Here is a 144,179-nt window from a genome sequence, read left to right as displayed (position 1 = left end):
AGTTTTTCCACTAATTAAATGTAAACATAATCAAGCATACACAATAATAGTACCATATATGTGAAGTCCTGCTCATTTGACAAATGACATAGACCAACTTCTTTCTTCAAATCAAATTGTCTCCCAAGAATACAAAAGTGCATCAACAAAGGAAAGTAGTCTGATATCTAAAAGAAACGATCATGTTCCATAATTTCACCAAAGCATTCACAAACTTACAATAGTGCATTCTTTGCAAACATTTTTGATAAAATTCTGGACCCTTCTCTAAATGGATGAGAAGGTATAAATACTATTCTTAACTAGTGTGCAAAAATAGATTATACAAAATTTGAGGAGGTTTCAAACAACCTTCCTCCTAACTAGGTAACTAAATCCAAAAATAAATAGAGGCTTAATACATAGAACTAAGAGGACGACTTGTTGTCTGCCATCTTGTCCTTTAAATCACAAATATCGATAGAATCTGAGGAGGTGCCCCGAAATGTGTCATGAGATGTCCTGTGAAGATCGCATTAGTGAGTGGTAGCATAATTCGTTGAGTCGTATGAAGGGAATAGTTGAGAGTCATAATCTGTCTGTGGGGCTTAACAAGATACTACCAATACGGCTCCCAGTTGGTCATGGTTAATTTTGTAATTTCCTCTCTTTGACTCCCCGCCTCTTCTTGCCAATCTTTATAGAGAGAATTTAAATTGGGAATTTCTTTCGTATTGCCTTCTTTAATGATATTGGTGGCGAACAGGATGTGATTCACAACGTTAATGATATTATTTGATACCCTGGCTGCCCTTGCGACTACGAGCTCAGCCTGTTCGATTCTCGCATCCCAATCTGTGAAGAGAATGTCTTTATGAGTTTCCTCAATCTCGGGTAGATTGGCATTCCTTCCATATTTTGGTTCCTACCATTCGATGAACTCAGAGATTCTGGTGTTTAAATCATTAAACTCCATTCTCTGGTCAATTGCCTTATTTTTCAGATGGTTGCTAGTAGTCAAATAGGGAGTAAGGTGTGACATCTTCTGGCAGAAATACTCCTGCTGTTTCACAAGAAGGGAATTTAATTTCAGGGCCTCTTTAATAAACTCCTTAGTAGTGGGAACATCCTTGTATCTTTCCATGGATTGTTGCATTTCTTGGAGTTGCATGTTTTTGGTTGATATATCGACTTCATGGCTTATTTTTAGGACCTCCATGTCTTGCTACAACTGTTTGAGTTGCTCGGCCACCTGCTTGTTTGCGCTTGTTTTCTCTATCTCGAGCTCTTGTTCGAGCAGCCCAATCCTATCCTCTTTGTCCCTTAGTAAATTAGAGACCTCAATAACCTTGTCCATACTGGCCGATGCGTATGCTCTCGTGAATTGTGATAGTCTAGTCAAGTTCTCAACTGGATTGAAAGGAATGTCCTTCCAAACAATGCCCATCGTCTCGTTTCTAGGTGGGAATTCAGGTGTATCCACCCTTCTCCTTTTTCTCTACCTTCTAACTACAACCTTGTGGAGAGGGCTATAGAACACATCAAGTGGAGGTATTTCAGTTACTTTCAGAACAATTTCTAATGTGGGCAGAGCAGGGATAATTTCAGTATGTCGAGACTTTGTCGCTTGTTCCTCCATAGGCGTGGATTGTTCACCTATAGGCTTGGGCTTTGTATCCTTATGAACCTGCAGAGGAGTTTTACATTCCTCTATTTCTTCGGTGTTTGTGGCTTTGGGAGTACCTCACAATTTCTGATTAAGTTGATCCCACTCCTGCTCCAAACCACTGCCTTTGGCCTCTGAACTGATCTCTGTAGTCGGGGTTCTCATCACTTGTTTCTCAGTTGACTTCCTGCTGGACACAACTGTGTTGTTTGTGTCTTGGGGTTTCCTTGTGTCTGATGTCTTCTCAGTGTTTACCTGAGAGTCTACTTGAGAGTTAGGACCTCCACTATCAACAGTGAAACTTGGTATAGACTTATCCACAGGCTTTAATAGATGCATTGGGATCACCTGGAGCCCCTCATCTCTGAATTCCCGAAATCTTTGAAAATCTTAAGGTTTTAGATTTGCCTTTTTTCCCATTCGAATGCTTGTTTGAAGGATACAGCCAACTGTAACAAATCCTCAAAATAATTATCTTCATGGTTGTATGCCTTGAATTTTACTCTAGTAGTGACCTTATATGCCACTTTGCTTGGACCAAATTTCATCTTAGGCAATGTATGAAGCCTGAGGGCTTCCATATGTGTTGATTCCTTAGTAGCATGAACAAAATTCTCTAAATCAAAAGAACCACATTTGATAAGGAAAGTGGGCCATAATGACTTCTTTCCGTTTTTGAGAACTTTAGTCAGGCCCCTTCCCACACTCTGGTAGGCAATCTCTCTTGCTAATAACTTATCAGAAACATATAAAGGAAGGACATGTGGATTGGCTGTGCTACCAAAGACCCTAATGTAGGTGAACCATTGTTCAATGAAATACTTGCTGACAGTAAGAAGGTCTACTGCGGCTTCTTGGGAAAACCTAGGGGCTTTCTTATTGAAAATTATTTCATGTAGGGGCAACACAAGAACATGAAATATATTATAGAAGTGAGGTATGTAATGTGATTCCCATATTTTATTATGACTAAGATGGATTGGGTAAGGATCTTGTAAGGTCCATTTCCAACCCATGGTTGTAAATGTCGTGCAAAAACAGATAACATCCATAATGTAGGCACTAAAATAGAAGGGAGGGAGGTTATCTGAAGAGGAGGCTTTCTTCTGTCGATATTCGGTAATGGTGGTGGCTAGGTTGTTAAATAGGATGGAAGGCCAATTCATGATATGGGAATTAACACAGGCATAAATCAGAGGAATCCATTCTATTGAAAACTTAGTATTATTGGGTAGCCCATATAATCTACATAACATGACTATTGCATAGTTGTAGGGGTTTTCCAAAGAGGCTATAGCATACATACCCGATTTGCCATATTTGAATTTGTTGTCAAACACTCTCCAACCTTGAATTAGCTTGAAGGGGTCTGGGTTCTTCTTTTCGAAGTCAACCACAAATGTGATGTCATAGATATCCTGTGGGTCAGGTATGTGGTACATCTTCTTCAAGTCCTCTACTCTGAATGACCCTATGAGCTCCATCCTTGAATTCTTGAACTGCCTATCTTCAATGATAAGGTTTTCAATCACCCACCTGATCATATCTGTGTATGGGAGGATTTTAGCCCTTGCTCCTATCCTATGAAGGAAAGAACATGAAGCATCTCTACATTGAAGTCCTGGAGGCCTCGTTGAGTCAGTTGTTGCTCTCGTAACAGTGATTTTAGGATGCTCGTCCTCCAAACTATTGTAAATCACTTCCCAAGATGTTGCACCTCTGGCATCATCACAAGCTGTATCAACGAAGATAGGAGCCATCTATGTAAACTCAGATTCAAAAATGGTTTGTTTTCTCTGTTTCTGCATCACTTTTCTTAGTGATATGTATTTTGTCGCTTGCCTGAAATAAACAAGATATATTAGCGCAGATGATATCAGGTAATTAAGACTGAAATCTTCTCTGAAATGACTTTGGATCATGAGAAAGGTTTAATTAGATACTCGATTGTAACTACCCATAACCTGGAAAATGATTATCCTTCCTCGGGCCACTAAATATTTATTAACCTATCAACTCGTTTGTTTTTTTATTTAAAACATAATTATTCCACATGGTTTACTGCTCTTACTTGTAAATCGTGGTCTTTAAAAGGATATAGTGTAGCGCTACTAGATGCATCAGGCAAAATGCGATTGCGGATATCACAATATCGCATTTCGTAAATTGCTGACGGACATTCTAATGGCATGGTTAAGTTTCTTGCGAACTCTACGAAGTGAAAAATGTGATTTCTAAATGACAAGGTGCTATTATCAGGTTATCGCAGCAGGAGACCTAATTGCAGATCACAACTTTTTAAAGGTGTTTTAAGATAGTCATATGGAAAAGTGCGATTTGCGATGTGGATTTCATCCTTAGTTCATTTTGCTAGGTATTTTCTTAGAGTTAGGTATTATTATCCTAAGCCTAAAAATTTAAAAGGGTCCACATTTATAACCCTAACCTTAGCTATTGTTCTTTATAAATGGGGGGGTTGTTTTATAGTACAACAATTTGCGATTCACTTGAGACAACCAGTCATCTCTGAGTAGTTTTATGAAATTTCTAAAAACTTTCAAAGTAATTAGAGTTATAAGAATAATTATTACATGAGTTATAAGGTAAAGAACATTTCTTTGGAATCATCATTACTTGCTCAACTTATTTACTTAATTACTTTACCCTTGTAATGATAGAAGTATAAACGTTCGCATCAGCCAATAATAAGGTTTAAGGTAATATAGCAGGTGTCTTCTGCATACTAGTTTTTTGGTGTTTGCTCATTTATCACAGATAGAGCCTCTGCTACCAACACGCATTCATAGCCTCGACAGGGTTATATTTTAACCAACAATGATTCATTATCCCATATGTATGAATTTTCAAATTTCAAAATGATGTTCACTTGGATTGAATCTCACTTGGACCTTGTCCCTTTTTTCCTTTTTGAATGTAATCTTTTTCTTTTTTTATTTCTTAAAAGACATTGTCTAGGCATGGTAACCTACTAATGACAATTCCATTCACTAGTTGTAACTTAAATTGAAAAAGCTGGATCTTGATGAGACCCCTTGTCTTCTAATCGAGGAGATCATTAGCTATTACCCTGTTTGATATGCAGTATTGGTAATATCAGTTTTAATCACTTCCTTATGAACATGGTAAACAAGCTCGTAATGAGACTTTTTATCTTTTACGTTTATATATTTTAGAATTACACTGAAAAAGGAAAATTTTAACAGATGGCGTGGATCATTGGCTCTTTTGAGAGTTTTGGGTGATAATGATAGAGTTTTTAAGATACTGATTTATAGAAAGTGCTTACTAGGTGTTAACGGGAAAGTGTCTATTCATAACGACCCTATCCCACTAAGGTGTGACAGTGACCTTAGAAACAAACAGAGAAAACTACTTTTGTATTCTTCTTTATGAACCATAAACAAAGAGGAATAGGATGAACCAACCTGTGTCTTGCGCTAGTCCTTTGATCCAATCTCTCTCCTCTTTGACAGCTTCCAGTTACCTGCTCCCTTACTTGCCCACCTTCACCAAGTACCTGCAAGATCACAGAAGAAGGAAACTATACAAAGACATGGTTTTATATTCATAAAAAGCTTAGGATCAGATTTAAGCTAAACATACAAATGTAACAAACATCAATGATACACAAGCATGTAGGAGAAACTCAAATAGTTTTATTGATATAACAAGAAGATCCAGGAGGAGTTACAACCAATGATTCCTGATCCAGCATCAACCTCCCAGCAAAGAAGCCCCTCTTCACCTCCAACAAAGCATAAATCACCCAATACTCTGATATCTATCTCAAAACCAACAACAATTCTTTGCAATGTACAAAATTCTAGCCTCTGGATCTCTGGGATGAGGGATCCATATATAGATGTATGCAAGGAAGATGAGTCAGCTTATTCCTTGACTAGTGTCTTCTCTCTGTCAGTTCTTGCTTCCACTTGGAGACTGAGAGCCTCTTACTCATCCTTGGTCGAATTCAGTGAGGCAAGTGTCATTGGGGAAGATTCTGGAAGCTTCCATTGTCTCTCCACCTCGCGGAATGACACTGCCATTTGTCATTTCCCGCTCAACGCACCCTGGTAGTGCATTTAGGTGCGTTGCAACGCACCTAGCTAGTGTATTTGGGTGCTATGCAACGCAGCTAGCCAGTGGAGCAGCTGAAATGATCCTGATTTGACTGATTCTGAGCAGTTTCTGGTGGAGAACTTCTGGGAGAAGCTGTAATTTGTTGACCTTGTTCCTTTAGGGGTCGGAACAAAAATTTTAGGGACTTAGGATCCCTTGGTTTATGGACATTTCATGCTTAGAGCTGTAAGGCACAAAAATGTCTATAACAGTTGCCCCCTAAAGTATGAAGCCGTTTATCGGGTGAAATGCTTTATTAGGAGGATCCGAAGTTCTTTCAATGCTGGGAGGAGACCTGTAATAAGATACAATAGAATACATTATCTTCATACTTTTTTTCATGATCTAGCTGAGGTGGGAATCCCCATGCTCAGGTTTATAAATTCATTTTTATGTACATAGGACAGACAATCGTCTGAGTGTTGATGATTCTGATAGAGCCATCATCCTTTTGGTAGGACGATTATCTGTGCTGCAATGCTGTACATTTAATGTCTTTATTTCCCTGAATATATATCGTAGCCCGGATGGATGAAACTAGATCTGGGGTCTTCAATCTCGTCCGATCTTCACTCGAAGTACAAGTCGATCCATGTGAGAAATGTTTTGAAGTCAAACATGGAAAGACATTGCTTGATTACCAGTCAATGATGTAAACTGTTAACAAACGCGAGAGGAATCACCGATAATGATGATGACCCTCAAGGTATTGCAGTAAAATTCACGTGGTGTGAATAAAGGACTTGGCGTCGAACACCACGCAAAATCTTTCGGTCGAAGGTCATTGATGTATACCTGTCGCCGGAAGTGAGAAACTTGCCATTGAGGCATGCAAGCTTCAAAGTACTGAATGGGGTGTTCCTAGATCAACTTCTTGGATAACGAGCTGATGTCGACAAGAAGCGATCCGTCAAAGGAGGGCCTTAATGAATCCCACATCAATGACACGGAACGAAGCAAATGATTTTTGATGGAGGTGAAAACAATCTGATGATATATGGTTCAGGATGGCGGTCATGAAAGAATGAAGTATAATGTATGGTAGTGGATGGGACACAGGTGACTTCTCTGGATGACTTCTCTTGAACATGTCGGCGACACTTATGTGATGGATTGGTAGCATTTACCCCAGATGTGGATGGTATGGCGTGACCATGGTGATGTGACCGGTGAATGAAACAAACCAACCCGACTCGGACACGGAGTGGAAGTGTCATGTTCAAGAGCGACTTGCTACCAATAAAGATTCTTTGAGTTTTCTTCCAAATTTTCCCCAGTCATTGCTGACCAGTACCTCTTTATTTTTGTCAAGCTTGAGGAGGATAACATATGCTTGTTCTATAATTTGCCCTTCGGGCAAACCCATCGCTATGTTTTAACAAGCCTAGCGATAGTGAAACTCGTTCTCGTCTAAAGACAAGTTTGTCGCTATTAATATTTTTAACGAGTTTAACGACAAAGATAACTCGGTCCTTTTCATTTTTAGAGAGTCTGAAAAGGTACGTAAAGGTAACTCCAAAATTCCTTTTTCGTCATCTAATCCCTTAAGTCCGAAAAAGTATAAAACAATACAGAAGGGATGAATTTTCGATAGTTTTAACGAGCCGAACAAAACAAGCGCTCGATCGTTTTGTGCAATAATCCCTCAGGTCCAAAAAGATTAAAATCTAGAGGAGGGATAACACTTCCCATCGCTTTAACGAGATGGAAGGCCAAAACTCGACAATCTTTTCATATTTTACGAGTCAGTTGAAAAGAGCTTAAAGAAGACTCGTCTTTTGAGGAATGAGTGATAAAATGGGTAGCAGCTGATTCCAGGTAAGGTTTGGAATTTTCCAATCACGGCAGTGTCACAAGGATGGCTAGTGAAATCACTCTTCGTAGCTGTTCCTCAAAATGGGTAAACAATCAAGTGGAGGTGAATATTCGGCCAATGAAAAAGTGGAGGTGACGGTGCAAACACGACCAAGGCTTTAATGGCTGAAGTACTACATTCACGGTGGTTATTTACTGGGGAATAGTTTATTTTTTAACGAGCTTAAACGTGGGTGGAAACATTTGCTCATGTCTTATGTTTATTTTTTAACGAGCTTGAACTATGCGCTAAAACCGCTCGATTAATCCAGTCGTATGATAAGAATGTCTGATATAAAAATGGCAACTTTTAGATTTTTGCCCCACATCCTTTCTTTATGCAAGTTAGGAGACGACCAATCCTACGAGTTTAAAGGGTTAGAGGTCCTAAAAATTTAAAAAAAATAAATAGTCGCTCTTCGCTTGCACTCCAAAAGGTTTGCATGCCCCCAGGTATAAAACAGAGTTTCGAGGTCACCCCTCAATTTGCAGACAAAACATTTGTTCTATCGGGAGAGGCCTACCTCTTATAGGTTACCAAAGATTGTCTTATTCGAATTGCGAATGAAACATTTCTTCGGCGATGTCTACCGAGATAAACAAAGGTGAGCGACGATGCCCGCCAACTCACATAACTTTGACAAGAGAATCTTATTCTAGAATAACCCCTCTTCCAATCACGGACGGGGTACAGACTAGTCATATTCTCCCACGGAAACCTACCCTATACCCGAAGTTTTCCTGTCGAAGCAGACCAAGATGCATGCCCCCTGGGTTTCAGTCATATCCCTCCGAATTACTCGCGCTCATCGGGAGGACGGACTGGGGATTGAGACATTTCTTGCGTGAAAAGGCCATTTAGGGACGGTATATGACTATTTGCTATGCGTGATCTGAGAAATGAAAGCTGGTCCACGAGCTTGACCACTCTTCCTTCGTGCGGAAAACACATTACTCTAAAGAGTGAGGAGACGATGGCTCCCATGCAATAAATATAGTCTCGTCCAAGGAGTAGGTTATAATCCAAGGGTCCTTGAACTACCATTACGTTCATGCGAACTGTCTTCCCTCTCAATGTTATGGGCACATCGGGAAGGATCCCTAAAGGTCGACTGGTTCCTTTATCAAAGCCTGTCAGATTTCTCATCTTAGGCAAAAGCGATGGCGAACCAAGCGCTTTCCAAGCAGTAGAGGAAAGGATACTCACAGAAGCTCCCTCATCTATGATGGTACCAGCCATGACCATTCTATATATTTGAACGATAATTCGGAATGGTACACTTGCTGGTAAACGGGGTCTGCCTAGTTGATTCCAGTCGAAGGAGACAACTAGGTAGCTTGGAGGTGGGACCGAGTAGACGGCTGGGTATGGCTCTGACGAACTTCCTTCCTGCGGTAAAGGAATGGGTAGATTACCCCCATGTTCGTCGGAGTCTGTGTTGATGAAGAGAATTTGGACGGTGTCATCCTTGTTCTCTTCAGTGACTGTATCATCCAAAGATAAAACCTCTGAAGGCAAGACTGGGTCAACTGCCGCCTCGACCTTTTGACTTTCGTCTGGTATGGGTCCAGATGATTTATCTTCAATGATAGGCGCTTCAGCCGACCACTTGAGCGGGCCAGCTAGATTCTCAACTAGCGACGAACTCGGCAAGAGTTTTTTATATCCAGGAGGAAGTCGTAACGGTGAAACCGGACGATCATCCAAAACTCTTTTAGCTTCGTCTAAGAAGGGACAACGGTGGAGGGCATGATTGCCTTCGCACAGTTTACAAGGAAATCTAGCTTTCCATTTTTGTGCTGGGGCTTCACTTTCACTAGTTGACGGTGTGCTTTCAACATGATCACCAGAGGTTGATGAAACCGGATTGTGCAAACGAGGAGACCAGTCCCTTAGTATCCGGGGGATGCAAGGACAATCTCTGTGAAAGTGGTCTCCTTTGCAAATGACACATGGCGATTTAGGCCTGGTCAGTGCAGTGTGTGGATTTTCGTTAGACGACACTCGTTTCCCCCCATTCGCCTTTGGCTCCTTCTTCTTCTTCTCTTTCTTCTTCTTTTCCTTCTTCTCCTTAGGAACATGGCTTTTAGCTTTGCCAGCCCGATCAAGCGAAGAGGAAGGAGGAGAGGAAGAATTAGAGGAAGTAGAAGGTTGGTGGGAAACTCTGGACTCGTCTAATTGCTGATTCGATTGTTCAGGAATAGTGGTGTTCTGAACGACATTGGTTGAGAAGAGCCATACCGGAAAACCAATTGTTAGTCCTGGAAGCGACAATGTGGCCATATGGGGTGCACCAACATCTCCCCAAGAGGAGAAGGGACTAGGATTTCCACCAAGGGGAATTCCTTGGTTGGTAGACTCCATTTTCTCAACCTAAGATCAACGTAAGAAAGGGGTAATGAATATTCCATTTAAAATAAATTTTTAGACGCTTTGACACAACTTGTTTTTTCAGTTTTTAAGAGTCGAGAAAAAACAAAAGATGACTCTAGTCTCCTTCGATTTTTAATGAGCCTGAAGTGACAAGTGCTCAGATGGACCTTTTCCGTTAAGGAGTCTGAAAAGGAACGAAAGGGATTGCTCTGGAGATCTAGGTAGAGGGAGTACCAAACCAATCGCAAAACTGCAGAATACTTTTTACGGTACAGGCAGTCAATCTTCCCGAATGCTGTGTTCAGTACATTGCGATCGATAGGGCGGCAGACACGGCTTCCTATGAATAAAGGATTTAAGCCTATAGGGGTCTCCCAATATATACTCGACGGTACGTGGGAGCACAAGTCCGTACTGGCACTTATCGTCTCAAAGTGGAGGAATCACCCAACCATCAGTGAGGACAACAGTTACCAGGCTTTACGACGTCGGAATCCGTCTCTAGCCTAGACCTCTAAATGTTGTGCGTTAAGTTCCAAAGCGTTGTTAGATTCATTGAATTTATTTTAAGTTGATCTTTCTTATGAAGTTTGCCTTTTGGGTTCACCACGAGATGTAGATGTAATTCCTAAAATGCAATCTAAAGATGATAAGCAAACTTTTATCTCTTTTCAGCAATGAAAATCCTAGCTACAAGGGGAAAAGAAAGACACAATCTTTTCACAAAGAGCAAAGAGCACACTGTAAATGCACTTTCCTAGATCAAGCCAAACAGATTGTCAATATGCAAATGCACATGTGCATGTATTTGTTTTTCACTTTCTTAATATTGATGCCTAAAAAGAAAGTTGATGTACAAATTTGAATTTGCTTTCAAGTGACAAACACAAACAAGCTTCTTTTCGAAATCAAAAGGTAGAGATGATTACGACACTTTATGATTTTGAAATAAATACTCGTTTCGACACTAGAAAGTCACAAATTCAAACCAAAGGCAAAAGTAAAATCATAATCGACTGTTAACAGCAAATAAAATTTCTCCTAAGATCAAAATCGACACTTGCGACAGATCTAAATCAAAGGACGACAGTATGACTATTCTACTTTTGCAATGGAAAACTGTAAATGACGTAACAAACACACAAAAACATCTACAGTCTTTTTGTACAAAGGAGGCGGAATTACGACAAGGAAAAGGGGTTTTTAAACAGACACATAAACTGATCACAGGCTGCAAAAATCAGAGATAAAACTGAAAAAATGAAGCAAAGAACCTCAGTTGCACAAGGCTAGGCTGATCAGCACACCTGTTACACAGAGAAACTGCATTGCAGCGCAGGTAGCCCTCTCAGGAAGTTCGTTGAAATGCAAAACCTCTTCACAGAGCCTGCGCTGGGGCAGAAACAAGAATTCTATCCGGGTTCTGGGTCACGGTTTGTAGTTTAATCTATGGTTTTTGGCCGCGTAAAAGCAATCAATAATGCACAATCAGAGGGTAGATTTAAAGAAGGTCTAAGAGCTATCACAAAGGGCAATCAGATCATTTATGAATTAGTTGTTCAAATCATAAACAGATCCAGTGAATGGATTGAAGTAGCAGATGTCTACTTTGCATTTGTTAATGGCAAATGCAGTTCGATTGCTACTTCTAAGTTTATGAAACAAACAACAAGAGAAACACAAACAAACTAACTAGACACGATCCCCAGTGGAGCCGCCATTTGTTCCTTTTCAGACTCCTTAACGGAAAAGGTCCATCTGAGCACTTGTCACTTCAGGCTCATTAAAAATTGAAGGAGACTAGAGTCATCTTTTGTTCTCGACTCTTAAAAACTGAAAAAACAAGTTGTGTCAAAGCGTCTAAAAATTTATTTTAAACGGAATATTCATTACCCCTTTCCTACTTTGATCTTAGGTTGAGAAAATGGAGTCTACCAACCAAGGAATTCCCCTTGGTGGAAATCCTAGTCCCTTCTCCTCTTGGGGAGATGTTGGTGCACCCCATATGGCCACATTGTCGCTTCTAGGACTGACAATTGGTTTGCCGGTATGGCTCTTCTCAACCAATGTCGTTCAGAACACCACTATTCCTGAACAATCAAATCAGCAATTAGACGAGTCCAGAGTTGCCCACCAACCTTATACTTCCTCTAATTCTTCCTCTCCTCCTTCCTCTTCGCTTGATGGGGCTCGCAAAGCTAAAAGCCATGTTCCTAAGGAGAAGAAGGAAAAGAAGAAGAAAGAGAAGAAGAAGAAGGAGCCAAAGGCAAATGGGGGGAAACGAGTGTCGTCTAACGAAAATCCACACACTGCACTGACCAGGCCTAAATCGCCATGTGTCATTTGCAAAGGAGACCACTTTCACAGAGATTGTCCTTGTATCCCCCGGATACTAAGGGACTGGTCTCCTCGTTTGCACAATCCGGTGTCATCAACCTCTGGTGATCATGTTGAAAGCACACCGTCAACTAGTGAAAGTGAAGCCCCAAGACAAAAAGGGAAAGCTAGATTTCCTTGTAAACTGTGCGAAGGCAATCATGCCCTCCACCGTTGTCCCTTCTTAGACGAAGCTAAAAGAGTTTTGGATGATCGTCCGGTTTCACCGTTACAACTTCCTCCTGGATATAAAAAACTCTTGCCGAGTCCGTCGCTAGTTGAGAATCTAGCTGGCCCGCTCAAGTGGTCGGTTGAAGTGCCTATCATTGAAGATAAACCATCTGGATCCATACCAGACAAAAGTCAAAAGGTCGAGGTGGCAGTTGACCCGGTCTTGCCTTCAGAGGTTTTATCTTCGGATGATACAGTCACTGAAGAGAACAAGGATGACACCGTCCAAATTCTCTTCATCAACACAGACTTCGACGAACATGGGGGCAATCTACCCATTCCTTTACCGCAGGAAGGAAGTTCGTCAGAGCCATACCCGACCGTCTACTCGGTCCCACCTCCAAGCAACCTAGTTGTCTCCTTCGACTGGAATCAACTAGGCAGACCCCGTTTACCAGCAAGTGTACCATTCCGAATTATCGTTCAAATATATAGAATGGTCATGGCTGGTACCATCATAGATGAGGTGGCTTCTGTGAGTATCCTTTCCTCTACTGCTTGGAAAGCGCTTGGTTCGCCATCGCTTTTGCCTAAGATGAGAAATCTGACAGTGCAGGTAGCCCTCTCTGGAAGTGCGTTGAAATGCAGAACCTCTTCACAGAGCCTGCGCTGGGGCAGAAACGAGAATTCTATCCGGGTTCTGGGTCATGGTTTACAGTTTAATCTATGGTTTTTGGCCAAGTAAAAGAAATCGGTAATGCACAATCAGAGGGTAGATTTAAAGAAGGTCGAAGAGCTATCACAAAGGGCAATCAGATCATTTGTGAATCAGCTGTTCAAATCATAAACAGATCCAGTGAATGGATTGAAGTAGCAGATTTCTACTTTGCATTTGTTAATGGCAAATGCAGTTCGATTGCTACTTCTAAGTTTATGAAACAAACAACAAGAGAAACAAAAACAAACTAACTAGACACGATCCCCAGCGGAGTCGCCATTTTAACGGGAAAAGTGTCTATTCAGAACGACCCTATCCCACTAAGGTGTGACAGTGACCTTAGAAACAAACAGAGAAAACTACTTTTGTATTCTTCTTTATGAACCATAAACAAAGAGGAATAGGATGAACCAACCTGTGTCTTGCGCTAGTCCTTTGATCCAATCTCTCTCCTCTTTGACAGCTTCCAGCTACCTGCTCCCTTACTTGCCCAGCTTCACCAAGTACCTGCAAGATCACAGAAGAAGGAAACTATACAAAGACATAGGTTTATATTCATAAAAAGCTTAGGATCAGATTTAAGCTAAACATACAAATGTAACAAACATCAATGATACACAAGCATGTAGGAGAAACTCAAATAGTTTTATTGATATAACAAGAAGATCGAGGAGGAGTTACAACCGATGATTCCTGATCCAGCATGAACCTCCCAACAAAGAAGCCCCTCTTCACCTCCAACAAAGCATAAATCACCCAATACTCTGATATCTATCTCAAAACCAACAACAATTCTTTGCAATGTACAAAATTCCAGCCTCTGGATCTCTGGGATGAGGGATCCATATATAGATGTATGCAATGAAGATGAGTCAGCTTATGCCTTGACTAGTGTCTTCTCTCTGTCAGTTCTTGCTTCCACTTGGAGACTGAGAGCCTCTTACTCTTCCTTGGTCGAATTCAGTGAGGCAAGTGCCATTGGGGAAGATTCTGGAAGCTTCCATTGTCTCTCCACCTCGCGGAATGACACTACCATTTGTCATTTCCCGCTCAACGCACCCTGGTAGTGCATTTAGGTGTGTTGCAACGCACCTAGCTAGTGTATTTGGGTGCTATGCAACGCAGCTAGCCAGTGGAGCAGCTGAAATGATCCCGATTTGACTGATTCTGAGCAGTTTCTGGTGGAGAACTTCTAGGAGAAGCTGTAATTTGTTGACCTTGTTCCTTTAGGGGTCGGAACAACACTTTTAGGGACTTAGGATCCCTTGGTTTATGGACATTTCATGCTTAGAGCTGTAAGGCACAAAAATGTCTATAAAACTAGGTTAAATATTCTTTTCTTGATTGATAACAAAACCTTCATATTCTATAAAGATAAGAGTTTGTTCGTAAAATAAATGTTTTAAGCAAGATCAAGTTTTTCCAAAGAAATCAAGTTTACTTTAGTACTCAAATGTCCTAATTATTCCTTTTAACTCTTACTTTCTTATGAAAGTGAAAAAACAAAAATGTTATCAAATATTTTATTTTGAAAATCCAAAAATAAATACTAGTTAACCATTATTTTGCTAAAAATAAATATGTTACAAATTGGAAGAGGTTATCTCCTAGGAAAAGTATTTTTTTCAAAATTTTCCCATTAACGGGCAAAGAATCCTTCTTACCTGACAAGTCTTGTAAAAGAAACGTTGATTGTCCAATTTTTTCAATGATTTGAAAAGGGCCAAGCCATAGTCTTTGGAATTTGGTATGTCTACCTTTTTCCTCATGTGCTTTGTCCCATTTCAGAACCAAGTCACCTACTTCAAGAGTTTTTTGACTGGAAGAAGTTGTGTCAAAATAAGCTTTGACTATTTTTTGATGATGGAAGTGGGTTGCTTTAGCGTTTTCTCTTTCTTCTTCAAGCTTGAGAATTTGAAATTTTCTAGCTTGGAGAGAAGATGAAGGGTTTTCATCGATGAATTGTACTAGGGCAAGAGATGGGATTGTGTTGAGGGCCCCGAAATTGGGTCAACAACAAGGGGGATACCCACCCGGTCGGGAACCTGGTTGGCGGCTCCGTGCCCGTTTGGTGTAGCAGGTCCGACTGGGGATGATGGGACCAGCTTCCCAATCTAAAAGATGTGTGTGTGTGTGTGTAGATTTTGAAGACACTAATCTAAAGGTAATTTTAAACTAATTTAATTCTAGACTCTAAACTGACTCTATGCTACTGTAATCTAACAAAAACAGCACATCTAATCTATACTAACCCGGGTAATAATTCTTTCATTATGCGATCTAAAAAGATTTCATACAACAACTGGTAATAAAGATCATTCAACTATCATAAGAATATAAATCAATTTAAGATGAACCATTCTGCATAAGAAGTTAGGCAAAACAGTTGTGAACAGCATATCGCATAATCAGTTATTCATATGTTAAGCATAAACAAATGATTCCACCGTACAAAAGTGCCAAATGGTAATCCAGACATTCATACATTAACATATAAACAAATCAGCTGTATATCACTCTAAGAATATGAGCAGAAATTAATCAAGAGATAAAAGTAGCATTTATGACTGATTTTACTCACAAACTTCAAGTAATAACGATTTATCTCTACTTACTTCTAACATCTACTAAGAGTACAAAAGTGCAACATCAGTAGCAGACATTAAAATGCAAACATAAATAAATCTCGATCCATCCATTCATCAAAAACCCCCTCCGAGGGTGCAAAAGTGCATGTTCTGAGGACAAGTTTTTTGAAAAATTTCCGGACCCTTCTCCAAATGCCATGAGAAGGGTTAAACACTACTAACTAATTAATCTTAATTACACAAATTTAGGGAACGGCTTCAAATGACCGCTCTTTTACTAAAAGCAAATTTATTTCTAAAAATCAAATCTAATTTCTAACCATTTATGTATCTGCTCCTTAGTGCTGTAAGCAATGCGCTGTTCGCCGTGAAAGAGTCGGCTGGTTCTCCTTTCCTTTTGTTCGAGCTTGAAAATTAGAAATAACAAGAGCTGGCACCTCTTTCTGACAGACTAGAAGATATTTTCGAAAACCTTTCTCTAGCTGGGTGTATTCGCTGTGCGTATACTTAGTACAACCCAGGTTCCTTTCGAACTGATTTTGCTGTTGCTATTTCAGTTTCCGGTCGTGCGAATGACTCAATGAGTTAGGAGTCGCGTTGTATGGACAATCCCCTGTATCGAGAATTTCTTCCGTTCTTTGTTCCAGGCTTTTCTGGAGCGTCCTCCTTCTTTTGCGTTTCTCTTTTTGCTTTACCCAGTCTGAGCTTCAAGATCTTTTGCAAACACGCTGCTTTTGTGTGCCTTTGACTCTGAGTCTTAGATAGTCTATTTTCATCAGCGCCTATTGGGTGATACTCTGGAATCCGCGGTCCTGCTGCATGCGGCATCCATTTGCGGAGGCATCTTCTCTCTGTTACCCCATTGGCGCTTTCCTCTTTTCCTTAGATGTTTCCTGCATATAGATTTATATCAGTTACATGTCTTGCAGTTTACGCAAAGAAGAAGAGAAATGACGAAAAGATTGACATGAAAGCATTAAGTTCTAATGAATGCGTAATTCTGACACTCATCATGATTTGACTCTTCGAAAAACGCGATACAATCATTCTTGGATACTCAAGCATGCGATCATTAATTTCCCTTAAGGTGCATGCTCAATCTCGGGTTTACCGTTTATGTTGGAGAATTCTTGCGATGAGTCCTTTCTGTGATTGGAATCACAGTATCGAGGACTGCGACGTCATTAAGTGTTATCGCAAATTGTCAATATCGCAGATCGCAGTTTTGTATGATCGCAGATCGCAGATCGCAAGATTTTCGCTTTATCACTCTGTGCTGCTTATGCGACATTGCGACGTGCGACGTCGCATATCGGCCGTCGGCGATTCCTTAGGTTTTCCCTTTTTGAGAGCTTTTAATGCATGCGATGCGATGGGTTCTCGCGTCGCTCTTTTTCAGTGTATTTATGTGCTTTGGGAAAACGCTTCTCTCTACCTTTGCGACGCGATATAGCTCTTAGGGAGTTAATACAAAAGATTTTTTAAACAAAATATTTTTTTGGATTTTTGGTTAAGGTTCCCCCTTTGCTTGATGTTATTACTAATATCAAACAAAGAGGGGGGTTTTTGGTGACCACAACAATGGCGATTCACTGTGAAGAACCAGTTATCTCTGCTTTTCTATTGACCGTTCACTTCCGAAACAACAAAATTTTTATATGTCTAAATTTTGTTATGGACAGATAGAGTAGATTACCCCTCACCTCGTCAACGATACTTTGTCTCAACCTTTTTTATATCCCAATTGCTTGCTTCCTCAGGCTTTTTCTTGCATTCGCACCAGACATTACTTGGTCTTGATTAAAGATAAAATAAGGTCTTCTCTGCGTACTGGCTTAAAAGTATGCTCATTTGTCGTAGGTAGAGCCTCTGCTGCCCGCAAGCGTCCATAGCCTCGACAGGGTTACCATGTTATCCAACAATGATCCTTTTTCCTGCTTGAGGTTACTCGCAACATTCCAGAGAAAAAATCCTTTTTTGACACACTTTTCCTTTTTTAATTCTCTAAAGAACAATGTCTTGGTTTGGTGGCCAAATTATGACACAGTCATTCACTTGATTTACACTTTTGCTGAACAAGCCAGCTCGTGATGAGACCTCTTGTCTTTTGATTGCAACAATCTTAAGTCGTTGCCCTGTTTTGATAGAAAGTATTGGCAAAGTCAGCAAGTTATAATATCTGTGATCATGATAAGCCGGCTTGTGATGAGACCTCTTATTCTTTGAGATATAGTGTTTTCCTTGGATTGTTTCTCTGAATGCTGCAATTTCCTTTTAGCAGGGAGGAAGTCATTGTTTTTCCTTAAGAAAGCTCTGGACGACAATAATAGAGTTTTTGAAAACAACAGTTTTGCAGAGAATACTTATTTTATTATTGATGATACCTTTCATTGTGCTGATACAAAACAATTCTTTACCGAAGGTTGCTTTTGTCAAAGTTTTTTAGAGGTTGAAACTAGCATCGTAATCAAGGTGAAGTTAACTCTATTTGTCAATAATAAAATTCAAATTTTCAAAAATTTTGCTATTTGTACAAGCGAAATCAAAATCTGATAGAGAATTGGCGTGCTCTTTCATGAATCCTTTTTAAATGATCATTTACAACCGGTTTTATTCATAAAAAGAGAAAAACAAAACAAAATAAAAACTAAAAATTAAATCTATCCTACAAAAATTAGAAGAATTCTCTTCTATGGAAAATACATTTTGAGAATTTGTCCATTCACAGGCAGAGAATCTCTCCTGCCTGTTAAATCCTGCAACACAAAAGTCGATGGGCCTATGACCTCTACAATCTGAAAAGGACCAAGCCACAGCTTCTGGAATTTCGTATGTTTGCCCTTTTCTTCATGAGCCTTATCCCATTTTAAAACTAAATCACCCATCTGAAAGTTTTTTCTGGTCATGATGCTTGAGTCAAAAGAAGATTTTATTAGCGCTTGGTGATGAGCATGGGTTTTCCTAGCTTGTTCTCTTTGCTCTTCTAGTTTGATTATTTCCATTTGTCTTAATCGTAAAGAGGAAGTAGATACTTCATCGATATATTGCACTAAAGACAAAGAGGGAATGACTAGGTGAGTCAGAAGAACCACTTCTCTCCCATAAACTAAATCAAAGGGAGAAGTGCCGATAGAAGCTTTCTTTGTAATTCTATCTGCCCATAAGGCATTTACCAGCGCTTTGTGCCAATTCTTTTGGTTTTGGTCGACTGTCTTTTTAATAATCCTGATTAGGTTCTTGTTTGTTGATTCGGCCAACCCGTTACCTTGCGGATAGTAGTTGGCAGAATACTTCAGTTTGAACCCTCTTTTGAGCGCAAACTCAGTCATTGCATTTCTAGAAAAATATGATACATTATCAAACATTAAGGCCGTTGGCAATCCAAACCTAGTGATGATAAACTGATCTATGAATTCAATAATGTTTTCAGAATTAGCTGTCTTGAGAGGAACTGCTTCTACCCATTTGGTAAAATAGTCAGTTGCCGTGAGGATATACCTATGCTGTTTAGAAGAGTGAGGAACGATCTCACCTATTATGTCTAGGCCCCATTGACTGAACGGTTTGCTCAATGTTAACCGGCTGCAGTGGCATGGATGACTTCTTTTGTTTCCCTGCAGCAGTTTGGCAGACTTGGCATTTCTTATGTGCGGTGGCTTCTCCAGCATAGTGTCCACCTGCTGGTCCATTGTGAAGTTCCTGCAAAACCTTTTCGGCTTCAGTTTTCTCAAGACATCTAAGAAGCACATAATCGTAATTTCTTTTAAATAGAACATCATTTATGAGCTGGTGTTGTTTAGCTTTCAATCTCAGGGCTCTCTTCTTGGTGTGATCTAGGTGAAATGGAGCATACCCGTTCTTAAGAAAATAAATGGTGTCAACATATAATGATTCTGCGTCGTTTAGGCTTACCTCATACGTGTGTACCTCTTCAGACGAGTTCTCAGGAATTTGCGATGCTCCAGCTAACATCTTGCAGAAGCCTTGACCTCTCACGATGTGTGCTGGCTTGATCTCAAGATCGTACTCTTGTAAGGTGGTGATCCAATTCGCTCTCTTTTCGCCCACGTCCTTCTGTATCAGGAGGTTTCTTACCGCTGGGAACAGTACTATGACTTTGGTATGGGCTTTTAGCAAGAAAGGTCTGAAATATTTGATCGCTTTGAAAACGGCATATGCCTGTTTCTCTACGTCTGAGTAATTAAGTTCAGCACCTTGTAAGTTCGAGCTAAAGAATGCGATTGGAGCTTCTGCCTTTTCTTGATTCGCTTGAGTTAAAATCGCAGCATAAGATTTCTCTGAGGAAAATGTGTATAAGATAAAAGGTTCTGAAAAATTTGGGGTTGCTAAGATGGAGTGTTGATGATAGCTTGTTTGATTAAGTTGAATGCTTCGTGCTCATCTAGACCCCATTTGAAATTTGAATTCTTTTTTATCATATTTTGTAAGGGAGAAATAATACGTGAAAAATCCGGGACAGATCTTTTGACAAAATTGATCTGTCCAAGGAAGGATTGCATGGCTTTCTTGTTATGGGGCATGGATATCTCAAAAATTTCTTTGATTCTGTCAGGTTCTATGTGAATACCAGATTTCAACACTATGAATCCGAGCAATTTCCCTTCGCTTAATGCAAAGAAATATTTCTTTGGGTTGAGCGAAATCCCATACCTTAAACATCTTTGAAATATTTGTTTCAAATCTTTGAGGTGGTCGCTTCGGTTCTTGGAGTACACTGTTATATCGTCCAGGTAAATCACTACCGATTTATTGACTAACCCTTTAAACGCGATGTCCATGGCTCTCTGAAAGGTAGCTCCGGCATTGATCAGATCAAATGGCATCTTCCGATATGCATAAGTGCCCCATTTGGTTCGGAACGTAGTCTTTAACTGATCATCGGGACGCACCAGTACTTGATTGTATCTTGAAAATCCATCCAGGAAAGACATTAATTCTGAGCCTGCTACTGCCTGTAATATTTGTTCCATAGGTGGGAGGGGAAAGTTATCTTTCTGACAGGCTTTGTTGAGATTTCAGAAATCGATACAGATTCTAATGTCTCCGTTTTTCTTCCTAACGGGTACCATATTGGATACCCATTTGGAATGCCTGATGGGGAAAATTATTCTGGCTCTCAACAACTTATTAAGCTCAGTTTTTATATGATTTTCTAAGTTAGGGTGTATTTTTCTGAGCTTCCGCTGGACAGGTTTTTCATTGTCAATCATAGGGATAGTGTGCTGAATCATAGAAGTGTTGTAAGTCTTCAGCTCATCGTAATTCCAGGCAAAAACGTTTTTGTACTGTCTCAGAAGACGGATATATGCTGATTTCTCTTCAGGGGCTAGGCCGTGGCCTAGGTTAACGTTTTGTGGCTTCTGATTGGTCCCTAGGTTTACTAATTCATAGTTTAGGGTAGAACTGTAAAGTTTAGCATTGGCGGACCTTTTAAATCGACTTTTCAAATCATATAAATCTTCTAACTTGACCACTGATTTCGGTATAGCATTGTCAGTGCTACTTTGTTGTATTTGGTGATCATGACAGTCTTCGTCGATTATCTGGTTTGAGTAGGATCCTTCAGAAGTAAGGAAATTTACGATGTCAGGATCGTCGTTGAATACTCTCCAATTGGTGATGTTGTCACGGATGGATGGTCTAAAGAGTAATTCTATTGAAAACCTATCAGGACTAAAATCTTCGGAAGGAATAAGTCTAGAGGCTACGTTAGCTAATAGGTCTGCGCTCGCGTTTTGAATTCTTGGAATTGACGAGATGTTGAATGCTATGAAATGTGTAGTGAGATCTTGAACTAACGATTGATAGTGCTTTAAATGACTTGACAGGCAATGTATGGTGTTACGTACCTGTTTTACGACGATCTCAGAATCTCCAAAGACTTGAAGATACTTAACGTTCAATCTGATTGCTTTATATAGGCCTTGAACCAAGGCTTTGTACTTCGCTGTGTTGTTCGTGCAATCGAACTCAAGTCTGCATGTGAGCATAATCTTGTTCCCGTCCGGGCTAATCAGAACGCATCCTGCTCCTGCTCCCTCATTGGATTTAGACCTGTCAAAATATAATTTCCAAAATAAAGATGTATTTACAGAATTATCTAAAAAACTAAAACATTTTGAGTCATCAGTTTGGGAGAAATTTTCAACTTGGGATAAAACTGAATTCTCTAAGTAAGGTGAAATATGAGCATTGAAATTGCCGAGGAAAGAATCTACTGCGTAATTGCCTACAATGCTGCTATTGTATGTTATGGCTTCATTTTCTCCTTCCAGTTCTGTCACTATGAATTTTCGGTGCAACTCTCGTTCAACCTTTATCTGATTTGGTTTACCATTGTATGGTAACCACATGTGCGACCAGTCAGTTGAGAAATATCCGTGGAGTTTCTCCGACCAATCCCTGCTAAGAATCAAACCATAGAACTCAGGGATATCAGCTACTAGAATGTCGATAACCTGACACACTTTTGGGTTAGACGACAATCTTATGGTCACCTGATTAAGTTCACCAATCACTTCGACTTGGGATCGATCAAGTTGAACTATACGTACTGCGGATTTTTGAGGTTGCACATTCAATTTGGCACATATTGACCTGGGTAAAATATTCGTTGAAGCACCAAAATCGACCAAGCAATTGTGCACGTTTTTATTGAAGATTTCATATGTGAGAAGAAAAGGAGGAGTATGAGATCTTGATCTTCCTCCAATCAAGGCGATGTCATTTGGATCAATCTTATTGATCACGTTGGTTGGAGGCCTTCCCAGATTGTGGGAAGCTACAACTGTAGGTAAAGATGTAGTAGGCACAACATGTAATTCTTTCATCATTATTTTCTGCTGGTGTTTCAATTTACTCAATTCATAAAGAGTGATGTTAGCCCTAGTCTTCTTCATGTCATCAATGATGTTATACTCCATTTCATCCGACACTATCAGTGTTCTTGAGGAGGTGCTTGATCAGATTGGACTGGGCTAAACTAGGTCGCTTTAGCAGTTGTCTTTTTTGTTGCGACCTTATCTTTTGCTGCAGGGCTTGCGCCCTTCTGTTTAGGGGTAGTTTGGGGAGGATCAAGTTGATTTTTGCTTCTCGTGCTAACCGGAAATGCTTCTTGATCCTCTTCTTGTGGGAGGATGAAATCCCACATTCCTTGTAGTTCCACCACTTCTTCATCGTCGGTCTGTGCTTCGATGGTATTCTCTTCTTCTTCTTCTTCAGATTCAACGTTTGAGACAGCGTTGGGTGGCTTCGTCTCCATGGGAGGGTTTCTTTTAAAAGTTCTGAAAGGATTTCTTGAAGACGTTTCTGCTACTTGTTTTCTTATATCAATCATCTCATTGGACATGGCCTTTAATACTTTTTGTAATCCTTCCATATCGAAAGGATCTTTCGTTTTCTTCTTCTTGGTGTCTTCTTGGAAAGAGATCTTCTTAGATTTACGTTCTTCAATTGCAGATCTCTTTTCAAGGGCTACTACGCGTTTTTCAACTGCTAACACCTCTGTTAAGTTTTCAACTAAGGTTGTCTTGCTTTCCCTATCTACGAAGATAGCCAAGTTAGATGGTAAGGCCGTGATGTACCATTCACATCTTACTTCCTCGCTGGGTTGTGAAGCAGCGGGGATTTTGTTGAGGATCTTATTGAACCGTAAGTTAAAATATTTAATGGGTTCTCTAGCCTCAGCCTTAAGATTAGATAGGTCATTGATCAATGTCACTGTGGATCTGTCATCACCAAACTTGGTGAGGAACTGACTTTGAAAAATGTCCCAGCTTGTGATGGATCTGGAAGGTAACGAAAAGTACCACGACCCGGCTATTCCTTGCATTGTATAAGGGAAAAGCCGGACAATAGCGTCTTCGTTAGTAACTCCGTTGAGATTAACAGAAAGCATGAAATTATTGATATGTTTTTCGGCTAGCATGCCTGCTTCTGGATTGAATTTAGGCAGCCATTTCTCAGGATGGGTCGGTATAGGGCTCAGGGGTGGAGGCATTAAAACTGCCCCAGGATTGTTCCATGGAGACTGGGCCATCGTTGAGCTGCTAGTCAATGGAAGTGCAGAAGATGATCCCTGATGCTGAGAAGATGGAGATATTATGATTTTCGATGATCGCGGAGGAAGGGTTGCGGAAGATGGGTGAGTGATCTGGGGTGAAGATGTGGGTGGCTGACTTCGCGGTGAGGGAGTTGAAATGGATGAGGTAGATGAAAGAGTCTCTCTGTCAGACTCTGGAAGTGCTTTCCTTGCTATTTTCCTAGTGGGGAGAGGGATTTCAGTTGGCTGGATGCCAAACTTTTCACTCTTCAATCTGGTCAGGGGATGAGCAGGATTGTACTGCGAAGTCACGCTGCCTTTAGATTTATCAGACCTCTGAGTAAAAATAGAGAATCCCTGGAGTTTACGAATTAAAGTTTGAAGTTCAGGGGGATCAATGATAAGTTGGTCTGATATATTAGAGTGTGTAGCAGCGGTGGATGCCCAAGCGACTTCTAGCTCCGAGTTTAATCGTACCGGAGAAGTCGGGGGAGTTGGTGAGGGTGATTTGCTCTCAGAATGGTATTTAGATTTTGATTTATGTGCCATTCATAGCTCGTGCCCTCCTTCTAGCGCCAATTATGTTGAGGGCCCCGAAATCGGGTCAACAACAAGGGGGATACCCACCCGGTCGGGAACCTGGTTGGCGGCTCCGTGCCCGTTTGGTGTAGCGGGTCCGACTGGGGATGATGGGACTAGCTTCCCAATCTAAAAGATGTGTGTGTGTGTGTAGATTTTGAAGACACTAATCTAAAGGTAATTTTAAACTAATTTAATTCTAGACTATAAACTGACTCTATGCTACTGTAATCTAACAAAAACAACACATCTAATCTATACTAACCCGGGTAATAATTCTTTCATTATGCGATCTAAAAAGATTTCATACAACAAATGGTAATAAAGATCATTCAGCTATCATAAGAATACAAATCAATTTAAGGTGAACCGTTCTGCATAAGAAGTTAGGTAAAACAGTTGTGAACAACATATCGCATAATCAGTTATTCATATGTTAAGCATAAACAAATGATTCCACCGTACAAAAGTGCCAAATGGTAATCCAGACATTCATACATTAACATATAAACAAATCAACTGTATATCACTCTAAGAATATGAGCAGAAATTAATCAAGAGATAAAAGTACCATTTATGACTGATTTTACTCACAAACTTCAAGTAATAACGATTTATCTCTACTTACTTCTAACATCTACTAAGAGTACAAAAGTGCAACATCAGTAGCAGACATTAAAATGCAAACATAAATAAATCTCGATCCATCCATTCATCAAAAACCCCCTCCGAGGGTGCAAAAGTGCATGTTCTGAGGACAAGTTTTTTGACAAATTTCCGGACCCTTCTCCAAATGCCATGAGAAGGGTTAAATACTACTAACTAATTAATCTTAATTACACAAATTTAGGGAACGACTTCAAATGACCGCCCTTTTACTAAAAGAAAATTTATTTCTAAAAATCAAATCTAATTTCTAACCATTTCTGTATCTGCTCCTTAGTGCTGTAAGCAATGCGCTGTTCGCCGTGAAAGAGTCAGCTGGTTCTCCTTTCCTTTTGTTCGAGCTTGAAAATTAGAAATAACAAGAGCTGGCACCTCTTTCTGACAGACTAGAAGATATTTTCGAAAACCTTTCTCTAGCTGGGTGTATTCGCTGTGCATATACTTAGTACAACCCAGGTTCCTTTCGAACTGATTTTGCTGTTGCTATTTCGGTTTCCGGTCGTGCGAATGACTCAATGAGTTAGGAGTCGCGTTGTATGGACAATCCCCTGTATCGAGAATTTCTTCCGTTCTTTGTTCCAGGCTTTTCTGGAGCGTCCTCCTTCTTTTGCGTTTCTCTTTTTGCTTTACCCAGTCTGAGCTTCAAGATCTTTTGCAAACACGCTGCTTTTGTGTGCCTTTGACTCTGAGTCTTAGATATTCTATTTTCATCAGTGCCTGTTGGGTGATACTCTGGAATCCGCGGTCCTGCTGCATGCGGCATCCATTTGCGGAGGCATCTTCTCTCTGTTACCCCATTGGCGCTTTCCTCTTTTCCTTAGATGTTTCCTGCATATAGATTTATATCAGTTACATGTCTTGCAGTTTACGCAAAGAAGAAGAGAAATGACGAAAAGATTGACATGAAAGCATTAAGTTCTAATGAATGCGTAATTCTGACACTCATCATGATTTGACTCTTCGAAAAACGCGATACAATCATTCTTGGATACTCAAGCATGCGATCATTAATTTCCCTTAAGGTGCGTGCTCAATCTCGGGTTTACCGTTTATGTCGGAGAATTCTTGCGATGAGTCCTTTCTGCGATTGGAATCACAGTATCGAGGACTGCGACGTCATTAAGTGTTATCGCAAATTGCCAATATCGCAGATCGCAGTTTTGTATGATCGCAGATCACAAGATCGCAAGATTTTTGCTTTATCACTCTGTGCTGCTTATGCGACATTGCGACGTGCGACGTCGCATATCGGCCGTCGGCGATTCCTTAGGTTTTCCCTTTTTGAGCGCTTTTAATGCATGCGATGCGATGGGTTCTTGCGTCGCTCTTTTTCAGTGTATTTATGCGCTTTGGGAAAACGCTTCTCTCTACCTTTGCGACGCGATATAGCTCTTAGTGAGTTAATACAAAAGATTTTTTAAACAAAATATTTTTTTGGATTTTTGGTTAAGGGTCCCCCTTTGCTTGATGTTATTACTAATATCAAACAAAGAGGGGGGTTGTTGGTGAGCACAACAGATTGCTACATTTGTGGGAAGAACAACTTCTTTTCCATAAACTAAAGCAAAAGGAGAAGAACCAATAGAGGCTTTCTGAGTAATCATGTCTTCCCATAGAGCAAATGTTAATGCTTTGTGCCAATTCCTGTGATTTTGATCAATAGTCCTTTTGATAATTTTGATGAGGTTCTTGTTTGTTGATTCTGCTAATCCTTTACCTTGAGGATAATAATTGGCTGAATATTTCAAATTGAAACCTCTCTTAAGAGCAAATTCTACCATTGTATTTCCAGAAAATTAAGATGCATTTTCAAACTTTAAAGATGAGGGTAAGCCAAACCTGGTAATTATGTACTGATCAATGAATTTCGTGATGTTTTATGTATTAGCTATCTTTAATGGGACAACTTCTACCGACTTTGTAAAGAAATCAGTAGCTGTAAGGATGTACCTATGCTGTTTGGAAGAGTTAGGAACAATCTCACCAATTATGTCTAATCCCCATTGTTCGAATGGTTGTTGGATGTTAACCGGTTGTAAAGGGAATGCTAGTTTTCTTTTTCTTCTGGCTATGGTTTGAAAAGTTTTGCACTTCCTTGCATATTCATGTGCATATTTAAATATTGTTGGGAAATAATATTTTGCATGTAGGATTTTGTGAGCAATGGTATTTCCTCCAAAATGTCCTCCAACTGTTCCATCATGTAATTCCTGCATGACCTTTTCGGCTTCAGGCTTCTCTAGGAATCTTAGCAATACTGAATCATAATTTTTCCTAAACGATACATCATTGACTAGCTCATACTATTTTGATTTCCATCTTAAAACTCACTTTGTTTTATAATTAAGATGCATAGGAGCATATCCGTTTTTTAGATAAAATTTCAAATCAGCATATTGTGATTGCGTATCATTGAGGCTTACCTCTGATATTTGTACTTCATTACCTTGATCTTCTTCTGGTGGTAACTGGGAAGCTCCTATTAACATCCTACAAAAACCTTGGCCCCTGACAATTTTAGCTGGCCAGATTTCTACATCATATTCTTGGAGTGCAGTTACCCAATTAGCTCTTTTCTCCCCTACTTCTCTTTGGATCAATAATTGTCTTACTGCAAGGTAGGGTACAACTATCTTTATATGGGTTTTAAGAAGAAAATGTCTGAAGTGTTTCAAAGTTTAAAAAAAAACAAATGCTGGTTTCTTGATAGTGGAATAATTTAATTTGGCGCCTTGCAAGTTAGAACTGAAAAAGAAGATGTGTGCCTCAATATTTTCATTGTTGAGCTGTGTCAAAAATGCTACATATGATGTATCAGATGAAAGAGTATATAATACAAAAGGTTTGAGAAAGTCAGGGGTTGTCAATGAGGGAGCATTAATAATGGATTTTTTAATCAACTCAAGTGACTCTCTTTCATCCTTATTCCATCTGAAAACTGTGTTTTTTCTTATCATTGCTTGAAGGAGTAGGACAGTTTGTGAAAAATTTGGGACAAATCTTATTATAAATTTTATTTGGCCCAAGAATGATTGCATGGTTTTTTTGTTGTGTGGGAGGGGAACATTTTCAATCTCTTGGACTCTATCAGGATCAATGTAAATTCCTTTCTTGGATACTATAAACCCAAAGAGTTTTCCATCTGGTAAAGCAAAATAAGATTTTTTGGGATTTAAGGAAATGCCATACTTCTTGCATCTTTCGAAAATGTGCTTGAGGCCACTTAAATGATTGTTCCTATCCTTAGAATAGATTGTGATATCATCCAAGTAAATAACAACTGATTTATTGATTAGACATCTGAAGGCAATGTCAATAGCACGTTCAAATGTGGCACCAACATTAATGAGTCCGAAAGGCATCTTCTGATAGGCATGTGTTCCCCACTTGGTCCTGAATGTTGTTTTTAATCTGTCATCTGGATGCACAAGAATTTGATTATATCCTTAGAATCCATCTAGAAAAGACATTAATTTGAAACCTACAACTGATTGCAATATCTGTTCCATAGTAGGCAATGGAAAATCATCTTTTTCACAAGCTTTATTCAGGTTTCTAAAATCAATACAAATCCTAATATCACCGTTCTTTTTTCTTACAGGTACCATATTCGATACCCACTTAGAATGTCTAAAAGGGAAGATTGTTTTGGCCTTCAGAAGCTTGTTCAATTTGGATTTTATTTGACTATGAAGGTTTGGGCTAATTTTGTGAAGTTTCTGTTGAACTGGCTTTTCATTCGAAGTCATGGGTATGGTATGTTGAATTATAGAGGTATCATAGGTCTTGAGATCTGCATAATCCCAAGCAAAGATGCCTTTATATGTTTTCAATAACCTAATGAATGATATTCTTTCTTCAGATGATAGGCCAAGACCTAGGTTGACATTTTGAGGTTTTTCATTTGACCCTAGGTTTACTACTTCAAATCTCAGAGTAGAACTTTGAGTTTTGGAGTTAGTAATTTTCTTGAATCTATCCTTTAGATCATAAAGATATTCCATCTTAACCACAGACTTTGGGATTGGGTTTTGATCATGATTATGTTTGATTTCTAGATCATGCTCATGTTCATCTATGATCTGTTCTTCATACGATCCTTCTGATGTAAGGAAATTAACTATATCCGCATCATTGTTGAATACTCTCCAATTTGTTACATTGTCGGGAATAGATGGCCTAAATATTAACTCTATTGAAAATCTGTTTGGACTAAAGTCTTCTGAGGGTATAAGCCTAGATGCCACATTAGCAAGTAAGTCAGCACTTGCGTTTTGCAGTCTAGGGACTGAAGATATGTTGAAGGCAGAAAAGCGAGAAGTCCATTTCTGAGCTAAAGATTGATAGTGTTTAAGGTGCCTAGAGACATAATGGATTTTATTTCTCACCTGTTTCACAATTATTTCAGATTCACCATAGACTTGCAGGTATTTTACATTAAGACCGATGGATTTATACAGTCCTTGGATCAGTCCTTCATATTCAACGATATTATTAGTGCACTGGAATTCAAGTCTGCAGACTAGCATGATTTTCTCTCCTTGGGGTTTGACCAAAATGCATCCTGCACTTGCGCCGTCTTCTGATTTAGAACCATCAAAATAGAGAGTCCAGAACAGAGAGCTATTATAAAATTTATCTACTAAATTTAGACATTTGGAAGTATTTGTTAGTGAAAAAATTTCAATTTGAGAAACTACAACTTCATCTAAAAAGGGAGACCTCTGAGCATTAAAGGATCCTAAAGAGGACTCGGCTGAGTAATTTCCAATGATATTATTAGTGAAGGAAATAGGTTCGTTTCTTCCCTCGAGGTCAGTGGCTGTATATTTCATGAATTTCTCTTGGTCTACCCTGATTTGGTTTGGTTTACCGTTGTGTGGCAACCACATGTGAGACCAATCAGTTGTGAAATAACCATGCAACTTTTCAGACCAATCCCTACTGAGAATTAAACCATAAAATTCAGGGATATCAACCACCAAAATATCAATTATTTGTGAAACTTTTGGATTAGAGGAAAGCCTAAATGAAACTGATTTTATTTCTCCAAGAACCTCTACTTTTGTCCTATCTAACTAAACTATGTGCATTGTAGATTTTTGAGGTGTAATGTTCAATTTGGTACACACAACTCTTGGAATTATATTTGAGGAGGCTCCTGAATCAACAAGGCAGTTGTGAAAATTCCTGTTGAAAATTTCATAAGTGAGCAAAAATGGAGGAACATGAGAAATAGACCTATCACCAATTAGAACTAGATCTGAAGGATCTACTTCATTTGAGGATGAGGGAGCTTTTCCCATATTGTAGGAAACTTGAGTAACTATAGTAGATGGTAGAGGAGATACTAGAACTACTTTCAACTCTCTTAATATAATCTTCTATTTTTGTTTGAGTTTAGTGAGCTCATGCAACGAGATGTTAGCTCTAGTCTTTTTCATGTCTTCCAATATATTGTATTCGACCGTATCTGAGATTACCAATGTTTTTTAGGCATTTGGGGAATCTGAAGGAATAGGATCAATTTTGTTAGTCTTAGATTTATTAGCTATTGTTTTCTCCTCTACAGGAGTAGCAGCTTTTTGCTTTTGATTTGTGATAGACATGTCAGGATATTTTTTACTTCTTGTAGTCACTAGCATTGCTTGTGCCTCTTCTTCATTTGGGAGGATGAAATCCCACATCCCGTTTTAGTTCAATTTATTCTTCTGTTTCAACTTCCTCTTCGTTTGGTGAATCTTCTTCTACTTCTTGGTCAGACTCATCATTTGAAATGGTGTTTTGGGGTTGTGATGCAGAAGAAGGGTTCCTTTTGAATGATCGAAAAGGTTTCTTGGGAGAAGAGGATCGTGCCGACCATTTCGTTAAACATTATTTTTAACACTTTCTGAAGGCCTTCAAGATTGAAAGGGTCCTTTGAAGCTTTCTTCTTAGAGTCATCCTTAAATGTTACTTTCATGGACTTCCTTTCATCTGTTTGTGATCTCTTTTCCAAAGCTATGGTTCTTCTTTCTACAGACAGGGCTTCTTTCATATTTTCTACAAGGATAACCTTATTGGCTCTATCTACAAAAATCACAATATTAGAAGGAAGAGATGATATATACAATTCTATTTGTACATCTATAGCAGGTTTAGAGGCAGCTGGGATTTTATTTAACAATTTGTTAAATCTGGAGTTGAAATATTTGATCTTTTCATCTGGATTATCTTTAAAATTGGAAAGATCATTCATCAAGGATGTTATGGTCCTATCATCACTAAATTTTGCAATAAATACTTCCTGAAAAGTATCCCAGTCTCTAATTGAACACGATGGGAGGAAAAAATACCAAGACCTAGTAGATCCTTGGAAAGTATAAGGAAACATTCTGATTACAACATCTTCATGTGCAACCCCATTGAGATTCATGGCTAACATAAAATTATTTAGATGTTCTTCGGCGGGGAGAGCATTGTGAGGATTATACTTAGGCAACCATTTTTTTGGATTTGCAACTAAGACAGCACCAAGATCTGTCCAAGGTTGATTGGCCATAACTTGAGTTGGGAATTGAGAAGATGGGATGTTTGGTCCAGAAGTAGGTATAGACGGGGAAGAACTTACTATTGGATTAGTACTGTTAATTGTAGTACTAATTGGAGAAGTGGATATTTGAGAAGTCGTGGATTGAGTAGAAGTGGATGGGAAAGTAAATGGATGGAAAGGTGATGTGATCTCATTGGTATATGATTTAGATGTTGATGAAGTGACTTTCCTACGTCATGGAGGAGTGGGGAACTCGAAAGGGGTAACCCCAAGTCTTTCACTTTTCATTCTAGTCCATACACCAATTTTTTGTAATAAGGAGGTAACACTTTCTTCAGACACTTCGGGTCTCTCTAGTTTCTCGACAGAAATGGATATATGTTCCAATTTCTGTAACAAATAATGAACTTCGAGAGACTCGGGAGTCTAATATGGAGAGGATGGTCGCCTTACTACTTCAGGAGATGAGGGAGATGTTTCTACAACTTCAGACTTCCGATCAAGAGATTTTGAACGAGTTTCAGAAGGTGTAGAAATGGTGGAGGGGTTTTGACTCTTATGAATGCTTTTCGAATGATATTTAGGTTTATATGCCATTCGCAGTTGAATGCCCTCCTCAGAATTCTGCTGCCGAAACATGGGGGATAACCACCCAGTCTGGACCTTAAGACAACTCCTTTTCCATTTAAAGTGGTGGCTCTAACTTGGGATAATTTGACCAGTTTCCCAGTATGGGTTTTAAAATAAGAGTGGGTAGTTCATGAGTGTTTGCAATAGAATAATGATAATCTAAGTGACCTATTCTATAATGCAATTTCTCTAACTAACTTATTCTAATATAAACCTGGGTATTCCTGTGTGGTATGCAATCTACAAAGATATATGTTTAACATGTGATAATAAAGATTGAACACAACTAAACAGAGATGATAACGTAAAATATAATTCCTTTGACTAAATAGTTAGTCAAAGGAATTTATAAAGTATCTTGCATATATGATGAGTTATATATGAAAATCATAATTTCAGCTAGGCATCATACAAAAGTGCAATTAACGCTTTAACATAAACAATAAATCTCACATATAATTCATGAAAGTAAAGTTTTTCCACTAATTAAATGTAAACAGAATCAAGAATACATGATAATAGTACCATATGTGTGAAGTATTGCTCATTTGACAAATGACAGACCAATTTCTTTCTTCAAATCAAATTGTCTCCCAAGTATACAAAAGTGCATCAACAAAGGAAAGTAGTCTGATATCTAAAAGAAACGATCATGTTCCATAATTTCACCAAAGCATTCACAAACTTACAATAGTGCATTCTTTGCAATTTTTTTTGATAAAATTCTGGACCCTTATCTAAATGGATGAGAAGGGTATAAATACTACTCTTAACTAATGTGCAAAAACAGATTATACAAAATTTGAGGAGGTTTCAAATAACCTTCCTCCTAACTAGGTAACTAACTCCAAAAATAAACAGAGGCTTAATAAGCAGAACTAAGAGGATGACTTGTTGTCTGCCAGCTTGTCCTTTAAATCACAAATATCGGTCATCGGTTGAATTTGAGGAGGTGTCCTGAAATGTGTCCTGAGCTGTCCTGTGAAGATCGCATTCGTGAGCGATAGTAGCATTCGTTGAGTCGTATGAAGGGAACAGTTGAGAGTCATAATCTGGTTGTGGGGCTTAACAAGATACTGCTAATACGACTCCCAATTGGTCATGGTTATTTTTGAAATTTCCTCTCTTTGACTCCCCACCTTTTCTTGCCAGCCTTTATACAGAGCATTTAAATCAGGCATTTCTTTCGTATTGCCTTCTTTAATGAGATTGGTGGTGAACAAGATGTGATTCACTGCCTTAATGATATTCTTTGATACCCTAGCTTCCCTTGCGACTGCTAGCTCGGCCTGTTTGATTCTCGCATCCCAATCTGTGAAGAGAATGTCTTTATGAGTTTCCTCAATCTCAAGTAGATTGGATTTCCTTCCATCTTCTGTTTCCTGCCATTCGATGAAATCAGAGATTCTGGTGTTTAAATCATTAAACTTTGTTCTCTAGTTGATTGCCTTATATTTCATTTGGTCACCAATAGTAAGATAGGGAGTAATGTGTGACATCTTCTGGCAAAAATACTCCTGCTGTTTCACCAGAAGGGAATTTAATTCTAGGGCCTCTTTAATAAACTCCTCAGTAGTGGGAACATCCTTGTATCTTTCCATGGATTTCTGCATTTCTTGGAGTTGCATGTTTTTGGCCGATATATTGGCTTCATGGCTTATTTTCAGGACCTCCATGTCTTGCTGCAATTGTGTGAGTTGCTTAGCCACCTGCCTGTTTACACTTGATTTCTGTGTCTCGAGCTCTTGTTCGAGCTGCACAATCCTCTCCTCTTTATCCCTTTGTAAAGTAGAGACCTCAGTAGCCTTATCCATAGTGGCCAATGCGTATGTTCCTGTGAATTGTGATAGTCTAGTCAAGTTCTCGGTTGGATTGAAAGGAATGTCCTTCCAAACAATGTCCATCAGCTCATTTGCAGGTGAGAATTCGGGTGTGTCCATCGTTATCCTTTTTCTCTGCCTTCTAACTACAACCTTGTAGATAGGGCTATAGAACACATTAAGTGGAGCTACTTCAGTTACTTTCAAAACAATTTCTGATATGGGCAGAGTAGCGATAATTTCAGTATGTCAGGATGTTGTTGCTTGTTCCTCCATAGACGTGGACTATTCGCTGATAGGGTTGGGCTCTGTATCCTTATGAACATGCAAAAGAGTTTTACATTCCTTTATTTCTTGGGTATTTGTGACTTTCGGAGTACCTTGAAATTTCTGATTAAACTGATCCCACTCCTGCTCCAAGCTACTGCCTTTGGCCTCTGAACTGATCTCTATAGTCGGGGTGCACATCATTTGTTTCTCAATTGGCTTCCTACTGGAATCAACTATGTTTTCTGTGTCTTGGGGTTTCCTTGTGTCTAGTGTCTTCTCAGTGTTTACCTCAGATTCTAATTAAGAGCTAGGACCTCCACTAACAATGACACTTGGTGTAGGCTTATCCTTGGGCTTTAATAGATGCATTGGGATCACCTGGAGCTTCTCATCTTTGAATTCCTGAAATCTTTGAAAATATTCAGGTTTCAGATTCGCCTTTTCTCATTCGAATTCTTGTTCGAAGGATATGTCAGATTGTAACAAATCCTTAAAATAATTATCTTCATAGTTGTATGGCTTGAGTTTTACTCCAGTAGTGACATTATATGCCACTTTGTTTGGATCAAATTTCCTCGTAGGAAACGTATGAAGCCTAAGGGCTTTTGTATTTGTTGATTCCTTAGTAGCATGAACAAAATTTGCTAATGCAAAAGAACCACATTTGACAGGGAAAGTGGGCCATAATGACTTCTTGCCGTCTTTGAGAACTTTAGTCAGGCCCCTTCCCACAGTCTAGTAGGCAACCTCTCTTGCTAACAACTTATCAGAAACATATAAAGGAAAGATGTGTGGATCGGTTGTGCTACCAAGAACCCTAATGTAGGTGAACCATTCTTCAATGAAATACTTGCCAACAGTAAGTAGGTCTACAACGGCTTCTTGGGAAAACTTAGGGGCTTTCTTATTGAAAATTATTTGATGTAGGGGCAACACAACAACATGAAATATCTTATGGAAGTGAGTTATGTAATAAGATTCCCATATTTGTTTATGACTGAGATGGATTTGGTAAGGTTCTTGTAAGGTCCATTTCCAAACCATGATTGGAAATGTCATGCAAAAACAAATAGAATCCATAATGTAGGCACTGAAATGGAAGGGAGGGAGGTTATCTGAAGATGAGGCTTTCTTCTGTTGATAAGAGGAGGCTTTCTTCTGTTGATATTCGGTAATGGTGGTGGCTAGGTTGTCAGATAGGATGGAAGGTCAATTCATGATATGAGAATTAACACAGGCATCAATCAGAGGAATCCATTCTATTGAAAACTTAGCATTATTGCGTAGCCCATACAATATACATAACATGGTTGTTGCATAGTTGTAGGGGTTTGCCAAAGAGGCTATAAAATACATACCCGATTTTTCATATTTGAATTTGTTGTCAAACACTCTCCAACCCTAAATTAGCTTGAAGGGGTCTTGATTCTTCTTTGCGAAGTTAGCCACAAATGTGCTGTCATAGATATCCTATGGGTCAGGTATATGGTACATCTTCCTTAAGTCCTCTGCTCTGAATGACCCTATGAGCTCCATCCTTGAATTCTTGAATTGCCTAGCTTCAATGATAAGGTTTTCAATCACCCACTTGATAATATCTGTGTATGGGAGGTTTTTTGCTCATGCTCCTATCCTATGAAGGAAAGAACAGGAAGCATCTATGCATTGAAGTCCTGAAGGCCTGGTTGAGTCAATTGCTGCTCCCGTAACAATGATTTTAGGATGCTCGTCCTTCAGCCTATTGTAAATCACTTCCCAAGCTGTTGCCCCTCCAAAAGCATCACAAAATGTATCAGCGAAGATACGAGCGATCTCTGTAAACTCAGATTCAATAATGGTCTGTTTGCTCTATTTCTGCATCACCTTTCTTAGTGACATGTATTTTATCGCTTGCCTGAAATAGACAAGATATATTAGCGCAGACGATATCAGGTAATTGAGGCTGAAAGATTCTCTAAAATGACTTTGGATCGTGAGAAAGGTTTAATGAGATACTTGATTGTAACTACCCATAACCTGGAAAATTATTATCCTTCCTTGTGCCGCTAAATATTTATTAACCTGTCAACTTGTTTGTTTTGGTATTTAAAATGTAATTATTCCACACGTTGTACCGCTCTTAATTGCGCATCGCGACCTTTAAAAGGATATAACATAGCTCTACCAGATGCATCAAGCGAAATGCGATTGTGGATATCACAATATCGCATTTTGCAAATCATTCACAAACATTCTAATGGCATGGTTAAATTTCTTGCGAACGCTGCGAAGTGTGAAATGTGATTTCTAAATGACAAGGAGCTGTTATTGGGTTATCGTAGCGGGAGACCTAATAGCAGATCACAACTTTTTAAAGGTGTTTTAAGATAGTCATACGGAAAAGTGTGATTTTCGATTTGTGATGTGGATTTCATCCTTAGTTCATTTTCCAAGGTTTTGCTAGGTATTATTTTAGAGTTAGGTAATATTATCCTAAGCCTAAAAATTTAAAAGGGTCCCCATTTATAACCCTAACCTTAGATATTGTTCTTTATAAATGGGGGTTTGTTTCATAGTACAACACAACTTCAAAGAGGTTAGAGGTTACCTTAAATGTTTTCCCGCAGCCAGATTTCCTCTAAGAGATAACACCATCTTTGGGACAAGATTTAAGAGAATTGTGTGTCTCATAGCAAGCTTTGCAACGAAAAGAAATATTTTCGTAATCTAGTTTTAGCATCCATATACATATACATACATATATATATATATATATATATATATATATATATATATATATATATACATACATGATCCATTTACTTGATTTCAGTTTTTAAACCTTTTGCTGGAATCCATTTCCGCACATGTGCACTTTAGATAGAGTTTTGTATCAACTCTTTGGAATTAGAATTTTCCTAAATCATTAGCAGTTGGAGTCAAAGTAGCATGATTCCATAAATACAAAGGAAGATTGAGGATACTTACCCAAACTAGAGAAGTTGATATTGAAGTTGAGAGGGGGTCTAAGGTGGGAATCTAATGCTACACAAAGAACCCTACGCTGCCCTAGAACCAAGGGACTCGACCCAAAATTAAATATCTGTCTTCAATTTTCTATAATACAATAATAAAAAAACCTTGTGCAAGAGGATAGATGTTCAAAGCATCGGATAATAGATACTTACGATTCTCGTAGATCCAAAAGTTAAGATCTATAAGCTTTGGCCACAAACCGTTGAACCTGAAGATCAATCCAACTTTTGAATTTTTTTTTTGGCTCGCAAAGATAATTAGCCACAATTACAATGTCAATCAAGGGAGCTTCAAAACCTGGAATCGTAAAAGAGAGGGATCGAAAGGAAGAGGTTGAAAATGAATTAATAAAGGAAGGAGGTAGCCCCAAAGGGCAAGAATCGAGCTTCACAATGTCACAAAAATATACAAGTGACTTCACTAAACAAGAGCCCTCCTTGCCAAAGGGAGGGATAGCTAACAAATCACTAGATGCTAGCACAGAGAATGGTTCTAAGCTAGATATTGAAGACAGTGAGGACTATGTCGAAATTCAAGGTGACGCAAGGCCTAGAGGCTGATGAAGGAATCTCATAGGAAGGTTAGAAGGAGGATAAAAGCTTCGTCGACACATGCATTGAAATGATTTTTTCGACCGACAAATTAGGAAGCATTGTGAGCCATATCGATTCAACCGTCACTGACAAGGAGGGGATTGAAGATTTGAGATCCATGAGGGTTGTATTCCATTTCATTTGTAGAATTTGAAAGGAGAACGGAGAAGCGGCCAGTTTGGGCTCAACCCTACATGCCACACCAGAGGAGAGCCATATGGCCATCTCTAAATGTATAATTTATTATTAATAATATGTAATTAAATAATTAGTTTTGAAATCTATCTATCTATCTATCTATAGATATATATATATATATATATATATATATATATATATATATATATATATATATATATATATATACATATATATACACATATATATATACATATACACACACACACACACACACACACACACATATATATATATATATATTCTTTTCATTTAAATTTCAATATCATGGATATATCATTGTTACCATTTTCTTCATTAATATTTATGAATATTCATGAATGTATAATAATAAAAAACAATATATTATTCAAATAGTTTTGAATAAAAAAATAATATATTAGATCAAATATTTAAAAAAAATGGCCAAATATTTTTTTATGTATTTTATATCATTAATATATATTTATAATAATAATAATAGTAATGTCAAACATTCATTACAATCGTTCCTCTCGAGTTGAGGGTTGTTATGAATAGGCTATACATGAATGTCATTTCCAAGATTAAGGCCACTAAGGGTTAGTCAAAAGAAATTACATGTAATATTAGAGTTAAGCAAGGATGTCTCATATCCCTACACTTTTTGACATTTACATTGATAAGTTAGAAGAGTGTTTGGAAGTTGCAAGATGTGATGGAGGCAAGCTCATTGGTATGGTGATTATTTTTCCCCTTTATGTTGATGATACCATTCTTTTAGCTAGGATCCATAACAATCTCAACAACCAGTTCAAAATCCTCCAAGATTACTTCTCCAAGATGGGTATGACTATTAATACCGACAAGATTAAAGTCGTGATAATTAAATTCAGAAAGATATACTATGATAATTTTATTTATGATAATAACTATCTCGAGAATGTTTTTTCATACAAATATTTGGGAATTGACATTCATCATCAACTCAATTACAATTACAACATTGAGGAAAGGATAATAGGAGGCTGAAAAGCTTATTATGGGCTTGAAAACAACTGTAAGTATAAAACAAATTGGGCATGGAGTAAAAAACAAATTTCTTGTTTGAGACTCTCATCACCCATGTTATCTTATATGAATGTGAGGTTTGGGGTTGCAATATATCTATAGAATCATGGAGAAAGATTGAAATGATACATTAAAACATTATATCCTACAACTTGAAGATTAATGGAAATACTCCCTAACATATGCTCTTGATTGAAGGTAGCCTTTTTCCCATTGAAAGCATAGTTATGATTAGGTATCTCATGTATAAGAAGCTATACAACATGGAAGCCAAGAGGTATCTTAAAATTGCTTCTAACTCATGCCAAAACCCCATCTCATGCTCAAGCGAGGCTAGCATAAGGATGGCCAGAATTGGCCAAACCATTGGGGTGTCAAGGAGGAGATCAACTTGAAAAATAAATACAATATTAAAAATATTATTACTTCCAAATTTAACGATAAGTTGTGGGAGGATAAGGAGTTAGAGGGGAAAGGAAGTTAATGTATAATAAGGAGGCGATTAACCCCAATTTAAAAAACTGGAATTATATTTCTATCTTAAGAAGTGACAAGAAGAAAATGACCATTGCCAAGATTAGAACTATTTCTAATGAACTCCAAACTCAAATTGGGAGTTGGTATATTCTCAAGACACCTTGGGATCAAAGAGTTTGTCACCTTTGCAATACTGAGAGGGTTGAAGATGAGAAGCACTTTCTCTTTGATTTCCTATCCCTTACTCGCATCCATTCTAATTTTCAAAGTCTTTATCACACTACCAACCTTCCAACCTTCTTGATTTATTAAGTCAATAAAACTATAATGAACTAAATACAATTCTCTCTCTTCTTTGCAATCATAAAAATAAAATTTGTTTATTAGAATTGGGTTTCAATAATTTTGATTATTTAATAAATAGGTAGATAAGATTTGTAACATTTTTATGAAGGGATAAGATTTTATGTCAATTTATATGTTTTATTTATAAAAATTGTGAGTTGTGTTTTGGGGATTTATTTTTTATTAATAAATATGGTCGATATATGCTCATAGACATCATAAAAGGTAAAGAAAATAATAAGTGAATCCACAATTTATGTGTTTCTTTTCATATTCAAATGTGTTGTGCAAATAAAATAAAATTATAAAAGATGTGCTTCCAACATTCACATATGCTTTTAAAATAAAAAATATATAATTATATGTGTTTGTGATAATAAAACAAAATTATGAAAGATGTTCTTTTCACATTCACACGTGCCGTGAAAATAAATATAATTATATATGTGTGGCTAAAATTAAATAAAATTATGAGAGATGAGATTTTCACAATAAATCATGAGAGAGGTGCTTTTGGTACTTTTCATTTTTCACATATTATGTGAAAAAATATACATATATATATTATAATAAAAATATAATAAAATTATGTGTAAAAAATATAATTATACATTATAATAAAAAATAAAAATAAAATAAAATTATGAGAGATATAAAAGTAATTATGGAAAATTTTCTTAAAACATGTGTAGATGCCAAATTTATTTATATACTTAAAACTATATTTTATAAAATAAAAAAATTATATTTTTATTTAAAAAAATAATTTTCATTTTAAATACGATATTCTCATTATTTCATCGACTCACGATCCGAATTCTGGTTCAACACAAAACTTCACACAACTCAATAAGATTTCCTAGTTGTATTTTAGCTCTTCAAATTGGTCTATGAATTTGACCTTTTTAAAAAGAGTGATACAAAGTCAAATATTCTTCCTTTTGTATGTGAAAACAATTATAAATAACGAAACCATCACATACCCCAACCACGCCATGCTTTTATTACCATCACTCATCAAACATCCCTTTTATTTAATGGTCCTCCCTAATTAATTAAGCAATCCCTTGGTCTTTCCATATTCCATAGAATCATGGTAGGTTTCATCAACGCCAAATTTGAAGGAGAAGCCACTCTCCACCAATTTCTTGAACACAATGCTCACCTTTTTGGTATCTGGCATATCCTCAAGCTTGAACGTATACACACAAAAATTCAATTGCTCAATATTTGTATATGTAAACATATCTAGAAAATAGGATAAGGAAATACATTACTAGTAATGATACTCACTCGATTGGGTCATGGTATTGTGGATAGTGTATGTGTGTCTAGACAATATGGTTGTCAGGATTATGCTTGGAGATTGGAATGTTTTGGATTGAAATGCCTTTGTGCACAAATAGGGTTTGAAAATGTGAGGGCGGGGTGGGGTGGTTGGAACCATAGCTACCTGGCCCTCCGATTTCTACCTCCTATCGTTGTCGTTAGAGGTTTTCCTTATTCTTTGTTTTGTGTTTTGATGAGGCCCAATATTGCAACAAGAATGTGCAACTCCCAGGGCTACCAACTTAAATTATACCCCCAGGGTTCATACAAACATAAGAGGTATCGAAACTATATATGCAGTATGAAATGTATCATTTTTTCGTTGATCTAATATAATGGAATGAATATCATGAATTTCATAAATGGAAATGCTTGAAATGAAAACCCTAACCTATAAAAGACAAGGAAATAAAATCTATTCTAGTTGCATAAAGTAAAGAGCATGAATCAACTTTAAATACTAACTAGCTACAATTGCAGGAAGGTTAAAGATTGTACTTATTTCATAAATGAAACATGTTAGGCTACTTGTAGATGCAAATCAAGATTCTACTTATGGAATGTAAATCATTACTCTACTTGCAAAATGTGAAAAATTATTGGAAAAAGGAAACTTTATCTAAAGCGTACGACTGGAAAATCTCAAAACATAACTTAAAAAAATAGGTCTAATCTACTTGCATTGAATACTTTCTCTTCTTATCACTAATTTCAAGATAATTTACCATTGGTGATAGAGGCGTTACACATTGCATAAGAGAATGATCCTTGTGATGCAAATGTGGAAATCTATCTACTAATTTAATTGTTGTTTTCTACTTACAGTGAAGGAAGGATGGGTCTAAAGTGCTCCCTGGTCATCCCCAACCATGGATTCAAAGTTTGGAGGTCATTATTCAATCATAAGATATAAAAATCAAGTTCTTAAAGAAAATATTGTCAAGTTTAGACAATGTTGCACGATGCTACAAGACTGCTATACGATTGCTATAGGATGCTATAAGGTTTCCTTATTTTGCTACATGATTGGGTTTGTGAGAATTCTGAGGGTGGAAAAGGTGAAATAAAGGTGGGAAAGGGTATTTTATGATAGAATAAGGTTGTATGTTTTCATTTCCGAGCTTAGTAACCTTCAGGGGCCCATCTTGCACAAGGAAAAATGCACATTGTGGCCTTCAACAAACCATAAATGTACTCTCGATGAACAATGTTTTGGAGGAGTTATTGAGGTAGAAAAAAGAGTTGGTGGTAGAATAAGTAGTTTAAATAAAAATTCTAACCCTGAAAATCCACATTAGCTCCTAGACACCACAAAAGATTATTATTTTTATACTTGAAAAGACTAAATAACTAGTCTGCAAGCTAGTTTGTCCTATATGTTATCTCACTAATGACCGAGCAAATCGAATGTAAATGAGATGGGGTAAATTTTTATATTGAGTACAATTTCTAGGAATCCAATACAAGGAAAATCACTCAAAAATACCCTTTTTATCATGTGCTAAAAAACAACACAATATTACTACAAAAGCTAGAAATTCAAGAATTAGTGACCTAGTTAACCTACCAAATTCCTAACCTAATCAAGTGAAAATTCCACGGGGTAAATTTTGTTATTAAACTGAATATTTTTAGGAATCAAACGAAGTGTAATCAAATAAAAATTGCCTTGTTAAAATGTGCTAAAAAAAACATAAAATTACTACTATTTTGCTACAAGAGACTTCCAGAAATTCTAGATTTGTGAACTAGTAAACCAATCCAAGTATACCCCTACTAGAAATAAAAGTGGAGCTTCTAAATAAATAAAAATATACACAAAAATACTAATAATTAAATGCCTCTGGAGGAAAATTTGAATTGTTACTTATACGAATAGATGGGGAAGCATCCCCCTTGAAAGGAGGCAAAATTCCCCTCCAAAATCCCTCTAAAATTGGATCTGGTTCCCAACACTAGGAACCTTCATTAAATGACAAAAAATACATTCCTAGATTTTCTCAATCAGTGGAGCTCCATAAATTTTCAATAATTTCATTATATATTTTTCATTTATTATCTAATCTTGGTCCACCCTGTAATAGGGAGCAAGTCCATATACTATCTATATCATAATTTACTCAACATTCTCTTAATATTTTGCAAAAAAAATAATATTAGACGCATAATATGAAATTACTTATAAGCCTTCCTAAGAACATATTAAAGCTAAAAAGAATTATTAAGTGTAGAAGGAGACATTTAATATAAACTTTATGTGCCTAAGAAAGGTTAGATGGGCCTAAATTTGTTTCTAAGTTGGATGCCCATCATACCCCCTACTAAAATTGTTACTCATCCTTTGAGAAACCAACCCATATTCTTGCCTTGGTGTTCTTCTCTTATGACTTAGATTACTTTTCCAATGTCCCACACTAATGTGGACGTAGCTTCCTCTGCTGAATGGAACCCTACATGCTCTTTAATTTCTTCCTTTTGCTTTGGCTCAACTTTTATTTTGGCTCTTTTCCCTGTCCTTTCTTCTGATCGTTTCTTTGATTTCTCCCCTATAAATCTCAACTTATTCTTTTCTTATGTCCTCCTTCAATGGCTTCAATAAACATCTATCAGTATGAAACAATTAATTTTCCTTTTGCTTCAATACGTTTTGGAGTTTTCTCTACACTTAGGCTTTTTTTAAGACAAGGGTAGAATGAAAAATTTGTTTAGATTGTTTGAAATAGAGCATATATCATGCTCAACTAAAAAAAAATCAATTTCCCTTATAATCATGCTTAGATAAACACCCATACTTCATTTTTTTATTCCCAACTTTTATCAAAAATTTACTAGAGGATGTACTTTTGACAAATTAAAGAGTTTCAAAGCCTTCTTTTCCATGGGTAGAAAAGGAAGATATGCACTTTCCCTTTCTCTCATGATTATTTCCTCGTTATTAGTGTTTGAGGGAAATTTTTTCCATTGTCAAGCTTCTTGTAGAAACCTGTGATTTTCATGTAGCAATTTTGTTCTTTCCTGTAGCAGCTCTGTTCCTTCATATAACAACTTTGTTTTCTCCTGTACCATATTTATTTTCAACCTTTCCATTTCCTTTGAATATTTCTATGCTTCCCAAGAATCTAGTGGTTGTTCTGGGTGAAATTTTCCTTCCTGTAGCAGACTCTCTTAATCCTATAACAGTTTGTTCTAATCCTATAACGTCATGTTCTGATCCTATAACACAGAACCTGAATCCAGTAGCAACTAATATTTGAAATCCAAGAGGTGGTGGGTCCACGTTTTTATTTATTTTTTGTTGTTATTATTATTATTATTATTTTTCAAAAATTTTCTCTTTTTTCATTGGATGAAAAATAGACTGTATGTTTTTTTAGCTAATTTAGCTAACCCCCAAGTACTTTTTGTACTCCATGATAACATCCAACTTCCTTAAGTATTTTTTCAATTTTATCTCATTTATCTCCCACACATGTGGGTGTCTTTTGGGTAAAAGTCAAATGAATTTATAAATGAGATCAAGGCTACTTGTTATTAAATTTGAATATAAAAGAGCTTTCCTTCTCACACTTTTAATGTTTTCTCAAGCTAGAATCGTTTCAAAGGGTGAGGTTAAAAAGTTGCATAGTTGTGCCTTACGATGCCTATTTTTCTTGTGTAGGATGTGGTTGTATATGAGGACGCTACCTTTTACTATCCTGAAGCTACATGTGGTAATCTGTTGGAGGTCTTGTTGCTGATAGCCTTAACTTTGGAGGTATTCTAGGTTTTTTGCTTGTTGTTGTTTCTCTTGCTTCACATCCCTCGCTAAAATACTACTGCTAAGATGCTCATGATGTGAGTTTTTAAGTTGATGATTGACTTGTTGATGCTTTCATTAGGTTGTTGGAACATTGGTGAAGTTGTTGGAATTTCCTTTGAGGTACAAAATATCTCTTTCATTAATGGTTTTTCATTGGATGAAATATTTTTATTACTGATTGAAGTTCCATGATTCATGTGATCAAAATATAGATGCCACCATGGATAAAAGGTTGTTGTTGGATATTAGGAGTGACCATGTAATACCCTTCCAGAAGTTTTGTGGCTTCTGAAGATCAAGGAGATTATCCATCAATGCTTCACGATGGCCAATCCTTCATTCTGGTCCTTCAAAGTGCTTTTGACTGTGGTCTTGGAGGGTTTGTGCATATTGCTACAGGAGTGGGTTATTTCCTGTACTAATCACATAGACCCTCTTATGATCACAATAAACTTCATACAATATGATGCAGCCCAGGCCTCTCCCAGGCCACTTCTACCAGGATCCTCTACAACTGTGCACATAAAATATGCACCTCAACACGCTCCAGGTGTACACGTAAAAAATAGAGTCCATGCTTGGCATATTCCATAAGCAATTTCCTAGTGTATAGACAGTATTCAATCAAGGAGTGCGCCTTACCTTCTTATGGGCCAGAGTTCAACTGTCAATAACGCAATAACGCATGCGCTTCAAGGCAGAATCGAGGTGTATATATATGGAGATTAACTGAACAGCAACTATCATGATACCTGTGGCCTGTGATCACTAATTATACTGCCAGCAACTCATAATCGATGCACGGACAGCGATCAATTGCAACATAATAAACCGGCTATCATACATATACATCCACGCCTTCTATTTCCGTAACACCTGGCTATATATATATATATATATATATATATATATATATATATATATATATATATATATCAATCTCCGACGCTCCCAATCGGAATGGTTATGCTTAACTTTGATGCGTTCACTTCAAAGTTTAATGTTGCTGCGGGTTATATACTGGCCCTTACACAGGCTCGTATGGATACATGCGCAGACTTACCACTGTCTCGCATACATACCTCCGTCCCTATCCCGCTTTTGGTCCACCTCCGCACGGGTCTGGCGTTCTATATATATACTGCAACTGATATCGAACTGTTCCTTTAATTCTAGAACGACATCAGATATGTATTACAAATTAAATTCAATCGTTCTTGCCTTACAGAACTTTACACTAATAGATGACAGGCATCTGAGCACCGAAACGTAGCCGGCTATTAAACATGCGCAGATAATATAACATGCACACAACGGTGAGCTGGGGATTCAAGTTTCAAGCGCCGACAGTCTCAAACAATTTACCATTATAACTGTGCTTCTCTTATAACATAACACTGTTAATATTAACATCCCCAGCATTACATGCATACGACGGCCAACAAAGATTCAATACAGAACATATGTCGATATCCAAATATGGGACATAACAAATTCGCACTGAAAACCATTCAATACATCAGCAGTCACTTATATAGCACCGAATTCTGCCATCATGTACAGAGCCCTACCTTAGCATTTGTTAAGCACCAACATATCCATACAATTCGACTTCCACATAAACATATTCACATTAAACAGACAATTACAAGAGCTTTCCACTCATGGCCAGATATACAATCGATGGCCCTTTTACAAACTGCCCGAAGACTTCCTTACTTCTCACACTCACTCCCCACACCCCTCTAATGCCTTTGAGCTCCTTAATTTATTAACTTAACATGATCTAAAAATCACTGAGACTCAACTAAAGCTCATGCAATGCATACATATGGCAAAAGCATCTTTTTATCTTTATTCTGTCTTTTTCCTATTCTAAGATAGAAAAGCTATCCTTATCTCTTAAAGTCCATATCCACTCCTTTATGCCTAAAATCTCTCCTAGTTTTATTTGAGAATATCTAATTAACTTGGAATTTAGGAAATTGATGCATGACCCTATGTCTATTATTTACAATAATTTCCCTTTGGTTGATGCTCCCGCATCATACTCCCAAGGTAGAAAAATTTCATGATCTCCTGATCATGTGTTCAGCTCCATGTTTGTCTGGATCCCATATCTTGTGTTGTAACTTTGCACTTGCCGCTGCTTTTGTCTGTTCTTCTCCAGGTCTCCACACTTTATGTTGTTTTGCTCCACTAGCTGTACTCTTGCAATCTTCTGTTGTCTTCCCCTTGCTGCTTTTGCTACTTCTCTTCTTTGCTGCTGTCTTTTTCTGAGACACTTTCAGCATGATTCTTCTGATTAATTCAATTTCCTTGTCCAATAAATGTTCAGGCTGCTGATTTCTTGCTTCTATGCTGGTCTCTGTTCTGACTGCCACCCGATCATCCACCCTCTCTTGTCTTCTGGAACAGAGAACTTCTTTCCCCTTTAATTGACTGTTCAGCTGAGTCAAATGTTTCTCAGCACCAGCGACATTTCCTGCATTCTCAAAACACATGTTAAAACAAAAATCACAAGGCATCAGTGCCTTACATTCCTCTTTCAGTATCTCAATATGCTGTTTCATCCCAATCAGCACATCAGTATGCTGATTTGCCTTCACCATGAGACTGTTAGCTAGTCCTTCCTTCTTACTATCTTCAGCTTTATGATTGTCATTCATAAAGAGTCCCTTCCCTTGTTTCTCCATCCAATAAGTCCTCTGTCTCTCCAACTCTCTTCTCTGGAGATCTAGTTTCCTATACAATTCAACAACTTCATTAGGGGTAGACCTTGGAAATTTCACATGATTTTCTATACCTCCACTAGTTTTTGACCAATTATCAGCTGGTCCTTCTCTTTCTGCCTCAACATCCTGATTAGACTCCTTCTCCATCTGCTTCTGAGATCTTGCTAACTCATTATCAATCTGAACAGCTTTCAGGTTCAACTCTTCTTGCACAAACTCTAAAGTTTGTTTATCTTCCTGTTCTGTATCTGCAAACATGCGCAACTCATTAGTTTTTAATTCATGAGACTTTTCAGTCTTGACTGCTTCCTTCAACATTTTTCTCTTAATATATTTGCATGCGGGAATTTCAAACTCCAACTCTGGCGCAAGAACTCTAAGTCCCTTTTTCAACAAGGCAATCATAATTTGCTTCAACCTTCTCTCCAACTGTCGCCAAATCACTCTCTTTCCTTTCAGTGGAAAGGTCCATTTTCTATTTTGATCTTTCTGCTCTTGTAGCCATTCTTCCAATACCTACAATTGTACCTTCATTACTGCAATCTCTCTTTCTCGAACTCCTACAGTCATCCCATTTCTTTGTCTTTCACCTGCAAACATCCACAAATTGTCAGATTTAAAAATATGTGACTCTTTGGTCTTACTTGAAGTTTCAGTCTTCAAGCCTTCATCATCACTATCTCCCAGAAATTCTCCTTGTTCTGGTTCACAAATGTATTCTTCCATTTCAACTTCCTCTGGACTCATCTTCTTGCCATCCTCTTTCTTATGTCCTCTACCGTGGCTTTTTCCTGAACCTATGCTATGACTATCAGTAGTCATCTTCTCCTTCGCCATGAGTTCCTCACCTATGAGTTGCATGAAGCCTCTACCACAGCAACCTCTCTTGCTGCCACTTACCTCACCAATCCTTCCCTCCGGATCTGGTCTTTTGGTAATCATTGGTCCTCTGCTGGAACCTTTCGAGCATCCTCTACTGCTCTTTCAGGCTTCTCTCATCTGCAACTTTCTTCAACCTCTGTTGATTCACCTTTGCAACAAGCCTCTGCAACAGCTAGTCCTCCTGGCTGCAATCTTACCTCACTAAGCTCTCCTCACTTAGTCTTTTGGTAAGCACGGTCCTTTGTCTGGAACCTTCTCTTGAGCAACAACTTTGCTGCCTCTAGGCTTCTACAATCTCCTTCTCTCTCTTCTGAGAACACTTCAGTTGTCCTCTTTATCCAATTCCTTATTGGATTCTTCAGGTTCACTGCCACTTCTCTGCAACCATAAACTTCAATTCACAAATTTCAAATCAGAAAAATAATCTCACCTCTTAAGATCTTACATGATCTTGTCCTCCTTCCTCTTTTGCAATCCTGTTCACTTGTGTAGTTTGCATATCAGATTTAAAAACCATTCAACACACTTCAGTTCTAAAAAAAAACAAATATCTTCAGCTGAGCATTCTAGCTCTGATACCACCTGATGCAGCCCAGGCCTCTCCCAGGCCACTTCTACTAGGATCCTCTACAACTGTGCACATAAAATATGCACCTCAACACGCTCCAGGTGTACACGTAAAAAATAGAGTCCATGCTTGGCATATTCCATAAGCAATTTCCTAGTGTATAGACAGTATTCAATCAAGGAGTGTGCCTTACCTTCTTATGGGCCAGAGTTCATTTCTCAATAACGCAATAATGCATGCGTTTCAAGGCAGAATCGAGGTGTATATATATGGAGATTAACTGAACAACAACTATCATGATACCTGCGGCCTGTGATCGCTAATTATACTGCCAGCAACTCATAATCGATGCACGGACAATGATCAATTGCAACATAATAAACAGGCTATCATACATATACATCCACGCCTTCTATTTCCGTAACACCTGGCTATATATATATATATATATATATATATATATATATCAATCTCTGACGCTCCCAATCGGAATGGTTATGCTTAACTTTGATGCGTTCACTTCAAAGTTTAATGTTGTTGCGGGTTATATACTGGCCCTTACACAGGCTCGTATGGATACATGCGCAGACTTACCACTGTCTCGCATACATACCTCCGTCCCTATGCCGCTTTCGGTCCACCTCCGCACGGGTCTGGCGTTCTATATATATACTGCAACTGATATCGAACCGTTCCTTTAATTCTAGAACGACATCAGATATGTATTACAAATTAAATTCAATCGTTCTCGCCTTACAGAACTTCACACTAATAGATGACAGGCATCTGAGCACCGAAACGCAGCCGGCTATTAAACATGCGCAGATAATATAACATGCACACAACGGTGAGCTGGGGATTCAAGTTCAGGCGCCGATAGTCTCAAACAATTTACCATTATAACTGCGCTTCTCTTATAACATAACACTGTTAATATTAACATCACCAGCATTACATGCATACGACGGCCAGCAAAGATTCAATACAGAACATATGTCGATATCCAAATATGGGACATAACAAATTCGCACTGAAAACCATTTAATACATCAGCAGTCACTTATATAGCACCGAATTCTGCCATCATGTACAGAGCCCTACCTTAGCATTTGTTAAGCACCAACATATCCATAAAATTCGACTTCCACATAAACATATTCACATTAAACAGACAATTACAAGAGCTTTCCACTCATGGCCAGATATACAATCGATGGCCCTTTTACAAACTGCCCGAAGACTTCCTTACTTCTCACACTCACTCCTCACACCCCTCTAATGCCTTTGAGCTCCTTAATTTATTAACTTAACATGATCTAAAAATCACTGAGACTCAACTAAAGCTCATGCAATGCATACATATGGCAAAAGCATCTTTTTATCTTTATTCTGTCTTTTTCCTATTCTAAGATAGAAAAGCTATCCTTATCTCTTAAAGTCCATATCCACTCCTTTATGCCTAAAAGCTCTCCTAGTTTTATTTGAGAATATCTAATTAACTTGGAATTTAGGAAACTGATGCATGACCCTATGTCTATTATTTACAATAATTTCCCTTTGGTTGATGCTCCCGCATCACAATACATCCAAAAACTCCGATAATTCATGTTAAACTCATGAACAAGGATTAGAGGCTTTGGTTGTGGTGAAAATAATGAAAGGAGTGGTAAAAATGAGGTTTTTTTATGGACATAGTACTTGTGTGAAGAAGTGAGTAAATGGTGTAGAGTATGGATGATGAGGTATGGTAAACTCATTTTTAATTCCCCCAAGGAAAACATAATATCTGAACTCTCTCTCTATGCCGATCACAATCCTGTAGCAATTTCAGTCAATCTTGTAGCACTATTAAACAATCATGTAGTGAAATTGTTTAATCCATATCTCCCAAAGTTTGAGATTATCTCTCAAAAGTTCTGATAAATTATCATCCTATATTATCCTTTATACTAAATTGTTTTTTCACAATTTAGAGAGATCTAGTTTTGTGTGTGAATTCGCCTCTGCTTCGACTTTCAACTAATTTTTAAGAAAAAACAATGACCTCATATCATAATGAATCAAAAAGTTTAAAATTTTAAATAAATTATTGTTGTACGGAAAAATAATAGCTTTTATTAAATTCAGAATACGTTGATACCAACATGATCCACCAGTGATGAAAGTTGAGATATTAAAATGTGACTGGTGTTCACTAATACGGAGTTACTGTTGGTACGAGATAGTCAAGCTTCTTCCTTTTATGCAAAATTTAGTACAAATTCATAAGGAGCTCTTTTGTTTGGATTCATGTGTGTTCTTCGATTCATTTGGATTTCGTGTGTTTTATTAACATCATTGGATAGCCAAAGGGTTCAGAATTATTTTGATGTCATTCCTTTAACTCAAAACCTTTTAGTCACCGTCCACCATAATTCCGTGGTCTCACTAAAACTTTTAATAATAATAATAATAATAATAAATTAAACGTTTGAAAACAATGGTTATTAATATAGTGAGCGAATTAGTTCTGTTGCTACGATGCGAATTACATATCAATTTTTTTTAATATGGAGTCAGTTTTGTGAAGTGAAGGTTTCTAAATGTATTTTAATTTTAATTATGGAGATAGTGTATTTTATATTGGAATTGGGTTTTAATAATTTTGATTATTTAATAAATAGGTAGATAAGATTCGTAACATTTTTATGGAGGGATAAGCTTTTATGTCAATTTATATGTTTTACTTATAAAAATTGCAAGTTATGTTTTGGAGGAGTTATTTTTTATTAATAAATATGATCAATATATGCTTATAGACATCATAAAAATTAAAGAAAATAATAGGCGAATCCATACTTTATGTGTTTCTTTTCATATTCAAATGTGTTGTGCAAATAAAATAAAAATATAAAAGTTGTGCTTCCAACATTCACATATGCTTTTAAAATAAAAAATATATAATTATATGTATTTGTGATAATAAAATAAAATTGACATCATAAAAATTAAAGAAAATAATAAGCGAATCCATACTTTATGTGTTTCTTTTCATAGTCAAATGTGCTGTGAAAATAAAATAAAATTATAAAAGATGTGCTTCCAACATTCACATATGCTTTTAAAATAAAAAATATATAATTATATGTGTTTCTGATAATAAAATAAAATTATGAAAATTGTTGTGGGTAAAATTAAATAAAATTATGAGAGATGAGATTTTCACAATAAATCATGAGAGAGGTGCTTTTGGTACTTTTCACTTTTCACATGTTATGTGAAAAAAAAAAAATATATATATATTATAATAAAAAAGAATAAAATTATGTGCAAATAGATTAAAATTATACATTATAATAAACAATGAAAATAAAATAAATTTATGAGAGATATAAAAGTAATTATGGAAGATTTTCTTAAAACATGTGTAGATGTCAAATTTATTTATATACTTAAAACTATATTTTATAAAATATATATATATATATATATATATATATATATATATATATGTGTGTGTGTTTAAAAAAATAATTTTCATTTTAAATACAATATTTTAATCTCATTATTTCATCGACTCACGATCCGAATTCTATTTCAACACAAAACTTCACACAACTCAATAAGATTTCCTAGTTGTATTTTAGCTCTTCAAATTAGTATGTGAATTTGACCTTTTTAAAAAAGAGTGATACAAAGTCAAATATTCTTCCTTTTGTATGTGAAAACATTTATAAATAACGAAACCATCACATACCCCAACCACACCATGGTTTTATTACCATCGTTCATCAAACATCCCTTTTATTTAATAGTCCTCCCTAATTAATTAAGCAATCCCTTGGTCTTTCCATATTCCATAGAACCATAGTAGATTTCATCAATGCCAAATTTGAAGGAGAAGCCACTCTCCACCAATTTCTTGAACACAATGCTTACCTTTTTGGTATCTGGCATATCCTCAAGCTTGAACGTATACACACAAACATTCAATTGCTCAATATTTGTATATGAAAACATATCTAGAAAATAGGATAAGGAAATACATTACTAATAATGATACTCACTCAATTGGGTCATGGTATTGTGGATAGTGTATGTGTGTCTAGACAATAGGGTTGTCAGGATTATGCTTGGAGATTGGAATGTTTTTAGATTGAAATGCTTTTGTGCACAAATAGGGTTTGAAAATGTGAGGGCGGGGTGGGGCGGTTGGAACCCTAGCTACCCTGGCCCTCCGATTTCTACCTCCTATCATTGTCGTTAGAGGTTTTCCTTATTCTTTGTTTTGTGTTTTGATGAGGCCTGGTAATGCAACAAGAATATGCAACTCCGAGGGCTACCAACTTAAATTATACCCTCGGGGTTTGTACAAACTTAAGAGGTATCAAAACTATATATGTAGTACGAAATGTATCCTTTTTTCGTTGATTTGATATAATGGAACGAATATCATGAATTTCATAAATGGAAAGGCTTGAAATGAAAACCCTAACCTATAAAAGACAAGGAAATAAAATCTATTCTAGTTGCATAAAGTAAAGAGCATGAATCAACTTTAAATACTAACTAACTACAATTGCAGGAAGGTTAAAGATTGTACTGATTCCATAAATGAAATATGTTAGGCTACTTGTAGATGCAAATCAAGATTCTACTTATGGAATGTAAATCATTACTGTACTTGTAGAATGTGAAAAATTATTGGAAAAAGGAAAATTTATCTAAAGCGTACGACTGGAAAATCTCAAAACATAACTTAAAAAAATAGGTCTAATCTACTTGCATTGAATACCTTCCCTTCTTATCACTAATTTCAAGATATTTTAGCATTAGTGATAGAGACCTTACACATTGCATAAGAGAACAATCCTTGTGATGCAAATGTGGAAATCTATCTACTAGTTTAATTGTTGTTTTCTACTTACAGTGAAGGAAGGATGGGTCTAAAGTGCTCCCTGGTCATCCCCAACCGTGGATTCAAAGTTTAGAGGTCATTATTAAATCCTAAAATATAAAAATCAAGCTCTTAAAGAAAATATTTTCAAATTTAGACAATGTTACAGGATGCTACAAGACTGCTATACGATTGCTACATGATGCTATAAGATTTCCTTATTTTGCTACATGATTGGGTTTGTGAGAATTTTGCGGGTGGAAAAGGTGATAAAGGTTGGAAAGGGTATTTTAAGGTAGAATAAGGTTGTATGTTTTCATTTCCAATATTAGTAACCTTCAGGGGCCCATCTTGCACAAGGAGCAATGCACATGGTGGCCTTCAACAAACCAGAAATGTACTCTCGATGAACAATGTTTTGGAGGAGTTGTTGAGGTAGAAAAAAAGAGTTGGTGGTAGAATAAGGAGTTTAAATAAAAATTCTAGCCCTGAAAATCCACAATATCTCCTAGACACCACAAAATATTATGATTTTTATACTTGAAAAGACTAAATAACTAGTCTGCGAGCTAGTTTGTCCTCTAAGTTATCTCACCAATCACTGAGCAAATCGAATGTAAATGAGATGGGGTAAATTTTTATATTCAGTACAATATCTAGGACTCCAATACAAGGAAAATCACTCAAAAATACCCTTTTTATCATGTGCTAAAAAACAACAGAAAATTACTACAAAAGCTAGAAATTCAAGAATTAGTGACCTAGTTAACCTACCAAATTTCTAACCTAACCAAGTGAAAATTCCATGGGGTAAATTTTGTTATTAAACTGAGTATTTTTAGGAATCAAACAAAGTGTAATCAAATAAAAATTGCTTTGTTAAAATGTGCTAAAAAAACATAAAATTACTACTATTTTGCTACAAGAGACTTCCAGAAATTCTAGATTTGTGAACTAGTAAACCAATCCAAGTATATCCCTACTAGAAGTAAAAGTGGAGCTTCTAAATAAATAAAATTATACATAAAAATACTAAGAATTACATGCCTTTGGAGGAAAATTTGAATTGGTACTTATACGAATAGATGGGGAAGCATCCCCCTTGAAAGGAGGCACATTTCCCCTCCAAAATCTCTCTAAAATTGGATCTGGTTCCCAACACTAGAAATTTTCATTAAATGACACAAAATACATTCCTAGATTTTCTCAATCAGTGGAGCTCCACAATTTTTCAATAATTTCATTATATATTTTTCATGTATTATCTAATCTTGGTCCATCCTATAATAGGGAGCAAGTCCGTATACTACCTATATCAGAATTTACTCAATATTCTCTTAATATTTTGCAAAAAAAATAATATTAGACGCATAATATGAAATTACTTATAAACCTTCCTCAGAACATATTAAAGCTAAAAAAAATTATTAAGTGTAGAAGGAGATATGTAATATAAACTTTATGTGCCTAAGGAAGGTTAGATGGGCCTGAATTTGTTTCTAAATTGGAGGCCCATCATACCCCCTACTAAAATTGTTACTCATCCTCTGAGAAACCTACCCATATTCTTGCCTTGTTGTTCTTCTCTTATGCCTTAGATTACTTTTCTAATGTCCCACACTAATGTGGACGTAGCTTCCTCTACTAAATGGAACCCTACATGCTCTTTAATTTCTTCCTTTTGCTTTGGCTCAACTTTTATTTTGGCTCTTTTCCGTGTCCTTTCTTCTGATATTTTCTTTCATTTCTCCCCTATAAATCTCAAATTCTTCTTTTCTTATGTCCTCCTTCCATGGCTTCAATAAACATTTATCAGTATGAAACATTTAATTTTCCTTTTTCTTCAATAAGTTTTGGAGTTTTCTCTACACTTAAGATTTTTTTCTTAAGACAGGGGTATAATGAAAAAATTGTTTAGATTGTTTGAAATAGAGAATATATCATGCTCAACTAAAAAAAAATCAATTCCCCTTGTCATCATGCTTAGATAAACACCCATGCTACATTTTTTTATTCCCAACTTTTATCAGAAATTTACTAGAGGATGTACTTTTGACAAATTAAAGAGTTTCAAAGCCTTCTTGTCCACGGGTAGAAAAGGAAGATATGCACTTTCCCTTTCTCTCATGATTATTTCCTTGTTATTAGTGTTTGAGGGAAATTCTATCCACTGTTAAGCTTCCTGTAGAAACCTGTGATTTTCATGTAGCAATTTTGTTCTTTCTTGTAGCAGCTCTGTTCCTTCGTATAACAACTTTGTTTTCTCTTGTACCATATTTATTTTCAACCTTTCCATTTCCTTTGAATATTTCTATGCTTCCCAAGACTCTAGTGGTTGTTCTGGGTGAAATGTGCCTTCCTGTAGCAGACTCTCTCAATCCTGTAACAATTTGTTCTAATCCTATAACATTATATTTTGATCCTATAGCACACAACCTGAATCCTGTAGCAACTAATATTTGAATTCCAAGAAGTGGTGGGTCCACTTTTCTATTTATTTTTTGTTATTATTATTATTATTATTTTTCAAATTTTTTCTCCTTTTTCATTAGATGCAAAATAAACTGTATGTTTCTTGAGCTAACATAGCTAACCCCTAAGTACTTTTTGTACTCCATGATAACATCCAACTTTCTTAAGTATTTTTTCAATTTTATCTCATTTATCTCCCACACATGTGGGTGTCTTTTGGGTAAAAGTCAAATGAATTTATAAATAAGATCGAGGTTGCCTGTTATTAAATTTAGCTATAAAAGTCATTTCCTTCTCACACTTTTAATGTTTTCTCAAGCTAGAATAGTTTCAAAGGGTGAGGTTAAAGAGTTGCATACTTGTGCCTTACCATGCCTATTTTTCTTGTGTAGGATGTGGTTGTATATGAGGATGCTTCATTTTACTATCCTGAAGCTACATGTGATAATCTGTTGGAGGTCTTGTTGCTGATAGCCTTAACTCTGGAGGTAGTCTAGGTTTTTTGTTTGTTGTTGTTTCTCTTGCTTCACATCCCTTGCTAAAATATTGCTGCTGAGATGCTCATGATGTGAGTTTTTTAGCTGATGATCGACTTGTTGATGCTTTCATTAGGTTGTTGGAACATTGGTGAAGTTGTTGGAATTTCCTCTGAGGTACAAAATGTCTCTTTCACCAATTGTTTTTCATTGGATGAAATATTTTCATTACTGATTGAAGTTCCATGATTCATTTGATCAAAATATAGATGCCACCATGGATAAAAGTTTGTTGTTGGATATTAGCAGTGACCATGTAGTATCCTTGTAGAAGTTGTGTGGCTTCCAAAGATTAAGGAGATTATCCATCAATGCTTCACGATGGCCAATTCTTCATTCTGGTCCTTCCAAGTGCTTTTGACTGTGATCTTGGAGGGTTTGTGCAGACTGCTATAGGAGTGGGTTATTTCCTGTACTAATCACATAGACCCTCTTATGATCACAATAAAATTCATACAATACATCCAAAAACTTTGATAATTCATGTTAAACTCATGAACAAGGATTAGAGGCTTTCGTTGTGGTGAAAATAATTAGAGTGGTAAAAATGAGGTTTTCTTATGGACATAGATAATTATTTGTGTGAAGAAGTGAGTAAATGGTGTGGAGTATGGATGATGAGGTATGGTAAACCCATTTTTAATTCCCCCAAAGAAAACATAATATCTGAACTCTCTCTCTATGCCAATCACAATCCTGTAGCAATTTCTGTCAATCTTGTAGCACTATTGAACAATCATGTAGTGAAATTGTTTAATTCATATCTCTCAAATGGTAGATTATATTCACTTGAATTTTTTTTAGCATGTTTCCATCATTCTAATGCATCTCCCCATAAACAAGCTCAGCTAATGGATACACGAATATTGATAGAATTTGATGATGGTTGTAGGTGATGGCGACCAATTTCATGAAAAGTATGCACTGAAATTTGTTGAAATTTCTTGAGAATGTTAGTATAATCCCTATACATCTCCACATGAAACAACTCAGCCAATGGATTCATGAAATTTGAGATATAGTAAAAATAAAATTTTCCCTGTGTATTGTAGCAATGTTGTAGCAAAATAGAACTTTCTTACAGTAGTTTAGGACAACGAGGGAAATGGGTGGGAAATGATTAGGAACATCATAGAAATGGATGAGGGTGATGGATTTTCATGTCCTTGGTCCTTCTTCAGAAGTTTTCAAAGAAGGTGAGAAGCATAAGTTTGACAATTTTTGATTGTATGCTTGCCTCACTACTCATATATTTCTTTTTCTCTTTTTTATGGTGCTTGCCTATTTATTTTCCTTATGAAGTTGGAAGAGTACCTGCATGTAAGCACATAGAAGAAATTGGAACAAAAAAAAGATCTTATTCTTCAATTTTTTCCCTCTTTTTTATTTTTTGAGTTTTGTTTAGGCCTATTAGCTACCTCAATGAGGTTTTCAACTAGCAGGTCTGCCTAAGTGCCTCAAAGGAGGTTTGCACCTATGATTTTTTTCCTTTCTTTCTGTTTTTCTTTTCAACCCATTGGCCGCCTCAAGGAGGTTTTCAATCAGTGAGCCAATCTCAGGTGCCTCAAAGGAGGTTTTCAGCTGAGCTTTTATTTTGTTTCCTCTTATTTTATTTTCCCCTTTTTCCTTTTTTTTTTATTCCTCTTTGCTACTCTATTTGGAAAAAAAATATCTTTCAAGTATAGGAATACTTCCAATTGATCCATGTGCATAACAATATGATGGGTAAACTCACGTGTAGGCTCGAGATACGTGTGTTTACATGTACCTGAATATGAGAGACCAACTTTTTTGACTTTGATGATATTAAGAACTATTGAAAAAGAGAGTGGTAATCCACCTTGTTGATTTTTTGGAACCAAAGCTCATTATAATTGTGATTCCCTTGGTTCTCTTGCTTATATAGATAATCTTGTATGTCTTGTCCTTACATGAAATTCATATGTTCTTTTGTTTGCTTAATATTCTCTTGAACACAAAGAATCTAATGGTAAGCATAATGGAACTTTCTCAATCTTTGGTTATAATTTCGGGTTTTCATTAAGTGTAGTCCATGATTTTTTGGTCTCCTAATTCAAATCTTCTTATTTTGAATATTTTTCTTCAACGAAATCAAGATAATCTCTTGTTTGTAATACTATTCTCGATCTAAGATGAATACCATTCACATGAAGAGGAGTTGTTCGTAAGTATTGTACCTCAACATTGAAAGTGGGTTGAACTACGTCAATGTTCGAATTCAGAAATGGTGGTATAGCTAATTGAATGGGAGTGTAACTTTGATATGGATGTGGTTGAGGCTATGGTTCTCATGGAGTTGGATGGTAGGGATAACATGGAGTTGGGTATGCGGGATATTGAGGAAGGTATTGAGAATATTGTGGATTTCTCCCATAAGGTTCCAACCTTGTTGCCAAGATTGACTTTGGGGTTGAGATGGTCAAGGTTGACAAGGAAATGATGTGTTCTAACTACTTTGAGATGGATGTGCATAACCTTGAAATTGTAAATTACGTTCTTGCATCATACCAATTTGAATGGTGTGCTTGGTGCTACATAATAGAGTTGCTTTGGTGATTAAATTGCTCCATTGTCCTCCTCGTAAACTTCCTTCAAAATTGGTAATGATGGGAAATATTTAATAGCATGTGATTCTTCATGGATAACACAAATATCAACATCTCATTTTTGCTCAATTTTGCATTCTTAATATTTCTACTTGTTCACTTAGATTGCTAAGAATTTCTATTTTAAAAAGAAAAATTCCAAGTTCATCTTGACTTACCGATCGCAATTTTGATCTACATACTCTTGCCATTACTCTTGATATGCACTTGCATATTTCACAAATTTCTTAAAATGATAATTTGTATACATCACCTCTACTCATGAGATCAAGGAGATAAATCCACTCATCCCTAATTATTCTAAGTAATAGGGTTTTTAGTGTGTCAAATCCTAAATGATATAAATTTTCCCTCTTAACATTATGCATGCATCTCTCTATTATATCCTCAAGGCTCTCATCTTCTTGTTTATTAATTCTAAACATTTATTATTTAAGATCGTGATCTTTATATTTTTCTAGAAATATATTTTACATGTCATTCCATGATCTTATTGAATTAGTCCCTAAACTCATAAACCATTTTAGAGTGTACCCTCTAGTGTTTGCAGAAATAATCTCAAATTTTGAGTGTTTTATAAGAAGCCATACGATCTAAAAAGTATTTCAAATTAAAAGAGAAAGTTTTCTGGATCCTCTGACCTCATTCCATGGAATTTGGTAAGAAAATGTGGAAGGATGTTCTTCATGTGTATCCGTGCCTTGAATGGGATATCCAAGAGGATCTTCCTCATTGTAATCATCTCGACACATTTCTTCCACATTATCTGTCACCTATTCTTCTTCTACATAAAAATGGGGATGGTGATATGGTTGTTACTGCACCACGTGATCAAGTGGGGGTGTTTTTGTGTGACACCAAAAAGTGATGAGCCCCAGTATTGCAACAAGAAGGTCGCAACTCCCAGGGCTACCAACTTAACTTATCAACTCAGGATTCATACAAAATTAAGAGGTGTCAACACTACATGTGCAACATGTAATCTGTCCTTTTTTCGTTGATCTAATGAAATGAAATGAATGTCATGAATTGTAGAAATGGAAATCTTAACATATAAAAGACAAGGAAATCAAACCTATTCTAATTTCATAAAGTAAAGAGCATCAATCAACTCTAAAGACTAAGTAACTACAATTGAAGGAAGGGAAAAGACTATACTAATTGTAGAGATGAAGTATGTTAGCCTAATTGTAGATGCAAATCAATATTCTATTTGTGGAATGTAAATAATTACTCTACTTGCGGAATGTGAAAAAATGATTGAAAAAGGAAACTTTATCTAAAGTGTATGACTGGAAAATATGAGAACAAATCTTGAAACAATAGCTCTAATATACTTGCATTGAAGAGTTTCCCTTCTTATCACTAAGTTCATGATAATGTATCTTTATTAATAGAGTCCTTACACTTTCCATAAGAGAATAATCTTTGTGATGCAAATGTGGAAATTTGTCTACTAATTTTAATTGTTGTTTTGTACTTACAGTGAAGGAAGGATGGGTCTAAAGTGGTCATTGACCTCTCCAACCATGGATTCAAATTTTGGAGGTCATGATTCATTCCCAAGATTAAAAAATAAAGATCTTAAAGAAAATATGGTCAAGGTTAGACAGTGCTATAGGGTGCTATATGACTACTAAAAGATTGCTTCATGATGCTATATGATTACCCTATTTTGCTACAGGATTTGATTCTTGAGCATTATGAGGGTGGAAAAGGTGATATAATGGTGGGAAATGGTAGTGGAAGGTAGAAGAAGGTTGTATGTTTCCTTGCAAAGCTTAGTAGCATTTAGCGGCCCATGTTGCATAAGGAAAAATGCACACAATGGCCTATAAGAAATCATAATTGTACTCTTGGTGAACAATTTTTTGGAGGAGTTGTTGAGGTAGAAAGAAGGAATTGGTGGTAGCATAAGGAGTCTGAAGGAAAATGAAATCCACATTAGCACCTGCACACCACAAATATTATGATTTTTATACTTGAAAAGACTAAATACCTAGTCTGTCAGCTAATCTGTCCTCTAAGTTATCTCACCAATAACCAATAAAATCAAAAGAAAATGAGATGGGGTGATTTTTTTTCTTAATTAAGATTTAATAGTACTCCAATACTAGTGAAATCACTCAAAAATACACTTTTTAACATGTGCTAAAAATAGCAGAAAATTACTACTCCAAAAACTAGAAATTCAAGAACGAGTGAGCTAGTTAACTTACCAAATATCTAACCTAATCAAGTGAAAATTATATGGGATAAATTTTGTTATTAACTTGAATGGATTTAGGATTCAATCCAAGTTTAATTAACTTAAACTATCCTCATTAGCATGTGCTAAAAAATATCAGAAAATTAATACTATTTGTCTACAAGAGATTTCTAGAAATTCTAGATTTGTGAACTGGTAAACCAATCCAAGTAGCTCAATGATGAATATGGATTTTCAAAGATGTTATAAGGATTAATCATGCTTGTGAATCTGTAAATAACCTTCAAAACAAATCTTCAATAATTTAACCAATATGACCTATAACAAAAGAAGTATGAATAGTAAATGAAAGTAAGAGATGCAAGTGAAGAAGACATTCGAAGAAAATAAAGAATCTATACAAGTGGGATTTGAGGCTCCTAATATGTTCAAGCTCATGGATACTCAGAATCATATGAAGGAAACCAAGCTTTAGAAGCTAAAAATGGTACCAAATTTCATTATTTGAATTAATCTGAGTACATCCCTGCTAGAAATGAAAGTCGAACTGTTAAATAACAAGTGTTCTCCATAAGAAGACTAATAAATACATGCCCCTAGAGGAAAATTATAATTTTTACTTATACAAGTATATCGGTTAGCATCTTCCTTTAAATGAGGCAACCCTCCCCTTCAAAATACCTCAAAACATGGATATGGTTCCCAACACCAAGAATCTTCATGAAATTAGAAGGAACACATTCCTGGAGTTTCTCAATCATTGGAGCTCCATAATTTTTCAATAATTTCATAATATCTTGTTCATTTATTATGTCATTTTGGTTCATCTTGTTGTATAGAGGAAATCCCTATATTATCTTATTAGGAATTTACTCAATGTTATACAAAAATAAATAATATTAGGCACATAATATGAAATTATCTCTAAACATTCCTAAGAACATATTAAAGTTAAAAACAAATTATTAAGTGTAGAAGGAGAGATTTAATATAACCTTTATATGACTAAGAAAGGTTAGATGGGCCTTAATTTGTGTCTAATTTTGAGGGCCATCACATTTTCTAGCTCTTTTTGGTTCTCATTTGGAGGGAGTTTCACAACTCCTATCGGCGCTCTTTTGGCAGGAGTTTTGTTGTGTGTTGGAATTTTTTGTTGGGCTCATGCTTGTTTCTTGTTGTTGTTGCCTAGATTGTTGCTATCACTAGTTTGGAGCCCTGCTTTTCATTGTTGTTCTTGTTGTTTCTAGCTTATGTGGTCATCGTCATCTCCTTCAAGGATATCAACCTGACATCGAATGGGGGTTTCATTTTCCATCAGATGGTTCACTCTTGGTGGGTCAGGGTTGCTATCACTCCTCAGTTTCAGGTCTCTATTGCTTGTCGCTCTTCCAGGGATTCTCTAATGTTTCCGAGTTTCGTGTTTATCCCCTACTTATTATATTTGTGTTCGCCTCGAGGGATTTCTTTTTTATAGGATTTGTTTCCTTTACCCTGTATACTCAGGCTTTTTTTGACCAACCTTGAATGTTTGTATGCATGTTCTTAGGCTTTATTTTGATGTCTGTTTCAGGTTTTTGAGGGCTTATGTTCCTAGTTTATTTTGGGTTTTTTCAATATTTTGTCCTATTACATATTTATATATAACCTTTGGGTTTGGATGCCTAGTATGTTAATTGATCGTATGTAATGTGGTGTTATTTTGGAACATATGATACATGCATGAAAATGTAAACCTCCTTTTATCTAATAGAAAGTTGTTCTTTTTTCTTCTTGAAAAAAAGAATCCTTACAATAGGAGAAGGAAATACAATATTGACAATGATACCCACTCGGTTGGGAAATTGTATTGTTAATATAATTTTGACAGGTAATGTGCAAGATGTGGGACAAAGGTGTTGATGGCCCACACCAAATATCTTGAGTTGTTTCGTAGATCCTGGAATTTCTAGAAGATAAGTCACCTTCAATTCATTCTTTATACGTCCACCCAATAATATACTTCTTAAATGTACTAAAGAAAATCATAAAGCTTTCTAAGTAAGAGGAAATGCAAACCTAGGTCATGCATTGTAGCATGGATGGAGTAGCCCCAATGGAGTATCCTTGAAAGCTGTAATAGAAATCCATTTTAGAAAACAACTAGGAATGAAATTAAATATATCGAACTAAAAATAAATAAAATGATTCAACTCCAATCAGCCTAATGGATTGAATCAACTTAACTGGTGGCCAAACAAATGATATTTAAATTTAATCTTTTATTATTTGCTTTGAACTTGAAAATATGTTCAAATTATTTATTATTTTCATATCATCTGTTAGATGGTGTATAATACTAAGAATATTATACACAAGCCCAAATCCTGTCCATCAATTTATTGAAAAATTGAAATTCCTCAATCCCACGTCTATAAGTTGAAATAGATATATGCCTATTGGCATAACGACGTGTTTTGTTGGTGGTCAGATTAGGGAAAATAATCCATCACGAACGAAATTCATTATTCGTTCTATTCTATCTATTCAATTGTTATGTGTAACTGAAGTATGGAAAAAAAAAAATCTCCACTTAATATATATTATGCGTGAAGCGCAGTGAACAGGATTTCCTGTTTTTCCCGTGCAAGACATTGGAAAATTTTATTTAATATGAAAAATGGGTATTAAAATCATCGCACAAAAGGAATGCAACCATACATAATAGTTAGGGTTTAATAATTTATTGACGATTCCAATGTATATTAAACTCAGTGCAGGGAAGGAGTGCAACCATATAGGAAATGATCCCTTTCAAACATGAGCATGTATAATTTAGCTAGGAATTATATCAGGTGAAAGTTCAAGAAATATTTGAGGTTTAATAATTTATAAAAAATTCCAATTAATATTAAAGTCTGTGCAGTAAAGGAGCACAAACATATAATATATTTAGATGAGAGTTCAAAAAATAATTAGGGTTTAATCATTTATCAACAATTCTACTACAGCTACAGTAATCCTTTTATTTATAAGTTAACTATTTATACAAATTTATTTGTTACAATATAATTAAAACTTTCAGTACTTTGCCTCTTGACAAAAAAATTTATGGTTACAAACATGATATTCTTTCGGGATAATTAAAACAATTATGATATATGTGATATGAAGAAATAACATTATGACGTTATTTATCATATGTGATATGAAGAAATAACATTATGACGTTATTTATCATGAAAATTAAAATGGTTGAATCAATAACATTATTTTGATAAATACAAACTATTAATTGTTTCAATATTCTCTACTTTGTGGCATTAATTATTTCAGTCTTATGAACTTTGTGTTAATTATCATTCAAATATTTTAGCTTATTCTTTTGTGGTGTATGATTTTTATATATAGATTCTAAATATTTTTAGTATGGGAGTTTATTCTTTTGCACTGTAGTTTTTTATAGCTAGGGATGTTATCTAAATATTTTAATTTTATGTGCAAGAATTTAATATTATATAAGTGTGTCATTTAAAGATATTTTTGTATTGCAGTTTATTCTCTTGAAGTGTATTTTTTTTATAACTAGAAATGTTATATAAAAATTTTAATTCTATGTGCAAGAATTTAATATTATATAAGCATGTGGTTGATATAGGCATATCAACATATATCAATAATATTTATTAATATAGTTGTGATCACTGTTAAATTTTTAAAAACATATAATTTCTATTCGTATCAAGTAAATTAAATCAATCTTTTAAAACTTATAAAAGAAAAATTTATCATATTATTTATCTATATATATATATATATATATATATATATATATATATATATATATTTTATAAGTATAGTTTGTATATTTAATTAACTATATATATTCATATACTTTTTAAAAATATAGTTTATATGTTTAATTATTTAATTTTTTATTGTTTAAAATAAATAAAAAATAATTAATAATTATATTCTTTATATATCATTGATACTACAAAAGATTTGATGAGGTGTTTTCCATAATACTTCTTCATAATAATAATTTTTATATTTTAATAAATGTAAAAATGTTCATAAATATTTTTAATAAAATCTCAATATATAAAGAAAAGCTATGGGAATAATCCATTGATATTTATTTAACTATAAATAATGAGTATATATTAAAATATTAATAATTAATTTAATAATTTGTAAATAAAAATGGCTTTTTCTATAATTTACTATTGGAATAACATTAATATTTTAATTACATCTAACCTTTTTCATGGTACACAAAACATATAAGAAAATAAAGCATAAATTAGTGCTATAAAATTAAAATTATTTGGTATATGTTGTAAGATACCATTTAACAAAAAATCACAAAGAATGTACTTTAACTCATCGGTTTTTTAATTATTTTATTTTCAAATCATATATATTATAAATATACTCATTACACTTTTTTTTTATGTTTGAACATAAAAGGCGAAGAACTTAAACAAAATTTAGTCAATCAAAAAAGCATTACAAATAATTTAATTAAAACATCCATTGCAAGGAATGAGAAATGTAAATAGCTCAGTAATGATTATACAAATAATTTATATCTAAAAATCAAACGTATTATTTAATGTTAATATTTATAATGTCTTATTAGTCCTGGCTTTTAGTAGGGTTATAGTGATTGATGATCGTTGACTGCCAATTAATTTATTCTTTTGGCCACATTGTTTTCACTGTCTATGTAAATTTAAGCAAAGTTTTATGTGTGAAATTTGATTCATTTTAATTTTAAATGAAGATTTTGGGTGATAAAACATTCCACCGGTTATTGAAATCTTCACTTGTGCCAATGCAACAAGGTTGGGGCGATGCTATGTTATCCAAAGTCTGGTTATTTTATACAAAGTCAGGCTATTTTATCCATGTTATGGCAAATGTTTTTAATATCGAAAGTTTTCTTGTGCAAAAGATTTTTATATCCAAACAATTTTAGAACCTGACAATTCACTGCGACATGGCTCTCTGTATGCATGCAGCTCTGGTGTCGTTTGCAGGTGAGCAAGCCTATTTCACTCTAGTGTTGTCTGCAGCCAAGCAAGCCGATTTCTTATCCATCCTGAGGTTGATTATTTCTTTCAACCATCTCATGGGTTCTATCGTCCCACCAAGCAAGCATAATCTCTACCTCAAAGAAATGGATGCAAGCATAAGTTCAACCTCAAAGTAATGGATGCACAAAGAAATGGATGCAGAGCTAGTATTGTGCATCATAGTTCAGTTTCTATGAATTTATGAACTTTTATTTGTATTCACTTTTCCATATACAAATTGCTTTGTCATGTTTGTACATAGGAAATTCTTCATTTGAAAATCAAGCAGAAAGGATTGAAAGAGATTGCTTGAGTTTTTTTCTAAAATAACCAAAAATAGGATTTTTGTTTAATTTAAGATTTAAATACCACTTGCTTTATTTGAACAGGGAAAAAATCTACCATCTTTGTTGAGAACTGTAACTCTATTCAGATGTCATCACCTGAAACATAGAATGGTAGGTCTATTGGTGCTTATAGATCTATCTGTCTGTCGCTTCTATAGTGTGGTCTGTGGTCCGGATTGAGAAGAACTCTAGAGAAGAACTCTCAAATGGGTTTTGGAACTCAACCTGAAACATGCACCTTATTTTTAGCTCTTGTCAATGGTGCTTATGTAACACCTTTATTGTCATATCTATTATCGACTCTACACCACCTATGCTAGTGGTTAAGCATCCCGATTTGATCCACAACTCAACTTGGAATTGTCGCTCGATTGGGTAAACTAGTAGATCATTAGCTTTCTTATTAACCATAATATAAAGATTTGTATGGATCTGGGTCTTGATATCTACTCGGATTTGTAAGAGGGGGTGCTACTATGGGGTCTAGGAATGGAAGGGTTCGGGAACAAGGTCAGCTCATCCATGTGATTCCCAAACATTTCATTTCTTTCTCCCCCTATCTGATGAAGCAACAACCCCATAATTTGTCACAACATCATTGACTCCTACTTCATATATATCAACAACTATTGTGGGAAAGTTGGGACCGAGCTCAAGGGAGTTGGGAATGGAACGAGTAGCTCTCGTTATGCTATTGGTGGTGGATATTAATAGTTCTACTGATGTGGGGTCTGGGTTTTATTCTGGATCTAGAGTTTCTCGGTTGTTGCTGGAGTAATCTGATTCGAATGGAATGTGCGGTAGATTTATTAGAGAAAATGGCCACAACAAGAAAATTCAAGAGAGAAAATGGAAGTGATGGGCCTATCACCTTGCAACTACTCGGTTGTTGCTGGAGTAATCTACTTCGAAAGAAATGGAGCAACTTACGAACCTGTTTCCCTGCAACCATTTAGTTGTTGCGGGAGTAATCTACTTCGAATGGAACATGGGGCAGCTTTATTAGAGAAAATGGTAGCAACAAGCAAATTCAAGAGAGAAAGTGGCAGTGATGGACGTGTCAGTGCTAGAGTAATCTTCTCCGAATGGAATGGAGTAGCTTTACTAGAGAAAATGTGAGCGACGAGCACAAAATGGAAATGATAGCTATAATGGACACACACAGATGGACAAGATGTCAATGGCCTTGGGAACATGCATGTCAATGTTCTGCTAGTGTGGATAGGTGGTCATAGGATGGCCCCATGTGGTGCTATATTTCTACAGGTGTGTCGTATGATATCATGTGTCGAACTATAATTATCTTATTTAAAATTTTAATTTGTTTAAAACAAAACCTAAAATTTGTTTTAAAAATATGTATAAAAGTGATCAAAACATTTGTAACTTTTTATCTAAATGTAATTATCATATTTTTCATTTTATTGAATATGCCATGGTTAAAAATACCTCACGGTAAGCTGTTGTTTTTTTAAGGCTCTACGCTATGGTACTGACGAGTGTCAAATGGCCATTGTCAAATGCCTTATGCTTGGTTTTTCTGGCTCTACGCTATGCTAATTACCATTTGAAAAGGGTTAAATGCTAATTCATTGCAAATACATCAGTTAATTTTTGCATGAGCTATTTAATAGACTTCTATTATATACTGGTTCTTCATCTCTGGTGGATGGCTTATGTTGGGTCCCTATAATACTACTGCTTACCCCATTACTATTGTAGTTATACCCCTTATTTATATTGTTGTGCCCCTATTACCCCCATATTGTTATTTCTGTGCCCCATAGAATCCCTCTATTGTTATTTTTGTGGCTTTATATTATTATTGTTTGGTTGGCTGGATTATATTGTGACTCCATAGACTCCTATATATAGAAAGGAGGTTTTGTTATTTGAATCATCCAAGAATTGTTTATTTATGTAATGTAAAGGAGGTTGCCCCCTCGAAGAGGCTGAATTCTAAGGCGTTGATCTATCTTTTCTATCTTTTCTTGAGTTGGTTTCATAACATTTGGTATTAGAGCTTTGGATTATAGGGTTTCGCTGCTCCAAACAGGTCATCGTGGTATTTTCGCTATAACCTTTTTCTATGACGTTTCAGAAGTTGCAAAAAAAACCCATTTGAGAAGAAATAGCGCTGAACCTTGGGTCCGAATTTCAGAACTTTTTGCGCGACATTTGCGGAGATATGATCTGAGGAAGTTGGTCTTTTTGGAGACTCCTGAATTACATTCAAAACAGGTGACCTCGGGAAAATCGTCATAACTTTCTCTCTGGGAATCAGATTGAAATTTCGTAAGAAGGTATAGAAAGAGGACGGACTGTAGTTTCTTGTATATCTGTTTCAGAACCAAATATCGAAAATTGTACACGTGGCACTTCATACAACTTCGCTCTTCTGGAAATGTCTATAATCAGGTCATCTTGGGAGATTGTGCATAACTCTTTCTTGGAGAATCCAATTTGGATCAGACTGGTGGCATTGGAAAGAGGACACAGAGGGCTACTAAAGGTCACAAATTCAGAACTAGATGATTGGAAAGTACAGAGATACATCAGAGGCAATATCGAGCTCCTACAAAGTGAAAAAAGGTGTGTAGATTCTTTTAAATTTTTGCTTAAGCTTGGTTTGAAAATTTATTTTGAAGGAATTCAAAGGGCATAGTAGAGCATTATTATCGGTAACTGATGCCCCGAGGAAAGAAAATGCAAACACCTAGTAAGGAACCTGAAAGCTCTAGCATGACTCATGAAGAAGAGGAAGAAATGCTACATGATATATCAAAATTACAAGAACAAGTGCAACAAATGTCACGCTCACAAAAGTTAACAGAAGCTAAGATAAATGGCGTGGAAGCTAAGATTAATGGCATGGAAGCTAAGATTGACAATTTGAAGATAGATTTGAACACAAATTTGAAGACAGGCATGGCAGATTTGAAGACAGATTTGACAAATTTTCTACAAGAAATACTTACTAATGGTGAAAAGGTAGTAAAGGAAACTCATGATGAGAACAAAAGAAATGTTAATCATGATTCCATAGACGCTAATGTTGGATCGAAGAATCACCATATTCCAAAAATCGATATGAGGAAGTTTGATGGCAAGGATCCCGCCACATGGATATTACAGATGGAGCAATTCTTCGATCTCAATAATGTGCAAAATGCACAAAAGGTACGTATGGCAACTGTATATTTGGAACCAAATCAGTTTGTATGGTATCAATGGCTTTGTTCTCGTAAACAATTTATCACTTGGGCAATTTTTACGGAAGAATTGATAGCACATTATGAGGATACAAAAAGCAACACTTTTTTTAGCCAATTGATAAGTCTCAAACAAAAGGGTTCAATAATGGAGCACATTGAGGAGTTCCAAAAATTGAACATAAGGGTAAAAGATATTCCAGAGGAGCATAGGATTGATGTGTTCATAGGGTCTTTAAAGGATAATATCCAACATGATGTTCGCCTTTGGGAACCTGATTCATTAGAGAAGGCATTCAGGTTAGCAAGAAAAATGGAAAGCAAAATTATGGCAACTAGGAAGCATACCACTCACAACTATAAAGACGGAAGTGTTGTTGCCCCTAGTCTTCCACAACCTACAAGGTTGACACCACAACAATTGGAAGAAAAAAGAGCAAAAGGGCTTTGTTACAGTTGTGATAGCAAATACACAAAAGGTCATAAGTGTGCTGAGAAGAAATTATTCTACATAGATTGTGAAGAGGAAGAAGAAAAGGAGCAAGAAAGGTCAAAAGAAGAGGATATACTCCAGGAACAAAGCCTAGATGAAGAACAAATAAATCCGACCATATCTTGTAATGCATTGGCGGGAATTACCACTCCTCAAACCATCAAGATAGAAGGACAAATCAAGAAGAAAAAGGTAATAGTGTTGATTGATTCAGGAAGCACCCACAATTTTATTCATTGTAGGGTAGCAAAAGAATTGAATTGCTTCCTATATCCAGCACCAGAGTGTCAAGTGATGATTGCAAATGGAGGAACAATAAATTGAAGTGCCATAATATCAAGCTATCCATGGGAGAATATGTATTGACTAGCCTAATGCTTTCCATTCCAATGGGAGGTGCTGATGTTGTACTAGGAGTCCAATGGCTACAATCCTTGGGTACAATAGCTTTTAATTTTCAAGAACTTTTCATCAAATTTTCTACGGAAGGAAAGGAAGTTGAATTAAGGGGTATTGCAGGGAAACCAGGAAGGATAATCAGCTCTAATGGCATGACAAAGCTTCTAAAAAAGGAGCAAAGAGCTGTAATTGCACAATTATGTTCGCTAGATGTTTCCACATTGGAATCATCTATTTCTCCAGATCTCCAAAAATTCCTGGACAATCATTCCAAGGTATTTGAGACTCCCAAAGGTCTCCCACCTATGCGTGATCATGATCATGCTATTCATCTGATTCCAGGAAGTGTTCCTCCAAACATCAGGCCGTACAGATATCCCTATGTCCAAAAAAGTGAAATTGAACGTATGGTTGCAGAAATGCTAGAGGCTGGTATAATTCAACCGAGTCAAAGTTCTTTCTCAGCTCCAGTAGTATTGGTGCACAAGAAGGATGGATCATGGCGCATGTGTCCGGATTATAGGGAGCTCAACAAGCTCACTATTAAAGATAAGTTCCCCATTCCTGTCATTGATGAATTACTGGATGAATTGCATGGATCAATTTACTTCACCAAGTTGGATCTTCGTTCGGGATATCATCAAATCAGAATGAAGATTGAAGACATTCCGAAAACGGCATTTAGAACTCATGAGGGTCATTATGAATTTTTGGTCATGCCTTTTGGCCTTACCAATGCACCTTCAACATTTCAAGGTTTGATGAATTCAATTTTCAAACCATTCCTTAGAAAATTTGTGTTAGTATTTTTTGATGATATACTAATCTACAACAAGTCTTGGAAGGATCATGTTGAACATGTTGACAGGGTGCTACAACTATTGGAGGAGAAACAATTATATGCAAAAAGATCCAAATGTTTCTTTGGAGTCCAGGAGGTGGAATATTTGGGTCATATTGTATCTCATGAAGGAGTTAAGGTAGACCCTAGCAAAATTAAAGCCATTAAGGAATGGAAAATCCCCACATCCATAAAGCATCTGCGAGGATTTCTTGGGTTGACAGGGTATTATCGCAAGTTTGTTAAGAATTATGGGAGAATAGCAGCACCTCTAACAACATTATTGAAGAAAGATTCATTTTCATGGACTCCGGAAGCAACAAAGGCCTTTGAACATCTTAAAGAGGCAATGTGCCAAGCACCGGTCTTAGCTACACCGGACTTCACAAAAACCTTTATTGTGGAATGTGATGCTTCAGGAAATGGAATTGGTGCTGTTCTAATGCAAGATGAAAGACCCATTGCTTTTGAAAGTCGTCCAATCAAGGGAAAGTTTTTAAGCAAAGCTATTTATGAGAAGGAAATGTTGGCAATACTCCATGCACTTAAGAAATGGCGACCCTACCTAATGGGAAGACACTTCAAGGTAAAAACGGATCATGATAGCCTTAAATACTTTTTAGAACAAAGATTATCCTCTGAAGAGCAACAAAAGTGGGTCACAAAGATGTTGGGTTATGACTTTGAAATCATCTACAAAAAAGGGAAGCAAAATGTGGTGGCAGATGCACTCTCAAGAAAGGATGAGGATGTGGAAGCATTGTTGTGTGCCATTTCTATTATCCAACCAGATTGGATAAACGAAGCAAGGGAGGAATGGAAGAATGACGAAGAAGTGTGGGCACTTATTCGAAAGCTACAACAAGATTCCAGTACTTCTGATACATTTAGCTGGCAAAATGATTCGTTATGGTACAAAGATCGCTTATACCTCTGTAAGAATTCCCAGCTAAAACAAAAGATTCTTATGGAATTGCACACTTCTCCCTTAGGAGGGCACTCAGGATTTTTAAAAACTTACCACAGGGTTAAGAAGGAATTTTTTTGGGATGGCCTTAAATCAGATATTCAAAAGTTTGTGGCGGAATGTTTGGTTTGCCAACAAAATAAAGTTGAAACAATTAAGACACGGGTCTATTACAACCTTTATCCATTCCAAGCCAACGTTGGGAGGAGGTTTCAATGGATTTTATCACAGGTTTACCCAAGTCTGAGGGAAAGAGTGTCATCATGGTGGTAGTTGACAGACTTACCAAGTATGCACACTTTTGTGCATTATCACATCCATTTAAAGCCAGTACAGTTTCTACTGCATTTATGGAAACAGTTCAAAAGCTACATGGAAACCCAAAGATTATTGTAAGTGACAGAGATCCCATTTTCACTGGAAATTTTTGGACAATTATTTTCTTGTCTTGGTACTCAGTTAGCTCATAGCTCATCTTATCATCCTCAATCTGATGGGCAAACTGAGATAGTAAACAAATGTTTGGAAGGATATCTTCGTTGCTTTGTATCTGATAAACAGACACAATGGGTCAAATGGTTGCCTCTGGCTGAATGGTGGTATAACACTTCCTTCCATACAACAACAAAAATGACCCCATTTATGGCACTTTATGGGTATCAACCACCATCCATCACATCATATTTAAGAGAAAATTCTAAGGTTCAGGCAGTGGAACATCACATCGAACATCAACAACAAGTCCTCCAACTCTTAAAGGATAACCTCGTGTTGGCACAAAATAGAATGAAACAACAGGCAGATCAACATCGCAGTGAAAGAAGTTTTGATGTAGGTGATTGGGTATTCCTACGGCTACAACCATATAAGCAAATGTCCCTAAAGCAAGCTAAGAAGGATAATAAATTATCACCAAAGTATTATGGTCCGTACAAGGTGTTGCAAAAGATTGGTACTATGGCATACAAATTGGAGCTTCCTGCAGCTTCTCGATTGCACCCAGTTTTCCATGTTTCATGTTTAAAGAAGGTTATAGGTGACAAGCTCCCAATTCAAACAATATTGCCAGAACTTGACGAGGAAGGAAAAATTATATTGGAACCGGAAGCAGTCACAGAAACAAGAACTCGACAGCTACGAAATCGATCAATTTCAGAGTATCTTATCAAGTGGAAGAACTTATCCGCTGAAGATTCCACATGGGAGGATGAGAATTTTATGCAGAAGTATCCAGAACTACTCAAGCATTGAGGACAACACTTTTTTGAAGGAGAGGGGCATGTTGGGTCCCTATAATACTAGTGATTACCCCATTACTATTGTAGTTATACCCCTTATTTATATTGTTGTGCCCCTATTACCCCCATATTGTTATTTCTGTGCCCCATAGAATCCCTCTATTGTTATTTTTGTGGCTTTATATTATTATTGTTAGGTCGGCTGGATTATATTGTGACTCCATAGACTCCTATATATAGAAAGGAGGTTTTGTTATTTGAATCATCCAATAATTGTTCATTTATGTAATGTAAAGGAGTTTTCCCCCTCGAAGAGGCTGAATTCTAAGGCATTGATCTATCTTTTCTATCTTCTCTTGAGCTGGTTTCATAACAGCTTACTTTTTTTTATTGAGTTCTTTTTTGTATGAGCTATTTAATAGACTTCTATTATATATTGTTTTTTCATCTCTGGTGGATGGCCTACTTTTATTTTTTTTTGTATTTTTATTTTCTATTGTATAATGGCCATGTGTAGAGGGCACAATACATATTCCCCATAGAATCACAACGAGCATAAAGTAGTCAACCATGAGCACCTTAGAACTGGGGTAGAAGCCTCCATCTTCTCTAGTGAGGTCCATGGACAAACCAAATCCCATCCATACTGGAATAGAAGTCTGATATGAATAACTTGTATGCTCATTCAGACATGGGAATCATTCTGACATAGGAAATAGGGAGGTGACTAATCATTCAACCTTCAGATTTCAAAAGAGTACGTAAGGAATATCATCTGTTTCTTTTTTTTCTTTGTAATTACCTCTACATTGACACTGTAACAAAGTTTTTGTATTGCAGGTTGTGCCATGAACACCATATGGTGATTTGGACACAACATTTTTATTTATGTTGGGTTAGGTTGCCACGTGTATATTTTGTCTCCATTACTCTTTTCCTATCTTATATATGTCACAGGCCCTTCTGGATGGAGTGATTATTAGTTAATGAGCTTCTTAAATTATCTATAACTTCTCTTAATATTTGTTTGTATATGTATTCAGTATATAAATATTTAGCTATAGATTTAGTCTCACTCTTTGTTGTCTTATGTTCACATTTATCATCTTAAGGTTGGAGGTAAGGTAGATATCGGGGCAATCCTTTCCTATTTAACAGAGTTAAACTGCACAATCACAATTTGGCTCTCTAATTTGTATGCCTTAATGTATTCTTTTATTGTGCCGTAATATACCATTCATTTTTCAAAAATAGAAAAGCCCTTATTTCCAACAAATCACATCCAGCTCAAAGGGATTTTGTATAATTATCTCTACCAACTAGGGTTAGTTGATGTAACTACCCAACTAGGGTTATTTTGTTTAACTACCCTCAGTTGTGTCGTCTCCCTCAGAGTCATTCGCTCTCAAGATGTTACATTGTGAAATTCTTGGTGAACTATGTGCATATAGTTGCCATGCCTTATTTTGGCCTAAAACATATCTTTGAGCTCCCCATCCTTTATTGAAACAAATCCTATAAATAGTTTTTAACAACACATGAATGCAACAAAGAACATAAGAGTACATACTAGGAATAATATATCCATAGGATCCAACCACTTTTTTTTTAATACTTGGAGTAATTGTCAGAGGAGTCCACAAGCTTTGTGAGGCTAAAGTCTGCAAGGTAAGGTTCAAAATGACGTCCCAACGATATATTGTTAGCTTTGACATCACGGTGAATGATTCCTGGGATACAGTGGTGATGTAGATACTCAAGCCCTTGTGTTGCTCCCAAAACAATGTTGTATTTATGTTCCCAATCCAATGATGCTCTCATCTCATGCATTAAACCACTCAAGCTTCCATTAGGCATGTAATCATACATGAGAATCTTAGTTGTGTTGTTGGAACAATAACCAAAAAGTTTCACAATGTTTATGTGCCTGATAGAGCCAATGTCTTCACTTATGCACCAGATGTGTCTCTGATATGTTGCCCTTCCTTCTTTGAAGCTTCCTCACTGCTATGCCATCTCTATTAGGCATTTAGCTATGTAAACAACATATGAACAACCTTTTCCTATGATATTTCTCTCAACTAGACAAATCAACAACTTTTTCTACAGAGAATTTGAGTTTATGGAACAGAGTCATTTGCCATGACCACCCAATTTCTGAATCTTCAAACTCTTGCCGAGGCATTTTCTTGGTTTAAATCAAAATGCATATCCCCAGAAACAACATCATTCCTATAGCACTAAACAAAAGGCCTGTGATTATCTGAACATTAAAAATTTAGGGGACTCATCCTCTAATTGTTCAAAACAATTATCATTCCTTGAAAAAAATATGTGTCTAGCAGATACCCAGATAAATTATTTTATGAAACGTTTAGAGACAATATTTTCTAGCTGACCAAGAATATTGGAATTTCCAACTAGAATTTTATGAGATATATCCAAGGCTGCTAGTTTTGTGAGTCTAGAAAATTTAAAAGGAATGAGCCCTGAGAGATAATTCCAACTGAGATTCATTGCAATGCCCAATCTTTCTATGATTCCAATCTCAAAAGGAATGCCACCAGTCAATTTCTTGCTGCTTAAGTCTAGGTACTCGAACTTAGTGGACAAGGAAATATCCCTTGGTATCTCTTCGGACATATCATTTCCATTCATTGCCAACTTGTCCAGTGAAATGAGATCTCCCAATGTAGAGGTTATGGAACCCAAAAACATATTCATGATAAATCCAATACTTGAGGGTTTTGCAGAAAACCAAGCGTGTTGGGTAGATTACATGTAAGTATCTTGCCATGAATATCCAACATCTGAATTGTAGTGCATCATCCGATATCTAGAGAAAGGGTTCCTGTAAACTGATTATCTGCCATGTCAAGGAAGTCCAGGTCTTCTAGTTTCGCAACCTCTTTTGGAATTTCCCCATTGAGCTTATTGTTAATCAAAGCTTTGTGATTGCCTATATTAGGAGAAATAGAGCCAGTGAGATCATTTTACAGAAGAAGCAACTTTGTGAGGTTTTTTAAATGGAATGTGCTTGTAGGAATGCTTCTAGTTAGCCTATTGTGAGTAAGATGTAAAAACTAAAGTTCTTTGCAGTTGCCTATACTAGGAGGAATTATTCCTTCCAACATATTTTGCCAAGCAAACAATAGTACCAGATTCTTAAGTTATCCTATTATGTCAGGTGTTTCTCCAGATATCTTGTTGCTATCAAGTTGGTGTTATGAAACCAGCTCACAAAAAGATAGAAAATATAGATGAACACCTTAGAAATAAGCCTCTTTGAGGGGGAAACCTCCTTTACATTACACAAATGAAAAATTCTTGGTTGATACAAATGAAAAGACCTCCTTTCTATATATAAGAGTCTAAGGGGTCATAATATAATCAGAGCTGACATAACAATAATAATGTAAGGGCACAATAATAACAATAGTGGGCTTCTATGGGGCACAATAGTAACAATATGGGCACTACATGGGTACATCAATATATTAAGGGGGTTGTACTAATAACAATAAGGGGTTACCCTAGTAGTATAGGGGCCTAACATGCCCCTCTCCTTCAAAAAGTGTTGTCATAAATGCTTGAGTAGTTCTTGATGCTTCTGTATAAAATTCTTGTCCTCCCATGTGGAACCTTCAGCGGGTAAGTTCTTCCACTTGATGAGATACTCTGAAATTGATTGATTTCGTAGCTGTCAGGTTCTTATTTATATGACTTCTCCAGGTTCCAATATGATTCTTCCTTCCTCTTCAAGTTCTGGCAATATTGTTTGAATTGGAATCTTCTGCAACTTTTGAATGAGTGGCCACACTTCTTTGTCCTTCTTCCATTCATCCCTTGCTTTGTTTATCCAATCTGGTTGGATAATAGAAATATCACAAAACAATGCTTCGACATCCTCATTCTTTCTTGAGAGTGCATCTGCAACAAAAATTTTCTTCTCTTTTCTATAGATAATGTCAAAGTCATAACCTAACATATTTGTGACCCATTTTTTTATGTTCTTCTAAAGATAATAATTTTTTATAAAATGCCTTTAAGACTATCATTATCCATTTTTACCTTGAAGTGTCTTCCCATTGGGTAAAGTCACCATTTCTTAAGTGCATGTAGTATTGCCAACATTTCCTTCTCATAAATAGCTTGCTTGAGATGTAACTGTAAAAATACGCAATCACCTACATCAAAAAAATTTTCACTGCGATGTTGATCTATCTGTTTTTCATTCAATTCTACACCAAAGTGGTGTTATCCTTTAAAAGTTGGAGAACTTGTTGTTGATGCTGGATTTGATCTTTCATCGCTTGAACCTTTTTCTACTTGATATTTCCTTCTATCTTGAGAGTTTGAGGAGTGGTAATTTCTTCCAATGCTTTACAAGATATGGTCGGATTCATTTCTTGATGCTCGATGTGATCTTTCACTTCTTGAACATTTTTCTTCTTGATATGTACTTCTATATTGATAGTTTGAGGAGTAGTAATTTTGGCAAATGCATTACAAGATACGGTTGGATTCATTTCTTCTTTCTCGATGTGATCTTTCACTTCTTGAACCTTTTTCTTCTTCATACGTCCTTCTATCATGAGATTTTGTGTGGTAATTCTTTCCAATGCTTTACAAGATATGGTAGGATTCAATTCTTCTTTCTTTGGGGTTGGGTCCTGGCGTATATCCTCTGCTTTTGATGTTTCTTGATCCTTTTCTTCCTCCTCTTCATACTCTATGTAAAATAATTTCTTCTCAGCACAGTTATGACCTTTAGTGCATTTTCTATCACAATTGTAACAAAACCCTTTTTCTCTTTTTTCTTCCAATTGTTGTGGTGTATGCCTTGTAGGTTTTGGAAGGCTAGGAGAAGAAACACTTCCATAATTATAGTCATGAGTGGTAGGATTCCATGTTTTCATAATTTCGCTTTTAATTTTTCTTGCCAACTTGAATGCCTCCTCCAATGAATCAGGTTCCCAAAAACGAACCTCATGTTGAACGTTATCCTTTAAAGTCCCTATGAAGACATCAATCCTTTGCTTCTCTGGAATATAATTTACCCTTCTATTCAATTTTTTAAAGTCTTCAATGTGCTCTTCCATTGAACCCTTTTTTTTGAGATTTATCAATTGGCTAAAGAAGGAGATTCTCTTTGTATCCTCATAATGTGCTATCATTTTCTTCGTGAAAATTGATCACGTGACAAGTGGTTTATGAGAACAAAGCCCCTTATACCATAAAAATTGATTTAGTTCTAAATAATTAGATGAAACACATACCTTTTGTAACAATGGTACACCATGTAGATCAAAATATTTCTCCATCTGTAGTATCCAATTTACCGGATCCTTGCCATCAAACTTCCTCATCTCACTTTTTCTTGATTTTGGGAGCTCGATTTTGAAACTACTGTAACTCTGTAATTTTGGATCTTCTAGTTCTGAAATAGCAACCTACAGTAGCCCTTTATGTCCTCATTCCAATGCCACTAGTTTGTTCCAAATTGGATTCTCCAAGGAAGAGTTATGCCAAATCTCCCATAGTGACATTATTATAGACTAGTTCATTAGAGCGGACTTGTACAACGTGACACATGTCACTGTTTTGACATTTGGATCTAAAAAATATACACAAGAAACTACAGTCCGTCCTCTTTCCATAACTTCTGACGAAATTTCAATCTGATTCTCAGAGAGAACGTTATAACGATTTTCCCCAGGTCACCTGTTTGGAATGTAATTCGGGGGTCTGTAAAAACCCTAAATTCCTCAGACTATATCTCCGAAAATATAGCAAGAAAGGATCTTAAATTTCGAGCCCAGGTTTAGACCGTTTTTGTCTCAAATGGGTTTTTTCTTAGCTTATGAAACTTCGTAGCGAAATAGTTGTAGTGACAATCCCACGATGATCTGTTTGGAGAAGCGAAACCCTAGAATCCACAACTCTGATACCAAATGTTATGAAACTAGCTAACAAAAAGATAGAAAAGATAGATGAACACCTTAGAATTCAGCCACTTCGAGGGGGAAACCTACTTTACATTACACAAATGAACAATTCTTTGATGATACAAATGAAAATACCTCCTTTCTATATATAGGAGTCTAAGGGGTCATAATATAATCAGAGCTGACATAACAATAATAATGTGAGGGCACAATAATAACAATAGTGGGCTTGTATGGGGCACAATAGTAACAATATGGGGACTACATGGGTACAACAATATAATAAGGGGGTTGTACTAATAACAATGAGGGGTTACACTAGAAGTATAGGGGCCTAACAGTTGGAGTTGAGAAGACTAGTGCAATTAACAAGGGAAGAAGGTATTGAACTAGAAATATTGATAACATTGAATTGAAGCTTAGACAAATTATTCAAGTAGCCTATTATTTTAGGAATGATTCCAGACAAGGCATTAGGTGATAGGTCTATCTCCTCCAAGCTTGTGAATTTGCCAAGATTTGATGGTATATTTCCTACCAAATAATTTTTGCATAGAAGAGGCTTTTCAAGCTTCTGCATATTACCAAGCTCCTTGGGTAGAGAACTTGACAGATTATTTGCATAGAGATATAGATATACAATTTTAGAAAATTTTCTCAGCTCAGGTGGGATTGATCATGATAGCAAATTTGTGTAAAGTGCAAGTGATTCCAATTTTCTTTATTATCCAAATGGAGGAATTGTTCCAGAAATCCTCATTTTTGCAATCCCCAAAAACGTAAGATTCTTATAGTTTCCATGTCCAGGAGGCAATTCACCTTCAATGTTTGGATTCCTCCCACCTCCACGAAGAAGTTTCAAGTTCGACAGCGTACCAAGATCTAGTGGTATCATGATACTCAACTGGTTATCAAATATGAGTAGATTGACCAGACTGGAGCAATTGCCAAGATTTAAAGGGATGGTTCCCATTAAGTTTGTTGAAGTTGAGAATAAGGCTCTGGAGATTCTTGAGCTTACCAATATCAGAGGGTATACTTCTTGTTTATCTGTTTCCACTCAGATCTAACAAAAATAATTTTCTGTAATCTGCAATCTCTTTTGGAAGTCTACCAGTCAGATTGGTTGTGGACATTACAAGTGATGATTTAAGAGTTGCTAACTGTGAGGGAATAGTACCTAAAAGATTTATGGAATCCAGAAAGATACTAGTAACCAAGTCATGGGAAGAACATGTGATGCCACTCCATTTGTAGGGATTTTGGTCATGAGGATTCTAGTGCCATTCAATCTCTACATCCATGAAAAAATTACTTGGCCTTATAGATTCAACTCCATTACTGTCTATTCCAAGAGTAGGATTCCATAGAGTATTGCCCTACATAATGATATCCATCGAATAAACTGTGGAAAAAATTGAATAAGACTCTCTCTTGCTATAGATTTCTATATAAACATGGGCTCAAATTCTTCACAGAGAAAACAATGTACAATTGTGTTTGGATGGTATGCAAACCGTGAAACTAGGTGCAACCAAATCTCAATGACATGCTCTTGCATTTGGTTTAGTCATGCCATCAACAATCAGACATATATAATTTCTTTTATTTATCAAAGATAATGGAGCCAGCCAGTGCTGGTAGCAGAGCTGCTTTAGCATCTAATTTCGGTGTAGTCGTGAGACAAAAAACATATAATATTTATCTTGTAAAATGAGAAAGAAAATGTAAATTATTTTATTATCAGTCTAAAGAAGCAAAATGAGGCACCATTGTAGGAGAGAAATAACTTTACTTTGTCTTCCTCAAACCTTACAAAAGATTCTTCTGTAAAGAAATATGTACTGAATCTTGAAGTCCGTATCATCTCAGATATTATCCATTCCATCACTACATATTATAATATATTAGAACTCTTGATATATACCAATTTGTTAATTTAGATGCTTTCAAGTTATCAAGAAAAGAAAAGAGGAAAAATCTCCCATAAAACAATATCAATCATTATTGTGCAAATTTTTGAGATCTGCATAATAGCAATAGTAGATGCCTATCCTCTTAATCAAAGATAAATCTATTAGTTTGTCAAAAGCCGCCTCAAAATATTCCAAAGTATAGAAAATCTTCTGAGAATCCTACCTAGGAATTTCAATGACTATCTTTCGGTTTCGTGCATCAATTCAGATCTATTCATAGGGTTCTATAATAGAGATTTATTTGAGGGTGGTATTTAATTAGTTTATGTTTTAGATTTTTTTTTCAAAATTTTAGGATACAATTAGTTTAAACACCACATTTGGGAAGTAAACATGTCAAAACAATATTATATACCGGAAGGGACTCCCGACTTCTTGATCCCTTGTTTGTTTGATGAAGCGTTAGCAATAATTTCGATAAGCATTTTCTTTATCATAGTGTACCATTTTTTACAATGATTTTTTATTATTACGCCAATAGGTGCTTTGTAATGGAGTATAGGGTTGATGTTGTAGTTCCCTTAATGTGAAGTGTTATACCAAAGAATAATAATTCATGCATGCAATATAGTCCTTGTCATATGAATTTAGAATAATAATAATAATAATAATAATAATAATAATAATAATTTGTTGATTCGACTAGAGAATTATTAGACCAATTTTCTTACACAATTAACAACTTTAATATTAGCATTAAAATTTTTCATCATGGAGGAGTAATAAGAAAATTATAATAGAAATGTCAAGATATCATGTGGCAAGTGACACAAAACCAAGGCCCTAGTCCAAGGAAACACCCATAAGGGGAACCCAACAAATCCTTCCTTATATGAGAGAGAGAGTTCATACTACATCAATAAATGAGAAACAACATTCATTAAAGAAAATTTAAGGTATAAAATTGGTTTCCTAAGGAATATTATAAAATAATAGTAGAAATATTAAAATAATATTAGATTACATCATCAAATTTTAGAGGAAAAAGAGGAAAAACTATTTTTTCAACTTGTATTTTCAACTTATCTCCCTATTGTTTTACTCAAATTTTGAACATGATCACTTGTTAGATGTAGAATTGAATTCGTCATCGAAGGAGTACCCATGTCACATACTTTCAATGGACCTTTCTATACGAAAATTGAAAAATATATGAAAAAAAGAGATTAAAATCACATTTTTCATGTATTTCTCTTTTTCATATAGTAGGATCCATCGAAAGTGTGCAACATGGGTACTCATTGGAAGGGGAACTAAATTTTACATCCAATGAATTTTTTTAGTTTTTAATCTTTTTCCTTTTCAACTCTAATAATGGTGAATCATTTCCCATTGTTAAAATCATCATCTTGAATACTTTTGGTTCTTATAAATTTGATTTTGGTTGTACATTTTTGTTTTAAGGCCCATTTTATACCTCAAAATTTCACTAATGAAGATAATAACTAGACCAGTAACAAAGAATAATAAAAAACCTTTCAATCCTTACTTTTGAAATTCAACCCTCTATTCTTCATCCTCCTTTGCTGGATGAGACATCCAGAAGATAAGTTCTATGATCCAAATGACGAGGGATGGATCCTTTATATAGAGTCTTGACGGTGGTTGAATGGGTGCCTTATTAGATCCAGCCAACTTGAAATATTATGAGGTTGAATTTAAAAATATTTTAGAGGGAAATAAAATTTCAATTTCATAATTTTATCACATGATGAAAATATCGACTAATGTATGTAATATTTTAAAACTCCCTCTTAGCTATTATTTCATCATAAGGAAAGAAAATAGTATCACTATCCAATTTCAATGCTCCCTCTCAGCGAGGGAAGTATTCTTTTGGTTGATCAATAAATCCCATCTCAACTAAAGAATGATGTCTCTATTCACAACCGATGACGAGGGAGATTGAATTACCAAAACCAAGTCCATATAGTCATATTTTCCCTTCGCAAAGATCACACAAGTCCATGGGGTCATATTTTCCCTTGGCAAAGATGTCACACATCCTATTGGTCTCTAGGTCGAGCTTGACGACCTAAAACAATATATCATAGATATGTAATTTTTTTTATAAATATTTAAAACTAATATCAAGTCAATCTTATCAATTATTTATAAACCCCTTTAAAAGATAAAAGTACATTTAAAATAAAACAAAATAAATAATATAAAAGATAAAACATATAGATGTTGAGAAGTCGATATTACAATTTTTTTACTGATTAAAATGCAGTTTTGTTACAATACGATTCCCATAATAAATGTGTTTGTTGCGTATAAATTTCAACCCAGAGGAAACCTTCCCAGAGAAAAACCTTGTAGAGCACTAGTAGCTAAGTTCTAGGGAGACTTGCATCTAGGGTTAGGGACTATATTTTTCAAGTGTCACATGAGACATCTACAATGAACGATGTTGCGAGAAACATTTTGAGGATTAGCATGGCATTAGAGGACCGACAAGAAGAAAATCAATCTACAATGATTAACGTTGAAGGTATTATTAAAAACCAACCTATGTCTGTTTTAATATACCATGGGACTAGGTTAAGCTATATTAGCCCTCAAATTGTGGAAAGGTGTAAGTTAAAATCATAAAAATTTCAAAGTCCTTGGCTGGTACAACTAGCCACTAGTACCAAAAGGAAAGTGAACCATGTGTCCATTTTTTAAAACAATGTATAGTGCATCTAAATGGATATTCTACAGAAGCGAAATTAAGCATCATTCCCTTAGCGTCGTATGACCTATTAATTGGTATGACTTGGTTGGAACAACAAAAATTTGTTAAAAATTGTTCAGGGAATACCATAACTTGCATTAACTCAGAGGGGAAATCATTCTTAATAAAATGGAAACCAAAAAAATTCTTTGGTAGGCGAGTAACAATGTTACAGTTGAAAATAACAAGAAGTAAAGGATTTCAAGTTTATATGGTTCATGTGGAAAAATATGAACAATAAGCATAAACTGAAAGGATTTGGAACTCATTTGTTTTATTCACACATTAAACACTTATCAAACATGAAATCCAAACTCAAGGAGAGAAGAAAGTTTACTCCAAAATAATTATGAGTGGAATAATAGAAAGATTTTTTGTGGACATACATATTCTAGGATCTCATAGTTTCCAATTAATTAGTGTTTTTAAATGATTTATATAAGTATGTGGAAGTTAAAGTATTAGTTATTGCAAATATAAAACCAATCTCATTAACTACTTATGTAAATCGTTCTACCAGACAAAAACACATTTTAAGTAAATAAAAAGAAAAAATAAAACATATTGAAGTTCACAACTCGATATTATCAATTTTTTTATTGATTAAAATGCAGTTTTGTTAGAATGCAATTCCCTTAATAAACTAGTTTGTTGCCTGTAAATTTCATCATGGAGGAAACATTCTCATGGAAAAAATAAGGGAGCACTCACACCTAAATTCCAGGGAGACTTGCATTCAGGTTCAGAGACTTATTTTATCCATGATTCAGTGAACAGTTGGGTTTGGAAACTCATCTTATTAGTCCCTGCCATCTGGAAATGGCATGGGACTATAGTGATCGATTTCGATGGCTTAACATTAGTTCGTGTTAATATTTAGTAAGTTTTTACGTGTCAATGTGCTATGTCATCTGCAGACCATATTATAATTTTTTTCATGGTCTTATTTAGCCTCTTCCCGAGGCAGAGGGGTGATAATATTATATTATTTCGGGTTTGTGTTTTTCATATTTCGAAATTGTTTCAAACTCTAGACTAATGCTAGCATTAGTCTAGCAATATTAAATGCTAGCCCAGTTTGGAAATGCTAGGGAAGATAAAGTTTCCATAAGCCATTTCTTAGTCGTTGAAGTTGCCATGTGTTTTCGTGATGTCGCTGAATTTGCCACATGTTAATGTGGTGTCGTCTACGGAACAGGAGATATCTTCGCATTATCCAGGGTACTTTCCTACAGAGCCTTCCTTCTTAACCAGTAACCTAGGTTCCAAGGTAGAAGAGAGCTGTGAAGCAACACAATAGGGAGAGCTAAGAAGCAACACAATAAAATGTGTCAACAATTGCTACAAACTGAAAACTACAAACAACTTAGCCTACCTTGCTATCACTTATAATCTGGACCTATGATTTTGGAAGGAAACTTAGGAAACTCACCCACCATTTTCAAGTTGCTAGAGGACGAAAGGGCCTTTATGATGGGACAATAGCTCTTTGATATGAATCTTCGAATATCTTCTTCTTTCCAACTTGTCGACAGCTTGGTCTCCATCCTATCTCGACTCTGCTTAGCATTAACACATCCCTGGTCTTCTTCATGATTAAACTGGGCTCTTAGTCGGAAGTTGCTTGGACTTAACACATCTTTGGTCTTCTTTATGACTGTACTGCGACCCAAAGTCTTGGGCTCTGAATCGGAAGTTGCAATAGAGAACTTGGTCGGTGGTGTGGAATTAGGTTTTCCATGAGATCTTTCATCATCCTCCAAGGAAGGAAGCCCAAATCTGTTACATCGTTGTCTAAGGAAGGAAGCCCAGAATCTGTTAGTCGTCCGAGGAAGGAAGCCCAGAATATGTTAGCCATCCGAGGAAGGAAGCCCAAAATATGTTAGCTGTTCGAGGAAGGAGGCCCATAATATGTTACATCATCGTTCAAGGAAGGAAGCCTAGAATTTGTTAGCCTTTTTGAGACCTGTCAACCCTAAATGGAGCGTCTCCACTTTCAAATTTGCTCTCATGACTACATGTACCACGAAGCTCAAATGATCAACAATTTTGAAAGCTTGAGGCCAAATTCCACTTGTATTCATAGCTGGAATGGTGCCAAGAAAGGTAGGGGTGTCTTCTTCCTCCTTAAAGTCCCCACAGTGATCCTCTGTAGCTAACCAGAATGAATCTTCTGCGACACTAAAGAAAATTTCTGCCTTATTAAGATTTGTCAACCTAGCAGAAAGAAATTTGTTTCCTTATTGAGATCTTTCAGCCCTAAATGGAGCATCTCCACCATCAAATCTTCTCTGCTAACTACATGTACGACTCCAGGAAGCTCAAATGATCAACAATTTTGAAATCTTGAGGCCAAATTCCACTTGTAGTTGTAGCTGGAATGGCGCCCAGAAAATTAGGCGCGTCTTCTTCCTCCTTAAAACCCCCACGGTGATCCTCTGTAACTAACAATAATGAATCTTCTGCCACGAGAAAGAAAAGGAAAGAAACTGCAGTGAAATACTGTGTTTGGCTGCTGAGTTTCTCTAAAGGCACTAGTTCTTTAGTTATACCTCTGGTGGTGAGCTCGGTTAGATTTCCTAGTCCATCCACTGAAAAGCTATGTGTTTGTGTTTGGAAATTGAGTTTCTTCAAGGAAATCGTTCTCTGGTTACACCTCTCAGTGAGGCAGGAGGCACGTGTAGCGCATGCAAATGCAAATTTTATAAATTACAGCTACCACATAGCATATTAATCATCCTACACAAAATGCTATGTGGGACCTACCATGAAGGCCATGTATCTCATTGTTCCATTTATTAAAACTCTGTCATCCTTAAACTCGGCCCTTTTCATTCCTCAGCCTCATGCCCTCCTTAACCTCGGTCTTGTTCATTCCTACCTTGGCCTTGTTCTTATACAGATGCTTAAGGCCCTCATGCCTGTTGCAGTGTATTCCATTGGAGTTTTGTTGGGAAAGGAGTGTTTCAGTTCAAAGACTATGGGCAACATGGTTGGAATCTCTTTAGGGGTTGCCATTGCTGCATATGGGGAAGCCCAGTTCAATTCCAGGGGTGTCATGTTGCAATTGGGTGCTGTGGTTTTTGAGGCAACACGGTTAGTCTTGATTCAAATACTTCTGACCGCTAAGGGGATTAGTCTGAATCCAATAACATCATTGTACTATGTTGCCCCTTGCTGTTTTGTATTCCTGTCAATCCCTTGGGCAATAATTGAGTTCCTGGTTCTAGCAGCCTCTTCTTCATTTTATCTGGATGTGAGGCTTTTTAGTGCCAACTGTGCATGTGCATTTCTGCTGAACTTGGCAGTTTTTCTTTTGGTTGGTAAGACATCGGCCCTTACAATGAACGTTGCAGGTGTTGTCAAGGACTGGCTCCTGATTGCCTTATCATGGTCTGTTATAAAGGACAGAGTGACTGGTATTAATCTGTTAGGGTATGGCTTGGCTTTCTTGGGGGTTTGCTTCTACAATCATTTGAAATTGCAGTCACTTAAGGTAAAGGAGGCTCGAAAGAAGGTCTTAGATGGAGATGAAGATCTGAGTAGGTTACTTGGGCAAAACCTAGATATCGAAGGCAAGAACAAGAATTATGCCAATGTCTAGATTACGCAGGAAAGGCTGTTGATCTTGTTCTCACAGATATCATGTCATGTACCAATGTGATATAGTTTGATTTGCCTTTTATCTTACGAAAGGGGTTGAGGGATGCACCACAAAGAGTGAACTTCCTTCAGCTTAGGCGTATCTATTCCATCAAACTTGCCTGATATTCCACCCACCCTCATCCCTTTGAAATTCATGCAGCACATGTAGTGCAGACCATAACAAAAATGAAACCTTGGTGGATAACAATTTCGGCAGTGGATCAATGTTCTGTTGACTGTCGAGTTTATTCTTTGTGGCAACGAACCCTTTACCATAGGATGAATAAAGAAAAAGCTTCATTGTTTGTTGATCATTCTATCCATTGTTTCCTAATCCTATTTTAATTATCTTATTAGTCAAAAGGTAGAGATTTTAAACTTTGTAGCACGACAATTGCAATCACATTATTTTGGATTGATGATTTTAGATGTGGGAGCCTCTTAATCTTGTGGAGAATTGTATTCTTTGGATGAAGGTTAGTCAGGAGCTTTGTGTCTAGTTTTAGACATTCTGATGAATGTATTTGGTTCTCATAAAAATAAAATAAAATAATGGCCTCATAAATTCCTTCAAATTGAACAGTTCAAAAGAATTGTGTAGGCGCATGTTGCTTTGGTATGCTGAAAGTTTGGATCTGAAGGTATCATTTGGTTTTTCATTTCATTTCAAAAACTAAGCATTTATGATATAGAAGGTAAACACAGTTATAGTAAAAACTTCCGAACTACACCAATTGGACTGTAACTTCGATAGCCTTATTTGCACCCAATCCAGAATTAACTACTCACAGGACCTGAATGTGCACTGTTGTTTAAAACTTTTCCAGAGCTCATTCTGGAATTCATCGATAACTTCACTTCAGTGAGTTAGCAAAAGGTGTAGCCTATGAAGCATTTTTTAATCATTGTCTACCAGGTTAATGATATTACTTATAATGCCATGAGCTGTCATTTGTAGCATTAACCATTGTTATCATTCTAGACCAAAAGACTGAAATTCATGCTGGTAGTTGGCACTAGTTTGATGTCATTCAATATGTTATTGTTGGTGTTTACTTGAGAATGACTCCATCATCATGTAGCATGCTTGAGCTTCTAGTTTTTAATGACTTTCTTGAGTTAATTTGTTCCTAGCCTATTTTCACGATCTATAAGTGTCCTTTATCTATTCTGATTAGCTTGACTAAGCAGTGACAATGGAAAACTAAAGCTATATTTTATAACCTCCCTACAGTGAGTTAGCAAAAGCCGTAGCTTCTGAAGCATTCCTTAATTACTGTCTACCAGATAGATGATGTTACTTTTGATGCCATCAACTGTCATTTGTAACAGTAACCATTGTTATCATTTTAGGCTAAAAGACTGAAAATTTATGCTGGTAGTTGGGAGTAGTTTGATTTCATTCAATATTTCCCTGTTGGTGTTTCATGCTGGTAGTTGGGAGTTAATTTGTTTTCAACCTATTTTCAGGGCCCAGAAGTGTACTCTAGAGTCTATCTATTCTGAGTAGCTTGACTAAGCAGTGAAAAGAGAACAAAAACTGTGTCAATTTTAGGTCAATGGGAGACACTTGAAAGTTTGTTCAATGAAGCACTGGCAATAAAAAAAGGTGTAATTGCTATTATTCTGTCACTTTCCAGTCCTTTGTATCAATGGGCTTGAAATTGACAATTCTATTCTTAACAATTATGAACTGTGCAAAATTGCAAATGGATAAAAATATTCCTTAATCCAATGTGGAGTGCCTCATTTTGAGAATTTGCTGCTTGATATTTCTCAAATCTACATGCAGTATTCAGAGAAGATTTAATCACGCTCCAGTCTTAATGGTAGAAAGCCCTCTGCAAGCCAAGAAATAAAAATAATTAATTTCTATTCTAACTTCTAAGCCTTAAAGTTATTTTCATTAAGAACAAGAAATCTCAGTGGAAGATGAATTTGAGAGAACCGACAGATATCTGCAGCAACTTCATATTTGTAGTACTCAATTTTAGTAAGGAATTTATCTTGTAGACTTATTTCAACTTATCTATTCATTTACAGTCTTACTGTATTCAGCTGCAATATTGGATTCATTGCAGTAAGAAATTCCTAAGGGCTAATATTCAGTTATCTCTCTCTATGCGATCAGTTCTTGCCCCATAGGCTACAGACACAAGACATTTAGCTACTTCAAAGATAATCTGCTTGCATTTTAAGATCCCTTTCAATCATCATTTTGTAAGAAATATGATGTTCTATTTAATATTGAGCAATCGGTTATATTGAATTTCCTATTTTAATCTAATTTGAGATCCATTTAGATTGTAATATGATAATCTTACATTGTTTGTTAAAGTTGAATGGTTTTTAGCTATTGTTCTTTTTGTAGTTTTCCATATATTCATTTGAAAATTGCTCTCTATTTCCGATTTTTCTCACAACTGCTACATCATGGCTCAAGAAGCCACATGTGTTGCATCTTTCTCTTTGAAAGTACAATGTCGTGTTGTTGAATTAATTTTCTCAATTTTGAGCCGTGATTCGATACCTTTGTCAACCATCAATGTGAAGTTCCCAAAACACATGCTCTGCCTCCTTAGTCATGGATTTCCTGCCGAGAAGTGTTTCACAGTCACATGGAAATGTAGTTTGAAAAAAAGACAGGTGGATTATGTTGTTTCTTGTTATAGCTTGTCCCTTCTTTTGCTTCATTTTGCTTCTATTTCTTGCTAACATATTCTGGGATTCCTTCCTTGGATGATGATGTAACAGATTTGGGCTTCCTTCCTCGAATGACAATGCAAGACTTTGGGATAGCATACATTCTTAAAAACCCTCCCTTGGTGATTTAAAACATACCTGTCATCCTGGGTATCTTCTTCAGGCTTTGAACTTTGAGCATCTAAGCCTATTGTTTCCTCCTTTGGAAGGAGAACATGTTATCCCTCCTTTCCCCTTTGGAAGCAGAATTGTCATTCCTGTTGAATGTAAGTTCGATTTCTGTTGTCACTAAGACCTTACAATTTAGGTTAACAGAGTATCCATACAAGTGACATTATCAAAACTTCAATTCGCTTAGCCATTCAATGGGTTTTGGAAATTTCCACTTTCAGTCAAGTTTCAGGGCAAGCTTATATTGATTACCCATTTCAGGATTGAGTTGGAGACACATAGAAAGTCTCAGGGGTCTTAACTAAGTCTCACAACACTGCTCGGAACTTATTGTGTAATGGTGGTCCAAACCAAGCCAGCAACATCATGGGAAAAATATGATTCCCAAAAAACTGTTGATAGGGTAGAATATTGCACCTTCTTCTTGACAAATATAATATTCAGTAGAGTTGGAGTTATCCATTCGTGTAGGTTGCTTGGCAGATATTTCACATGTATCTGATTTCTAGTGATTTTACATGGTAAGTGAAATTAGTTGTTGACTTGTCTCTTCTAGCAAGTGAGACATGCACTGAAAAGTACCCATGAAGCACTTTGCAAATGAAATCTTCAAAGGTTGTTTGTGTGTTGGGGGAGAAGATTTTTATAGCCATGACAATCTCAAAAATGCCTATGCACAATCACTATGGCTGAAGACGAATTGCAGGATCAACTTGAATGAACCAGTATCTTCCTCTTCTCATCTGCACTAAAGGCATGAATGTGGGTTTTTTATCAGCCTTATCTCCTGGCGAGCTTGAAGTTATTGTATCTGGATGCCTGTTTTAATGGTCCTGGAATTGGTTGTCTATATCATGTACAAGCCTCTTAGCGTGTTTGAAAAAATGACTTTTTTGGCTGTCAATATCTGTACAAGTCTCTCAGGATGTTTGAAACTTTTTGCATTGGCAGGGACTTGCTGCTTTGTAGCCCTCCTTATTTTATCAATGATTCAATCAATAGTTAGGTTTGGAAACTTGTTTGTTTTGTTCACACTTTGAATACTTACAAACATGAAATGCAGACTTAGGAGAGAAGAAAGTTTAATAATTATGAGGGGAACAATAATTAATTAGTTTCTAATACACTAATAATACATTAATATATTAGTGTTTCTAATTAATTAGTGTTTTTAAAAGGTGTCTATAAGTATTTAGAAGTTATAGCGTTAGTAATTGCAATCAAGAGTGGAAATATAAAATTATAAATAATTAAATTTAAAATTTAGCTTATTATTACATTAAAAATAATAATAATAATATTACATTTATATTATTCATTATCTATAAATATAAATTTTGTAGAAGATAAAAACACATTTTAAACAAAAACAAAACAAAGTATAGAGATTCATATTTCAATATTACAATTATTTTGTTGATTAAAATTCAGTTTTCAATATATAAATAGAATGTACATTAATACATTTGAATTCTATAGATTAACAACTCAAATTTATAATTCTAGGAATCTATAAATGCATTTAAAATAAAATTAATTTGAAAATATGTTATGAAAAAGCTAAAAAATAAAAAATTTAGAAATAAAAGAAAGAAAATTAATTTTTTAAATAATAGTTTAATAATTACTTTGATAAGTGTGTTTATTTTGAAATAGGGCTTCTAGAATTTTAATTTAATTATCAACTATTGTAAATGTATAAATTAAATGGCTAATTATAATGCTAGTGTTTCTAATTAATTAGTGTTTTTAAAGGGCGTGTATAAGTATTTACAAGTTATAGTGTTAGTAATTGCAATTGAGGGTGTGAATATAAAACTAATCTCATTCATATATATAATTATAAATTTTATTTATTATTATATGTAAAATAATAGTATGGCATCTATATTATCCTTTATTTATAAACCCTTTGAAGAGATAGAAATACATTTTAAATAAGTGTTACACAGGGCATAGTAGTCTTTACTACTAAATTTAGAAATTATGTTTTGTGAAAAAATAGATAAACACTTATAACTTACATTGTTTAATGCTATATTAATCAACAAATCTAATCCTATAGTCGTACCTTAACAAGAACTATGAAATTGAGATGTGGAGTGAATAATTTAATTGATAAATAAACTAGTTTGTGGAAATCCTTTGATTGCTCAAATAGTGAATCAAAACTCTACATAAAAAAATTATGTTCATATTAAAACAATAATTTTTATCAATAAACAATATTGATTTTGATTACAAAATTGAATGTTGTTTTATATAAAATAACATATATATTATACAATATATTTTGAGCAAATATTAATGAATTAAAATAAAAATCTTTCTCCTTTGGGTTTGGGAGCACTAACGATGGAGTTATATATATATATATATATATATATATATATATATATATGATCTTGTGTAACATGTAAGTGAAGTACAAAATGTTCATTACTATTCAATCATATCGAAAACCTTTAATCTAGAATTCTGTGTTTAAACTATGAGGTTTTGATATAGATTTTAATCTTTATTTGTGGCTCTTATTAAGAATATTTTAAAATGTTGTAGTCTAGCTAATAAATGAAATAAATTTTTGATACTATACAATTTCAAGCAAAATTGTGATTTTTTTGTTATTTGAGATATATATTTTATTGTATTAATGGACTTAGTGCCTTGTAAATCCTTTGTTGTTCCAATTGAATCTTGTAAATTAAACAACTTAAAATCATTTTTTTTTTAAAATCTGTGTTGGGTTTGGTTAAAAGTAACCAAAAAAAATACCCCTAAAAAAACCATTTCTTCTAATTACTATACCATTGTTTTTAAACTATTTTATAAGATGTTACATGCTATCATCCATATAATAATTATAAATAATTAAATTAAAATTCTGAAAACTATATTACAAAATAAATATGCATATAAATATATTAACTTTTATTTAAAAAAATATACATAACATCAATTCACTTTCTTATATTTATTATTAAAAAAATAAAAAAATTAGAAATAATAAAAAATATATTAAATTCCCAAAATTTAAATAATATATTAATAATTTTTAAAAATAAATCAAATTTATATTTACTATTTTTAATTAAACAAAATGATTTTATTGCATACTAATTAAAAAAAATGCATTAAACGAAACCCTCGACCAATTCATGTGAGACTCACATCTGAGAATTAATTTAAATATAAAGGCAGTACACCTCTTACGTTCACTTAACATTATTTTGACAAGGTTATAAAATCGCAGATCTTGTCAAGCTAGCTCTTTGCATCTTTGGAAGTAACACACTTTATTTGAAATCACACCTAAGGCCTTCTTCCTTCACTTTATAATCTACGAAACGGGCTTTCTTTACTGTGTCACGTTGGGGACTGACCGTTGATAGAAATGGAGAGAGTAAGTGCCTAGGTTGCTCTTTATTGCCAGATGAATGGCAAGAGATGATAATTGTTTGAGAAGATATTGGTTTGGGTTTTGGAGCAATAACCATGGAGTTATAGATTTTTATATATATCATAAAGACTCTTGTGTATCATGTAAGTGAAAGAAGAGAGTGTTCATTACTATTCAACCATATCTATAATTTTTAATTTAGAATTATGTGTTGAAATTGTGAAGCTATGGATTATATTTCTTTTTCTATGGATGAATGAAATGTGATTCACAAACAAATGCATAATCAAGCTAAATCCATGTCATATTTTCTATGTAGTGCTAATTTCCAAAAGAACTAAAAAAATACACAAAATTGCCATGTTGTATAAATAGTAGTCTTAAGTAACATAAAATATTATCTATGAGTTTCTCTAACTCATATAAAATATTTTCTTCCAGTATTTTCTTTTAAAAAGGCATCTAGCTATCTTGACTTTCTCTCGCTTTTACATCACAAAACTAATTGATTCATTTTAAAGCTAAAATTCATCATAATTCTTAATTGAAACAAGTTATCCAAACCCCGTGTAAATGCACGCCTACTTGTAATTAAAAAAAAAAAATCTCGAGAATTCAAGAAGGGAAACATCACTTTGGCCACAAGTAGACTGTATTAATAACGAGTATTTTAAATATTGGATTTCAGTTTTCCCAAGATTTGGTAAGTGTATGTGGAGACTAAGGAATGTTATCAAAGAATTGTTTAGATTGCAATTGTAGTTTGCATTAATGTAGTGCTTGGAATGTTAGAGTGCATAGACATTAAAAGTTGTGACATTTAATTTATACATCTTCTATTTAGATGAAACTAGAGAATTGTAAGGTTACTTTTACAAAAAAAATCATGAAAATGGAGGTGAAGGAGAGAAACTGGAAGGTATTCCAAACCCAATGCAACATTCTTGCACAAGAATAATAATAAAGAAAAATGTAGTTATATTGACATAGACATTGGGCACCAGAGACCATTGAAAACTAACTATCAACTACATACTAACCAAGTAAACTAACCCAAAACTATGAAGCAAAATAGAGTCCAAATTTATTAATGGTGAAGAGGTCTTTCAGGGCATCTAAATAGTGCCTCATAGTAAATATATTGTTTTCGACTACTTGAGCATAGGTTTTGGATACCATTAAAGGGATTATATCAGTTGATCATTATGAAGATATTAAATAAGTTGGTCATAGATTTATTGGCCACAAATTTTCTATATTTTAAAAATTATTGAATTTTGTTTACCTAAAATGTTATATGGAAACAATCATGACCTAAATTATACAAACCTGAGTCGAATATTTTCAATTCCAAGTAATTTAAGGATAGAAATAATAATTATTTTCAATTTCAAATAGTTTAAGGATATAAATAATAACTATTGATATAATTAGTTATTAGTTTTTAGAATCTTGTGAGAATTTCTTTCCTAGTTTTAATAAAAAGGTTTTATTTATATATGATTACTAATTTTTATGATCTAATAAAGTTATGTTGACTCAACACTACCCTATTAACCTTATGTTATTATTTTATATACAATTACTCAACATAGAGTTAATTAGTAAAAATTAGTTTGAATTATTGATTTGTTTTACTTTGATTACAAGATGTGAGTTTATAATTACAAATTTATTTTTTTAGTATATCTTTCTCTAATTTAACTTTAATAAAAATAATATCAACTAATTTAATTTAAATAAGTAATATATATATTTTAATTAATATATTTTCTTTATTTGATCTTTTAATATGTGATTTCTAAATAATAAAGACATGTTAACTCAACAAAAGTATATTCACACTAATTAATATGAAGGGTTAAAGAGTTAAATTCTTATATTTATTTACTTCAAATATGTATCATTATTTGAGATTATGTAGTCCTTATGTTATTATTTAGTCAATAGTTTTTAGAATCGTGTGAGATTTTTTTTCCTAATTTTATTATAGTTACTAATTTTTAGGATCTCGTAAACTTTTCTTTCCTAACTTTGTTAAATTTGTCGTATTTAGATGTATATTTTATGATTAATATCTATTATGACAATTATCTATTCGTTTTTAGAATCTTGTGAGCATTTCTTTTATAATTTTATTAAATAAGTTTTTTTTATATACAGTTACTAATTTTTAACATCTAATAAAGATATCTTAACTCAACACAATTATATTAACATTATATTACGTTCATATTTACAATCAATCAATACAAAGAATTAATTAATGAAAATTAGTTTAAATTATTGATTTGTTTTACTTGACCATAGGATGGTAGTTTATAATTACAATTTTTTTTCTCCTTCCAGTAGTGGCTAGTTAATAATCAGGGGTTGTATCTCCTTAGATTGTGGATGGTAAAACTAAAGTTGTAGCTTCATTGAAGATAAAAATCAATTGTTAAGATAACTCATATGTACTATTCTTGCAATGTAATTCTGTTAATGTTGAGTGATATTTAAATTGTTTAAGATATATGAAATACAGATTCACCTCTCATCTCAGTGTTCAAATAGACATTATGAAGTTGTAGCTTCCGTGAAGATAAAAATCAATTGTTAATATAACTCCTATGTACTATTCTTGCAGTGTAATTCTGTTAATGTTGAGTGATCTTTAAATTGCTTAAAATATATGAAGTACAAATTCACTTCTCATCTCAGTGTTCAAATAGACATTATGTGAAACATGGCTAGCAGTTGGTAGCATATTATCAACCATTCACAACTATATTCAACCTTAGCTAACTATAAGAAAAATAGTCTTATAAGTAATGAAATTAATGATTCATTGACATCAATAATTGACACAATAAGATTAAATTTAACAATATCCTCCAATAGTGGCCTATAATATTCCAATACACCATGGAAAGCTATCATAAAAGTGACTTAAAAGTATAAAAAATAATATTATAAATATAGATAAATAATTTTGTCAATATACATTTGAAATAGTTTAAACTAAAAGACTTTTAAAATATATGGAAAACGTTTTTTAAAATTATTAATATAATTTTTTTAAGACAAAACAGTAAAATTTAAATGAGAATATTAATGATTATAAATTGATTTACTAGGAAAAAAATAAAAGTAAAAAATGTGCAATAAATTTTCAAGCTAAGGTATTAATCAATAAATGCATGTATTTTGAACATTTTAAAGAATGGATTTTCCATTAAAAATCATATGCAATAGTGACTTACCATGTCAATATTAAGTGAGTCCATAATGTGCACACAATTTTAAAACCTTTACCAAATCCTTCGATAACCTAAAATTTAAAATTTAATTAGTACAGTAAATACATGTTGAGACCAACATAAAACGATGTGCTTTCATTAATAAAGGGTTTTGCAAAGTTCTTTTGATGGTTTTTTAGTTTATAATATTTAAAGCATTCTCTTAAACCCAATAACTAGGGTTTTTATTGTAATATATATTGATCAAATTAATCTACAAGATAATAATAAAAAGGATTATACATCAAGAATTTAACCACCATGAAAAATTAAATAGAGTATTATACAAAATATTTTATTTTGAGACATAATGTTTATTATTATAGCTTAAATTTTGGCATATCCATAGTAATTTTTATATGTTCAAGGGGTTGATGTAATACCACTAGACCTAGTCATAGATACAAATACATATTTTCAATCATGGTCAACAATATTTATGTCTAGACATTATTTTTGTTTTTAGTATTTGTTAAATGATATAGTGTCAATTGTGGGCAATAATATGTAACAATATTCAACAATATTCAATCATTATAATTAGGTTAGGGTTTTTGGGTTAATGGGTTAGTAGAATCAATCATTGTAATAATAAAGCAACATTCTACAATTTATACTTATACACAATGTTACCAAATCATATTTAACCAGATTTTTTTGTATACATTATGTCAAGCATGGTTAGTCACTAGTAACATAACATCAATATTTTAGTAATCAATTTTTATTACCTTTTAACATCAATATTTTAGTAAACACACCATACAACAATACATTTTACTCCCTGAATTCAAGTCCCAATATTGTTCATGGGTTTTTTCTCCTTTCCTTTTATCTTTCGGATGTCTATCCATTTCGAGTAGTTATCAGGAACAGATTTCCCTCAGAAGTGTCCAATGCTAAATTCTCTCACATATTTTCCATTTCCTTGTCATTATCTAAGTGATCTAATTCATGGGTAAATTTTTGCCCACTCATTGATGTTGAAAAATGATCATTGAGCATATTTCCATATTGATCAAAGGATAAGCTTCCTCTACTAATGGTTGATATGGTTCAACCTGCAACTTAGTTGAGTTGGAAGGTTGAGACTTGGAATTAGATAACTTCTATTTCTATGTGTTATTCTACTCTTAAACAATAGTGTCTTGGATCCTATAGATCCTTTTGGATATTTCCATTCATGGTTCATTTTCTTGTCTTCGTGGTGCAAACAGGGTCCTTGCGTGTAGGGGTAGGAATTTTTAAGGTGACTCATCTAATGGAAAGTCTTACATCGAAAAGTAATGTTTTCATAATCCATTGCTTGTGAATAAACCCTGCCTCTCAATTTAAAAACGAATTTTATTCATAAATATTTTACTAAGGTCCAAATCCACACATATGTGAACGATTGTGAACACTCCTTTTGCAATACTATTAGAGTTGTTTTTGATGAAGTATCCTAGTAACTTTCCCACATATTTAAAGATATCTAGGTGTATCAAATGGATGGGAATATTGGGGAGTATTACTTTGACCGAAGTTTCGAGACCCAACATAGAGAAACAATTAAAATACAGAAATTAAGGTTCAAAGAAGAGGCTAGAGAAGCCTGAATATTAGGGTCTCTAATCGAGAACCATATGTCATTCTTCTAACTAAATGAAGAACACAAAAGAGAATATTTTTTAGCATAAATGTAGCATAGTATTTTGAGACCAATTCCTGTGTACCGATTCCTAGAGAATAGATGATATAGGAAAAAATCCATTGAAAGGGAAAATAATCACGTGTCATTCATAATATGCAATTGTGAATCTACTTATAAAGTTCTCCACTTCAAGGAAGGGGCTTAATGCTGCTTATTTTGCCACAAAATAAGTTCTAAAGAGATATTTAGGGTTTTGTGGTGAAGGTTTTGGTTTTTGGACATCCTTAAAGTATTTGGTATGGGATGAGGAGAACTTAGCCCACCCTTTGTCTCCACCTCTTACCCTCAATCCAATATAAATAAAGGTATAGTTTCCTATGCCATAACCACTGATGGATTTTTAATCCTTGAGTGTATGCTAACATCCATATAGGACTGGAATACAACCATATCAATTTATTATCCAATTTTGTATCCTATCTACACAGGTGGAGATGAGATTTGTGTCTTTGATCAGTAAAAAATGGAAACCCCTATGATTGGTTTGACAAAACTCATAAATTTCTCAAGCTCTAAGGGAGGAAAATCATCCAAGGGGACGAAAGATCCTAGTAGAAGGAAAAGCCTTGAGATTCGAATTTTCATTAATGACTACAAAAGGCCCTCTACTCATATTGGCAAACCCCATATTCACCTGAGAAAGGAGTGACATCTTCCTATCTTGACCGACTACTTTATGTGAGTGTGGGTGTAATACCCCCTATATTTCAGAAACTGTTGTAGTCAAATTATTGTTATTGTTTTAGTAGTCAAATCATTGTTACAAATGGTATGAAAGTGAGGATTTACTTTGTGTAAAAACTATGATAAGGTAAATAATTGTTTGGAAATAAATAAATATATCATTTGAAGAACTAACTTGCGAAAGAACAAATGAAAGAATGAGATCATTATTCTAGTCCATGACCTAGGGTGGATGGATTGGACGGATAAAAAGGAAAACTTTCCCAAATCAATTCAAAAAAATACTTGGTGTGAAATTATGTGATTGACGAGATGAGGAGAGAAAAATATAGAAAAATCACCCAGTGCGGGGGAAACAACACTAGAATGGGTGAATAAGCACCGTAGTGGAAAAGACAAAATTTAAAGGAAGAAAAATAATCATTTTCAAAAAAATATATAGGAAATTCCTAGGATATGGGGATTGGCATAACCTAGAAAAATGGGACATCGTTATAGAAAGTTTGCTAGGGAAAGTGAGGCATAAAAATGCCTTTGCCACAACAGCAGATGTTGTTGATTTCGTGGAAAAGAAACATATCAACATGAGGGAGAACCAAAGGAGGAGGTTCATGGTTGGGATGCAAATTGTTCTTTCCAAGTTATTATTCAGATTAAACTACTACTTTGAGGTGATTGTTGTCGTTATTTTGTACAGCTAATTGATATGTTTAAATTAAATGGAGTATAAGTGGATCTTAATCAATTATATTTATTTTTCACAATTGAATGCTATGATTATAGTAATGGAAATATCAATGCATATTAAATTTTTTCTAAGACATGATTAGTTGTAAAAGTTTGATTTCTAAATAAGAAATATGAAATTTTTCTATGAGGAAAAATCCTCCTTGGATGTACTCCAATTACTCAAATATTTCTTTACGTATGACCTGTACCGTTGAAATAAAGAAGACATTAATTGTTGTATCAGAATATGCATATATATATATATATATATATAGATAGAGAGAGAGAGAGAGAGAGAGAGAGAGATATAGATATATATATATATATATGTATATATATGTATATATCTATATCTCTCTCTCTCTATATATATGTATATCTATATATATATATATCTATATATATACATATATATATATATATATACATATATATATATATCTATCTATATATATATATATATATATATATATATATATATATATATACACACACACAGTTGCATGTATTCATATGTAGGTGAAATATGGGTACTGTGTGGATGCACTCTTTATATACTTGTTTGTTTTCTACAAATGTAAATTATATGACTGTAGTAAATTAGCTAACAAGTTAGAAATAGTGATAACGTAGAATTTTCAAACAAAATAATATTTATGTTGAAAACGTGACAGCCAAAACACACCTTGTGGTGGATGGATTATAATTTTGGGATGAGTACAACAGTTAAATTTAACTAGATAAAAGCATGGAAGAAAGGAATAGCGAAGTGAATTGAAGAAGCATTTCAGAGGGGAATGCAAGAGAAATCTTGCATATTGCTTCTCGGATGTAGCTTTGGGGAAAGGAAATAGGATAATCTACACGCCCAGTAACCTAGGAAGCCATACCAAAACTGTATCTAGCAACCGAGTCATTAAATCAAGCTATAAGATGTAATCAAAGCACCATGCATGTAGTTTTATTTTCGAAATTGTGGACTCAATTGAGTTACCAAAATGTAGCATTTCGAATATTATGATCTTACACATTAATCCTATGATACTTGGTAGATAACGATGCTATTAAGTTGTGCTACAAATTTCACATGTATAGTTAACAAAAAGAGGTAAATTATACATAGTAAATCTTTAAGAAAGGAAGCAATAAATGATTTTTCTCTAAACACATAATTAACATTTTATTTAATCATTCTAGCTCAAGTAGTAGCGTAACCAAATCACATATGTCTATACTGAATTCACAATCAGGGGAAATGTAAACTATTTAACATCTAGAAGGGCATATGACAAGAGTAAAAATTGTGCATGATAATCGCAAAGCTTCCTAGCATAAACCAATTTCCATGAAGAAGTGATAGGAAAACAAATAGGAACAAAGGCCAAGAAGCATGATAGTCCTTAAGTAAAGTAGTGTAGAAATAAAATGGTGATAACATAAGTATTTTGGATGAACATGGTTCTATAGGACCACTTGTGGAGACCTTCATCATGAGCCCAACTTATACATTAAAATTTGAAATAGTATAATGAGCAAAGACAATTTTGGTAAAGTTTTCCTTAGATAGAATGATCATCTCATTAACACTAAACACGATAAATTATCCAGCTTGTTGATATAAAAAAACTCCCAACATAGAGAAGGAAGAACCCCAAATAGTTTACAGAAGATTGTATCAACATAATGAATCAAAAATTCAAATTTAGTAGAATAGTGACGACTAGAGCGTGAATTAGATGTTGTAAACAGTATATATATCACAAGAAAGATAAATATTTCATTTGGAACATATGAATAAATTATAACATCATAAATTAAGTAACATGTCACAAACAATTTCCTAAGGAACAAAGGTAAACCCGTCTCAAGATACACCCAGACCAACAAAACTGTAACTCTTTAAATGGAGACCGCCTAAATTAGAAGACACGTGAAGATAAGTGGAGCCTCAAGTCCCGGAGGTAGAGTAAAAACCAAATGGGGTCAGGATTATATCCCCTCAAGAATGCAGTAACACTTTGTGATAAATCTTGTTATAGATCTGATCCAAAAATATAAGGTAATAGAAATAAACCCAAGAAATAATAATATCTGAATATAGAAATACTTCTTTATTGATCAAACCCTTAAGGTAGGGCAACACCATACATTCACTCGTTAAGGAAGGAGAGCACTCCACAAGCCATATTCTTGTCCATACAATATTCCTTTACATCTCTCAATGGGGAGTTTGTAGCCTCTATATAGGCCTCATACATACAACACCATGGGTCATTACCATGGTTCCCTCAATACCATCTATTTAATACCATGGGCTTATTACATTATTGGTAACTACTTGTGGTCCCTTACATGATACGGGTTAACCACCTTATTTATTACTATATCCCATCCCATTTTTACATTATTCCCTTGGGTACCTCCCTCTATACCCCATATTATCCCCCCTCGGTATACTACAACAAGATCCATGTGGCTAAGTGTAGTGGCATACAGAATAGGGTACGTGGAGCACGCTGGAGGTAGAAGGTGAGGGTGAGGGTATAAGTGTCAAATGAAGCAACATCCAGACAGGACCTAGTGGGTACTAAGGCCTAAGAGGTATTAAATGGTCATCAATGAAGGCATTAAGACTTAATCCCTTGAGACATCATATACGTTAAATCACCATAACAACTAGCTAGAAACGCGAGAGGTAACATAAAGGTTTAGCTTATCAATAATTAAACCAATACTTGGGGGTTTCAAATAGTGATACAAAATGGTTTTATTAATGGGCATCATTTATATCCATGGTGGTAATAGAATTAAAACACTATGAACTCCTACACACACACACACACACATATATATGCGAATTAAAATGAGAGCATACATAACTATATAGTTGCAAGGATATCTATAGAAACACATGTGTTGGGAGGTTGATTAGTTAGTCACAACCATTTCTTAATAGAGGTCACCTTGATGTTAAAAGAGGACATGAGGAAACTCTATGTAAGCAATTATTAAAAGGGTCAAAGTCACTTTTATCACCCCTATAGTAAAGAAAAAAAATTTAAAAACTGTTTATGTAAGTATGTTCATGACAAATGGTATTAAAGATTGGATTTCTACATTGGGCTTGAATAGAGGCCCCATTACTAGTTAGTGTTTGCACAAGATTAGTATTAGATGGGAATTTTTTGGTATTAGTTAGGATGTTTTGATAGGAAGAAGACTGCAATGAAAGATGGAGGAGTCACCCCAAGCTATTACCAGAGGGGATGATTTCTATGCGGAACTAGGGGAAGGTAGTAACCCAATTCCCTCTCACCTTTTAAAGATAGTGAGGAATTTTCAATGGGAATTGTCACATCTCTGAAGTAGTAATGAAATATTAATAAAATCTAGTGAGGAACAGGAAAAACAAATTAGAGAATGGATAGAGAAATCTAGTCACAAGAGTGTAGAGCAAGAAGGGCTGAAACGGAAATAGGTACGGATGATGCTAAAAAAATGTAAAAGTGAATAAGAATCCAATAAAACGGATTCTAAATCCCATAAGGATAAGAGAAAGAGGGAATTAGAGGGAGAATTTTGAAATACAAAACCTCCTACCTTTGACGGGGAAAGGGAGGAGGATGTGGAAGCTTGGATCTTGAATATGGTCAAGTATTTTCAAATGTATGAATGTGAAATCAACATGAAAGAAAGATTGTTTGTTTATCAACTACAAGGACAGGCCACCCTATTGTTGGAAGAGACAAAAACTATATGCTTGTTGGATGCGAAAATTGTTTTGTGGAAAGAATTTGAGCAAAAATTTAAATCTTGCTATTTGAGCGAGAGGTATCATGACGACCCGGAAAAGAAATTGCATGAGATGAGGTTGGGGAAACTTACCATGGATGAATTTGTGACCAAATTCACTAACTTACTGTGGTATATACCCTATATTAGATAAGAAAAAGCCAAGGTGCAGAGATTTTTGAATTGTTTTCTAGTAGTGTATAAGGAAAGAATTGAATTTGATAATCCAAGGAATATGGATGAAGCAGTTAGGAAGACCATAATTTGCTACCAACAGTTCATAAATAAGAATGAATATTCCAGACCATGGTAGAATAAGGATAAACATAAAATTGGGATGAAATTTCCTCCTTATTTGAAAAGTATTTGGAAAGACCACCAGTGGAAGAAATTTAATAAAGGGGATCAAAGTTAACTGACACAATATTACATGGGGTCAAAAACCATGGAGTTGGGAAGAAAAAAGGGCACGGGAACTAAAGAAAGAGATCCACTATAATTTTGGGGTTGTGGCGAACCACATCTGTTGTGGGATTGCCCTCGTAACCTGAGGTCAATTCATATTTTTCAAGTGGCACATGAGGCATCTACAATGAACAATGTGGCCATAAACATTTTGAGGATTAGCATGTCATTAGCGGACCGACAAGAAGAACATCAATCTACAGTGATTAACATTGAAGGTATTATTAAAAACCAACCTGTGTCTGTTTTAATATACCCTGGGACTAGGTTAAGCTATATTAGCCCTCGGATTGTGGAAAAGTGTAAGTTAAAACTAAAAAAATTTAAAAGTTCTTTGCTGGTACAGCTAGCCACTAGTACCAAACAAAAAGTGAGCCTTGTGTTAAAACAATTTATAGTGGATCTAAATGGATATTCTACAGAAACCAGATTAAACATCCTTCCCTTAGGTCGCATGACCTATTAATTGGTATGACTTGGTTGGAACAACAAAAAGTTGTTAAACATTGTTTAGAAAAGACTCTAACTTGCATTAACTCAGAGGGGAAATCATTCTTGATAAGAGGAAAACCAAAACGAGTGTCTGGTAGACAAGTAACAATTTTACAAATGAAAATAACAAGGAAATGATTTCAAGTTTATATGCTTCATGTGGAGAAAGATGAACAATAAGAATAAACCGAAAGGGTAGACCAATTACCTATAATAAGATATTTCTGGGATTTGTTTCGTGAACAAATTCCCCAGTTACCCCCTCATAGAGACATAGGTTTCTCAATTGAATTAGTGCCAAGTGCTACACCTGTGTCCAAGGCCTCGTATTGAATGAGTACCCAAGAACTATTAGAATTGAAAAAGCAGCTACAAGAGTTGTTAGATAAGGGTTACATCAGACTGAGTGTGTCACTCTTGGGAGTCGTGGTACTGTTTGTTGAGAGAAAAGATGGCACTTTTAGAATTTGCATTGACTATAGGCAGCTAAATGAATTAACTATAAAAAACAGATATCTCATACCTCAAATCAACGATCTGTTTGATCAAGTGAGGGGGGGAAATTATCTTTTCAAATATTGATTTGTGAACTGGATATCATCCACTTTGCATAAAAGAGTAGGATATACATAATACAACTTTCAGAACTCAGTATAGTAATTATGAACTTGTGGTACTACCTTTCGGTCTCACCAATGCACCTGCGACCTTCATGTGTCTCATGAATATTGTGCTCCATTAGTACCTTGATCAATTTGTATTAAGTTTCATTCATGACATCTTAGTGTATTCTAAAAATGAAGAAGAACACTAAGAGCATCTCAGATCGGTGTTGCAAACATTAAGGGAGTATCAAATTTATGCAAATAAAAGTAAGTGTGAATTCTACAAACCCAAAATCGAGTATTTGGGACATATTATTTCGAGAGAAGGATTGGTTGTGGATCCTGAGAAAGTTTGAGCCATTATGAATTGCGAAACATGAAAATATGTATCAACAATCTGCTCCTTTATGGGGATTTTTGGGTATTACCAAAGATTTGTGGAGGGATTTTTAAAATTAACTTAACCCATTACCTCCCTATAGAAGAAATGAGTAAAGTTTGAATGGAAAAAAAATATCAGGAGAGTTTCAACAAAATGAAACAGATGTTGACAACAACTACTATTCTCAAGATAGCAGACCCAAATAAGGAGTTTACAATGTGCACAGATGGTCGTTTAGAAGGATTGCGGGTGTGCTAATGTAGGACAATGTTGTCATAGCCTATGAGTTAAGAAAACTGAAAAAACATGAACAAAATTATGTTGTCTATGATTTGGAGTTAGTTGCAGTGATCCATGAATTGAAAATGTGGAGGCATTATTTACGGGAAAATAAGTTTGTTTTAGTAACCGACGATATCAGCCTAAAATATTTCTTTAGTTAGCCTTATCTAAATGTAAGATAGAAAATATGGTTAGCATTCCTTAGTGAATTTGAAATTGAAATAAAGCACATTAAGGGAAAGGAAAACAAAATCATTGATGCACGAAGTAAACATGCTCATTCTTTGATAGCAAGTGCAAGAAGCAGTGTAAAGAGAAATTTTGATGGATAGGTGTAGCTAGCAGTGTAACAAGACCTTGGATATCAAGAAATATGGCTAAAAGTGAAGCAGGAAGAAATTTTTGGGTATGTTTTAAACTCAAAAGGTTAATTACTTATCATAATAGGCTATATATTCCTAAAGTTGTAATACTGAAACGAATGATTATTGATGAACACCAAGAGACCGTATGTTAGTTATTAGGGATACCAGAAAATGATTAAATCTTTAAGAAAATATTTTTTTGGCTCGGTATGAAGAAATCGATAGTAGATTATCTATCCAAATCCTTAGAGTGTCAACAAGTGAAAGTGGAGCACTAGCGCCAGGAAGGATTACTAAGCCGGTTACCCATACTGGAATTGAAGTGGGAGGTGATCTCCATGGATTTTATAACAGGGTTACTGAAGACCAAGTATTAGTATGACTCCATTATGTTGGTATTTGATACATTTACTAAATAACTGCACTTTGTACTAGTACAGTCCACTTTTGGGACTCCACAAATTGCTAATATCTTCATGAAGGAAATTTTCAGAATTCATGGCATACCAAAAGTGATAGTTTTAGATAGAGATGTGAAATTTACCTCCAACTTTTGGAAGGCCATGGTCAAGGGCTTGGGAAATAAGTTGAACTTTAGTACTACATAACATCCATAGACAGATGGGAAAACTAAGAGAACTACTAATATTTTGGGGTATATGCTCTGAATGTATGTGATGGACAGGCCCACAAAGTGGGAAGACTTTCTTCTTCTTGCTGAGTTTTCCTACAACAAAAACTATCAAACGTCAATCAAAATCAGCCCCTTTGAAGCCATGTATGGTAGGAAATGCCATACATCACTCAGTTGGAGCCAACCTGAGGATAGGTTGATTCTTGGATCAGATGTTTTGTAGGAAATGGAGTAGATGGTGCAGAAATATCAATAGAATATTAAAAACAGCGAAGACTGGCAAATAAGATATGCGGAGTGGGAGAGCATGTATATCTGAGGGTTAAGCCCCAGAAAAATACTCTCAGAACCGGAGGGTGTGCTAAATTAGCAGCGTGATTCTGCAGACCATTTGAAATTATGGATCAAGTGGGTCTAGTAGCATACGAGTTTGATGTACCTAGACATGTTAATGTTCATAATGTGTTTCTTGTATCATTACTAAAAATTTATGTTCATTATCATTTTCATATAGTTGAGTGGAATGTGTTATAGGTTGAACCAAGGAGGCTTTCTACAAGAGTCACTTCGTATCATGGAGAAAAAAGAGATCGTTCTCTGTAATTGGGTCGTTTCTTAGATTAAAGTGTAGTGGAGGCACTTTACTTCCAAGGAGACTGCTAGGGAAGTGGAAGATAACATGAAAACAACTTATCCAATTGTTTGACGAAGAAATGGTTGAATAATAAACACCAAGGACGATGTTATGTTCTATTGGGGGAGGACATGTAATGCCCTCTATGTTCTAGAAAATATTGAAGTCAAATTATTGTTATTTTTTTAGTTATCGAATTACTATTACAAATGGCATGAAAGCCAAGATCTAATTTGTGGGAAAAACTATGATAATGTAGTTAATTGTTTGGAAATAAATAAATATATATCATTTGAAGAACTAACTTGGAAAAGCAAAAATGAATGAATGAGATTGTTATTCCAATCCATTATCAAGGGTGGATGGATTTGATGGAGAAAAAAAAGAAAACTTTCCCAAATCACTCCAAAAAAATCTTTGGAGCGAAATTATGTGATTGACTAGATGAGGAGAGAGAAATTTTGGAAAATCACTGAGTGCGGGGGGGACAACACTAGGATGGGTGAATAAGCACCGTAGTGGAAAAGGAAGGCTTTAAAGGAAGAAAAATATTCATTTTCAAGAAAAAAACAGAAAAATCCTAGGCTATGGGGATTGGCAGAACCCAAAAAAAATGGGATGTCGTTATAGAAAGTCTACTAGGGAAAGTGAGGCATAAAAATTCCTTTACTAGAAGAACGAAGGTCGTTGATTATGTGGAAAAGAAATATCTCAGCAGGGAGGAGAGCCAAAGGAGGAGGTTCATGGTTGGGAGGAAATTCGTTCCTTCCAAGTTAATTCTTCAGACTAAACCGCTGGATTGAGGTTATTGCGACCATTATTTTGTACAATTGATTAGTATGCTTAAAGTAAATGGAGTACCAATGGATCTTAATCAGTTGTATTTATTTTTCACAACTGAAAAGTATGATTATAATAATGAAAATAATAGTGAATATTAAATTATTTTCATGATAGTAGATGTAAAAGTTTGAGTTCTGAAGAAGAAATATGAAAATTTTCTATGAGGAAAAATCCTCGTGGGATGTACTCCAATTACTCAAATATTTCTTTATGTATGAATTGTACCGTGGAAATAAATAAGAAATTAATTGTTGTATCAGAATATATATACACCCATTTACATGTATTCATATGTAGGTGAAAGATGAGTAGTGTGTGGATGCACTCTTTATATACTTGTTTTTTTTCTTTTTTTTTTGCAAATATAAATTATATGACTATAGAAAATTAGCTAACAAGTTAGAAATAGTGATAACACAGAGTTTTAAAAAAACAAAAGGTTGGTGTGGAAAACATTATTGTCAAATCACACCTTGTGGTGGACTAGTTAGAATTCCAGGATGAGTACAATAGTTAAATTTAACTGCATCAAAGCATGGAAGAAAAGAATAATGGATTGAATCGGAGAAAAATTTTGTAGGTGAACTTAAGCGAACTCCTACATGTTGCTTCTTGTATGTAGCTTTGGGGAAAGGAAATAGGATAATATCCATGCTCAGTAACCTAGGAAGTCATACCAAAACTATATCTAGGAACCAAGTCATCAAATCAAGCTATAAGATGTAATCAATGCACCATGCATGCAATTTTATTTTCGAAATTGTGGGCTCAATTGAGTTCCAAGAATGTAGCCTTTAACGTGTATTATGATCTTACACATAAATCCTCTAAGACTAGGTAGATAACAGTGATATTAAGTTGTGCTACAAATTGCACATGTACAGTTAACAGAAAGAGGTAAATTATACACAATAAATCTTTAAGAAAGGAAGCAATAAATGATGTTTCTCTAAACACACAATTAACAATTTATTTAATCATTCTGGCTCAAGTAGTAGCATAACCAAATCAGATATGACTGTACTAAATTCATAATGAGGGGAAATGTAAACTATTTAACATCTAGAAGGGCATATGACAAGAGTAGAAATTGTGCATGATAATCACAGTTTCCTAGCATTTCAAAAACCAATTTCCCTTAAGGTGTGATAGAAAAAAATAGGAACAGAGGCAAATAATCATGATAGGCCTTATGTAAATAAATTCAGAAAGAAAATGATGATAATAGAAGTATTTGGAATGAACATGGTTCTGCAAGACCACTTGTGGAAATCATTCATCATGATCCCAACTTATACATTGAAACCTGAAATACTGTAATCATCAAAGAAAATTCTGACAGAGTTTGCCTTAAATATAATGATCATCTCACTAAAACTAAACATGTTAAATTATATAGAGTTTTGATATAAAAATAATCCCAACAATGAGAAGTAATAACCCCAAATAATTTACAGAAGATTGTATCGGCATAATGAATCAAAAAGTCAAATATAGTAGCACAGTCAGGACTAGAGTGTGAGTAAGATGTTCTAAATAGTAGAGATATCATAAAAAAGATAAATATGTCCTCCAGAGCGTATGAATAAATTATAAATTCATAAATTAAGCAGGGTGCTCCAAAAAATGTTCTAAGGGAACAAAAGTAAACCCTTGTCAAGATACAACCAGGCTAGCAGAATTGTAACTCCTTAAGTGGAGACCTGTTAAATTACAAGACACATGAAGACAAGGGGAGACTTATTTCCTAGACACAAAGGAAAAACTGGATGAGGTAGGGATTTTATCCCCTCAAGAACCAAGTAACATGTCACGAAAAATCTTGTATCAACAACAAAGAAAAATAAAACCATTCAAGATCGAATGAGTTCATCGAGCACAATAACATCATTTTTCAGACCCTATTGCTTAACTGAGACACCGAGGAAAGGGGTTCGAGCCACAGAATGAACTTGGAAGAAGTCAAGTGTGAGTTTAGACCATAAGTAGCATGGAAAAGCGGTACATAGGATGGATAGGATGTTGAGATGTACTTGAACCTATCCAAATCGAGATACAAAAGAATAAATTTGAAAAAACGAACGTTGGATAAGAATCATTATACAATACCTCTTAACTCTAGAAATAAAGTCATGGAAAGAATCACCATAACTGCACAAGGGAACGTGACAGAGGTGGGTTCGATATGAACAAAACTGTGCATTCAAGGTCATGAAAAAAAGGGTTAATGAGGGAAGCAAGTTGGGTAGTATTGTAGAGAACCACTGCTAGAGTCCCCTAGGTGTCCTGAAAGACACATACCATGGGTTCTGAAGGGAGGAAGATAGCCATGGAAGGAACTCCTGAAGCCCCTTCCTACACCTTTAACGGAAATGTGCCCATATCCGTACATATTCATTGTAGAGTCAACCTTGTAGGGTTGATATATACACAGGAATACAAATACAAAAAGAAGAAAGTTTGAGATTCTAAGCAAGGGTTACCTGAACTAGATAGGAAGCACTTTGTTGTGTTTCTTTGTTTCTTCTTGCAGGCTTTGCCCTGGTAGGAAGTAACATAGCTCATCAACAGACTTGTTAACTCATCCAACTCCCTAGCCAAAAACACCATAAGGGTCTGTAAACTCTGATGTGGACGTGGGAAATTGTAGCCGATAGAGGATGGAGTGATAATGGTGACATTTAGTGCAGAAGAAACCAGTGGCATGGCATAAACCATCAACAACAATCTTCCATACTTCAACAGTGTGGGGTTTGGTTAGGGTTCGAGTGAGATGAGGAGCACCATAGATTTGGTAAACTAAATTAGAATTGTTGAAGTCCCATCTCCCTAGAAAGGATAATAGCCATGTGCCTAAGTGCAATGGCATACTGAATAGGTTATGTGGAGCATGTTGGAGGCATAAGGTGATGACGAGGGTAGAAGTGTCACATGAAGCAACATCCAGACAAGACCTGGTGGGTACCGATGCCTGAGAGGTAGTAAATGGTCATCAATGAAGACGTTAAGACTTAATCCCTTGAGACATCATATAAGTTAAATCACTATAATAACTAGCCAAAAACTTGGGAGGTAACATAAATGTTTAGCCTATAAATAATTAAACCACCGATTAGGGATTTCAAATAATGATACAAAATTATTTTATTAATGGCATCAATTATGTCCATGGTGGTAATAAAATTAAAATAGTATGAACTCCTACGTAGACACACACACACACACACATATATGTCTATATATCTATATATCTATATATGCAAATTAAAATGATAACGCACATAACTATATAGTGGGAATGATACCGATAGCAACTCATGTGTTGGGAGGTTAATCCGTTAGTCATAACCATTTCTTAAAAGGGGTCACCGTAATGTTAAAAGAGGACGAGGGGAAACTCCATGTAAGAAATCAATAAAAGGGTCCAAGTCACATTTATCACCCCTATAGTAAAGGCAATAAAAAAAGTCTATGTAAGTAGGTTAAAGACATTGGCTTGCCTGAGCCATGACATCTAATTCCAGGGTCTTATCCACAATCAAATGGAAGAAGTGACATCGTTTCAAAACTATGTGAATATTAATACTTCAAACCTTATTGTAACCATCCATGGTGGTGGCACTCCTTAGAAGAAAGTTGAAGGCCTCTTGGTCCCTTATAAGCTAGAAGCAAAAATTAAGAGGGAAGGAAAATCCATCGTGAACCGTGATGGGCTCAACTATCTCAACATACTTATAGATAGCTAAGACGATCCCATGACATTGAAAAGGGTGTTTACTTGGATCAATGGTTCCAAGACATTATGATGGAGATCAAACCCCTGCAAGCAATCATATCTACCAACCACACCCTTGGTTAAGTGTGGGATCATGGTCAAAGCATTCCAATCGGCGGCTAAGGTTGCAAAGCTAAGCATAATAAAAAGTGTGACTAGGTTATTGGTTAGGCAATTAATGGTTTAGTAGCATCAAGAATTGATGCAATAAGGTTAATTTGAACCATAGTTTCCAATAGTTAACCATGGGCACCAATAGTGAAACAATTGACCCTCGAAAAACCTCATTGTTAGTGACTTTAAAAGCATAAAGAATAACTTAAATGCATAAACGAAAATGTAATTTTATCAATATATATTTGATGAAACACTAAATAATTAGGGCCATGAGACTTTTAATTTATGTGCAAACACATTTTTTTTTTGTTAGCACAATGTTTCATTACAAAATGGTAAAAGTTCACAATGAGTAATGGGGTTATGATATGGGATTTATTAGAATCATTCGTTTATATATTAGTAATACATTTATTCATGGACACCAATCGTCAACCATGGTTAATAATGTTTATCTGTCTTTGGCTTTCTCTGTAGGATTTTATAACATTTGGCTGGATCAATTCACTGCGGGACAATACATTTAACTGTTGAACCTGTTGGAAAGCCGAAGTATATATATATATATATATATATATATATATATATATATATATATATATATATATATATATATATATATATATATATATATATATATATATATATATATATATATATATATATATATATATATATATATCTGTGTGTGTGTGTGTGTGTGTGTATAACGCCTCGTGGAGATCTAGAATGTAGACAGAATATCATTGTTACGATCTGTAACAAGGCGTAGGAAATCTTGGGAGCCGATCTGTCACAGGTGAAAGAAAGAAGTGGAAGCCCGATGAGCCACGAACAAGGAATCATATCGTGAATTCTGCCACTGTGGAAAACAAAACAGTGAGGGGCTAATCGCAGGGCTAAGAGGCCAACCGTTGCCAAAAGACTTTAATTGGCAGATCTGCCAAGCGCAGAACCAAGTTAATCATTTATCCAATGAGCAAATCAGCTGTCGTCGAGACCTAGCGCTAGAGAAAGTCAAATCCATTGTAAATGTGGTGATCTGATCCGCACTCGCTGTTTAGGTGAGATCTGGTTAGTCACCGGAATCTAAAAATTTTGAGTGAATAAGTTTGTTTGCACATTTTGGATTCTAGATCTAATGTTCTGCCACTAGATCTAGATCTAGGCGGCTAGGTTCTAGATCTAATCTTCTGCGGCTAGATCTAGATCTAATCTTATCTTCTGCTTTATTTCTCTGCGGCTGGGTTCTACGAGAAAGTAAAATATGGCTCCCAGCTTTGCGAAAATAGATGCTGGCTCATCCGCTTCTGGAGGGCAAGCTCCTGCCCATATCATTAGTGAAGCCCTAGCTCCGACTGTCCAAGTGGTCCAGGCCTCACTCAATGAGGCTTTGAAGTTTTCCAAAAGTGCCCTAATCTGTTGGTTCAATGGTTTTTGGCCGCGGTTGACAGCTCTCCACAACTGGATCTCAGAGGTATGGAAACCTGTCATTTCTGATGAAATTAATATCTATCCCTGTGCTAGGGGTTTCTTTATAGTAGATTTTGAAAATCCTGAAAGCAGACAATGTATTCTAGATTTTGGCCCTTGGTTTTGGGAAAAATCAGGCCTATTCATGAAGCCATGGAACCCATCATTTGATTCCTCTACAAAAGTCATAACCTTAGCACCAGTTTGGGTGAGATTGCCAAGCCTACCTTTGCATCTCTGGAATCTCTCCTCGCTAAAAGCGATTGGAAATGCAATTGGGAAATGTTACTGCAGGTGCCCAGAAACAGAGGAATATGCCAGAACCACCTATGCACGCATCTGTGTGGAAATGGATTTCACCGCCAGATTCCCAGCTGAAATAAACCTAACAAGTAAAGGCTATGTGTGGAACCAAAAACTCGATTACGGAAGTGTCCTCTTCAGATGTTGATCCTGCTTTGAGACAGGTCATTTAGCCAAAAATTGCCCAAACGCCTTCCAGAAAAATTCTGCTAGAAACAACCACCACAGATCTACATGGTGGGAAGGAGCACAAAAAGAACACTACACTGTGATCAAATAAGAATACTCTAGAGAAAACTCTAAATCACAACAAATCGAGTAGGAAAGAAACAACTCTCAAGACAGGCAGGGAGAAAGCCCTGCCCAACAAATCAATAGTTATGAGGATTCGACCGCAAAGCAAATCTCCTAGACCAAACTTCTTCTTCGACTATCTTGAAAAGGATGAATACAATAGATCATGAAGCTAAGACACCAATGTCCCAAGAACCAGAAGAGATGAAGGGGATGCAAGATAAAGGAAGTTGGAAGACCGTAGAGAAAAAAAATAAAGCTACAGCACCAATCTCGCCAAGAAAGACGAGGAGCCAGATAATTAAAAACTAAGAAAATTATAGGTCCGATAGACCAATTTGGTCTCAGTGGATGTTAACCATCATCATCATCATCATTTGTTAGTGGTTATTTTATCAAGGGTTAGTTATCTATTATTCTAACCAATTTATCATTATTATGTCAATGGTTCAACACTATTAGCTCATAAATCCTCTAACCCATAATCTAATAATGATAATTGATTATAGTTTTTTTCATCACTGCAAATGGTTATCGATGAAAATAAATGAGAGTTTAACATGTAACCTAATTACCACTAATATCCATGTTTTATGATGTTTTCATGATAACCTCTAACCATTACCATTTATGACTTGTCAAGTAACATTAGAAAAGATTAGATATTCCAAATGGTTTTTTGTCCATTGATTAACAGATCTATTATATATTCCATCAAATTTTTACCGTAGTGTCTTCAAACAACATATTTTCCATGTAAACGTTTACTTTTTATAACTATGAGAAAAGTTGTCATATAATATTATGCTTGACTAATTTAGTTATTTACCCAACAACAAAAAAATAGGAAAAATATGTGGTGTGTGTGTGTGTGTGTGTGTGTGCATGTTTTTGTAATAAATATTTCAATTTCATTCCAAACAAGATGTTACATAAGAGTTCTAAAGATTTTACATTGGCCACTAAATAGGGAAGCCCAAACATATCCAAAAATCCTCATTTAAGGAGACAAAACAATAAATCCTATGTAGAGGATCAAAGTAAGAAATACATAGAGAAATGATCATTGAGTTGTTTGAAGGTATTTTCTACCTTTCTTCTTGGAAAAATAAATTTATCCTAAGAAGTTATTGAGATCATATGACATGGAGTCAATGGATACATTTCCTTGGTTCATTTATATTTTCGGAGGATTGACAACTATGGTTGCGTCCTTACCACTGTCTGAGTAATTTAATTCATGAAGATGCTTATGTCTTCTTCTGAACGAAGGAAATATCATGGCTGTATCTCTTCCTTCTCCATGTAATGGATTTGGACAAGAGTGGGGAGATGATGATGGAGTAAGGGGGATCATAGAGTCTGTGGTATGACATGGTGCTACATAGGCCTGAGATGAGGTTAAAGGACTAGATTTGGTTGAAGTTGCTTGTTGTCACTACATCTTATCCTACTTATGAGCTAAGGAATTCTTATATCATATTTGGTATTTCCATCCTCATTTATTTTTCTTGGCACCAAGAGGATGAGAATGACCTTGAGAAGGGAAAGAATTATAGAGATGACTTGGCAATTAATAGGATTGATAGTAGAAAGTTGTGTTTTCATAATCCAATGGCTATAAAAAGGTTATTGCATTCTAATGGATAAGGATGCTATGAAGTAACCCTTTGTTGATATCTATTTAGACACGTATGTATGAAAAGGTTGAAATACCCCTTTCAATCATGTATGTATCTATATTAATGAATATCATAGAGAGTTTCCTAGAGAAGTTTTGGCATTTAGAGTTAATAGACAAATTTTCATATTAGGAGGTCTTACAAAAATAGGAGTAACAAGGTTTCCGTTGATAAAATATTTAATTTAGGAAATAATTGTCGAAAGGAGAGCATATAATGACCCCAAAACCATGGTCCTTGATAAAAAACTCCTTGTCGATTCTCTAGATTTTTTAAATAATTCACAAACTTCCCTTCGAAGAGAACTACAAATTTGTATTCAAGGATTAGGTTTGATGCACCCATTCCAAGACCACGAATGTTGATTGAAAAATCACATTGAAATGGAAGATTGTGGAATTATGATCATAGGATAACCTAAAAAAATAAGATAAGTAGTATTCCACCTATATTTCTATAATATATTCTACTTGTTCTACAATGAAGGATGTTGTTATGAGGTATTGGGAGTGGATTATGAGATCCATATGTTCAGAAAATCCTTAAAATATCATGCATGAGAGGAAAAGGGCATACCCTAGCCTTTGTATTTTCCATTCAATCCGCAGACTTAGAGGATTAACGCGTCCTTAGATATACCATAATCTTTGAGAAAAATATCTTTCTAAAGCATCCTACCCCTATATATGAGCGAATTGAAAGAAAAGATGTTCCTGTTCAATCTTGGATTTTGACTGTGAGTGTAGAAGCAAATTCAATGGCTATCAATTGCAAATAGAGTATACCCCCTGAGAGTAGCTTTACAAGGATTGAAAACCTTGAGTGAATTGAAGATATGAAATCATCTAGGAGGAGCGAAGAACGCTACTGCGGAAAAATTCGTCTTGTTTTAACAAATCTACAATGACAATGACAGAATGAGGGAACTTCCCATGAAGGAAGAATCCTGAAGATGAAAATCCCATAACGATAAGGAGGTGACTGAAGGCTTTAGGGTTTCCATCACAATGAACACCTTGTGTGACAATCTCCAGTTTTGCATATGTCAATGTGAAATTCAACCAAAATACATTAATAGTAAAATATATTTGTTTATCATAATGGTTAAAAGTTTTTATTCAAATATGTATGTTCGATCTATATGGTGAGGATTTACAACATAATGGATAGGTTGAATAAAATTTTCAAAAGAGTCCGCCGTTAAATAAAATCCAGTCAAATAGTTATTAGAACTACTTGTCTTATACCAACTATGTAATGCATGTAGCTATGTTTCCTTACATATTTCCCTAATCACAACATCAATTGACATTAGGTGCTGTGAGATTGGAATTAAAAACTATGATTTTGTATTCGTAAAATGGCCTATAATGTTCAAGTCTATTTGCATTGTTGGTTATTAGTTTGTAAATTCCATAGGGAAAAATTTACTATGGTTAGCTATCTAAGATAACTCTAGCAAAGGTAACATAATTCTCTAGAGAGGCTTTGACATATTATGGAATGTTAAACATTATGGTTCATGATGATTGTAGGTAATCTGAAGGAGGAAGACATGATGGATGTTTCCTCACAACTACGGGAGATAAACACCATGATCTGTGGAGGAATGTTGAGGTGATCCACCACACGCCCTACTAGAGATTATAATGATGTTATAGTGGAAGGCATCTCCACTCACATCTGCCAATAAAATAATGAAACTATGAGGTTTCATTATCGACTTTCTCAAATAAAAAATGAGCTCCCCAATTTTCATTAGACATTCACCTCAAACTCTATTATTTTTCTATAACTACTACTCAAACTATTAATTCTCATAATATTACTATAAAACTAAACAAATAATATTATTATTTATTTCTAACATATTCCTTTTAAAATTATTTTATTTTATTTTATTTTTTATAAATATCAATTATTTTATTCTTTTTATAAATATTTAAAACCAAATAAATCTAATAGTAATAATAATTATGAAAATGACACCATTACAACCTCACTTACATTCATATTTCTCAAATCTATAAAATAGAGATGGCTCTAAGTGAATGAACATAAATCTTGATCATCATAGAAAAATGAATAAAGTTGAGAGCAATTCATTTATAATATGACTACTCTGGGTACATGATAGTGATTGCAAACTTATCCTTTATGATACGAAAAATCTAGAAGTGCGAATCTATTTGTTAGTGTTTTATTTGCTTTAAATGGCCTTTATCATTTCGATTTTACGCGTGCTCTTTAATTCATTTGGACCCCATATCTGTCCTTTTAAAACGGTTAGAGTTCACTTTTTTTTATAGATCTAATACTAAGGATAAGAGTCAACTTTAATCGAAATAATATTCTATTTATATCAATGAATAAGCAGGGGAGTTAATTTTTTTAGCTCAAAACTTATACTTTCACTTATCGTCCATGAAAGTTCCAAAGATGATATATTTTGGGGGACCCGCCATATAAATATACCAGAAAGGATAGGTTTTTTTCAAGTTCCCCTAACTCATTACTACTAATAATTTTTAACCATGGAACTAGTCATCAATACTAACTACGGAAATAAATATATGAGGTATGCGATGATGAAATATTTAATCGAGATGGTGATATATGGTATGTATGTTTCTAAGATTGTAGACAATTTAGATCTTTAAAGAATTGGATATAAGGTTGACCTTACAAATTATTATATATATAATTTTTATTTTCATTTTAAATTTTTGTAATATCATGATATTACATTTATTTTTATATGCTATATCAAGTTAAATATATTTATATTAAATTGAAATAATAAATTCATAAATTAAAATTAAGGTAATAAATCTTAAATTTGAAATGTTTTTTTGGCTTGTAGTATATACTTTTGAAGTATAATGATGGCACTGGAGTAGTTGTTGGAGATTTTTAATTGAAGATAAAAAATATATTAATATTAATATTTTTAATTAAAATTTACTTGAGTTTATAATATTAATTATATTTTTGAATTAGATTTTGTGAATGAAACTTTAATGGAACTGATTAATGGCTGTGTCTAAATAATAGATGATATTTTAAAACAAAAAATAAATTTTTGAACTAAATAATGTGTTTATCTCGTTCCAACCCCCTAGTTATATGAATTCCAATTGAAAGGATGCTCAAACACCCTACAAGCTCTTACTTACTAGTACTCTATTAGAAAAGCATTATATTTATGAGGAAGCTCCAACTCTTAAAAGAATGCTCCAACACCCCGCAAGCTCCAACTTTCCCTAACATTACCTTACCACCCTGATGTGTTCTTAAGTTCTAAACTAAAGGAGACTCAAATCTCCAGGGTTGCACTACCCAACCATTGTGAAAATAAAGATAAACGAATAAAATAGATCACATTGGTCACACTTCTCAACCTCTGCGCTTTGATCACTAGTCATCTGTCATTGAACTACCATTATTTTTTTCCAATAGTAATTTTTTCTATTACAACGCTTCTCGTAAAGCTATTGCCAATGTTATCCTTATCATTGCTAATTGTTGTGCTTGTGCACAATCCAATGTGTTAGAATTTTTTCCTGTGCTTAGCCTTAAGTTGTTTCAACTTCTACCATAATAAACACAAAATCATACAAGCCCTCTTTTTCATCTTAAACCCTAGCTATTCAGATCGATAATATGCAAGTGAATGTCACCAAGGTCCATCTCTGATTTTTTATCTCAATGCTTATTTCATATGACAATTTGGGTGAATAATGACTCCATAATAAAAAAAATAACCATAATAAATCATATGCAACAAAAAACATTTTACAATTTGTACATTTCTCAGCACTCTCCAAATGACTTTCTTGAGTCTGGCACCATCCATCGAAAATTTTTAAAAGTGTGTCAAATTAGCAGTAAAGGAAAAAAATATATACTTTAACCTATTGTTGAGCTTGAACCTGTGAAAACATCCAGTGCATATACCTCACCAACTGCATTAATCATTACTTTGCCACAAATTGATTACATAATACTCTGTAGTTGCATTGATTAATTGGCTTCGAATAAGACCCATCCATAAGAATTCAACATCCAACATCCAAATTTCCAACCATAGGAATCACGCCAACTGAGTACTATAGGAACAATATCTGGTGACATGAAATTTTGATGTCTCAACCCATTTTGCACCTACGTGGCTCAGTTCACAAGCTAGGAAAAGCTCCAAAGTGTCAATCATCGACAAAACATAATAAATCACAAATTGAATCGTATGCTTACACTAAAATTTGAATCTACATGGTTCATTGGCGATCTGCAATATATGTCCATACAAATCAACCCTACATAACAATTTACAACCCAACTCATTTGTTAATACATCTTGTGCATAACCATCAGCAAAATTTGGCACTATTGTAGCCAATGAAACATAATCCTTCTATCACATATAATCAAATAAGCTTTGTCCTCTGCTAAACCATTGCAACTTAGATATATATCTTGTCTCAACTCAACCAAAGTGAATCAAAACTGTAACTAAGAATTCAACCAAACGCTTTTGCGCAATGAAGTTTTGGAGTTGAACTACTATTAAAATAATCAAGCAAGATATTGCCAATGAAAGAGATAGTATCAAAAAAATTTACGTTGTAGCAAGTATGGTTTTTCAATTCCACACCCTGAAACAAAGTTCTTATGTAGTCAACCTCATATTTGTGCTAGAACCAAAACCAAACATTCATTCCTGCAACATTTGTTTATGCGATAAAAAGACTAGTGACACTGCATTGATATGCACCATGCAATCATCGAATCACATTAACTATTCATTTCATTTAAAACCCATACACCAATCCAATGTTTAAAAAAATTATGATTAGAAATCTTTGATGTATTTCTGACTCCTTTACTTGTTCAAAAGTTAAACTTTATTAAGTAGATGATAACCATGAAAGAAATTCACAAGATTAAAATCATTCCTCCGCAGCATCTATGAAACAGAGAAAATAATTTTATCGACATGCGTAGAGCAAAAAACCCAATTATGAATAGAATTTAAATTATTTTGATTTTTCATTTTTGAGTTTGTGCCACACTTGAACCCATGGATGCCCATATATATACATGAACAAGTGGGTCTTATATAACTAATTTCATGCTTTTGAATTAAGGCCTACTTGGATCATGTCTTTAAATAGGGTTTCCATACTTTTATTTATTTATTTAAGGAGTAGTTGACCACATAACCTTTGTTCAAATAAAAGGGAAATTTACATATCAAAATCAGCTTTGTTGAAACCATATGGCCCGACAATTAATAATTGATCCAAGGTGCATATATGTACCTTAAGGGCCAACCTCATGGACCTTAAGAAACCAATTTCATAATGAAACAAATCCTCTCCTCGAGGGCTAACTAGGTCAAACACTAATGGACCATAACATTATCAACATCATGAATTTTTAATGCCAAAATGGGACCAATAAGAGAGTTTTCTTTTCAGTTCATTTAGTGCACCTTGAGGAAAATTTGGGGCTTCAATTTTTAAGGAAAATAACTTCTCAAACGAGAGGATTTATTATTCAAGCCACCTACCATTATAAACATCATGATGAATACTATCATCCTATGATGGTATTGCTTGCTAATTAACTTTTCTTCTCATTCAATTTCCTCATCGAATGCATGGTATCATGACCACATTTGAGGGGCTTTCATCCTTCTCTTCCTATCAAGGCTTCTTTTCCATTGGAACATCCATCTAAATGCAATTCATGACATATATTAAGAGTTTTCAAAGACTCAAGTTGACATGAACGACAACACCATTCAATAATATCCTCCTTTTGTTGGCATTATGACACAGGTTTGGCACTATGAAACAGTTGTTGTCCTTGATGGCAACTCACTTAGATGATAGATCACATTTCAGGCTCTTAGAATGAAGGAAAAAGAGATATACGCAGGTTCCCCTTGACCAAGCCACATATACATGTGAGTTTGTTGACTAAAAGGCGCGTATGCGTATACACGCACTTTCATGCAAGAAAGGTACGTACATGTTGGAGAATTTGGTTTTGGTCTGTGGTATTTGGACCATGGTATTTTGACCCATGGTATTGGTCCAAGGTATCTTGTCCGAAGTGTTGACCCCAGGTATTTGGTCTAGGGTATTGAGTCTAAGTGGTTCTGGACCATGGTATTGAGTAAGGCCTAAGACTATAAAAGGAGGAGGAGATCATTAGGCAAAGGAACTCAAGTAATTGAATATCTAATGAAGAGTAAGATATAGAATATTGGTCATTGGGTTATGGTGCATAGCTGGATCTGAATCAAGGAGGAGCCTGAGTGCTTGAAGAAGGATAAGTTCTGTTGATGGGCCATGATCTTAAGGCTTGAAGAGAAGTATATTTATGTGGTTTTGATCTTTTATCTGAATAGTTGGTAAATGTCGTAATTTGAAAATTTGATGATATGGGTATAATTGATGTCTGAATAGTTTTAAAGGTTAAATCATCTTTTACAGATATGTACGCAGGTTCCTTACAGCAAGGGCGCATATAAACACTGGTTTAGCATTTCAAAACAACGTATACAAAGGTTTGTCTTGAGCGAAGTGCATATGCACGTAGGTTCGACAGATTGACGTAGCGTACACCTCATAAAATATGTTTTAGCTACTTCTTTTTGTTGTTGTAGTGTTCTGGGTTATGGCTTGGGTTTTGTGGTTACTATTACTGTGTTCTAGTTACAACTTTCAAAAAAGTGATTGTTTGATTTAGTTTTGGTTGGTACAAAGGAGATTGGTTAATGCAGATATATTTGATGTTTGATTAATAATATTGATGGATCCAGTCTGAGAATTTATGAAACGTGGTCCCTGGAAGAAAAGAGAAGGTTATAGCCTTCTATAGGTCAGTGCCTACGTACTAGTGCATCAGCTAGTACAAGAGCTAAAGGGGGTTGTAGCTCCCTTCCATGGGAAACTGAAGAACGAGAGAAGGTTGTAGCCTTGTTTAGATTATCTTTCGGATCCATTGCATAAGGATTCTTTTTCATCAACATTTCGAACCAGCAACGGTGGTTCATCTTCAGGATGTGAAATATATTGAAAGACTGGTCTTATTTTTCAATTATATATATAGAGATGCTTAGCCGATAGATATAATTAATTTAATTATTCTTTTTTACTTTTAGGTTTATGGTTGTATTAATTATATTTGTTTTAATTTTCTAATTATTTTAATTTAATTTTAATTATTCCTTATTTTAATTATAATTAATTCTTATTTTAATTATAATTCTTTTAATTGTTAATCTTAAAATTAATAAAAATAAATAAAAATTAAAATTAAGATTAATAATTAAAATAATGATAATTAAAATAAGAAATAATTATAATCAAAATAAGGAATAATTAAAATTAAATTAAAATAATTAAAATAGGAATAATTAATTAAAATTAAATTAAAATAATTATATAATTAGAAAATTAAAACAAATATAATTAATACAACCATAAACCTAAAAAATTAATTATATCTATCGGCTAAGCATCTCTATATATATAATTGAAAAATGAGACCAATCTTTCAATAATTTTCACATCCTGAAGATGAACCATCGTTGCTGGTTCAAAACATCGATGAAAAGGAATCCTTATGCGATGGATACGGAAGATAATCTAAACAATGATGAAACTCGTAGAAACCTCAAAGACAAGGTTGTAGCCTTCTGCAGGTAGAAGCCTACATACTCGTATAATACTGCACTGGTACATAAATGTTGTAAAAAGAAGTTTCTTATTCAAAGAAGATAGAGACGAATTGTAGTAGGTGGTTTTCACCCACATTGGGTTTCCACCTTATATCTTGTGTTCTTGTGTGTGATTGTTTGCTCTGTGTTTACTGTACCTGTTACTGTTTATATGGTTCTGATACACAGATTAAAGATCAACTAACTAAATTATAAGTTTGCAAGGTATACGCTGGTTGCTCTAAACACAGTTGCGTATATATGCAAGTTGCATTAACATAAGTAGCATATATAAATCTATTTATGGAAATGAAATATTGTTAAATTGCTAATACTGATTCACCCCCCCTTCAGTATTATTTCCAACAATTGGAATCAGAGCAGGTCCTTCAGAAGAAGCTTGATCGCTTGAAGGAAGACCCATCATCATGAGTAACTATGAAAGATAGGCATCCATTAGACCACCAATATTTGATGGGAGAAACTTCGTCTATTGAAAGGTAAGAACCATAGCCTATCTTCAATATCTTGGAATAGATGTTTGGGAAATCGTGGAAGGAGGATACACATTTCCATTAGCAATTCCTATAGATACGACAGGTAAAACGTAGTATGGAACAAATGCCAAGGCTGTCAATACTCTATTGGGGAGTCTGTCATAATCAGAATTTTTCAAGGTTATGCAGCTCAAAACCGCCACAGAAATATCAGACAAGATCACTCTAAGCTATGAAGGAGACGATCAGGTAAAACGTGAAAAACTACAATCTCTCAAAATTCAATATGAAACTCTTAGAATGCACAATGATGAAAGTATAGCTAATTATTTCTTACATATAGATGAGATTGTTAATCGCATGAAAAACTTGGGTGAAGAGATAAAAGAAGTTACTTTAGTTGAAAAGGTTTTAAGATCCTTGTCTTCTAAGTTTGAATCAAAAGTTTTTGCCATAGAAGAAAAGAAAGATCTTCAGAGTATCACTATGTCACAGCTGCATGGAATCCTAACTGCTTATGAAATGAGAAAAGGGGGTCCATTAGATATGAGAGAAGTTGCATTCAAAGCTTCAGGAAGAGGAGAACTCAATGAATCAGGGTATACGTTAGAAGGAGAGGAAAAACTACCTTTCAAATGTTTTTCTTGTGGAAAAGTCGATCATTATGCTGCCAAATGTCCTCACAAAAATAAGCTTGATAAAGGTAAGGAATCAACAAAATAGAATAGAAAACGAAGTGTAAATAAGAAGAGCTACTATATGCATGAAGATAGCGATGGTCTATCAAATAGTGATGGAGATGAAAATAGTAATGATTATAGACTTCTGATGGCTTTTGAGGATGATGATTTCTTGGATGCTTTAGATGAAGATGGTCTCTATGAAGAAATTTCTAAACTTAAAATCTGTTTAGAAGAAAAGAGCATGATTATAGATACTTTGACATTCCAACTTGCTGAAAGGGAAAAACACAATGAAGAGTTAGAATGTGAAATTGTGGGTCTAAGAAAAGATATTGAGAAAACAAAAGCTCTCAACCTTAGGTTTGCTAAAGGATCAAAAACTTTAGATGAAATTATCAAACTGCAGCATTCTCCTCTGATAAAGACAGGTCTTGGATATACTGAAGAATCATCTCAAGCATAGAAGCCATCAACCTCCAAAAGCTATCTTGATGCAGCAAGGAGAAGTGAACAGGTTGACAATCGTCAGCAAAGGCTTAAAGCATATCACCAGGTAAATCGAGTTCAATCCACTTCAAGGATGAATAGAAGCTATAACAAACCACAGGTAAATCATTCTCAATTTGCTTCAAGAATGAATGTCAATGGAAACTACAATCACCAGGTCAGTAGATTCGATAATCATAGGAATTTCTTTAATGGCCAATGTTTTTCATGTCATAACTTTGGAAACAAAGCTGCTCAATGTGTTGCTTACACTACCATCATGACTAGAGAAACACGCAATCAAAGGTATGTATCTAGGATCATGAACAGGACCTACAATAACTTTTCTCCTCTTGAAAATGAAATAGAATGTTGTATCTGTAACAACTTCGGTCATGTAGATTCTAAATGTAGGGGCAAGTTTCGGCAAACATCTCAGAAGGACCAAACTTCATTGGGTCCCAAAACATGGAGAAAGAAAGAACCACAAACAGAAAGATGTGGTATAGCCTTTTATGTAGAAGGACATGAAAATCAATGGTATATTGATAGTGGATTCTCGAAACACATGATAGGTGATAAAGAAAAACTTCAGTCATATAGTGCCTTAGAAAAGAAAAAAAAGGTCTCATTTGGAAATGACACCCCTGCAATCATAAAAGGTAAAGGCTCTGTTCTCTTAAAAGAAAAGGTTAAAGTTGGGAATGTTATGTATGTTGATGGTTTAAAGCATAATCTATTGAGTGTCAGTCAAATGTGTGATCAAGGAAATGAGGTAGTATTTCGATCAAATGGATGTGTTGTTCGTGAGCTTGATACAGGAGAAACAATGATCAAAGGCATAAGAACTCCAAATAATTTATACATACTCAAGGGAGGACAACAACAGTGCTATCTCAGCAAAAGTGATGAACACTAGCTATGGCACAAAAGATTGGGGCATCTAAGCTTCCCTCAGATAAGGAAAGCATGCAAATTCTAGGTTGTTCGCGATCTTCCTGACATCAGAATTCCAAAAAATACAATATGCAAATCATGTCAATTTGGTAAGAAAACTAGAGCACATTTCCCTGAGAAGGAAGGATCAGCTAGTAAGCCTCTTGAACTTGTCCACACTGATTTATGTGGTCCATCAAGGAAAAAGTCACCTCATGGAGAAGAATACTTTATATTGTTCATTGACGACTTTTCCAGAATGTGTTGGATAGGACTTCTAAAGCATAAAGACGAAGCATTTGAAAAGTTGAAAGCCTTCAAAGCTTTGGTTGAAAATGAATCAGATCGCAAAATCAAATGCCTCGGGTCTGATCGAGGAGGGGAATTTACCTCAAATGAATTCTTTGACTTCTATGAAGAACATGGAATAAGAAGGGAATTCTCTACTGCAAGGACTCCTTAGCAAAATGGAGTGGTAGAAAGGATGAACAGAACTATTCAACAAATGGCTCGTGCTATGTTAGATGAGTCTAGAACTCCTTCAACCTTCAGGGGTGAAGTTGCATTTGTTGCCGTTACTATTCTCAACAAAACAAATGTTCAAGTAAATAACACTCAAACTCCACATGAACTTTGGTATGGTAAGAATCCAACTGTAAAATACTTCAAAGTTTTTGGAATCAAATGTTACATCAAAAGGATTGATGAAAAATTTGGCAAGTTTGAACCTAGAGCAGATGAAGGCATTCTCCTTGGTTACTCTTCCCGAAGTAAAGGATACAAGTGTTATAATAAAAGACAAGGGAAAATTGTTGAAAGTATTGATGTGGTGGTTGATGAAGTAGGTGAAAACCCAAAGCAGGCAAAAACGGAAGAATGGGAAGAAGATGAGGATTATCCTACCACATCAAATCAGACTAATGCTGAAGAAGAAGAAACCAATGAAGCCCCAAAAGAGTAGAAAACGGTAGAAGAAAAGACTCCATCTAGATATGTTTAGAAAAATCATCCAGAGACTCAAATTTTGAGATAGAAAGAGGCAGGTGTGCAAACAAGAAGAACTATTGTAGAAGCTTCGAGCTATCTAGCATTGATTTCCTTTATTGAACCTCAAAATATAAATGAAGCATGAAAAGATGAATGCTGGGTCAAGGCCATGAATGAAGAACTTGTGCAAATTGAAAAGAATAATACTTGGGAATTAGTTCCTAGAATTCATGATAAGAATGTCATAGGAACCAGACAGATATTCAAGAAAAAGCTAAATGAAAATGCAGAAGTTATTAGAAACAAGGCCAGACTTGTTTGTAAAGGGTATGCACAACGAGAAGGTATAGACTTTGAAGAAACTTTTGCACCTGTTGCTAGACTTGAAGCCATAAGAATGTTCCTTGCTCTTTCTAGCTATCAGAAGTTAAAAGTATATGAAATGGACATTGTGAAATCTGCCTTTCTTAATGGAGATCAATAAGAAGAACTATATATTAAGCAACCAGGTAGATTCATCCTTGGAAATGATCCAAAAATTGTACGCAGACTCAGAAAGGCTCTCTATGGTCTAAAACAAGCTCCAAGGGCCTGATATTATCGTCTTGACAAATACCTTCATCAACAAGGCTTTTCAAAAGGATCGACTAATAGCAAACTATATATAAAAATTGACAATGATACATTGCTAATACTTGTTGTGTATGTTGATGATATCATTTTTGGTAGCAATGAAGAAGCCATGAGTCAAAACTTTTCTTTGGTAGTGCAGAAAGAATTTGAAATGTCCTTGCTTGTTGAGATTGTTAGCCTCCTGTTGCAACAGGTGTTCATTTTTCGTGATTGACATTGTTACATGCCAAATATGTCATACTTTGCAGGCTACAATGTTCCATATTTCCACAAGATGCCATGAAGGGTGCTAGTCCAAATGCCACTGCTGTATTCCAATTTTGATGAATTGTTCCAGTTTTGAAAAGTTTTTAAAGGGAGGTCCAAACAGTCTAATCTTGGTCTCCCTAGGTTTCAATTTCATGTTTTAGAATATAGAGAATGATATCTGTCCAAACAGTTTAATCTTAGCAGATCTGTAGATAGGTAGAGAATCAAAGGAGCCCAATTGCCTAATCTGAGTCCCCGGCAGAAATAAGTGTAGACTTAGATAGGAGAACAGAAAAAAGAAAAATTGTGAAGCTGGGTCTGCAAGTCTAAGTGCACCCAAACCAAAAAGAAGAAAAAATGTTAGGTGAGTAGGCTGGGTAGGTAGCTGTGAGGTGGCAGAATGATGATTTACGATCAATTTTGTGTTACAAAGTGTTTTATCTTTTCAGATCACAGTTATCAGGTGGTTTTCATCTGGAGGAGCTCAAGCTGGATATCACTAACTCCCCTTTCTTCTAATTCCCCAAGTCACTCACTAATTTCCCCAAAGAGGTCAAGATCTACTTGATTCCTCTTAGTTTCATCATTTTCCATGTCATTCGTCTTAGTGAAGATCTGCCTCCCTCAAGGATTTTTTATTTCTCATCTATGAGTCACTTTTCCCTCGAAAATTAGCCTAAGGTCTCCCACCTTAGTGCCTGCTTATCATCTCCATATTAACTACTAACTCTAGTATATAACTCCCTATCAGTTTTCCCCTTCCCCTACTAATACTATGTATATAAAACTTCCCTATATAAATATCCCCTCCCTGGCAATATAGCCATATTTCTTCTTAGTTAGGGAAAAAGTAGTCTATCTGGGGCTGTTTTTAGCTCATCCGTGTCATAGTAGGAGTTAGATGACACCTGGTCATGCTAACAACATCTCCCCTAGCCCTAAAACCCTCAAAAAACTCATATTTCGCCCCTATCCCTAAGTCCCAAGTGTAAATATATTAACCCGCACTCATTAAACCCATAAACCCGTTTTCCTAAGTCTAAACCCCCACCAGTGCGCATATTAAAATGGGAATATTCCCTGGATCCCCGCCCTTATACCTCTGCCGTTTCACATTCGCCGCCAACCGTTAGATCACTTGCCCCACAGATCTACGGTGGGCGGGCCTTCCCGTCTCCCAACGCGCCCGAAGGATAGCGTCCGGGAGATGGGCGGTATTGCCGCCGTACTCCCGCCACGCGTCACCTTCCCGGGCGTGGCGGAGCCCCCTCCCCCGAAACCACCTCTGTCCAAAGGCGGTGCGCCCGAAACCATTTACCGCCCTCCTCCATCCTACGTCAGCACCACGTCGACGCTGACGTCATCCGCCTGCGTGGCCTCCTGCCACTGTACCGCCGAGTCACCCTGCCACGTCCCTGCCACATCATTAGACCCGCCGTACTGCCACGTCACCTCCGTACATGCTGATGTCGTCATGCTGATGTCACCCGCCATACGAGGTCCCACCCACTGACGTCATCAGCAACTTTGACGTGAAGGGTGAAAATCGCACTCTGGAGCCCCGGAATCAGTTTCTGAGGCAGTTTTTGATGCGCGATTTGCGCCTAGCGCAAATCGTGCATCGCTGGATAAAATAGGCCTGAATGGAGAATATTTTCATCGCGCAGCCCCCAGCAAGCCCGAAAGGCGCCGAATGACCCGTTTTTCTTCACGAAGTGTGCAGAAAGGAGCAGAAGACAGTTCTAGAGGAAACGAAGGCCGAACAGTGGCCATTAATTTTTGATTAAACCCACAGCAAAGAGAGAAGCGACCCAATTCATGTGTCAGAGAGTATCAGAGGAAAGAGAAGCAGCAAAGTGTACCAGTTAAATTGTTTAAAAGAAACCTTCAGTTCCCAAAGCAGGTTAACATTTAATGGCCGCTAACAAAGTCAAATCAGGTGGTGAAAGCCCATCCCAGCTCTCAAATCATAGTTGAAGCATTTAAGGACACCGAACTACAATGGAGCAGAGACCCATGCACAGTTATTGTAGAGACAACTGCACCAAGCCACCGAGGACAACACATTTACTTAGTCCCCATACGGCGGCCCTCAGCGCAACTCAAGATATTTTATGCATTTATTTCTGGATGGGATTAGGTTAAAGTAATCATCTTTCCTACAGACCTGTTTAGGTCAAACTGTAAATAACCAATTTTGAAGAGTTTTCCCTCTATATACCACCCTATACACTGTTTTAAGGGTTGGTCGATTGATAATTCTCACTAGAGACTCGCACTGTATACCTGAGATTTTTTCTATAATCAAAGACTACTGAAGAGTTTGGAGTATGACTGTTTGATGTGTTGTTAAAGATTTCTGAAGACTGAATGTGTAATTCCTGTGCTGCATCCTGGAACAATAAGTGCATCTTACCTCTGTTTTATTGTTAACCACTATCTAAATAGCAGGAAGAAAGATTAGCTTAGAATTTGTTTACAACACTCTATTCTCAATTTCTGTTGTTTCTGTATGTTTTCATCTGAATGAATTGGTAATGAATATGAATTCTTTCTGGCTCATATTTACCCTAATTCACATGTGTTCGCTAATTTTCTAGGGATTCTTTACTGCCCCTAGGTAGAGCTCTGTTATCTCCTTCTGTTAAGCTGAAAGAGAGATTCTTGATTGCCTCTCATTCCTTAGCATTCATTCCATCTTTAAACCTGAAACATTATTTCATGTGCAGCTACCTTGCTCCATATTATCTCTCTTGTGATCAATAAAACGCACCACTAGTCTTCCTCCTTGACTCCATGCCCAATGGTTTGAAACTTATCAGACTATGCTTTGCCTCTCTACTCGAAGACATCAATTTTCCCACCAAAATCAAAACAAAAACCCTCAAGCCCAATACCTAGCCTAAAATCAATTTCAACAAATCTGAATCATAAAGAGAGAACCCTCTCTGATTGCAGGTTGGCTAGAACCTATAGTCCAAAGTTGGTTTGTGGTTACCTCGGCCGTATCCCTTTATTACAACCTAAGGGACAACCTGAGTGATAACATAATGGCGACTCAGCTGGGGAATATCCTCAGTTAAATTCACAAAGAAGTTTGTAAAAAATGCACAGGAAAAATCGATTTTCTGATTGCTGTATATCCCTTAAAACTACAGATGAAGCCTGAATGTCAGCTAGGAAGCCTTTGAAACTATTTTTATTTTACATTTACAGGAGTAGATAAAAGCTGCTTTAGTCAATCTTCATGTTAGTCTTAAGCTATACACAGCCATTCCAAAATATGATCAGTTCCTTGCTAATCACAAAAATATTCCCAGAGAAATACCAAAAAACAAATTCGGAAGCTGGCTCCTAAGAAAAATCCACGATACACAAGGTCAAATCCAAACCCGAATCCCCCAGCTGTTTTTGAGAACCCTAACATAATCCCAAAAATCCTTAGGAAGCAAGAAAGACAGGAAAATTTTGCTGATTTGAGTCCTAAAACAGCTTACCCTAGCTGTATTCCGACTCATGTCAAGGTTTTATTTTGTTCAACCCCTGTTTCCCCTAATTCATCATCCACATCTCATAGCACTCCTTCTACACCTTCATTCATTGCACATAATACCACTACTGTTGTTCCCACTGTTCCAGTTGTTCCTGTTATTCCATTAATCCTCGTTGTTCCACTTATCCCTGTGAATATGGCTAATAGATATGCACCCCTGCAACTGCCTGCTAATCTTGGGGCTTTACCTCAAGAGTACCAATCGAAGATCACATATTTTGATAGTACTGGCCCTTTTACTGCCCTTCAGCATACTAAAAACATGCAAGATTATTTTGAAAACTAAGAAATAGATGATGATAGCGTGAGAATGAGAATTTTTGTTCAGAGTTTAACAGGTGATGTAAGAACTTGGTTCAGATCACTCGCTGCAAATTCCATAACCACCCCAGATGAGCTTTACCAATCCTTTACTAACAGATGGGAGAAAAAGAAAGACCTCTTGCACATACTAGCAGAATATGATACAATTAAAAGAGGTCCTCAAGAGATTGTTTTGGAGTACTGTGCAAGATTCAATAATGTATATAACGCAATACCATAGAACCTAAGGCCTCCCCCTGATCTGGCCTTGTATAAATTCCCTGATGGATTCGACCCGGATATGGCATACCAATTAAAAGAAAGAGCTCCTCAGACCCTTGCAGACATGCAAAACGTTGTTGTTAGCATAGAAGCCAACTTAATTGCCAAAAGAAACAGAGCTAGAATGGAAAGAAGAACCACCTTTAAGGAAGAACCCTCAGCTTTTGATCAAAATCTTGATGCTATCATCAGTGGCCTGCAAAGGTTGGGAGAAAGAGTAGAAAATGTCGAAAGGAAAGCATCATGGGAAGGACAACAGTCTAATACCATAAGGAACCAAAATTTTAGGAAAACGTAGAACAGAAATGCTGGTAGGTCTAACCAAGACCATGACATAAGACCCCCTTTTCAAGAAAACTATGTTGAAGGATCTACTTCTAGTGAAACCATAGAGGACACTCACATGAACCTGATGGATCTAAAGGGTGAGCACAAAACATTTCTGAGCCAAGAAGACCAAAATGAACTCGACTACAATCAGTTTCAAACTAAGTTTGGCGAGTCTTTTGATTTTAAACAATGTTATGATACTGTTGTGTATGAAGTACACAAACAATATAAGCTGAGAACTAGGACCATTGACATTTCTGAACCTAGCAAAGCAAAGGATGGCAAACAACCCAACAAGATTAAAGGCAAAGCTGTTGTAACAGAACCAGCTGATCCAACTGTCCCGAAACCGCAACATGTCACTGTAGAAGACATAACAGACCTGCAGCCTTCCAAAGATCAGCCTTTGCCACCTTTTTCCTCAGAAGAAAGCTCGAACAGTATTCCAAAAAGCCCTCCTGAAATTGAAAAACCGCAAGCAATCAATTCCCATAACGCTGATAAAAAAGAGCAAATCGCAGATAGTTCAGAAGAAAAAGAAAAAACTGCCATTATCAACACCAAGACTCCATTGGAAAAGCCATTTAATTTAGAGGCAGAAATAGCTAAGTTGAAGATATCCATCCCCCTCTCAGAACTTGCCAAACACGATGTGTATAGACAACAAATTCAAAGATCACTTCAAATGCCAGAGGTTAGGGATGATGTAAATGTTTTAGATGACACCCGAGAGCTGCTGTTTGGCCCAGAAGTTAATGGAAAATCAACATATGGACCTGTTCCACCCTTTTATGTCAGTTTGCATATACATGACAAAGTTTTTCACAATGATATGTTTGACTCAGGGGCATCCCACAATCTAATGCCCAAAGTAGTTATGGAAAAACTGAATCTTGATGTTACAAGACCGTACAAAGATTTATACTCATTTGACTCAAGTCAAGTGAAATGTTTAGGCCTCATCAAAGACCTGTGTGTCTCCTTAGTCCAATATCCAAACAAGACCATCCTCATGGATGTAGTAGTTGCTGACATTCCACCAAAGTATGGTATGCTCCTATCAAGATCATGGGGAGCAAAGCTCCAAGGATCCCTTCAACTATACCTCTCCTATGCCACTATTTCAGTCTTTGGGCAACCAAAGAGACTGTATAGAGAAACACTCATGAAATATGTGGTAAGTAGTGAGAGAAAGCCTGAAAATTTTCCCATTTATTCAATCCACTCTGATATGGATTCCTTTATTTTGTTTAATGATGACACAAATTCTCCAAATGATAATGAGCCCTTCGCTCAGGAACAACAAGCACACATCAATGAAGAATCGGCTGCACATACTGATGAAACTGTCACAATAATTAGTACAACCAGCATACTAGAAGAAACTCCCCATACAAAAATTTCAAATCTGCCCAATCCTAAGTTGACTGACACTTTAGGCATCAACCACAAGCAGGAAATCACATCTTATTTAGAGTTTGATGGTTCTGTTAACAAGTTAGGAGCAGGGACAGGTGTCTGGATTCACAATATGTATAACAACCATGCAGAAGGTCATGCCTACAGACTGAATTTTAAATGCACAAATAACATGGCGGAGTATGAGGCTCTGCTGCTAGGCCTTAAACTGCTCAAAGCTATAGGAGCTGCGAAAGTGTCTATCCTAGGAGACTCTGATTTAATCATACAACAGATGAAAGGTAATTTTGTAACCAATGACAATAGAATGAGAGCCTATAGGACTACTGCCATTAATATACTCAATGCATTCACTGAATTCAAGCTGGCGAAAATTTCAAGAGAACATAACATTCATGCACATAGCCTAGCAACCTTCACTAGTACATGCAAGCTTCCTTTTGAGCCAAACCATCACTTCACAGCTGAAATAAAACATAGGACTGTTGTCCTAAATAACGTTAAGGATTGGAAAGTGTTCAAAAATGATACCCAGATTAATAATTTCCTCGCTCTTGAGCATGAGTTTTCAAATATCAACATTGACTTAGATGCTATGACAGATTCATAACAGCAAACAAATGAAGATCAACAAACTGTAACAGCTGCAACATCCAAACAGATCCTGAACCCGACTATTTTTGACAAAGAAAACATAGAACAGTTGAAACAAATGCATTTGGAAGACATTGCCAAAGCAGAGGCTGAGATCATTGACTTAAAGGATAACTTTCTGCCTGCTGGCCTAACCCCATTAGAAGACATGTTTGACACCAATGATGTTCCTAGAAAGCCAAAATTGCAACCCATTAACACTGATATAGAAGAACAGAACATTGGAACAAAAGAAAATCCTAAAATGATCAAATTGTCCAGAAATTTACCTCCTGATCAAAAGCCCAAGTACATTGATTTGTTCAAAGAGTTCCTAGGTGTATTTGCTTGGAGTTATGAGGATTTGAAATCCTATGACACCTCTGTGATCCAGCACACAATCCCCTTAAAACCAAACCAGAAACCCTTCAAACAGAAACTTAGAAGAATTAACCCTATGCTTCTTCCCCCGATTGAAAAGGAAGTAAAAAGGATGTGGGAAACAGGTATAATAGCACTTATCAGATTTTCTGAATGGGTGTCCAATCTTGTTCCTACGAGAAAAAAGACAGGTGAAATCAGACTTTGTGTAGATCTCAGAAATTTAAACCAAGTCTCCTTAAAAGACCACTATCCCTTGCCCAAAATGGACCACATCCTACAAAGGGTAGTGGGGTCATCTAGAATCTCTTTGCTAGATGGTTTTTTAGGTTTCAACCAAATACTTGTTCACCCACACGACCAAGACAAAACAGCCTTTACCACACAGTGGGGAACATTTAAGTATGTCAAGATGCCATTCGGACTTAAAAACGCTGGTGCAACCTTTCAAAGAGCAATGGATATTGCTTTTTCCAAAGAAATATATGACTTCCTAGTTGTCTACCTTGATGACTTGACCCCATTTTCCAAATCTGAGGAAGAGCACCTCAAGCACCTTAGACAAATATTCATGACGTGTAGGAAATATGGCATGTCCTTGAATCCCAAAAGGTCTCTCTTTGGCCTTGAAGAAGGCAAATTACTTGGCCACATCATATCAAAAGATGGGATCAGAATTGACCCTAAAAGAATCCAAGCCATCCTCCAAATCCCATATCCAAGAAACATAAAAGAGCTGCAAGCATTCCTTGGGAAAATCAACTTCTTAAGAAGATTTATTCCAAATCTAGCTGAGCTGATAAGATTGTTAAGCAACATGTTAAAGAAGGATGCCAAGGTAAAATGGTCTCTTGACACCAAGCAAGCATTTGAGAGTATAAAATCTGCCTTAACCCAAACCCCTGTCCTAACCAGCCCACAGTTTGACAAAGATTTTATCATATTTTCTTTTGCATCTGATCACACTATAGCTGCTGTCCTTTTACAAAAGGATGAACAGGGAGCTGAAAAGCCCATCGCTTTTTTCAGCTGAGCCTTAAGAGACGCCCCTTTGAAGTACCCAATCATGGAAAAGCAGGCCTGGTTAAGGCCATCAAGGATTTCAGAGTGTACATTTTATATTCACATGTGATTGCCTATGTCCCACACGCTGCTATAAAAGATATATTGACCCAAGAAGGATTAGAAGGCAAAAGAGGCAAGTGGATTGCAAACATCCTTGAATATGACATAGAAATAAAACCAACCAAGCTGATAAAGGGACAAGGTTTAGCTAAACTGATGTCCAAAACAAATTTCCAAGCCTTAGACATTAACCAGCTGGACAATGAACTGGAGCTAGTGACTCCACAGATCAGTGAAATCTTTTTGCAATCCCCATGGTACACTGATATATGTTTTGTATTGTTAAACTTGTCTGCTCCTGCAGGATTGTCCAGGACCAAGAAAAGATTTTTGAAAATGAAGGCTTTAAAGTTTTGTGTTATAGATGGTGCATTATTTTGGAGAAATCATGAAGGTATACTGCTTAATTGTTTAACCATGAATGAAACTAACAATTTCATGAAAGAATTCCATGCAGGTGATTGTGGAGGACATTTATATTGGAAGTCCACTGCTGATAAAATTTTAAGGCCTGGTTTCTATTGGCCCACTCTTTTTGCAGATGTAAAGAAGTTTGCCATGTCATGTCACAAATGCCAAATCTTTGAGGGCAAGAGAAAGCTGTTACCCCTGCCCCTGAAACCTATATCAACCGAAAAACCTTTTCAACAATGGGGTCTTGACTTCATTGGAGAAATCCATCCTTCCTCCTCAGGCCAGCATAAATGGATCCTAACAGCCACTAACTATTTCACTAAGTGGGTTGAAGCCATTCCCTGTAGGCAAGCCAATGACACCACCATTATCCAATTCCTTGAGTGCAATATCCTTTCTAGATTTGGCTGCCCTGAGAAAATCATCACTGACAATGCCGCTGCCTTTAAGTCCAAAAAGATGATCAATTTCTGCCACAGATTTCATATTACCTTGGGCCACTCTACAGCCTATTACCCTCATGGTAATGGCTTGGCTGAATCATCTAACAAAAGCCTCATCAACATCATAAAGAAAATGATGGATGAAAACAAGAGGAACTGGCATAAAAAGTTGGTGAATTCCCTATGGGCAGACAGACTTTCAAGCAAGAGATCCATTGGAATGAGCCCTTATGAGCTAGTGTATGGCATGGAGGCCAGATTTCCTTCATCCCTGGGCATTCCTACTATCAAGCTGTTACAGGAAATTCAGGCTGAACCAAATGACATTCAAAGAAGAATTAATCAGACCATTCATCTTCAGCAAACCAGAGAACAAGTTTATGACAGAGCTCAAATTTTGCAAGAAAAGCTAAAAAAGATGTTTGATAAGAGAGCCAAGGCTGAGGATTTCAATATGGGTGACAAAGTTCTAAGGTGGGACTCAAGAAGAGAAGACAAGGGCAAACATGCCAAGTTTGATTTTTTATGGAAAGGGCCATTTGTTGTTTCTGCTGTTCAGGGAAATAACACTTACTTTCTCAGATCTATAGAGGAGGGCACTGCTGAAGAAGGCCCCGTTAATGGCCGTATGCTGAAACATTACCATGATCCCTTCTAAGGGATATAGTGCAGCTTTGTATATATTTATGTACAGTCTTATTTGTATATATCAGCACTCTGTTTTTATTTAGTATAAGCAGGCCGATTGTTTAAAGAAGTAGCAGTAAATTTTGAGAAGACACAGCCAAAGCAAGTGTTCCAGTTTTAAAGGCTCTGTCTCTGTACTAATTTCGGCAAAGCAAGCAATGCTGCACAGTTCACAGTACCCCAGTGGTTGAGAGATGTTGTTCAGGTATCCAAACTTTCAATTACCTAAACAGGCAACACAGAGAAGTTTTTCAGTCTACAACAACAAACAGAAGATCAAGGCACTCTGATCTGCTGTTCTTGGATTTTCCCAAGGAAAAGCCATCCCCAAGTGGAGCCACTGTTAGCCTCCTATTGCAATAGGTGTTCATTTTTCATGATTGACATTTTTACATGCCAAATATGTCATACTTTGCAGGCTACAATGTTCCATATTTCCACAAGATGCCATGAAGGGTGCTAGTCCAAATGCCACTGTTGTATTCCAATTTTGATGAATTATTCCAGTTTTGAAAAGTTTTTAAAGGGAGGTCCAAACAGTCTAATCTTGGTCTCCCTAGGTTTCAATTTCCTATTTTAGAATATAGAGAATGATATATGTCCAAACAGTTTAATCTTGGCAGATATGTAGATAGGTAGAGAATCAAAGGAGCCCAACTGCCTAATTTGGGTCCTTGGCAGAAATAAGTGTAGACTTAGATAGGAGAACAAAAAAAAGAAAAATTGTAAATCTAGGTCTGCAAGTCTAAGTGCACCCAAACCAAAAAGAAGAAAAAATGTTAGGTGAGTAGGCTGGGTAGGTAGTTGTGAGGTGGCAGAATGATGATTTACGATCAATTTTGTGTTACAAAGTGTTTTATCTTTTCAGATCACAGTTATCAGGTGGTTTTCATCTGTAGGAGCTCAAGTTGGACATCACTAACTCCCCTTTCTTCTAATTCCCCAAGTCACTCACTAATTTCCCAAAAGAGGTCAAGATCTGCTTGATTCCTCTTAGTTTCATCATTTTCCATGTCATTTGTCTTAGTGAAGATCTGCTTCACTCAAGGATTCTTTATTTCTCATCTATGAGTCACTTTTCCCTCGAAAATTAGCCTAAGGTCTCCCACCTTAGCGCTTGCTTATCATCTCCATATTAACTACTAACTCTAGTATATAACTCCCTATCAGTTTTCCCCTTCCCCTACTAAAACTATGTATATAAAACTTCCCTATGTAAATATCCCCTCCCTGGCAATATAGCCATATTTCTTCTTAGTCAGGGAAAAAGCAGTCTATCTGGGGCTGTTTTTAGCCCATCCGTGTCATAGCAGGAGTTAGATGACACCTGGTCATGCTAACAACCTCTCCCCTAGCCCTAAAACCCTCAAAAAACCCATATTTCGCCCCTATCCCTAAGTCCCAAGTGTAAATATATTAACCCGCGCTCATTAAACCCATAAACCCGTTTTCCTAAGTCTAAACCCCCACCAGCGCGCATATTAAAACGGGAATATTCCCCGGATCCCCGCCCTTATACCTCCGCCGTTTCACATTCGCCGCCAACCGTTAGATCGCCCGCCCCACAGATCTACGGTGGGCGGGCCTTCCCGTCTCCCAACGCGCCCGAAGGATAGCGTCCGGGAGATGGGCGGTATTGCCGCCGTACTCCCGCCACGCGTCACCTTCCCGGGCGTGGCGGAGCCCCCTCCCCCGAAACCACCTCTGTCCAAAGGCGGTGCGCCCGAAACCATTTACCGCCTTCCTCCATCCTACGTCAGCACCATGTTGACGCTGACATCATTCACCTGCGTGGCCTCCTCCCATTGTACTGCCGAGTCACCCTGCCACGTCCCTGCCACATCATTAGACCCGCTGTACTGCCACGTAACCTCCGTACATGCTGATGTCATCGCTGATGTCACCCATCGTAAGAGGTCCCACCCGCTAACGTCATGCTGACATCATCAGCAACTTTGGCGCAAAGGGCGAAAATCGCACTCTGGAGCCCCGAAATCAGTTTTTGAGGAAAATTGCACATCGCTGGATAAAATAGGCCTGAATGGGGAATCTTTTTATCGTACAGCCCCCAGCAAGCCCATAAGGCGCCGAATGACCCGTTTTTCTTCACGAAGCGTGCAGAAAGGAGCAGAAGACAGTTCTAGAGGAAACAGAGGCCGAACAGTGGCCATTAATTTTTGATTCGACCCACAGCAAAAGAGAGAAGCGACCCAATTCATTTGTCAGAGAGTATTAGAGGAAAGAGAAGCAGCAAAGTGTACCAGTTAAATTGTTTAAAAGAAACCTTCAGTTCCCAAAGCAGGTTAACATTTAATGGCCGCTAACAAAGTCAAATCAGGTGGTGAAAGCCCATCCTAGCTCTCAAATCATAGTTGAAGCATTTAAGGACACCGAACTACAATGGAGCAGAGACCCATGCACAGTTATTGCAGAGACAACTGCACCAAGCCACCGAGGACAACACATTTACTCAGTCCCCATACGACAGCCCTGAGAGCAGCTCAAAATATTTTATGCATTTATTTCTAGATGGGATTGGGTTAAAGTAATCATCTTTCCTAAAGACCTGTTTAGATCAAACTATAAATAAGCAATTTTGAAGAGTTTTCCCTATATATACCACCCTATGCACTGTTTTAAGGGTTGGTCGATTGATAATTCTCACTAGAGACTCGCACTGTATACCTGAGACCTTTTCTATAATCAAAGACTGCTGAAGAGTTTGGAGTATGACTGTCTGATGTGTTGTTAAAGATTTCTGAAGACTGAATGTGGAATTCCTGTGCTGCAGCCTGGAACAATAAGTGCATCTTACCTCTGTTTTATTGTTAACCACTATCTAAATAGCAGGAAGAAAGATTAGCTTAGAATTTGTTTACAACACTCTATGCTCAATTTCTGTTGTTTCTGTATGTTTTCATCTGAATGAATTGGTAATGAATATGAATTCCTTCTGGCTCATATTTACCCTAATTCACCTGTGTTCGCTAATTATCTAGGGATTCTTTACTGCCCCTAGGTAGAGCTCTGTTATCTCCTTCTGTTAAGCTGAAAGAGAGATTCTCGATTGCCTCTCATTCTTTAGCATTCATTCCATCTTTAAAACCGAAACATTGTTTCATGCGCAACTACCTTGCTCCATATTATCTCTCTTGTGATCAATAAAACGCACCACCAGTCTTCCTCCTCGACTCCATGCCCAATGGTTTGAAACTTATCAGACTATGCTTTGCCTCTCTACTCGAAGACATCAATTTTCCCACGAAAATCAAAACAAAAACCCTCAAGCCCAATACCTAGCCTAAAATCAATTTCAACAAATCTGAATCATAAAGAGAAAGCCCTCTCTGATTGCAGGTTGGCTAGAACCTGTAGTCCAAAGTTGGTTTGTGGTTACCTCGGCCGTATCCCTTTATTACAACCTGAGGGACAACCTGAGTGATAACAAAGATCACATATTTTCTTGGTCTACAAGTTCAACAAAACAAAGATGGTATTTTTTAATCACAAACTAAGTACATCAAGAAGATCTTGAAGAAATATGGCATGGAAGATTCTAAACCAGTATGTACCCCTATGGTAACAGGATGCAGCCTCAGTGATAATGATGAATCAGCAGCAGTACATCAACCAACCTACAAATCCATGATCAGTAGTCTGCTCTATCTAACAAGTACCTGACCAGACATCATGTATGAAGTAGGAATAGTTGGAAGATTCCAAGCAAATCCAAAGGATGCACACTGTTGTGGGGGAAAGTATCCAACTCGGAATGACCCTAACCCACTCTAAGGGTGACAGTTCCTTAGCAACAGCTGAAAGCAAAGCTATCTAAAGTTTCTTCTTTATGACATGCAAGAGATAAAAAGGATAGATCCACTTACCGATGTCTTGCGCAAATAGTCGATCCTATCTCTTTTGTTTGCCGCTTGCTCCCAGCTCCAAGTCTTTTTACGGGCCCAGCTACACGAGATCCTGCAAATAAGACATGAAAAGGAAACTACAAGAAGCATGCATGCATAAATGATTCAAGGATTAGCATAAATAAAAAATGCAAGTAAGACAATACATCATTGAAACACATGTGAATAGAAGAACCTCAAATGCTTTATTAATATATGGAAGTAAGGTTCAGGCGGTGATACAACCGTGAGAGGTCCAATCCAGCATCACCTTCCGGACGGAGAGAAATCTCTTCTTCACCTCCCTCAAGCAATCACCCAATGCTCACAACTGCAAACCAACAGCAATTCTTCGCGCTAAATTCCGGCCTCCAGATCCCATGGGATGAGATCCTTATATAGAGTTTTGGAGTGAAGGCGAGTCATGTTGATGTGTGACTTGCTGTGCTCTTCAACTCCAGTTGTTCTTCAGTCCTTCACTTGGAGTTTCTACCTTCCACTTGGAGTTCTAGAAGCTCTTAACTCATTATTAGGCGAATCTTTTGATCACATGCCTTTCTGGAAGCTTCCTGGGCACTGGCACTTTGAGAAAAAGATTCCTCCACATGTCCAGTTACGCCCAACGCAGGTAACCTTTGTCCTACCTGCTTTGCAACGCAGGTAGCCTTTGTTGCACCTGCTATGCAACGTAGGTACCCTTTGGAGCAGCTGCTTTGATCCAAAATTGACCTGTTTTGAGTGTTTTTTC

The 144,179-nt window shown here is 35.7% G+C and overlaps 2 pseudogenes; one reads left to right on the top strand and one right to left on the bottom strand.

Annotated features, from left to right (window-relative positions):
• Nucleotides 1-33,414: 33,414 nt before the first annotated feature.
• LOC149265158 (uncharacterized) lies at nt 33,415-82,505 on the bottom strand (annotated as a pseudogene).
• A 5,574-nt stretch (nt 82,506-88,079) lies between these two features.
• LOC149265157 (putative sugar phosphate/phosphate translocator At2g25520 pseudogene) lies at nt 88,080-88,916 on the top strand (annotated as a pseudogene).
• Nucleotides 88,917-144,179: the final 55,263 nt, after the last annotated feature.

The sequence above is a fragment of the Pinus tabuliformis genome, chromosome 6 (genome assembly GCF_031772625.1).
Source record: "Pinus tabuliformis cultivar Carrire ecotype Pingquan chromosome 6, CPIR1, whole genome shotgun sequence".
NCBI lineage: Eukaryota > Viridiplantae > Streptophyta > Pinopsida > Pinales > Pinaceae > Pinus > Pinus tabuliformis.
Note: the sequence above shows the minus strand (reverse complement) of the source record. Positions and strands in the feature narration are given on the sequence as shown.